Below are 123,399 nucleotides of genomic sequence, written 5' to 3' on the forward strand. Positions count from 1 at the left end.
CCTTCTTAAACCGTGGTGCCGAGAACTGGACACAAGACTCCAGGTGGGGACTGCTCAAACCAAAATAGAGTGGTACTATTACTTCCCTTGATATGGACACTATACCTCTGTTGATGCATCTTATAATTGCATTCGCTTTTGCCACTGTTGCATCACACTTTTGACATGTTACGCTTGTGGTCTACTAAGACCCCTAGATTATTTTCCACATGTATGGCTGCTAAGCCAGGTGTCCCCCATCCAATATTGGTGAGGTGCTCTGCTTGGGATGGATTGAGTTTTATGATACCCAACCCCATACAGTGGAATGGGGCAGTATGCAGCCGGGGTGTGGGTGTGGGAGAGGAGATTATCAGGGGGCAGAAGTTTGTCTACAAGCAGGAGTGAGAACTCCTCTAATCCAAAGAGCACAGAGGTCATCGGATGCTCGGCCACCCAAGGCTTCCTGGAAGCTTCAGTTGCACCTCCCAATGTCACCCTCTTCCCAGAAGTAACTCGAGGTTTGCTTCTCAGAAGGCCTTCGAACGACACACACGCTGTCTCACCAGAGCAGCTTTGGGAAAGGACAGGGCCAAGCCAAGACTCATCAAGAAAAATGCGATACAAAATTGTTGCATCTGTTAGTGATTGGGAGTCGGCGAGCTTCACTTCAGACTGCCCAATAAAACTGGCTTGGGGGAGAATTTCCTGAGTCCCAGATTAAGTGGATAAAGATGTTTCAGGGCAGCCGTTGGGTGGTTTTGCACACAATTTGCTGTTGGTTTCGCCCTTTGTTGCTTAATAAAGAGCAGAAGGAGTATCTCACAATCTTTTCTCTTTTTTTTTGACCAAAATATTCTTTCATCCCCATTTGAATTCATTTCCTGTCACAGGCCAAATTCTCTTTTAGCTGATCTAGATGGTGGCTCCAGCAACAGAAGGACTTTGGGCCAGAGAGGCAGGAGGGGGCCATTGAGAATGGCAGGTGAGCCATGGATTGATCATTGGCATTTTAATGGGAAGCTCCTTAATTCACATTTCTCAGAAACACAATCTCCGAATTTTGTGTTGCACTTCTCCAAGGAAGCAGTGTGTGCAAACATGCATACATGAGTGTGACATCAGCATAAAATGCATACCTTACTGGAAACAGCATGGACAAATGCATTATATTAGGTAAAATACTTGCAAGCGTGTGTATAATGTTCAAAACCACATGCAAAAAAATGCCTATACAGTGGTACCTCGGGTTAAATACTTAATTCGTTCCGGAGGTCCGTTCTTAACCTGAAACTGTTCTTAATCTGAGGTACTACTTTAGCTAATGGGGCCTCCTGCTACCGCTGTGCTGCCACTGCACGATTTCTGTTCTCATCCTGAAGCAAAGTTCTTAACCCGAGGTACTATTTCTGGGTTAGCAGAGTCTGCAGCCTGAAGCATATGTAACCTGAAGCATATGTAACCCGAGGTAGCACTGTACTAGAAGAAATCTGCACTGAAATGCTACATAAATATCTGAATTTGAAGACTGTATAAATGAGAAACAGAGGGACACTAAAACTGAAAGGCTTTGATTACAGACAGGATCATATGAATACAGGTGGCTGTGCTGACTGGGGCTGATGGGAATTGTAGTCCAGAATAGCCATGCTGGCCAAGGCTGATGGGAACTGTAGTCCAAATTATCTGAAGGATGCCAATGTTGCTGAAGGCCAGCCTAAAAGAAGATGGGGAACCAAATGGTAAAAAGTAACAATCTTTTCTGAGAATTGGGGGGGGGGGGGACAGGGGAAGCAATTTGTGCAAAACATTCATTTGTGCACAACAGTCATTTCTCCAGCCTGACACAAACGTCTCATAGTAGGGCTCTCCCCGTACCCAAAGATGTTGTCTGTTTTTTGAAAGTGGGAGTGTTGCTTGGTGCCCCTTTGTCCTTTGAGTTTCCCCCTTTGTTGCAGATCTTTCCATTGCTGCCTGCCTGATAAGTATTTATAGCCAGGCCTGGCAGTGGGCCATAGATGTACATTAATGATAGACAAGCAACAAATGCCATCCACATGCTGTCCTCTGTCCCTGCAATCGAGTCTCTGCCCATCTAGGCAAGCAAAAGACCAAACTGATATACAGGGCCTCAGGCAAACTCTCCTTAAAAAAACAAAAACAATGCATTTAATAAAAAAAACACAATTCAAAAACGTGTTAAAATAACGAAGTTAAAAAACTAAACACTATAGCTGCATGAAAAATCCCTTGCCTCTCGAGAGAGATTGCTAAAGCAGTTCATATCTGGTCTGGAAAGTTTTGCACATGGCCACCCATAACTCAATTCTGTCCTGTTTCTGCATCAATCTGCCATTAAAATAACACCACTGCCACCAAAACGAGGGGGGGGGGGAACCCCCATGGAAGAACACATTTTCAATGCCTATTGTTTTCAAATGCTTGCTCGGCCCACCTCAAAACATGCATTTCAAATGTATACAATTTTAAAAGCCGAGAAGTGTGTAAAACAATGGTGAGACAACTGTCAATCTGTGCATTAGTCTCGCAGGTACAGATCAGATCAGCTTATAGGTCCCTAGCATCCCGAAATCTCTGTTTCCTGTAAGTCTTTCCAGCTCTCTGCCGCATCCCACTAATATGTTTATATATGAAAAGACAATTTTCAAGAGACTGCTGTCCCCATCCTGGTTGTGAAGCACCCTGAGATCTATGGATGGAGGGTGGTATACAATTTATTATTATTATTATTATTATTATTATTATTATTATTATTATTATTAACAATAATGCTTCTAGACCAGGTCTTAGGAACCTTCCCCAGCATGAGGGCCATATAGCCTTCTGAACCTACTTTGGGGGCTCACATTCCAGTGTTGGGCAGGGTCAGAGGGAAAAGCGGACTGAACAATAATGTGAATTTTTCCTTTGTTAAGTAGGCTAGTTTCTAAACCCACCCCTTCTCTCTCCTCCATCCCTGCAGGCAAGAGTTCAAGGACATATTCCATCCAGGCAGAAACACTTGAGGAAGGTGTGGCGCAAGGCCTGTGGTGGCTGTGCTCTGAGGACAGGGGATAAGTTCCAAGGGGACCAAATAGATGCCTAGAGGGCCACACTGAGCCCCTGCGACATGAAGTTCCCGCAACAGGCATCTAGCTGACCAATTTTGGAAACAGGACCCTAGGCTAGATGGATTTGGGGTAGGATAAGTCTTCTATTCACCAGCCACTTCCTTTCCCCATAATGATCCTCTGCTCCCCCACGGATTGCCACACAAACCGTCTTCAGGAAACTAAATACAACCCCCCCTCCAAACATTGTCAGGAATTCTCCCCCCCACAAGCACACAATCTGCAGAATCATCACTGTGGGCACCAGAACGCATGATTTGGCCAAACTCCCCCGGGGGAGAGGAAGAGGTTCTGACATCTGTCTGCAAGAATGTGGGGGGTATAGACGACCGAGAGGGTGCCTCCGGGAATGTGAGGAGAAGCGGTGGTCCAAACTGAGAGCATCAGAGGTTTTTTTGGGCAAGCGATCAGGAAATCTTTCCATGCTCACAGCACTGTGGAACGTCTCCCAAGGCGGCGGGCTGGGGGGCGGAGGAGACTGCATCAGCCCCATGGCTGAGTCATCTCAGGCCGAGCACTAGATAACGCAGGCTGTTGGGAAGAGCTGTGCCTCGACATGGGCTGGGCCCCTGATGATCTCACGGCCTCCTCCATCTGCAGCGCCCGTGCATCTCATCAGGCCCTGTCGTGTGCCAAGTGTGTGCATCGCTGCTCTCCGGCTGGACTTAGGGTGGAGGACAGGAAGGGCAGGCAAACATCCTTCAGTCCCAGAAGCTGAGTCCAGCCAGAGCAAGGCCTTGGCAAAATCGCGTCATGCCAGGCATGATGCAGAGGTCACTTTGGCTGAGGACCAGCTCGACTCACTGGAATTTCTGCTCCTCTGGATTGGGAAGGAGCCAGATGTGGCTAGATGTGGGCCTGGGAGATGCTGATTGGAGCCCCTGTTGAGCCATGAAGCTCACAGGATGAGCTTGAGCCAGTCAGACTGGCCCACTGTTGGGAAGTGCTAGAGCTAGGATGTGGAGCCTTCAACCCTGGGCACCTCCGCCCCACATGGTCAGCCAGCAAGGCTGCAGTTTGGAGCATCTCCTTAGACCAGGTGTGGAGAACTGGTGGCCTTCCAGATGTTGCTAGATGGCAACTCCCATCACCCCTGTCCACTGTCCATGCTGGCTGGTGCTGATTGGAGTCAGAGGCCAACTGTATCTGGAGGACCATACAGGCTCCCCATCCCTGGAGTGTTGTTTTTGTTTAGTCGTTTAGTCGTGTCTGACTCTTCGTGACCCCATGGACCAGAGCACGCCAGGCACTCCTGTCTTCCACTGCCTCCCGCAGTTTGGTCAAACTCATGCTGGTAGCTTCGAGAACACTATCCAACCATCTCAACCTCTGTCGTCCCCTTCTCCTTGTGCCCTCCATCTTTCCCAACATCAGGGTCTTTTCCAAGGAGTCTTTTCTTCTCATGAGGTGGCCAAAGTATTGGAGCCTCAGCTTCTTTCTAATAACATCTACTATGAGTCTTTACATGAACTGGTGTCACCATGTAAGTAATTTTCCCCATACGTCAGAGGCTTTCATTGGGAGGGGTAAAAAGCAACTATGCTTCATTGTGTTACAGTCCCAATCCATGAGTTGATCACTGGGAGGTGGGAGAGAAGAAGCTCACCATGCAGTCCTTGTTTGCTAGGACCAACTAAAGTGCTTAGATGCAGCGCCAGACATCAAGGTCATGTCCAAGGAAAATCACCTTGGATCCATTAATCCTTGAACCCTTGACTGTTCTGTAGACTCACTGTGGTGCATCCCAGCTCTGAGGTACAAAAGTGAATCGGGAAACAGTTTAGCTCGGCTTGCATTTTTATGCAAAGCTACTTAATTCACATTAACTATGGGCCTCTTTTTGTCTCTTCTCACTCTCTCCCCAACCAGCTACAGATTCATGGAGATTAAGGCTATCAATGACTACTAACCCCAATGACTATGTTCTGTCTCCATTGCTGGAAGCGGTATGCCTCTAAATGCGAGTTTCTGGGAACCACAAGTTGGGAAGACGATGTTGCATTCAGGTCCTACTTGTGGGTTTCTCATTGAGGCCCATGGTTGGCCACTGTGAGAACAGGATGTTGCACTATGATGGGCCGCTCCACTGGCCTGATCCAGGAGGCTTTTCTTATGCTCTTATAAGCCTCTTAGCCACAACAAGGGCTCACAGAACCCACTGTTCTTAACCAGTCCTGGAAGCCCAATTCTGGACACTTGGGCACGTTCAATGTAGGAGAGACCAAGCCAGTGCAAACAGATCCTGAGCTGGAAAAACAAATTATCTCTCATGCATCGTGGATTTTGAGGGCACCATAGGTGTAGTGGCAGGCATGATGACACCCATGGGTGCCACATTGAAAACCCCAAATAGATTAAGAGAATGGTAAGACCTCCCCCGCAGCTTGATTGGCAGAGATGTCTTCTTCCACTCTCCAGATCTTCTTGCTGGACAGGCAGATGTTCCACAGACTGCTACCCTGTCCCTGGTTTGAATTAGCTGTTGAGCATTCCTGGAAGGCTTGTTCCGATTAGCAGCTCTGCGTCTGCATCAACACTTTCTCACTCACATTTTATTATCATCTTCTGGTTCGCATCCCGAAAAACAACCCCCCCCCAGTTGTCATGTGTGCTCCCAGGACCCAGGCCAGGAGATCTGATTCCTGCCTCGCCCACTCAAACCCTCTTGCTCCTTCTCATTGGGTGGGGTGAGATAGAGGAAGGAGGGAGTCATAATGGAAAGCTCAGTCAGAAAGAGGCCTGGCCAGATTCCTGATATAAAGTCCCCCACCCCAGTAAGTGGACAAGGAGGGCATTTTGCGCCTTCCCTATCCTAAAAGGGGAATTTGTACCTTATATAGCCTTATATAGGAACATAGGTAAAGGTAAAGGGACCCCTGACCATTAGGTCCAGTCGTGACCGACTCTGGGGCTGCGGTGCTCATCTCGCTTTATTGGCCGAGGGAGCCGGCGTACAGCTTCCGGGTCATGTGGCCAGCATGACTAAGTCACTTCTGGCGAACTAGAGCAGCGCATGGAAATGCCGTTTACCTTCCCGCCAGAGCGGTACCTATTTATCTACTTGCACTTTGACGTGCTTTCGAACTGCTAGGTTGGCAGGAGCAGGGACTGAGCAATGGGAGCTCACCCCGTCACGGGGACTCGAACCTCCAACCTTCTGATCGGCAAGTCCTAGGCTCTGTGGTTTAACCAACAGCGCCACCTATATAGGAACATAGGAAGCTGTTTATCCTGAGTCAGGCCCATCTAGTTCAGTACTGTCTACACTGACTGACAGCAGCTTTCTGCAGTTTATTCCAAAGAGTTTAGTATAGGTGTGTGGAACTTCAGACCCAGAGGCTGAATGTGGTCTTCTGGAACTATCTACCTGGTCCTTGGGACATGGGTGACGTCTTGAATAAAATATAGTGGGGGGCCAGGTAAGCCCCACCCTGCATAATTGATCACATGACATGGTGCAAATATTTTATTGAGGGGGCCGAAGCCCCCACAACCCCTTGGAGTTCATTCCTATGCCTTGGGACTATCTACAGTCCCACCTTCCTCAAGTGCTTTTTCCCTGGCTGGAATATGTCCTTGAACTGTGATAAGGCCTCTTTACTCCCGATCCTACCTGGAGATGCTGAGGACTGAACCTGGGACCTTTCACATATTAAACCTTTACCACTGAGCTATAGCCTTCCCTAAGATGTCCCCAGATGATTAGCCAAGATGGGTCTAGAGGCTCGTACGGCACACACAAATCCAGTCTCTAAAATTGGATTGAAATCATGCTTTCTTCCACTAGGAAAGAATGGCTCTGAGGATGTTGACAAGCACACAGAAGTGTGCCTCTTCTTCTAAGTCCACAGTCAGGATACGGATCCTTTGACCCTCCTGACATTGTTGGAATACAAGTCCCCTCATCCCCAGCCAGTTTAACCAGGGATGATGGAGGTTGTAGTCTGACAAGATCTGTGGATCCAACGCTGAAGAACAAGGCCATGGCTATTGCTAATATCCACGGGATAAGGCTCTCTTCCAGGAATGTATCTAATCTGTTTGTAAAGTCTTCCCAGTGGGTGGCCAACACCACATCCTATGGTGAAGAATTCCTTGCTAATGATGTGTTGTGTGAGAGGAAAGCCTTCCTTCCTTTATTTTGCATTTTCTGCTGAATTCAGACCATCCAAGTGTCCCTATTTTCCAGGGATGTCTCTGATTTAGAGAAGCTGTCCTGGTTTCTGATTTGATCCTGGAATGTCCTACTTTTCCTTAGGATGTCCCTATTTTCTTTGGAGAAATGTTGGAGGGTATGGTAAAGTAAAGGTACCCCTGACTGTTAGGTCCAGTCGCGGATGACTCTGGGGTTGCGTGCTCATCTTGCTCTATAGGCCGAGGGAGCCGGTATTTGTCCGCAGACAGCTTCCGGGTCATGTGGCCAGCATGACTAAGCCGCTTCTGACGAACCAGAGCAGCGCACGGAAATGCCGTTTACCTTCCCACTGGAGTGGTACCTATTTATCTACTTGCACTTGACGTGCTTTTGAACTGCTAGGTTGGCAGAAGCTGGGACCGAACAACAGGCGCTCACCCCGTCACGGGGATTCGAACTGTCAACTTTTGATCAGCAAGCTCTTGGCTCTGTGGTTTAGACCACAGCGCCACCCGCGTCCCTTGGAGGGTATGGTAGGATGTCCCTATTTTCACTGGAGGTTATGGAGTTATCCAACCCCTGAGCTGTCAGAAGGCAATCCTGTATAGGGAAGTTTTTTTTTTTTTAATATTTAATGTTTTATTATGTTTTTATATATGTTGAAATATGCCCAGAGAGGCTGGGGCAACCCAGTAAGATGTGTGGGGTATAAATAGTAAAATTATCATTATGTAATGGGACGTCCCTATTTTCATCGGAGAAATGTTGGAGAGTATGTGAAGGCGCTGCCTGATTTGAGTTCTGCAGCAGGTGAAGCACTTTCCAGGGGAACAGGGCTGCCAACCTCTCTTTGGCACCCCCCCCCTTTTTGTATGTTTGCTAGGTGGCAGGATTGATCTTCTCCCAGCGGCCTTCGCTCTCCAACTGTACTTTTGAGCTTTGGTGCCTGGCTGCCTCCCTAGATGGAATTGGCTGTCTGCCACAATTTTAATTTGACTAACTCCCTGAAAGCAGGGATGGGGTTCCTCAAGCCTGAGGGCCTCTAGGGCTTGCCACCAGACATCTCTGACCTGCTGGGAGCCAGGGAGCCCTTCTCCTGTCTCTCTCCACCTGGCCTGCGGTGGGGACTGACAAGCTTCATAAGAACTGCTGCTTCCCAGCAATGACTGGGGTATTTTGGGGGAAGTTTTGTCGGGAGTTTTTGCTGTTATTGATATTAATTTTTTGTATCTAATTTTATGTGGAAATTGTTCAGTTTGGTTATGCAGTTTTTGATGTGTTTTACAGTGGTACCTCGGGTTACAGATGCTTCAGGTTACAGACACTTCAGGCTACAGACTCTGCTAACCCAGAAATAGTACCTCAGGTTAAGAACTTTGCTTCAGGATGAGAACAGAAATAGCACAGCGGTGGTGTGGCAGCAGTGAGAGTCCCCATTAGCTAAAGTGGTACCTCAGGTTAAGAACGGTTTCAGGTTAAGAACGGACCTCCGGAATGAATTAAGTTCTTAACCCGAGGTCCCACTGTATTTATTTTTATGACTGCTTTGCGATGTTTGTAACTATGTACTGTATTTTCCCGTGTATGATACACCCCTGTGTATAAGACACCCCCTATTTTGGGGGGCTCCAAATAAAGAAAATGAGGGGGGGATTGCCCAAAGTTGTTGAGCATCTTTTGGGGAGGATTGCAGAAAATCACTCACCCGCCTGACCTTCACTGCCACTTGCACTCGTCGCAAAAGCCGCCTATCGTCTGTCCCATCACCGGCAGAGGCCGCCAATCACCCGCCCAATTGCCACAGCGACAGCCAATCAACACCAGCTCTTGCCGCAGCCAACAATAACACGCCCAATAGCCGCTGACAATCTCTGGCTCACAGAACCAACCAATCCCACATCCCCCCTATGCACTATCCAACCCCTAATTTTTAGCATAATTTTTAAATAAAAAAACATCGTCTTATACACAGAAAGGTACGGTAAATCTTTTCATATTGCAAGCCGCCTTGAGCATTGTTTTAACTGTGGAAAGGCGGCATACAGAAAAAATGATGATGATGATCTCTTTTCTGGAGGCTTCTTTAACTTCACTGCACAAAGCCTGAATCCCGATTCCTGCTGCCTTGACTGATCTGCAGCTCCAGAATCCTGTCTTTCCTGCCTGAGCAGGGTCAAGAGATGAGGAGCAAGCCTCGCCGCCAAGTTCCATACACCCAGGTTGGTTCTTTCAAAGCTCGTCTGACAGCCAAGCTCTTTCCAGGTCCCTGACCCCAGAACAAATATCCCCCTGGGCACTCAGCTGCTTCTCAAACACCCGGGCAATGGCTCCTTGGAGCTCTGTCCCCACACACAGGCAACCCACACATCACCTCTGTTGACAAAGCCAGAAATAACAGCAACGTCTCTCTCTCCCCTGGTGAATGGGGGCTCTCTCTCAAGCCCTGAGCTCTCCCCCGTGACACTATCAATATTTAGAAATGTGGCGACTTCCAGGCCTCAGTGATTTATAAGGGAACAGGGCTGTCAGGCAGGGTTCCTGTTCGCCTTGCTTGTGGTTGCTACAGATGAGCAGTGTCTGTTAGCAAGGCTGTCCCAAGGGAGAGGTGGCAGGGGGTGGGGGCGGGGGGTGTAAGAGAGAGGATTTAGCAAAGGCTGGGTTTGCAAAAGGGTGCACAAGAAAGGTCCCCACCTTTGTGGGTGGGGGAGAGATATTCTGTAATGTGCCTTAGTGGTGGATTTATTATACTGGACTGGTCACACACATACCATTCCCCTTTGTTAGCTGTTCCTAGAGATGTAAGAAGGCATCGTTTTCTGTCCTGCCCTGATTTTGATGCCTGCCCCAATGTCTCGGTTCTGCTGCAGATCATCTTCCCCCCCAAAAAACTACACGGCTCTGGCTGTGCTGAAATGATGCAACTTAGGCAATTTATGTGATTAGCTTTGAAAGTGATGTAAATTTTGTTGTCATTTCTCCAACCCATTCATTTCAATGCAAAGGCAGCAAACTGCAGAATGGTGGGAGCAGAATCCATTACGTATCGCTTGTAGACTGAAAGCAAGAACAATAGTGCATATTGATAATATTTGCTGGACTGATTTCCATTCAGGACAAATAATCAAACATCAGCAATTGCCATTCCCATTTCTGGCTGTATTTTCTGACATCTGCCCCCACCCCCAAACAGAGCAACAGTTTCTGGAGTTCTCTGGGAAGAGGGATTGAATGTTAAACCACTCTGTGAGTTGGAGCTTGGTGAGGTGGATGGGGTCTCCTAACAGCAATGAACACCCTTAACAAACTACAACTCTCCCAGGATTCTTTGGGGGAAACCATGACTGTTTAAAGTGTTGTGACAGTACTTGAAACGGATAGTGCTGATTGTCTGAGTGTCTCAACAGACATAGGGAAATCAAAGGCATAATGAAAAGAGACAGCTTCCAAGAAACGTGGACCCCTTTCTTTTAACTATGTTAATGATCAAAATCAAGATCTTCTTATACCAGCCGCTCAATATTCTCAGTGGAGAGGTTGAATAAACAATAACAATAGCAATAACAATAATTTATTATTTATACCCCGCCCATCTGGCTGGGTTTCCCAGCCACTCTGGGCGGCTTCCAACCAAATATTAAAAACAATACAGCATCAGACATTAAAAACTTCCCTAAACAGGGCTGCCTTCAGATGTCTTCTATAAGTCATATAGCTGTTTAATTCCTTGACATCCGGTGGGAGGGCGTTCCACAGGGTGGGTGCCACCACCGAGAAGGCCTTGTGCCTGGTTCCCTGTAACTTCACTTCTTGCAGTGAGGAAACCGCCAGAAGGCCCTCAGCGCTGGACCTCAGTGTCTGGGCAGAACGATGGGGGTGGAGACACTCCTTCAGTGTTTAATGGTTATTGCATTTGTTTGTTTAAAAATCAATTAAAAAATTGTTGTTTTTAAAAAATGGATAGTGCAGATGGCATCCCAGGGGTGCAGCGGAAACAGAACCCAGCAGAGAGCAGTTGTGGGACATCTTTCAGAGCAGGAAGTATGGTTCCTTCTACTGGAGTGCAAGATGAACTAATGGACCCTCCTTGTTCTGGCATGCGAAGACCCTTATGGTCAGGGAGCTGTCAAAACTGACAGATCACCATCCAACCTCTGTTTGAAAACCTCCAGTCAGTGGCGTAGCGTGGGTTGTCAGCACCCGGGGCAAGGCAAGTAATTTGCGCCCCCTAACCCGTGGATTTGCGCCCCCTAACCCGTGGATTTGCGCCCCCTAACCCGTGGATTTGCCCTAACCCCAGATGTTGCGCCCGGTGCGGCCGGCCCCCCCTGCACCCCCCACGCTACGCCACTGCCTCCAGTGAAGGTTTTAAGCATGTTAGTGAACGTGGCTAAATTAACAGCTATTAATTTCCATTAATGGGTTTACTCTGAGTAATTGAGTACAACCCCTTCCACCCCATTTTCTGCTAGGTGACATATATATATATATATGAATGAAATTACGTTTAAATTTTATGTACAAAAGAATGGAGGACTGGATCTAGCTCAGACAGGTCCATATCTCCCTGAGCACACCAGAGCCCATGGGCCAAGTTTGACAGGACAGTGAGAGCATCTAGCCGCCAGTCACTTGACATAGAATCATAGATTGGTAGAGTTGGAGGGGACCATGAGGGGCATCTAGTCCAACCCACTGCAAAGCAGGAATCTTTTTACCCGATGTGGGGCTCAAACCCATGACCCTGAGGTTAAGAGTCTCATTCTACCAACTGAGCTATGTGACACAGGTTACGGGTCTTCGCTTGTGTTGATGAACTGCTGATCACTGGGACTCTCCATAGTGTTATGCATAGCTGGTAACCTGCAAACCTCTTTGGCCAGGCTTTATCTGCCCCACACCTGCGGCCCTTTATAATTTCAGGAGTACAGCAGAGGGCCTTCTCGGTAGTGGCGCTCTCCCTGTGGAATGCCCTCCTATCAGATGTCAAGGAAATAAACAACTATCTGACTTTTAGAAGACATCTGAAGGCAGTCCTGCTTAGGGAAGTTTTTAATGTTTGATGTTTTATCGTGTTATCTATATTCTGTTGGGAGCTGCCCAGAGTGGCTGGGGAAACCCAGCCAGATTGGTGGGTTATAAATAATAAATTATTATTATATTATAAAATTATTATTCTGGCTCGACCAAAGCAGCCTTGAAAGTCAAATGAAGATGAATTGTGAAGTGAAGGAAGCTCCAAGTCCAGAAGTGCCCCCATCCCCATTCTAAGGTATCAATTCAAAATGGTATTTAACCTAAGGAAATAGAATTGTATTGCATTGGTTTAATTCAGTGGTCACTAAAGGTAAAGGTAAAGGGACCCCTGACCATTAGGTCCAGTCGTGACCGACTCTGGGGTTGTGTCGCTCATCTTGCTCTGTAGGCCAAGGGAGCCGGTGTTTGTCCGCAGAAAGCTTCCAGGTCATGTGGCCAGCATGACTAAGCCACTTCTGGCAAACCAAAGCAGTGCACGGAAACACCGTTTACCTTCCCGCCGAAGCGGTACCTATTTATCTACTTGCACTTGGATGTGCTTTCGAACTACTAGGTTGGCAGGAGCAGGGACCGAGCAACGGGAGCTCACCCCATCGCGGGGATTTGAACCGCTGACCTTCTGATCGGCAAGCCCTAGGCTCTGTGGTTTAGACCACAGTGCCACCCACGTCCCTGTTAATTTAATAGTGTTAGCTAATAAAGAATATAGTAAGGTGACCTATGGTGAATATTATTTTGATTTCTTTTTGAATTTTGCTGGAAAGAGTTTGTATGCTTACAAAGAATTGCATTGTTACTTTAAAAAAGATTGTTGTTGTTTTGCGGAAATGTGTTAATCTAATAACAAGTATTCTAATAATGGTTAAAACTGCTGCTGTTGGCGTCTGTCTGGGGTGACAATGGAAAAATATTTAGGCATTTCCCCTAAAAATGCAGTTCTTGTATTTCTCCCTAAGTTGCACATTTTTGTATCCCAGATTTTTCTGCAGAAAAAAACTTCACTCACATATCAATTGTTTGCGACTCCTTAATTGCTTAACTTCCAAAGTTGTTCGTTTTCTGTTGGGTAGTTTCATGCTGCCATCTGTTGACCAGCAGAGTGCATTGCTACTGGATTTGCTATGGCATTAAAACGCTTGTGGGGAACACTTCTTTTATAATTTTATGGTTGAAAGAGGCTTCAAGAAGCTCCACAGCACTGAAAGTGGAGCACCATGGAAATATGAGATGGAAATCCAGGACCTGAAATATAATAATACAATACTGTCACTTCTGCTATATTTACAGCTCGTCAGCACTAACAAGAGAGGGATCTGTTGAACCAAGCCATATATATATGTCGCATATTCAAGGGAAACCAATTCTTGGCAGCATCCAAATGTGCATAGCACGGATGATGATGATGATTCTGCTTAAAATAGGAACAGCTCAACATTTCAACATGTTGAAATATACATTTTTTTAAAAAAAACCAGAAATATTTTTACTTGGTATTATAGGTCAGGACATTAATAGGCAAGATGTTAAATTGTTTTTATATGCAACAACTGCGGCAAGAGTATTGTTAGCCCAGAAATGGAAACAAGAAGAAATTCCGACGAAAGAAGAATGGCAGACGAAATTAATGGACCATGCAGAATTGGACAAAATGACAGGAAGGATTAGAAACCTGCGGGACCAGAGATTTACAGAAGATTGGAAGAAGTATATGAATTATTTGAAGAGCAACTGTAATCAACAAATTACTACAAGAAGTTTTGTAAGGAGAAATATACGAAGTGTTACAAAGTAGAATAAGACAGAGATATTGGTTATGAGTTTGAAATGTAATAGGGAAGATAAGACATGCATACTGAGAGATTAGATTGGAAAATTTTCAGACAGGATTGATGGAAGTAAAAAATTTGAATAAGATGTAAAAGTATGTTTAATTACTGTTGAAAATGATATGTTTAAAAAAACTAATAAAAATTATATTTAAAAAAAGGAACAGCTAAAAACATAGGGGGGATCATTAATATACATACATACATACATACATACATACATACAGGATCCATTTAAAGCCATGCAGATTATTACAATAAAAATAGCACAGCACCAGCTCATTCATTAAAGAGAAGTCAGTTCCCCAAAGCCTGTTGGAATAAGAAAGTCTTCACTGGTGGAAGAAGAGGGGGCCGGGGGGAGCGTACCGCCCCGGGCACCATGATCCCAGTGGGGTGCCAACATGGCTGCCCCCCACACACTTCGGAGCTCACGGTCATGTGGAGACAGAGAGGAAGCGCATGCAAGAAAGTTGTGGCTTCTCTTATGTAGGTCTATCCTGGGAGGTGTAGACAAATCTATGTTGCAGCCAGATTTGGAATACTGGTCACTTCATCTCAAAAAGGATGTTTGAAAAGTTGGGAAAGGTTCAGAAAAGGGCAACCAAATGATTCAAGGGATGGAGGAAAGAGTATTGGGGACTTCCTAGTAGGAGGTAATAAATAATAATAATAATAATAATAATAATAATAATAATAATAATAATAAAAATTGTATCCCACCCATCTGACTGGGTTGTGCCAGCTACTCTGGGCAGCTTCCAACATCTATAAAAACATAATAAAACACTCAACATTAGAAAGCTTCCTTATACAGGGCTCCCGTCAGAGGTTATATAGCTACTCATCTCTTTGACATCTGGGCTGGATCTACAGTGTTGCTGTTTAGTCGTTTAGTTGTGTCCGACTTCGTGACCCCATGGACCAGAGCACGCCAGGCCCTCCTGTCTTCCACTGCCTCCTGGTCAAACTCATGCTGGTAGCTTCGAGAACACTGTCCAACCATCTCATCCTCTGTCGTCCCCTTCTCCTTGTGCCCTCAATAGGTCTACAGTATCTACAGTAGATACGTCAAAAAAAGGTTTTAGGAAAACGCGTTGTAGAGCTCATAATGGGAAATCACGTTGCCAAAGGATCAAACTCTACAGCACTATCTGGTGTCACAGTGTTATGATGCACTTAAATAGGGTTGCCATATGTCAGGAATTTCCTGGACATAGCAGGAATATTGCAGTGGGAAGCGGTGTCCTGGGTGGAAATTGAAAAAAAAGAAAGAAAGAAAAGTCTGGGGAAATCTGGATGTATGTCAACCCATGTCGGCAGTGTCTTATGCATGGCACAGAGAAAGTGGATTGAGAAAGGCTCCTCTCCTTCTTTCATAACACTAGAACTTGAATGTTGGAAGATTAAGGACAGAGAAAAGAAAGGACAGCACATAGTTAAAGTATGGAACTTGTTCCCACAGGAGGTAGAGGATTAGACAAATTAATGTGTGCTGGTCCCGGGGGGGGGGGGTTACCGTGCGCCGTGGTCTAAGTCCAGTCCTAGGTCGAGGGTAAGGAGGCTGTCCGTCAGGGGCGAAGCGAGGTCCAAAGCAAGGAGTCGGGCGTGGTCAGGAACTCAGGAGAGCAGGTCAGGGTGCAGGCAGGAACAGGTTACCAACGATGTTGCTCCCACAACCTCGGTCTGGGCTGACTGGCCTTTATCTCCTCTGAGGCATAGGGTGGGCCCTGCCCACAGGTGACTTGCCTCTCCTGGCCTTAAGGCGAGTACTCCTCCTGTGAGAACTTAGTTCCCTCCTCCTCTCTGCCCTGAGCCTCTGCAGCTCCGGAGAGGCTGGAGGGTTACTGGACCCAGAGGCAACCTCACCTTCCCCTGACAGGGCTGGGAGAGGAGCACCTGCAGACAATGAGTCCTCCATCACCTCCGGAGCCAGAGCGGATTCAGCTGGTGTCTGCTCCTGAGGATCCGGCACAGCTGAGGGCCCTTCAGGTTCAAGCCCCTGCCCCAGCTCAGCTGGCCCTGGAGGTGGGGACTCCTGTGCAGGCTGGGATTCCTCAGGTTCAGCCTCTGAATTGGATTCCCAGGCCATCACATAATGGAGGAGAGGGCTCTGGCTCCATGGCTGATGGCAGCAATCCTTCTGAATACCAGTTGCTGGAAACCATCTGTTTGGCCACTGTGAGAACGGGATGCTGGACTTAGATGGGCCTGACCCAGCAGATTCTTCATATGCTGTTAGCAACAGAAGCACCAGCTTGCAGCTTCCTCTTCCTTTTCCGCTCTTCATTCCCCTCCTCCTCCTCCAGCCCTCCTCACTCGTACTCAGATAATGCACGGCAAAGATTGAAAATAAATATGTAAAGACGATGTGTAGCATTGCCCAGGGTAAACAGAAAGCAGCAAACAGATTGCCTGCACAGATATCCAATATTAGAGCAATGCTGATTTGTACTAATATACGGGAGACTCATAAATAAATAACAAAATATAAAGAAAGAAACCGGAATAGATGATTAATATTTTACAGGGCTCCTAATAATATATGCAGCAGAATATTCCCTTCAATCCTGGCACACCAATCCATAAACAAATATGCTCTGTTTTTCAATGAATAAATGATTAGATTTCCCTCCTTTCCCTCACCCTGGTTATGTTTGCTAGCTTTTACCATGGTTACTGGTTCCTGAGTCCTCAAAATCCATTTCTCTAACCAAAACTCCTGTCTATTCACATCACTCACTTCTCATGAGTAACACATGGTGGACAATCTTGCTAAACCTGAATCCAGGAGAAGCAAAACACAGAGAGTAAACCCGTGGAGCTGCAAAGGAAGACCTTTGCTTATCCCACTCAGCACTGCAGGGGAGAATAAGCCTCCAGCAAACAGGAGAGGCAGTGTGGTGTAGTGGTTACAGCAGGTTCAACTCCCTGCTTGACCAGGAAGCTGACCTTGGGCTAGTCACTGCGTTGTATCCAGCTAAGTTTCAACCAGAGTAGGCCCACTGAAATTAAGTTGGTCATGTCCATTAATCTCAGTAGGTCTTTTCTCAGTAGGTCTCAACTAGGGCCAGGGCCTTTTCAGCATTGGCCCCGACTTGGTGGAACGCTCTGTCACAAGACACCAGGGCCCTGCGGGATTTGACAACTTTCCACAGGGCCTGCAAGACGGAGCTGTTCTGCCTGGCCTTCGGCTTAGACTCACTCTGACCCCTTATATGGGAATTGGTATATAAATTTTCTCATGGATTTTTTGCTGGCCCATGTAGGACCAGCATGGCTAGCTGGCTTGGGTGAATATCTGATGTTTCCTCCCTTTATGGTCTTGATTTATAGGCTACGACTAAAATGAGGCTGCATTTTAAGCTGTATTTTAAGCCGTATTTTAATTAACTGTTTGTTGTTGTTTTCTATTACATTTTATTGTAATTTATATTTGGTGTTAGCCACCCTGAGCCCAGCCCTGGCTAGGGAGGGCATGGTATAAATAAATAAATAAATAAATAAATAAATAAATAAATAAATAAATATGATGGTGATGATGATGATGATGATGATGAGTAGGACTAACCCATTTCTCACTTCAGCCTAATCTACCTCACAAGGTCGTTGTGAGGACAAAATTGAGAAGAGGGGGAAAACCATCTACGCCACTCTGAGCTCCTCAGAGGAAAGTTGGAATGCAAATGTAATAATAAATAAATGACTAGGGCTGGGAACTGTAATTTGTTAAGGGGGCTGAGAGCCACACAGAGCTACAGTTTCCAGTGTGCTCTGGCAAGAGGGATTGATTGTTGAACCACTCTGGCAGCTCTGTGAAAGGAATAGAGGTCTTCTAACAGCTCTCACCACCTGTTCCCCTATGGAACAGAACATGACAACTGACCCCAACCTCTTAGTACAAGGGTTCAGATGGCAACAATGGAAAGGAATGCTTCAACTTATTCAAACAAACTGAATGCAATGTACAAATATCATGTCAGCAGGGGGAGCCAAAGACTACAAATCTGCAGGTGTTTAGAAAGATGGGCTGTTAAAATAACCAGTTGTGCACTTTGGGGGGGGGGGAATAGTAATGGGGAAGAAAAAATCCAAACCAAGATAGTTTTCATCGTAGAAGTGGAGGTGACCTGAAGCCCATCAAGTTTTTTTAAAATGAGAGGAATACTTCCATACCAATAGCAAACTCCATCTTTCAGTGTAGATAATTAAGCAGCTAGACTGGACGCATCAGCAGATCTGCGACAACCCAGGGTTTTCAGGAGAACGGAAAAAAATATTCAGTAGGTTCAGAATTTTGACTGACTATTGGAGAGCAAAGAGAAGGAGGAGAAAAAGGAGGGTGGGAGAAAATTAAGTCTAACCCTCTAGCATCTGTTTGCAGTTAAGCCACCTACAGATTAAGGAGCACAATTCAGGTTATAACAGCAGAGGGACATGGGGACAGAGGCAGTTTTAGGGTAGCATGACCAGTTCAGCAACAGTGATGCAGAATGGAGTGCAAAAGGTGTGGTTTTAGTGTCACACAAAGCGCTGCTGAAATTTGAGACCCAAATTCCACCATACAGGAAGCTGAATTATACTGACTCAGGATATTGCCCATCTAGCTGTCTACTCTGTCTATGGTCTACTCTGACCACCACCAGCTCCCTGGGGCTTCAGACAGGGGGTACTCCCAACCCCACCTAGTAATTCTGGGGGTGTTGAACCTGGGGTTTTCTACATGCAAAGCAAATGGGCTACAGGGATATCATAAGCTGCCTTATACCCAAACAGACCCATTAGGCCATTTTGCTCTTTGGGGTTTTCAGACAGAGGACATTCCCACTTCTTCTTGGAGATGGCAACGACTGAACCTGGGATGCTGTGCGACTGAGCTATGATCCATGCAATATGAAAAGAGCTGGCATACCTCAAAGGTCCAAACAAGGGTCATCAAGAGGAGAATAATAATTTATAATAATAATAATTTATTATTTATACCCTGCCCATCTGGCTGAGTTTCCCCAGCCACTCTGGGCAGCTCCCAATCAAGTGTTAAAAACAGTACAGCATTAAATATTAAAAACTTCCCTGAACAGGGCTGCCTTCAGATGTCTTTTAAAGATAGGATAGCTGCTTATTTCCTTCACATCTGAAGGGAGGGTGTTCCACAGGGTGGGAGCCACTACCGAGAAGGCCCTCTGTCTGGTTCCCTGTAACCTCACTTCTTGCAATGAGGGAAATGCCAGAAGGCCTCGGCGCTGGATCTCAGTGTCCGGGCTGAACGATGGGGGTGGAGACACTCCTTCAGGTATACTGGACCGAGGCCGTTTAGGGCTTTAAAGGTCAGCACCAACACTTTGTATTGTGCTCAGAAACATACTGGGAGCCAATGCAGATCTCTTAGAACTGGTGTTATGTGGTCCCGGTGGCCACTCCCAGTCACCAGTCTAGCTGCCGCATTCTGGATTAATTGCAGTTTCCGGGTCACCTTCAAAGGTAGCCCCACATGACTAAGCAAATGCTTCCCCTGGGGCGATTATCCCTCTGGAGCTGACTGGGCAAAACCATGAAACAGGTGACTAGCTCGATTACTGGCTTAACCCTGATTTTCCAGACCAGGTTCTCTTGTTTCCCACTGAAGACTGAACCAAGGGAGCTCCTGAACTTCACTAAACATGTGGCTGTGATCTAAAAGTTCCCTGTATGTTTTACCCAACCCCCTAATAAATAGTGCGATGCTTCAGTGGATAGAGCATTTTCCTCCCTCTCTCATACGACTGGTTCTCAATCAAGTCAAATATGGACTCTTCTTCATTTGAGGTTTTTAAGCTGAGTTTAGATGGGCATTTCTCAGGGGTTCTTTAGCTGTGGTTCCTTCATTGCTGGGGGATGGACTACATGGTGTTTGGGGTCCGTTCTGACTCAACAGTTCTGTGATTTTGTGAAATGGCAGGGGATTCAGAGCAGGCAAAAGAAAGCACTTCTTCATGCATTGCATAGTTAACACTATTAAATTTTCTCCGATGCCAACTTGTATGGCTTGAAAAGTAGGTGAGACTGGGAACCTGCCAATGAGTGCAACTCTTCATATTGTCTCTTCATATATACAGTGGTACCTTGGGTTAAGTACTTAATTCGTTCCGGAGGTCTGTTCTTAACTTGAAACTGTACTTAACCTGAAGCACCACTTTAGCTAATGGGGCCTCCTGCTGCACCACTGGAGCATGATTTCTGTTCTCATCCTGAAGCAAAGTTCTTAACCTGAAGCACTATTTCTGGGTTAGCAGAGTCTGTAACCTGAAGCGTATGTAACCTGAAGTGTATGTAACCCGAGGTATCACTGTATATATGAAGAGACAATATGAAGAGTTGCACTCATTGGCAGGGTTTGAGTAAACATTCACAAATGTATATAATAAAAAAAAATGTAAATGTATTAGGAATTAATTGGGGAAATAATACGTAGGGTGAATAAATTGAAAGTAAAATGAAGTGGAAGTATGAGGGAAGTCCAGGGGAGGGGGGCAGGAAAAAATGGAAAATTGTTAGAGAGATATTTCATAAAGGATGTATATATCGAAAAACCAAAAAAAAACAAAAACTATAAAAGTAGGTGAGACAAAGCTATCTGTGGCTAAACCGTTTCTAGGGGGCAAATTAAGAAGTCAGCTGATCCCCCTTTCTGAGGCTAGATCTACACAGCTATTAAAAAAACAACGCTCTGAATACACTCTGCAAAAAACCATTGTAAAGCTCACAATTGAAAACATTGTGTTGCGATTTCAGCTCTACAGTGCCACCTGGTGTCACGGGGTTATAACACACTTATAACGCTGTATTTTGACTAATGTAGCCGAGTCCTGAAACTTAAAAGTCCAGCGGTTGTTCTGCGGTGTTTTAAAGGTTTGTTTCAGGTTATTAATGCCTTTGCTAACCTGGTGCCTTCTGAATCTTTGGACTACAACCCTCACCATTCCCTGTCAGTTAAAAAAAAAAGAATATCTTGAGCTCACCCAGTTGTAGAAGAGTGCTCTAATACAAACTACCCCCTGGATTCTGTTTCACAGAAACTTTTAAAAAAGAGAGAGTTTTATTCTTTTGGATACTACATCTATTCATTAGGATTATTACAATGGAGAAAAGTTATAAGACTAATTCTATTGGTGAAGAGCTCTCATAAGTAGGGGAAGCTCATAATGCCCCAGCTGTTGGAGGGGGTTCTGTTACTGGGCAGCAATCCCTAGAATATCTGGTCTCTGGTGATGTTCGAGGTCCTTGAAAGAATCGTCTGCCAATAGATGCAATCAGATGCCTTTCTCCATTAGAATAAAGACAGACCTTTGCTATTTTTATTTCACCTCTCCCAGACCCCCCCTGTTGAAACTTTGTTTCTGAGAAGAAACCTCGCTCCTTTCTTCCCATTCTACGAAGCTAGAAAGGCGGCAAATGCTTCCGCTTTGTGAATCGCTGCTGGATTCCTGTCCTTCCTTTGAGGCTACCGGGCTGTCAAAACGGAGAAGGCGTTAATTTCTAAGAGTGTTTTAAGGCTTTTGGGGAGAACTCCCCGGAGGTTGGGTTGGGATGAGCAAGAGCGGCTGTTGGGGAGGGTGTTGGCCCACCATCCTGTCCAGAAGTCTAGAGAGGCCACAGCCCACATCCAGAGACCTTGGCCATACTAAAATAAAAATAAATAAATGATGACACCAAAACCAAATACTACAAAACAAATGTTTGTTTATATTAAAGAGCTCATCACAATCTCACCTTGTGTGATGCTTGTTTGGGGTTGCCATATTTTGAAGAGCAAAAAAGAGGACACATTTGCCAACTTCTGCTTTTAACTATGGGTCACTATGACGACTCTCATTTTACATGCCCATAAAAAAGGAGAATGTGTCTTGGAAAAAGAGGACGTATGATCACCCTATTAAAGTGTATGCTTCAGTCCATCAAGGATTGGGTGTGTGTGGGGGTCTCATGACTGATATTAGTCATAGAACCATAGAATTGTAGAGCTGGAAGGGACCCCCAAGAGTCATTGAGTCCAACCCTTGCAATGTAGGAACCCCCTGCAATTAAGTTCTTAGTACAGTGGTATCTTGGTTCTCAAACTTAATCCATTCTGGAAGTCCATTCCAAAACCAAAGCGTTCCAAAACCAAGGCCCGCTTTCCCATAGAAAGTAATGCAAAATGGATTAATCCATCCCAGACTTTTAAAAACAACCCCTAAAACAGCAATTTAACATGTTTCACTATTTAATGAGACCATTGATCCATAAATTGAAAGCAATAATCAATGTACTGTACTATAAAATAAATAAAACAGTATTGTAGATGATAAAAATTAAAATTAAAAAAATTCTTACCTGCACTAATGATAGCCATTGTTTGGATGGGGGGCTTTTATCCATTTCCACAGTCACACAATCAATCAATCAATCAGTAGCTGAACTGGGATCCACACAGTCACAAAAACGTATTAGCTGAAAAAGCCTCAAAACAAAAAACGCAAAATAAATAGCAAAAACAAAAGCACCAAATATAAGCTCCAAATATCACCTTAGAACACTGCAATTGGAAACGGAAGGCTTGAATTACAATGGGGGATGCAAATTAGCAGTGCAACAGGAAACACAGGGGGACTCAAAATGGAGCATGTTCAGCTTCGTAAAGTTTGAAAACCAGAATACCTACTTCCGGTTTTGCAGCGTTTGGTTTCCAAGTTGTTCATGAACTAAGCTGTTTGAAAACTGAGGTACTACTGTATTCTCAACAGGTACAGATATTATCATATTTCTTATTAACATAAACATGAGACTACACACTTATTTTATATCCCATGCAGTGTTTTTTATCCAGTCCACCCTTTCTGCGGGAACTGAATCCTTCTATAGACAGGGACCTGCCGACAGAAAAGATGTGTTCTCTCATTGCCACCCTCTTTGCCTTCCTTGAAGGTGAGGTGCAAAGAAGGGCTTTGGATGATGATCTCAGGGTCCTGGCAAGTTCAGAGGAAAGGCAGTCCAAATAAGGCTTTAAAGCTCAAAACCAGCATCCTAAACTGGGCTCAAAAACATTGGCAGCCGGAAGAGCCAACCAAGAACCAATGCTTGCCCCATGGTTGAGCCAGCCTTGCTTACATTCTTATTCTTCATACTCTCCCTGGATGGCTTGGCAAGGAGATTACGCAAATCCATGGGAGAAGAAGGCTCTCAGTGGCTTCTGGCTACAATGCATTTGTTCCATCTCCACTGTTAGGGGTATATGGAGTGTTGTTGTTGTTGGGGGTAGTACTTCTGGTGGGAGACACACTCACCTCTCACCTGCAGCTCCTAGAAGCTGTCAGCAGGTGACAGCGGACACACCCCAGGCATTGACTGGCCGGCCAAACTAGTTGAAGGAAGCTGATGGATCTCAAACTCTTTGTGAGTTAAGGACTTCCCCTGCATGAGAAGACAGGCTCCGGCAAATTGAGTGGAGGAGACCAGTACTGGGTCCAATGGTCAAGAACAGGCATAGGCAAACTCTGGCCCTCCAGATGTTTGGGACTACAATTCCCATCAACCCTAGCTAACAGGACCAGTGGTAAGGGATGATGGGAATTGTAGTCCCAAACATCTGGAGGGCAGGAGTTTGCCTATGCCTGGTCAAGAAGGTGGCTTCTGCATGTGCTGTAGAGGGAAATGAGGGGCAGATGGAGCTTGTCCACCTAGGAAGGTAGCCCATCTAGGAGAAAGAAAGCTCTGGTCCTAAATCTCTGCTGCCCTGTGGGATATCTTTGGAAGAAGAAAGGCTAAGGAGCAAACCCTACACAAATCTGGAGTGGAGTCCCTAAGGCAGTTGGATGGTGCCTTGTATACCTCCTTCTAGCAACTCCTGCAGCCAAGCTGGTGCCAAATGTATTGCTCTGCTTTCCTTTGGACTACATCAGCAAAACTGAGAAGGGGGTCTTGTCATCTAGGCAGCCCAGGACCTCTATACACACTGCCCAGACATGCATCCCAGGGAGGTCACTTCAGTGCTGCCATCACAGTGGTTTGACTTCACCCCTGGAAAAGTACTCCATTGTCTCTTGAGACAGACGGATGCCAACAACCTCCATTGTTGGAGACAGTATGCCTCTGAATACTAGTTACCTGGGGATCAAAAGCATTCAGGTCTTTTATACGAGCTTCCCATGGGCATCTGGTTGGCTGTCCTGTGAAAACAGGATACTGGGCTGGATGGGCCTTTGGCCTGATCCTCCAGGGCTCCTCTTATGTTCTTATGTTGGTTGCTTTCTCCTATTAGAGAGAAGAAAAAATGGTCAGGGAAAGATGTAGCAATGCCGGGGAAGTCAGCAAAAGGACAGCAGCAGCAAGGTATGCTTTGTTCCCCAGCAGTTAGAAGCGTCCCTGCCACAGATCTAAGTGAATCGCAAAGCTTATCCCAGGCACGAGGCGAACAGAAAACACTTTGCTATTCCCTTTAAACAATGAAAGGGAAAACGTCTCATTTATCTGAAGGCGCACCAAAGCACAAAGCGAGCTGGTGGTTAATGTTTGGTGTACAAGGCCGCAGCTGGCTGTCAGATGGAAGAGCGGGGGAAACAACTCTGCTAACTCTCCAGAGGCGGTCAAGGAACCTCTGGTCACCCAACTGCTGAGCAAAGGCAAAGTGTGTCTTTAGAACTGGCTGAGACAGAAGCAGGCAGAAGAACCCTCCCAGGAGAAGGGGTGGGCAAGCGGTGGCAGCCCCCCCCCCCGCACGTGGGCAGACTCCAAATCCCGTCAACACAGCCCACAGTCAGGAGGAGATTGCAAAGGGCTGGTTTGTGGCCCCTTTGGCTTCAGCTTGAGGGGAGGGCATTGTTCCCACCTTGTTCCTTCATCTCCAAGGCCAAGGGTGAAGAACATTAGACATAGGGCTCAAGGGCAGCCCTCCAGGCCTCTCAAAATTTTCTCCAGGCTGGACCAGCCACATCTCTCACTGACACTGTTTTGGACCCTTTTTGGACTTCCCTCATAGGTGGTGCTGTAGTCTAAACCACTGAGCCTCTTGGGCTTGCCAATCAGGTTGGCGGTTTGAATCCCTGCAACAGGGTGAGCTCCCTTTGCTCTGTCCCAGCTCCTGCCAGCCTAGCAGTTTGAAAGCATGCCAGCGCAAGTAGATAAATAGGTACCGCTGTGGCAGGAAGCTAAACGGTGTATCCATGCACTCTGGTTTCCGTCACGGTGTTCAGTTGTGCCAGAAACGGTATAGTCATGCTGGCCACATGACCTGGAAAGCTGTCTGTGGACAAACGCCAGCTCCCTCGTCCTGAAAATGAGATAAGCATCACAACTCCATTGTCCAGCCTTTGACTGGACTTAACAGTCCAGGGGTCCTTTAGCTAACCATTGAATATTAGATAGGCACTATCTATATCACGATCTCCCAATCTTGGGTTTCCAGCTGTTTGGGGACTACAGCTCCCATCATCCCTGACCACTGGTCCTGCTAGCTAGATGATGTGAGTTGTAGTCCAAAAAGAGCTGGAGACCCAAGTTTGGGAAATACTACTCTATGTTGTCTTTTCAGCACGTACTGAAAACCCTCCTCTTCCAACAAGCCTTTTCGGCAGGGACCTCTCCCCGTCGGCCTCTGTGCTGGATTTGTTTTTAAGAGGGTTTTTTATTGTTTTATCACTTGTTGTTTGCTGCCTTCCTTGTGGGTTTTTGCATTGCTGGAATGTGCCTTTGAGCTCTGATCATGCCTGTTGCTTGTCTGGAAGGAGGCAACAGAGGGGTGTGTTGGGAGGAAGGGCAGGATAAAAATTAAACAAAACAATAAATAAATATCATGGCACAAACATTCATGGACCATGATCCACTTGAATAAAGGAAAGGGACACTAACTTGACTGCTTACAATCTACAGATGGACAAAACTGCCAGGTTTGATTTCTCCCCGTTTCCTGTTTTTCCAATATTAAATTCAATTCTCCACCTTTTCACAGAAATTTGATTTTCTTTTCCCTCATGAAAATTCACCAGCATTTTAGTGCAAGTTCCTTCTAATATATACATTTTTTGTATGGAGTTTTGACTGACCTACACGCTTTTGCAAGCACTTTCCCCTAGCAGAATGCAGTTTTGTATGCTAATTTCATGAATGCCTTCAATTTTATGTCCCGTTCCCCCTAACATTTTGTTACATCTGGGAGAACTGCATTGCAAAATTCCGAGAAGTGTGAATTTCAACGGGCATTTCTGTTTCGGTTGAAGTATTGCTTTTAGCAATCCGTGAGCTTTTCACTAAAATGCAAACAAAATTGAATTCGCCCCCCCCCCATATTACAATCTCCCTTCCAACCATGTGTTCGTACCTTTTGACTTAGGACATTTCAAGCATCTGACGATGTGGACCCTGGTCTATGAAACCCGGTTCCACCAAGAAACCCTGTTTTTATAAGTTGCCACGGAACTTTCTGTCGTTTTCATGGCTTGTTGGGGGCTGTGCACAGCTTCATTAAAACAGGATCCATTCCAGAATTTTAAGCAAAGCCCTGGGATGCCTTCAACTCATGCATGTCTTTTTTGCGTGCCATCGTGTTGTTTCGTGAGTTTGGAGAGCGGTTTCCTCGCGTGTCCGACGGCTCCTGCGAGCATATCCTGTGCATAAAATATGAGAATCAAGACGACGAGGCGCAGCAGGGTTAACACATTTGCCAGAATGCACATTTAAGAAGGAGCCAGCAAGCAGCTTTGTCTGAAAGCACAGTGGGCTCAGCAGAATTGCGGGTTCACATTTAATTTTCCTCTCTTTTTTGGGGGGGGGGAGTGTTGACGTGGCATTATTTGACCCAAATATTTTACTGTTCAGTGGTAAGCCTAAAAAAGGAAAAGTTAAAAGAACATTACATACTGGGATGGCAATTATGCTCTCCCTCTAGTATCATATATCGGGGAAAGGGGTTTTTACTCATCTAAGATTTCAGCCAGGGCTCTTTGCTTTTCTGAATAGATTGCCCCCTTACCCAACCTAGCACCCTCCAGATGCATTGCTCTAAAATCCTCACTTGCCCATGTTGGGTAGCTGTATTGGCTGGTGCCGATGTGAGTTGCAGTCTGATACATCAGGAGGACACCTGATTGGCAAAGGATTCTTTATAGCAAGACTCAGGGCTGGATTTACGTATAAGCTAAACAAACTATAGCTTAGGGCCCCACTCTCTTGGGGCCTGCCAAAAAAAATTAAAGGGGAAAAAACTGGAAGTACATTTCCAAAATATAAGATATAAAACAAAACAAATAAAATAAAACCTACATACAGCAACAGTGTTTTGTGTTGTGTAGATTCCTATGATGTAAGTAAAATATCCCTAATATCCCTGCTCCCTAAAATATCACTGGTTTGCTCATTTCTATATATTGGGTGCCTACATTCTGCATGTGCAAATGGCTTTAGATACATATGAGGTCCATAAATTACCATATAGCATATATTCAACACAAAAAACAGTGACAATTTGTTGTTGACAAGGGACAGCTGGCCTCATCAAACCTAAATCCAGCCCTGGAAAGACTCCTGATTTATTACAGCACTATTTCTTTGGGGCTAGGCAATTTTGGACTCCGGGCTTAATGGTCTTCATCAGAGGTGTATGTTTGTGTGTGTGTGTGTGTGTGTGTGTGTGTGTGTGTGTGTGTGTTGAGATGGATGCAGGATAGAGGGGAGTGGAGTAAAATTTGCATTCCTTGCTCTGCATAGTTTTGCCTCTGGCCGCTCCCACACCCCCCCCCCCCCGGAAGAAGACTCATAGAATTGAGTGGCTGAGGAAACCCAGCCAGATGGGCGGGGTATAAATAATATAAATAATATTTTTTATGATTATAAATTATTATTTGAATAGATACAACCTTTCCACCTTTACTCTGTCTCACAGAAAGCGTTGGACTTGTCTTTGCCAGAATTTTTTTTAAACAGACCTCAGTGTCCGGACTGAACGATGGGGGTGGAGTTGTTCCTTCAGGTATACTGGGCCGAGGACATTTAGGGCTTTAAAGGTCAGCACCAACACTTTGAATTGTGCTCGGAAACGTACTGGGAGCCAATGTAGGTATTTCAAGACCAGTGTTATATGGTCTCGGTGGCCGCCCCCAGTCACCAGTTTAGCTGCCGCATTCTGGATTAATTGCAGTTTCTGGGTCACCATCAAAGGTAGCCCCACGTAAAGCGCATTGCAGTAGTCTAAGTGGGAGATAACCAGAGCATGCACCACTCTGGTGAGACTGTCTGTGGGCAGGTAGGGTCTCAGCCTGCGTAACAGAGGGAGCAACAGAAAGCCTGCCAAGCAATGACCCATTGATCTAAGTACGGGCAGGTGGATATTGAATTGTTGTATATGAGGGAAGCACCCCTCCATTCCACTGGACATGTAAACAGCTGGATTATGTGGCTGCCCATCCAAGGACTGGGAGAAAATTCTCAGTTCCTTCTCAGTGAGCCAAGTTGTGCACCTTGGCCCCACTGTCCAGTGTTCACAAAGGCCTAGAGCAAAGCTTTCCAAACTGTTTGTCGCGACACATTAGTGCATCGGCTGCAGTGCGTAGGTGTGTCACGTGAACGCTCCCCATGCTCCTCCTGGGGCTGGGCAGGGGTTAGTTTAACCTCCAGTCTGCTAGTAAAACTGAATTACTTGGGTCGCAAAATGATGCAAAACTGAATTACTGAGTTGCAAAATGATGCACGTCTAGAAAGTGTGCACCAACATGAAAAGTTTGGAAAGCTCTGGCCTAGAGGACAGACCCCAAAACAACCCCCCACCCACAAGTCAAAGGCTGCAAAAAAATGGCTCAAGAGTGCCCTTAACCCAAGATGTCTTAGAGTGCCCATCAATTAAGTTCTTAAATTCCCTTACCTGCCCTTACTGAATGCCAAACAGACCAAAGATGTACTCCCCGACAGTATGCAAAAAAGAAATGTCCCAGGGGGCGCAATCCAAATTCTGACCTGGCCCCTGGAAATGGGAATTAGAATGAAAGACTCATGCTGTAGAGGGAGGCAAGGAAAGAGGGAACTGCAAACAAGAAGAAGGAGGCTGAGGGGTTGGAGGGGACTTAAATAGCAGCCTGATCAGCGCCCCCTCCTATTGGGCACCCCAGCCCCTGAGATCCCCAATGCCAACTCACATCTTCTCCCAAATGTGCATGTGTGTGGCCAATTTGCTCCCACTGAAGAGAGAGTGTGGCCGAGATGGAGAGTTTGTCTAGAAACATATCCTCAGAACCGGAACTGGTCTGTGACTGTAATAATAAAATTCAATTCAATTTCCTCAGAGCCTGCAGGAAAGTTCAGTCAGTAGAACACGAGACTCTCAATCTCAGGACTGTGGGTTTGAGCCCCATGTTGGGAAAAAAGATTTCTGCCTTAGCAGGTGGTAGGACTAGATGACACTCTTGGTCCCTTCCAGTTCTACAATTCTCTGATCCCTTCCTTAGAAGGATTTCAGGTCACAGGTAATAATAACAATACAGTGGTACCTCTGGTTAAGTACTTAATTTGTTCTGGAGATCCGTTCTTAACCTGAAACTGTTCTTAACCTGAAGCACCACTTTAGCTAATGGGGCCTCCCACTGCTGCCGCACCGCTGGAGCACGATTTCTGTTCTCATCCTGAAGCAAAGTTCTTAACCTGAGGTACTATTTCTGGGTCAGCAGAGTCTGTAACCTGAAGCGTATGTAACCCGAGGTACCACTGTAATAATAATAATAATAATAATAATAATAATAATAATAATAATAATATACCCCACCCATCTGGCTGGGTTTCCCAGGTGATGGGATAAACCTTTATTTGTCCACACCTTTGCCAACTCTCCAACTTGGACTGCCAAGACTCCCATCCTGTGGTTGGCTGGGGTAGATGTTAGTTGCAGCCACCTGGACTGGATTTCAGCCAGGAGAAAACACTCAAGGAGTGCAAAGAAGGGTTGGTGAGGGGCGTGGCCTGGGGAGAGTCCCATGGGCCAGATAGAGAGGCCTTGAGGGCCACATTCAGGGTTTTCCCCACCCCTGTACCATGCAGTCAAGGAGGGTGATAGAATCCTAGAATTGTAGAGATGGAAGGGACCACGAGGGTCATCTAGCCCAACCTGCTGCAATGCAGGAATCGAGCCCACAACCCTGAGATTAAGAGTCTCATGCTCTACCGACTGAGTTATGGGTGCCTGTTGCTTGCCATTCCAGTAAATAAATGACCAGTGAGAAACAAGAGTGAACTCTTGGCAAATCACGTCAGCAGAGCCAATCTGAGACAGTTCCAACCCCCCCAAAAAAACCCACCCCACACCCCATAAAGCTCTCACCTGTGCAAACAGAGTCAATTACTCCTCTCCTTCTGCCACCGTCTTACGACTCCTGCTTTGTGGCTTTTATTTGGGTGGGGGACCAAGAGGGTGGGGAGCAGAGCTTCCTGCCCTCCCTGCTTCTTGCAAAATAGCTGCTATGGAGAGGCATTCTCTGTTTTGAGCCATTGCTCCGATACATCTTCCAGTCAATTACACACCTAATCTCAGACCACTCGGCTGATGCATGGAGAAAGTTGCCGAGCGAGGAAGACCCGCTGGTGTCACAGATCCTATTTATCCCAGCAGGGATGAGAACAGCCCCGGGAATAGTGTTCCACAGTCCTCAGTTACGGCAAGTCGCAGTTCACCCTGCTCCCAAATTACCTTTGGGACTGATATTTCTCTTCTTCAAGCTCAGAAGTGATTTTTTTTCCCCCCAGAGAAATTTGACGACAATCCATTTCTCATCTATTCGGTGCTTATTTTTAGCTGCTTGAGAAATTGTTTGGGCCCTTTCTTTTTTTCTTTCTTGTTTTTCTTCTTTTTTGCAATCAACTCAAAAAACAGTGGAGATCCAAGAGTTCTAAACTTGGTCCTGGGCCTGTAATTGAATTTTCTCTTTTCAATGTCTCCAGGCCAGGGAGACTTCTGGATAGAAAGTCTGTCGTGATGCGACTCTGAAGGTCCAAGAGAAGCAGAAAAATGAACTGAGCTATAAAGAACAGGAGACTAGAGGGAACAAGGTATTACAATAGGTGTTGTGTGCATTTCGCATAAGGCCTGTTATTTGCACAGGCTGCCGTTCCCACTAATGTGCAACACTCTGTTGGAAGGGCCAGAGTTCAGCTTTGCACACAGAAGGTCCCTTGTCCAATCCCTGACCCCTTCCTGAAACCCCAGGGAATTGCTGTCAGTCAGTGCAGGCCATACTGAACTGGTGGCTCAATTGTCTGACTCAGTATAGGGCAGTTTCTTTGTTGTTGTTGTTGTTGTTGTTGTTGTTGTTGTTGTTGTTGTTTAGTCGTTTAGTTGTGTCTGACTCTTCATGACCCCATGGACCAGAGCATGCCAGGCACTCCTGTCTTCCACTGCTTCCCGCAGTTTGGTCAGACTCATGCTGGTAGCTTCGAGAACACTGTCCAACCATCTCGTCCTCCATCGTCCCCTTCTCCTTGTGCCCTCCATCTTTCCCAACATCAGGGTCTTTTCCAGGGAGTCTTCTCTTCTCATGAGGTGGCCAAAGTATTGGAGCCTCAGCTTCATGATCTGTCCTTCCAGTGAGCACTCAAGGCTCATTTCCTTAAGAATGGAGAGGTTCCTATTTAAGGGGAAGGGCTATAGAACAAAAGCAGAGCACCCGCTTTTTCTTGCAATAGGCTCCCAGGTTGGAAATGTCCCCTTGGAGAACTGCTGCCAGCCAGTAGTCAAAGAGCCAGCCGGCAGTAGATCCCACCATTCAAAGTCTTTAGATAGATAGATAAACTTTATTCGCATTAGCCAATGGTCATAGCAACATAAATCAAGCAATATATACAATTAAAAAGACAACAATGGGTAAAAAGGACAATCAGATGACCAAGATTATTGTTCAGGTAGTGGCCCTTAATCTCATTGCACCCTCGATAAACCTAGCAACCTTTGCTGTTGTCTGATCATTTTGATCTGATAAAAGAAAGTACAATGTGGTCGCAGATGGGTGGCCTGGGATGGTAAGTAAGAGTGGGGTGATGATCTCATTCCTCAGTGGCTTCAAAGTCTTTATTAGCAAAAAAAAAAAAAGCTCATTCTTGGTAGACCTGGTGAGTGTCAGGCCTAATGAGCACAGTAGCTCATTCTCTGGTAGGTCTGGCCCCATGAGATTGAAAGTCCCTGCCTCCCCTTCTCCCCACAGCTGTCTAAGGCCCCTCCTCTCCAGGGTTCTTCCCAAGCAATCGGAGACTGCGCCGGCATGAAACCAACCTATCCTCTGCCCTTTCATGCCTCTTCTGGTTCTGGGAGACCAGGAGGAATGGGAGCTTGTTGCAGCAGTAGAGAGAGAGATACCTGTGACTCTTCACCAGCTTGCCTCCCCTCTGCCTCTTGGCCCCCCTCCTCCACTCTCCTGCTTCAGCTTCTGCCTCTGATTCTGGACCTCGTTCTGCCACAGACTCCTAGCTCACTAACCCTATTACCTCTTCAACTTCCAACACCTCCTCTTCCCAGTCTTTTCCCTCTGACCACACATCAGTGTCCCACCACTACTCCCCAGCTGGTTCCTCCTGCCATTCCTCTTCGTCCAACCAGTCCATGACACCAGGGTCAACAATACTGAGCTAGGTGGGACAATGATCAGACATGGTATAAAGCTGCTTCCTGGGTTCCTATTTAAATCAGCCCTTTGTTTGGGACCATGAGGACTAGAATATTAATTTATATTAAGGGAAGGTCCATAACTCAGTTCTACAGCATATAAATTGCACACAGAAAGTCCATGGTTCAGTCCTGGCAGGGCTGAGGAAGGTCCCTGTCTGAAACTCTGAAGATCAGCTGTCAGTTTTTTTTATTTAATTTAAATTTTATTAACATATAAAATACATACATATACATTTACACAATACACATACACAACACACTACCTTATTTTCATAACATAAAACATACCTACATTGCTCTATATAATACCTACCTATAATGTACATATCAACAAAGAAGAGCAGCTGTTAGTTATTGCAAACAATATGGAGTTAAAGAAGTGGCTGAGTTGACTCACTCTAAGGCAGCTTCTTATGTGTACTACACATGAAAATTGGCATAAACATGTATACCTTTTCTGGCCCGGGCTTCCAGATTCTTCGACACAGCTTGACCACTTTAATGGTCATATTTGCTGCTCATCATACAACCTCAGGCACCAGTAGGCAGAAGTAGAATGTGGGCAGATTCTGGCTGCTCATTAGCAGGAGCTTCCTAACAACAAAAGCTATTTGACAGTGGAACAGGTGGCTCAGGGAGATGACAGGACAGAATCTTAGAACTGAAGAGATGGAAGGACCAGCTCTACAGTCCTATTATATTCTATCTATGACCTCATAGGGCCATGTAGTCCAACCCCCTGCAATGCTTAAGTTTATGGTGTTTAAACAGAGGCTGGACAACTATCTGTTATGAATGCTGGACTTGCAAGATTCCTGGACTGGCTTGGACAAGATGACCTTCAGGATACAACCTTTCAGCTCTTTGATTCTAGGATCCATCAACACTGTGAGAACTCAATATCCACGTTCTCCATTTCTCCCTGTCCTTTTTTTCCTTTGAGGAGCTGGTAGTTTATCTGCCAGTGAGGAGTTCTTACTTGAATATTTTTGACACTCTAGGAAATGAGATCTTCTCTCTCCTTAATACTTCTAGCATCTTCATGGGGTAGTCAAGCAATCTATATGGCATGATACCCTAAAGATCTTGCTTTGAACTATCTGTCAACTAAATCTGGAATATTTCAGGTTTGCCCACGTTAATTTCAAACCCTGCAATTTCTCAGAGCCTTCCAGTTTGAATTGCTTGGAAATGTCGTTACCGTAAATAAAGTAGCACCATCTGGAAATTGACTGATCCGACGCCTCGCAGAACCAATGCGATAACCAACTATTTTAGGATTATCCCTGATGGTGCGAGCAAAGAGCACAAGGAGTATAGGAAATGCAGGAAAGGTGTCTTTTCCTCTCACTGCCCCGCTCCCCAAAGCAATTTGGTTTAATATGGCGTTTGCTGCTTTGGCAGCCTTGGGGAACACGGACCATTTTAATAACTCTAGGGCCAAATTCTGGGAACCACAGTTTAATAAGGATATTGACCAGCTGAAATGTGGGCAGAGGATAAAGAGTCTGGAAACCAAGCCTTATGGGGGAGTTGGGTATGTTTAGAAGAAAAGACTGAGAGGTGATAGGACAGCTATCTTCAAATATCAAAAGGACTGTTACATGGAAGAGAGAGAAAGCTTGTTTTCCGCTGCTCCAAATGCTAGGAGATTTCAAGCAAACATTGGGAAGAATATTCAGATGGGAGGAGCTGTCCCACAATAGAACATACTACCTTAGAAAGTGGGCTCTCCGTCTTTGGTGGTTTTTTAATGGAGGTTGGATGGCCATCTGTCAGATATTCTTTAGTGATGTCTGCATTGCAGGGGGTTGGAGTGGATCCTCCTTGGGGTCCCTTCCAACTCTACAATTCTATGATTCTGCAAGATTTCATTCTAATTAATGTTGCTTTTTCCAAAATTGCCAATTAAAAGGCCAGCCACTTTCTGCATATCAAGGACAACATGGGCTAGAGGACCCCTCCTCACTTCCTTTCTTGCCACTTTGCTACAAAGAATTGTGCAAATGGATCTTCTTATGTTATCTGCACTGGATTATCTCCACTAAAATAATCTTAGGGTAATTTTTTAAAGGGTGTAATCAATTCCGACACGCATGATTCTGAAATCAGAAGAGGAAGAAACATTGTTTGGAAAGTGTTTTTCTTTTTAGAAAGCACATTTTTCAACATTTGCATAGTGATGTTATCTTAGGGTTTATTTACTGTTTGGCCCAAAGGCCCCCAAAGCTGTAAACAAATGAATCAAAGATCCATCCCTGGGATCAGACACACTCTCCCCAATGCATGCTCAGCAGTCTTGTAAGGCGCAAGCGTTTCATGAGTTAACTTGCCTTGACCTGCCTTTGAAAGCTTGGTGGGTGGGCATGCCAACCCATTGGGACAACTCTGCTGCTTCCATGCACTTCTGAACTCCTTGCCCTGACCTTGGACCCCTTAAACTCAGGTGGCTGCCATATCTATATGCAGCCGCTGGGAGAGATCATCAGGGGGTTTGGGCTGGGTGTTCATCAGTATGCGGATGATACCCAGCTCTACCTCTCTTTCAAATCAGAACCAGTGAAGGCGGTGAAGGTCCTATGTGAGTGCCTGGAGGCAGTTGGAGGTTGGATGGCGGCTAACAGATTGAGGTTGAATCCTGACAAGACAGAAGTTCTGTTCTTGGGGGACAGGAGGCGGGCAGGTGTGGAGGATTTCCTGGTCCTGAATAGGGTAACTGTACCCCTGAAAGACCAGATGCGTAGCCTGGGAGTCATTTTGGACTCGCAACTGTCCATGGAGGCACAGGTCAAATCTGTGTCCAGGGCAGCTGTTTACCAGCTCCATCTGGTACGCAGGCTGAGACCCTACCTGCCTGCAGACTGCCTCGCCAGAGTGGTGCATGCTCTGGTTATCTCCCGCTTGGACTACTGCAATGTGCTCTACGTGGGGCTACCTTTGAAGGTGACTCGGAAACTACAACTAATCCAGAACACGGAAGCTAGACTGGTGACTGGGAGCGGCCGCCGAGACCACATAACACCGGTCTTAAAAGACCTACATTGGCTCCCAGTACGTTTCCGAGCACAATTCAAAGTATTGGTGCTGACCTTTAAAGCCCTAAACTGCCTCGGTCCTGTATACCTGAAGGAGCGTCTCCACCCCCATCATTCTACCCGGACACCGAGGGCCTTCTGGCGGTTTCCTCACTGTGAGAAGCCAAGTTACAGGGAACCAGGCAGAGGGCCTTCTCGGTAGTGGCGCCCTCCCTGTGGAACGCCCTCCCACCAGATGTCAAGGAGAACAAGAACTACCAGACTTTTAGAAGATATCTGCAGGCAGCCCTGTTCAGGGAAGCTTTTAATGTTTGATGTATTAGAGTATTTTAATATTTTTTTTGGAAGCCGCCCAGAGTGGCTGGGGAAGCCCAGCCAGATGGGCGGGGTACAAATAATAAATTATTATTATTATTATTATTATTATTATTATTATTATTATTATTATTGGCCAGCTAGCTTTTCCTTTCCTGTTTCCTGATCCTGAGCATAGCAGCTGCTGTGATTCATTAACTGTTGCTGCACTTGTATCTCTTCTTTGCACCCAGAAAGATCTCTTCCTGACTCTCAAGTAAGAGTCTCTGTTAGCATGGTCTGGGAAGGGTCAGGACAAAAGAGGAACCACAGTTCTGGGGGCAAAAAGTGGCCCCCAGGACCCCTCTACCTGGTCCTTGAGTCTTTCCCCAAGCCACACCTCCTTCCCCCAGGTCACACCCCTCTCTAGCCCTGTTTTGCACCCTCCTCAAGTGTCTTCTGCCTGGATGAAATGTGTCCTTGAACTCCAGCAGTGCTTCTTTGCTTGCCTGGATGGAGCAGAGAGAGACAGGTGCGGAGGTTTGTGTAGAAGCAAACCAGATATAGAAAAGTAAAATTAGTATTCACTGAGCCACTCAGTCTTGCCTCTGGCTCCACTCACCACTGGCATGTGGCCCCTGGAAAGTTGCCTTGAAAAGAATGTGGCCCTCCGGCTGGAAAAGGTTTCTCACCCCTGATTGAAATGAGAGCAATTATTTCTGCATTTGAATTGAGATGTACAAATGTACCTATGTAAACATATCCTCTTTTCTGGGAATGTGCACATGACCGCCTTAACACCAGCCAGCAGATCAATCCCTACCTTTGCTTGTTGTTCCTGCTTGCATTCAGAGGTCTCTTCCCCCACCCTCCTCTCGCTCTCCGGCGCAGTGGGGTGCTGCATTGATCTGACTATTATGTCTTACCTCTGCTCCTATAAGCCCCCTGAGGCTGCGTCTATAAATCTGTAGGAAGGGAGGGGGGAGGCAGAGAAGAGCAGCCAGGGCAATGACTGCTGGGTATCAATCATGGGGGTGGGGAAAAGAGGATTTGAAAAACCGAGAAAGTTTTGCAGTGATCTGCCAGTGCGACTTGGCTCTGCCCTTGATTTGATCTGTGTGCAACTGTCTCGGCTGCTTGCTCATTCCGCCCTGCTCCTCACCCCTTCCTCGCACACACACGCCAATCAGGCACCAGCAAGTCAGTTCATTAAGCAAAAGGTAAACTCAATTTTGGATTAATCCCTAGGGTTTGGACGTGGGTGGCGCTGTGGGTTAAACCACAGAGCCTAGGGCTTGCCAATCAGAAGGTTGGCGGTTTGAATCTCCACAACGGGGTGAACTCCTGTTGCTCGGTCCCTGCTCCTGCCAACCTAGCAGTTCAAAAGCACATAAAAGTGCAAGTAGATAAATAGGTACCACTCCGGCGGGAAGGTAAACGGCGTTTCTGTGCACTGCTCTGGTTCACCAGAAGCAGCTTAGTCATGCTGGCCACATGACCCGGAAGCTGTACGCTGGCTCCCTCGGCCAATAAAGCGAGATGAGCAACTCAACCCCAGAGTCGGCCATGACTGGACCTAATGGTCAGGGGTCCCTTTACCCTTTACCTTTATCTAGGGTTTGGAGGCACCTTCCCTCCCTGCATGTGTGCAGCCTTCACCCCAGGCCAGAACTAGATGTGATCTAGTCATGAACTTAGAGAGTCACGACTACAAGCAAACACAGGATCCGAGAGATTCTTATCAGTGGAAGCCAGAAACATGCAACTCAATACGCAGTCTTTCCTGTGTTTTTAGGCTGCAAATCCTGTGCTCAATTGGATGTCCTCCTGGAAAGATGGTGATGGATGTGATTTATTGTCCATCCTTCAGTCAACGGTCCCAGGAGAGGTCACAGCAATTTAAAAAGGAGTTTAAGACAAGGAACTGGATTCCAACTAAATATTAGGAAGAACTTCCAAGAGTTGATCAATGGTGGAATATGGAGGACGGTGGACTCTTCTCCCTTGGAGGTTTTCATACAGAGGTTGGATAGCCATCAGTCAGGGGTTCTTTAGCTGTAATTTCCAGGTGAGATGAGCCTTGGGGACCCTTCCAACTCCACAGTTCTGTGCTTCTAAATCACAACTGCAAGAATAGAGTGGGCTCCTAAAAATATGCATCTCAGCTATTAAAGGCCAGACTACTACAGAGTTGCATTGTCAATGCGTGACATAGTGAAGGTGACACTCACTGCTGTGGGGGAGAAGTTCCACAATTTATGGGCTTTTGGGTTTTGCAATTTGGTTGGTTGGTTTATAATTTATAGAAAGAGTTTAAAAGCTTGGAAGCTGGAGCTACCCAGTCCCACCAGCAGAGAGATAGCTCATGAGACTCTTAATCTCAGGGTCATGCATTTGAGCCCCATTTTGAGCGAAAACATTCCTGCGTTGCAAGAGGTTGAACTAGATGGGCCTCGCAATCCCTTCCAGCTCTATGATTCTGTGATTTGTAAAAGCCTTGCACACGCACACACACACCCTTGAGAAATTCACAGACATTGTCTTTCCCCTTTGAAAATGTTTGAATGTGATTTCTTTTCTTACTCGTTGCTGGAGAATGGTTGAAAACAACAGCAACAGCAACAGCAACACCACAGAAGAAATTTTCAATACAGTGCTAAGTCTTCTGACATTAAAGTGATGCTTTCTCACCCCTCCTTCCCCCCAAAATTTATTGTACATATCTACTATGCACCCTTCACAAAATGTCCCAGGATGGGATATTGTAAGACTAAAAAATCACCTACTATATAAAATAAGGAAGCGTCAATTTGAAAATGAAGCAATACCAGCATCAGCAACAGAAAGGAAAACTCACATTTATCCTGAGTGAAAAGGTGAATCTTGAAGAGTCACTAAAACTTGTACAATGTAGATGACAGGATTTTGTAGATGCAGAATAATTGCATGGTGGCTGTAGTGGGGCGAGTGTTTCATTCAAATGCATTCATAGAATTGAATGCCCCGGCCCCAGTTCTCATTGTTTCCACACTTGGCTGTATATCCAAGTTATGCCTGCAGTTCCTGATCTAGCAGCTGATGCATATGCAGCAGAAGTCTGTTTCCACATATGGGTTGTCTTAGCTGGATTGGGGCATTTGTATTTTAGGAACAAAGGCGGGCGGGCGAATAGCTAAACAAAACTTAAAGCGGTTGGGAGAGGAGGGGAAATTGCAGAGCGACTGATGCACAAAGAGTCTCTCATTATCCTTGCCTTGTCACCATCTTTTCCGCCAAAGATCCAAAACTTCATGCAGCCATTGTTCTGTTTGTTTCTTGTTCCTGGAAGGCAGCCTCTTTTCATCTTTAAATAAGATGCACGGACTTGCTTCTCTGATTCTCACAGCCTGGCATGCAAATGTGCACGAGCGGAATCTGCGTAAACAGTTTAAAGCATCAAATGCATTTTAGTTCTGGGTTCACCGCAGGCAAGCGCAAGGGTGCCCCCTGAAAGTCCTAGGTGCTTCTTCCCCAACCCAGTGCCCTCCAAATGCTTTGGACTATGACTCCCATCAGCCCCAGCCAGCAAGACCATACTGACTGGGGCTGTCCAAAACACCGGGAGGGCACCAGGTTGTGAGGGGTGAGTATTTGTCCTACATCATAAGCACAGATCCTGGGGGTCCCTTCCACCTCTATGATTCTAGGACTTCTAGGATTGTTGATCAGAATATTGCTCCATAAGGGAGCAATAGCAAACAAGCTGAACGGATAGGTGGGTGTATGTCAGGGAGGGACAAGGAAGAAGACCTGTGGGGGTAAGCGAAAGTGGCTGGGGGTTCATGGGAGTAGGGCAGGAGTCAGACCCTATTGCATCACCAGTAGGCCTGTGACCATGTCTGACTAGATGCAGATTGAATTAAACCAAAGTATTTCCTGATTTATTTGCTGGTAGGAAAATCTCTCTCCCATCTCACCTATTAATACAGGTGAAGAAGAAGAGTCACTCTTGATTCCTATTTCTGCAACACTTGAGGAACATTTTGCCCTTGCATAGAGGCTGGTATCTACCCACAGAAATTTGTATCTTCAACATTTCTCAGATGAAAATAGGGACATCCTATTCAATATTAATAATGGTGGTGATGATGATGATGATAGGTATTTTATTGTTTATACCCTGCCCATCTACCTGGTTGCCCCAGCCACTTCCAATATATATAAAAACATTAAACATTTAAAAAATCTTCCTTATACAGAGCTGCCTTCAGATGACTCAGGGGACATGCATACCTCCAACATTTCCCCAATGAAAATAGGGATGTCCTAAGAAAAAGTGGGACATTCTGGGATCAAATCAGAAACCAGGATGGCTTTTGTAAATCTGGGACTGTCCCTGGAAAATAGGAACACTTGGAGGGCCTGCATCCAGGCAAGCAAGAGGAAGGTCAAGGACATAGTTTAGCCAGGAAACAGCATTCAAAGAGGCTGTGAAGCAGGTCAGTGAGAGGTGTGGCCTAGAGAAAGGGGGTGTGGCCTGAGAGAGTCATGAGGGCCAGATAGAGAGGTCGGGAAGGGGCACATTCAGTTCCTGGGCCTGCAGTTCCGAACCCCTGCATTATAGTATTTGCCCTGTAAGTTTGCCATTCCACCCCGTACCAAAAGCTGCAAGAATTTCTTGGTTCTGGGCCTACCCACTTTGCAGCTGACCCCCAAACGAATTGTCCCTGCTTCTTCCAAATTAATATTCCGGCTACAAATCCCATCCTTGACAGCTTTATCTGTGTGATGCCGGCAGCTCGCATTGCTGTCTGCATCAGCACAACCCACATTAGCCCAGTGAAATGTCACAGGTTACACACTGTGGCAGAAAAACCTCACTTTTGTGCTTCTGACCGATCGCAAGAGAATCGGCCGTTCTCTGACCTCTGACGTCTGCTGAACCCCCTCCGCGCTCAGAATGGTGGAAATCTGCAACCGGGAGAGCAAAATTCTAGGGTTGGAGCCTGCGAGCTGATACTGGCTGGTGTGTGACTAGCATCGCTCAGCACTCCATGCCATCCCATCAGTGCAGTCATGAAAGGGACGAATCAATCTGCAGACAGCTGACACCTCAAGATTTCAGATACAAAATGAGGCCCCTGCTCAGAGATTCGTGGCAGGTTAGGGGCTGGGATGGAGGGGAGAGGAATGGAAACGGCAGAAAGGGAAGGGCTACCACCTCTCCAAGAGCAGGGAAAGGATTGGTGCATGTCTCCTCTGTCCAGCTGTCCAGTCGCCTATCCACTACAGGTTGTATCCCACAAGGGCCACATTTAAACCACACATTTAAAGTGCTATGATACCACTTCAAACAGTCATGGGTTCACCCAGAGAATTCTGGAAAGTTTAGCTTGTTAAGAGCGCTCAGAGTTGTTAGAAGATGCCTATTCCATCCTAGGGGACGCGGGTGGCGCTGTGGGTAAAAGCCTCAGCGCCTAGGGCTTGCCGATCGAAATGTCAGCGGTTCGAATCCCCGCGGCGGGGTGTGCTCCCGTTGCTCGGTCCCAGCGCCTGCCAACCTAGCAGTTCGAAAGCACCCCCAGGTGCAAGTAGATAAATAGGGACCGCTTACTGGCGGGAAGGTAAACGGTGTTTCCGTGTGCTGCGCTGGCTCACCAGATGCAGCTTTGTCACGCTGGCCACGTGACCCGGAAGTGTCTTCGGACAGCGCTGGCCCCCGGCCTCTTAAGTGAGATGGGCGCACAACCCTAGAGTCTGTCAAGACTGGCCCATACGGGCAGGGGTACCTTTACCTTTTTATTCCATCCTAGAATGGCAGTTCCCAGGTTTAACAGTGAATTCCTCTTTTGGGAACTCTGTAGACCCCCCCCCCCAAGTGTTCCTATTTTCCAGGGGCAGTCCTGGATTTACAGAAGCTGTCCTGGTCTCTGATTTGATCCCGGAATTGATTCCCTTAGGGCATCCCTATTTTCATTGGAGAAATGTTGGAGTTAGGCTATCCCTGAGCCAAGGCAATAAGTAACTGTTAGAATACGTCTGAAGGCAGCCCTGTATAGGGAAGCTTTTAAATGTTTTATTATGTGTTCATACATGTTGGAAGCCGCTCAGAGTGGCTGAGGCATCCCACTCAGATGGGTGGGGAATACTACTACTACTAGAAAAGGAACCCCTATTTTCATCACAGAAATGTTGGAGGGTATGACTCTGAGGATTGTAGCTCTTTGTGCAGGGCCAGCCCGAGACATTTTGCCACCTGAGGCGAACCACAAAATGGCTCCCCCCAACTGTCAGGGAAGAAGGGGTGAGTGAAGATGTACATCAGAAACAAGAGAGGAATGAAAATATACATTGGGGACAAGGATGGGAGACCAGCAGCACCTCCTGTTTGCCAACGAGCCACTGTAGAGGTGACATGGGGTGGGCTGCTGAGGAGAAGGCAGATCTAGTCTCTAAGAAGTGCACTACATCCATTTCTGCAGTTGTGGCAGCAGTACCAGTGGGCAATACATTCCTTGGAGGATGAATCTATTGCCCCTGTGGATCCTGCTGACCAAGGCAGTCACCTCACCTTGGCTCATGGTTGGACTGGCCCTGTCTGTGAGAGGAACAGAGGTCTCCTAACAAATCCACACATTATTCCATTTTATTACTTGTCCTTCGAAGCTTCTGCGGTGCCAGCACAATGTTGCAATATGATGGGGCTCTCTCGTGCCATAGAACAATAAAAGCAGGACAAAAACACAAATTGGAGTGGGAGAAAACGTTCCACGATTTCAGCTGGAAATTGCAGGATATGCACTGATTATAAACAAAGCTGTAGAGAATCAGAGACCCATAGACCTGTAGAGTTAAGGGTCATTTCATCCAACTGTCTACAATGCAGAAATCACAGCTAAAGAATCCTTGGCAGATGGCCATCCAACCTCTGCTTAAAAACCTCCAATGAAAGGGAGTCCACCACTTTCTGAGGAAGTCTGTCCCACTGTCAAATAGTTCTTCCCATTAGAAAGCTATTCCTAATGTATAGCTGGGATTTCCTTCTTGTTACAAAGATGTGACATTGTTTGATTCTCTCAGGGAGCATTGCAAAAAAATTGCATCTGATTTGGGTGATATTAACAATCTTCCCTGGAATCATGTTCCACATTGTTTCAAAGTGAGGTGTTCCATACTGAATTGCAGAATAACATTGACGTCACTCGTATATAATATTATTCTTATAAAGGCAATTTTCTTTTCAACTAGTTTTAAATCCCTTAGACAATTTCATTCTCCTGTATAACAATTGCCAAGTATTACATACACTAAACAAGCATTAGACGTGGTCATATTCTAGCTGTGTTACGTTGGAAAGTGAAAAACAGAATAGCCCCCATTAATGAGAATCATCCATGCTTTAGGGATATTATATATCAGTGTTAGCCATTGTTTAAATACATTCCTAGGGCATATTCCCCAGTGAGACTTTTCAGAAATTTCCATTCTTTTGGGTACTGAAAGCCTTTCAGGTACGCACCAGTAATTGGAAAAGCAGGACAGCTTTTTTTTATATAAAAAAACTTTCTAATTTTGCTATTATACTTATCATTTTAAAAAAACAAACAAAAAAAACAATATCAGAGAATTTGCACCCCTGTGTGATCAGGACTGGTATATTGATTGGAAAATCCACATATAAATGGACAGCTAACAGTGTAGTCAATATTCAGGAGAGAAATAGGCTTTGAAGAGTCTTGATTCTTCTTAACTTATGGATTACTACCCATTTTGCCTCATCCCAAGATGATAGGATCCTGCTTAATCTTATTAATTCCTTCCAGATGTTAATTAAAAAAACATAGGTGATAGAATAAAGGCAAAGTTTTAGTAAGATTCTCCTAGCACCATCCAATCCAGATAATTAATTTAAAGAGTGTCTAATAGTCCCGTCTTCATCTGACTGTATTGCAGGACTATTTAATAATTCCCTCTCAAAGTCGATAACCTTTGGAAGCTTTTGATTAATTGCTCAACGAACAAGATGAAACATTAGGAAGAAAACATAGGGTTGTCTCCAACTAAGTCCTACTCAGAGTAGGCTGGTTGAAAGTAATGGACCTATGTTAGGCATGTTCATTCACTTCAAAGGATCTACTCTGAGTAACAGAATACAGTGATACCCCGGGTTAAGAACTTAATTCGTTCCGAAGGTCCGTTCTTAACCTGAAACTGTTCTTAACCTGAGACACCACTTTAGCTAATGAGGCCTCCTGCTGCCGCTGCGCTGCCCGATTTCTGTTCTCATCCTGAAGCAAAGTTCTTAACCCGAGGTACTATTTCTGCGTTAGCAGAGTCTGTAACCTGAAGCGTCTGTAACCCGAGGTACGACTGTAACACCGGCTGAAGAGCCAGTGTGGTGTAGTGGTTAGAGTGTTGGACTAAGACCTGAAAGACCAGGTTTCAAATCCCCACTCAGCCATGAAGCACACTGGGTGTGACCTCAGGGCCAGTTTACTCAGTGTCAGCATCTATCCCACCTTAGAGGGTTGTAGTAAGGACAAAATGGGGAGAAAGAGAATTGTGCATGTCACCCTGAGCTCCTTGGAGGAACAGTGGGATATAAATACAATAAATAAATAAACAAAATAGACTGTTTCTCTTATAGCACGAACACGGGTAAGCCTGCATCCACCAGAATTGGCCCAATTTGGTTCAGGATCCAGCCTTTGGCCAAATTCAGTGCATGGCCTTAGCAAACAGAACCTGCCAAGCTCCCTCTGCCTCCAAACATCTCATTCCCATTATTGCCATTACCATATTCACAGTCTTGCTCTCCATGTGCTGCCAGACTCCTATCGGTCCAAAGTCAGAGAAGATGGGTGTCCTCAGACTCCCCATCCCCACTCTAAATGCCGTTAAATATGTGCAGCATGAAATTTGCTTCGCTAGTGGTTCAGCAGTTGCAAGATGAATTGTGGGAAGGCTGTAGCTCGGTGGAAGGGCATCTGCTTTGCATGCAGAAGGTCCCAGCTTCAATCCCTGGCATCTCTGAGGACAGCAGGCACATTGCACCTCCACCTACCACAGCTCCCTGCAGAGGCAACACCTGATCCAGCAGCCTCTTGGAGCTGTCCAAGGTCCTGTTCCATTCCACTCTCTGCTTTGAGTGGGCACTGCCTGCTTCTCCTGCGAGCATTAAGCTCTCAAGGAACTGGACCCAATCAAGGGTCTGAATTGATTTGGATGGACTCAATTAAGCCGAGTTATTTTCCAATTTGGGGCGAAAGAGCTCTGCTTAAGCCGAGCTAATCAACTCTGAGCCTAAGGGAGTTAACTCATCATGCAACATACGGCAAGAGGCCGCACATGAAACAGAGCATCGTGCTCAAATGTCCCTTCCTCAGGGTCACTTTCATGATGTCAGAATCGGAACCCCTCCACTTAGCAAAGGGGCTGGGCCATTCGGGAAAACCAAATGGCCTGTGAGGGCTCCAGCTGGTGCAGTAGGGATTCTCTGCACGAGACGGGAGCTGTCTCACCTCGTTCCTACAAGGAAATCACTTCGTTGTCAAACTGGGAGCTTGACATGATTCCTTCATGTACGCTAATGTGCTAAGAGTTCCGTTTGAGAGTGTGGCTTTGTGTGGAAGTGAAAGTACAGGTAGTCTCTCTCTCTCTTTTTTAAAAAAGGGGAACATTTCACCGTCTCTGACACTCCGGTATGCTAATGCATCAGCTCCCTGCATTTTCATTTTCAACAGGGACTAATTTAAAAGAAATGACCAACCTCCCAGTGGACTTCAAAGCAAGCATTTGATGAGTTTTAGCAGTTTCAAGCAAGCTCTAATTTGAATTTCAGAGTGTGCCATGCAATTTTCCTGGTGACATTCAAGAGGGATGATAGCACCAGTTCTATCTGTCAGTGGAACTGCTTCCTCTTGCTGTGTGTTACTGATTTGTTACGGCGGGACGTGGGGTGGGGGGGAGAGAAAGGAAGGGAAGGGAAATCTGTAAGAGGGGGTGGTGACAGTACAACAACAAGCAGGGAGAGAGGGGGATTGGATGTGTTAGGAAAAGGAACTGCTATATCGGTAAAGGTCATCATAGATATCTTTTTTGAAGGTACAATATTTGTGAAATATCAGAACTGCAAATAAATAAAGATATAAATGGCAACATTCCCAACCACATGTTATCACTGCCATATTCTATATTTTAAATCGGGGATAAGGAATCTTGAGTCCCTGGGCCAAAATTGGCCTTCAAGGCTCTCTGTCTAGACCTCAAGACTCTTCCCAGGACACACATCCCTCTACGCAGGCCACACCCCCACTGCAGATCTGCTTGCACCCTCCTCAAGTTATGCTAAGGGGCTGAAATGTGTCCTAAAACTCTGATAATACCTCTTGCTTGTCTGGATGAAGAATAGAGAGGGCTGTGTGCATGTGTGTGTAGAAGCTGACTTACTGGGCAACAGTGGCATGGCGTGGGAGCAGTCAGCCAAGGTGCGAAATTGTTAGGAGTGCAAAATTTCAACACCCGGTACTGCTTGAATACAGCTGTGTGCTTCCATGACTGGGCTCTGTTGAAAACAGCTTCATCATGCAAAGCAGGAAGCGACCTCTCCGCACAACAGAATAGCTCTTCTTTTCTTATCTCTGTGGCTGCAATATCCTGGGTGACACGGATGCCATTAGGCAGTTGAATGTGCATGCGTACTCCGTTCATTTCCCTCCCATCCCCTGCTCTGCGCAGTCCCAGGGACCAGCAACCCATGATATGCCACTGCCAGGCAAAGGTAACATTTGCTTCTAGCTGTGCCCACCACTGGTATGGAGCCTCTGGGAGGCTGCCCAAAATGGAAGAAAAAAGGTTTCCCATCCACTGCCATACAGGCCTAGTTTAACAAGTCAGATCTCCCTCTGACTGACTCTCAGCCTCTCTTTGGGAGGTTACAGGGAGAGCATGCAGAGAACATAGCACTGTGTAGCCCAGCAGAGGATAAATGTGAGGTGTAGGTCCCAGGAATAGAGAAACAGAAGGGGAAACAGGAGCAAACGAGCTGACATATGGGAAAGAAAGTGGGGGTGAAAGGGGCTGCAGCAGAGAGAGTGGGGATGAATGGGAGCCTGTGAGAGGGAAAGGGAGTGAAAGAAAACATGCAGGACAGGAGATGAGATGGCAGGGAGGGAAGATTGGAAAGGAGGGTGCATGAGAGAGTGTGAAAGAACAAGTGGAGAGGCAGGCAGAGGACAGGCAGAAAAGCAGGAAATGTAATGAGAGACACAACGTAAGACATTGACTAGCGCAGGAATAAGGGTAAAGAGCATCATCTGCGGTGAACTGAGAGAAGAGAAATTGCAGCCGAGTAAAAGTGAATGGCAAGTGTTACCAAAGAGAGAGGAAACAGAGAAAAAGGAGGTTTGTCTGGAGTAGCAGAGCCCAGCGGTGGGCTAATTGGCAGGAGTGCAAACAAAGAAACCTCAGCGCCTGCCTACTGATGAGAATCTTACGGCACTGTGTGTGTTGTACATGGGATGTCATATGCACGATGCACGTTGCACATTGCAGGTCCAGTGGCTGGCTTCTCCAGAGCGCTCGACCTTCTCCATTGCATGTGCATTGTGTGCATGCATGCAACACGCAATACAGTGATGTCACACACACACACAAAACACATGTCGCAAGTGACATCACACACTGCGACACATGTCATGCCCATGTCATATGGTGGGTCCCCACAATCTTGGGGCCAACCTGGTGCCTTTGGGCTGAACTGCATACAGGGAGAGTGGAATGGGTGCTAGTGGGAAGCTAAGAACATTATATTTGAAAAGGAAATCCCCCCAATTCCTATAATTTCCTATAATTTTGGGAATTATAGGGACAGAATTATAATTTTGGGAATTATAGGGGCAGAACTACCCAAATGGTATAGAAATTTATTCATGTATGTGACTACAGTGGCAAGAATGTTACTTGCCCAAAAATGGAAAGAAGAAGTCCCAGCGAAAGAAGAATGGATACAAAAACTTACAAAATACACAGAAATGGTGAAACTTACCGAAAAAATAAGAAATCACGATAACAAACTTTTTATAAAAAATTGGAAATGGTTTATTGAATATTTACAAATAAACTGTAAACAGAGAACATTGGCAGGATTATAACCTAAGAGAGTATATTTTTGAAGTAGATGAATAAGTGAGTAAATTAATTTGGAATATGCAGGAAATATAAAAGATAAATTTATGGAACCACAGAAAGAGGGGGGAGAAAGTCAAGTTTTGAAATGTTTAAATGATTGTAAAATTATTGAAATGTGTAAAAATGAAAATCATGAAAAGAACATTATATCCAAATGGGGTGAACTTGAATCTTGTGATTGGTTCACTTACAAATTTGCTCAAGCACATCCTGGAAGTGGCTTCTTTTTTTCCTTCCAGTCCCCATACAAAAGGCATCCCTTGCCCAGACCTCGCTAAGGCTAGGCATTAGAACGGTTATCTTGTTTTAGCAAACTTCATATTTTGAGGAGAGGAAAAAAGGTGTCTTTCTGGAGCAACTGCCGTCTGTGGCCTAGTGGTTGAGCCAATCCTCTCTTTTCTCCTCATCTCATTGTACTTGTTCCTTTATCTTCACATGACAGGCTTTGCAGCACTGGGCGCAGTGTAGCTGATGGCGAGAAAGGACCCACGCTGTGTGGCCCATGTTCCATTTAATGCCTGACGCGGTGGCGGTTACAACTGTCATTGCTAATTTCATGCCTCTCCTTACATCTTCAGCCTTGCCTGTTGCGAGACGGCTTCATCCCAGCTGCCTTCTAGGGTCTGAGATGGAGAACCGTGGGACAAAGGAATCTCGGCCGCCCATGCTGGGCCGCTGGGCCATTTTGAACCAAGTCCATGTCGCTTTGAGCCAGACTCTGCTGGACTTTGCACAACGTGAGCACACATCAGTGCCACCACTCACTACCACGGAAGCTAGGCCAGCACATTCTGACCACCAGGTGGACTGACATGAATGAGAATCAGCCCCAAGACCTCAGAAGTGGCCAGTCTCAGGGGCCTGGGAGGCGGTCATGGTGACAGGGAGATGGAGAAGATTGTGATGCCTTTTGTCAATCATAAGCGAGCGCCGTGCATCCCAATGAGGTCTTGCCTCGCCACTGGGAAAATCAAGGAGAGAGCAGGCTGATAGAAGGCTGTGTGTGTGTGTGTTCGGATTTACTTGTTTCATTTATTTTAAACTGTTTCATCCCACCGTTGCACTCATCAGTGTCTAAGCCTTCTTACAAATAATACAATCAATTAGCAACCCAAATACTCAAGTGGAAACTGCAATGCAGAGCATGCCTGCTCAGAATTCTGTCCACTCCGCTCCATTACAAAGGAACCTAGAAAGCTGCCTTATACAGAGTCAGACCGTTGCTCCATCTAGCTTGGCCTTGCCTGCACTGATTGACAGCAGCCTTCCAGGTTTTCAGATGCTTATCCGATGCTACCTGGATGTTCTGCTACAGAGCTGTGGTCTGTTTCTTTAAAGGTAATTCAAGATTCGAGTCCTCAAGGTTCCAACTGTTTAAATAAGAACATGGGAAGCTGCCTTATATTTAGCCAGACTATGGATTAATCTAGCTCATTATTGTCTATATTGACAGCCAGGGGCTTTCCAGAATTTTAGACCACCTCTTTTTCAGGCCTACCTAGAGATGCTAGGGATCAAACCTAGAACCTTCTGCATGCAAAGCACTGGGCTATGGCTCTCTTCCCTGGGTGTCATAGGATCTATAGTTTCCATACCTTCCATCTGGGTCACTGAAGGGGAGGCACACAACACCTCTCATAGCTATCAATGACACCCCTTTTCCTCATAGTTCTCTACCCAAAACCTACCTCCTTATGGAAGGGTGAGTTTGCATTGAGTTCAGGGTTGCAGGTTGCTCACCTGTCCTCTACAGAAAAAGAGGAAAATATACCTCCTGCAATTCTTCCCACAACTATTGGAAAGTATAGTACCACTCTATTATGCTTTGGTCAGACTCCATGTGGAGTAGTGTGTCTACTTTTCAGCACCACAGTTTAAGAAGACCTTGTCAATAGACAAGTTGGAACATGTGCAGAGGAGAGCGACCAAGATGGAAAACAAGCCTTGTGAAGACCAGTAGAGGGAGTTGGGTATGTTTGGCCTAGAGAAGAGAAGAGAAGAGAAGACTGAGAGTTGATGATAGCCACCTTCCAGTATCTGAAGGGCTATCACACGGAAGGTGGAGCAAGCCTGTTTTCTGCTGCTCCAGAGGGTAGGACCCAAAACAATGGTTTCATATGACAATAAAGGAGATTCTGACTAAAAACATTAGGAAGAACTTTATGATGGTAAGAGCTGTTTGACAGTCAAACAGACTACCTTGGAAGGTGGTGGACTCCCCTTCATTGGAGGTTTTTAAAGAGAAGTTTGGATGACCACCTGCCAGGGATTCTTCAGCTGTGATTCCTGCATTGTAGGTGGTTGGATGAGATGACCCTTCCGGCTCCACAGTTCTGTGATTGGACACTGCTATGCTTACAATCTGTCCTGCAACTTCCTGAAGACAGCATGGAACTTTCCATCCTACAAATGTTACGGTTTGTGGATTTGTCCTGCTTTTGTTGTGCTACAGTATAAGAGAGCACCTCCAGGTGGCAATAATTTGCCAACATCGCAGAAGCACCGAAGAGCAACCAATAAAGTAGAATAAGGTGTGGACAATCCTCGACCACTAATGCAGTACTACTGTGTCAATGCCATGTTGCAGAATAGAAAGGAATTAATCATGCAGCACATAGGTGAATCTATAGAACTCTCTCCCACAGAAGGCAGCTTTGAAAGACAAACAGATAAAACTCACGGAGGACAATGATTGTCATGAGATTGGGCTAAAATGGTCAACCAAAAGCTGTACTATTCTGGTTTATCACCACAACGGTTATTAACACTGGGCTTCAGCAAAGCAAATCATTTAATTAGACAGCGCCTATATGATATCGAGTGACAGAATAATTTGGCCACAATAAGGTATGATTATTTCCCACCTAGTCATTTTGACACTTTGGCACCCTATTTGCAAAATTTAACCATTCCAAAATACAGACCCGCTTTCACTTTTGCAAGATTGAATATACTGCCTTTGGCTGTACTTGAAGGACCATTTCAAAAAATTCCACTGGAAAAATGGTTGTGTCCATGTGGAAATGACAGTATTGAGTCAGTGGCTCGTGTGCTTCTGGCTTGCACTCTTTATAAAAATTTGAGGAGTGAGGTTATTACCCCTCTATTATTGTCCATGCCAGGTCACTCAACCATTGCTACCGTGTCCTTTCTTCTAGCAGATCAAGATGATCAGGTGACAGCAAAAACTGCAAGTTTTTTAGCGGGGGAATTAGAATAAGATCTATTATTTGATTATTGATGCAAACCTCCAAAATGTATTTTGTATAGTTAAGTTTTCACCTCTGTCTTCAGTACATTTTATTTTATTTTATTGCTATGGCTAGTGGCTGATGCAAATAAAGATTCTCCTGATTCTGATTCTTATGGAGGAGAAGGCTATAACAGTTACTAGCTATGATGTCTACACTCTGCCTCCACTGTCCGAGGCTGTATGCCCCTGAACACCAGTTGCTGTCAATTGCAGTAGGGAAGAGTTGCTGTTCTGCTCATACCCACCTTGCAGACTTTTCGCAGGCATCTGTGGGGATAGATGGCCCATTGGCCTGATCCAGCAGCCTCAATTTATGTCCTTGTGTAATACACCTGCAAACAACAACAACAAATCTTGAGAAGCCTGAAATCCTCCATTGCATCTTGTCGCCCTCCTAGCACAAACATCTATTCCCATTAGTGAGCTGAACCGGGGTCTCTCTTTGAAGCTCACAGCTTTTTGTGTTCTTCGGGCTTGGTCTACTTGCAGCCTTCCCCCCCTATATAGCATGTCTGATGCTTGCAGCTGCTGCTTTGCGTGATTGGCATATCCCTTTGCAGGCTGCACACAGCTGTTCCATGTCTGCCAGGGCTCCCCTGCTGGGCACTGACCTGCATCTCTCTTTTTAAAAAAAACACACAACCAAGACCAAGTTAAAATATACGCAATCCTCTATCGCTGAGGTTCTCAATAGCAATGGACAGTATATACGAACATAAACGGCTCTACACAAATATTAGAAGACGGGAGGGTGAGATGCATGGATATGGGTGCATGGTGCAAAAAGGGAGAGAATATGGACATGGTGAGCCAAGCAGAAAAAATGCTGGCACAGAGCAAACCATAGAATTGTAGAATTGTACGGTTGGAAGGGACCCAAAAGGTCGTCTTGTCTTGCCCCTTGCAAAGCAGTATTCATAGCCAAATGATCAACAGGATACAGATGTCCCTGGATATAATGCAATGTGTCTAACCAAGTCTTACTCAGAGTAATCACATAGGAATTATTGGTCCTAAGCTAGTTATGTCTATTAAGTTCAATGGATCTGCTCTGAATAGAACAAACTCAATATATATGGGAAGAACAGAACCAATACGGCAGGAGAACCTTTTACAGGGCAAGGACCATGTTCCCTTCTCTGTAGCCTACTTGGGGAGAATTTCTAGCGGTGGGCAGGGCAGGGCAGAAGTGGTGGAGCACCAAATGTAAAAATTTACCTTTCCACAGTAGGCTAATTGCCTTTTCTCCATCCTTCATCCAGGAAAGCAAGAGGCATGATCAGAGTTCAATGAGACATTCCCAACTGGGCAGAAAAGACTCAAGGAGAAGGCAGAGCAGAGTCAGTGTTTGAAGAAGGTGTCCTGGCTCCTGCCCAACATTCCCAAGCAGTGAGAAAGAGAACTTTATTCAGGCAAGGAGCAGGACTTGCTTGGCAAAGGACAGCACTCAGGAGTCACAACTGAGGAGTTCCTGAATCAGGCAAGAAGTTCAGAACTGGATGGAAGCAACAAATATGTCCCAACAGTTTCTATGCCCTGCCTGCGAAACTTTTAATGATGTGCTGTGGTGTGTTCTCCACATTTCCACAAGAATTTGTGCTCCCCCCATCTATCTATCGACTGTATTTATCTATCATCTATCTATCCTCTATCTATCATCTATCTATCTATCATCTATATCTATCTATCTATCTATCATCTATCATCTATCTATCTATCATCTATCTATCTATCATCTATCTATCATCTATCTATCTATCTATCTATCTATCATCTATCTATCTATCTATCTATCATCTATCTATCTATCTATCATCTATATCTATCTATCTATCTATCTATCTATCTATCTATCTATCTATCAATCATCTATCTATCATCTATATCTATCTATCTATCTATCATCTATCTATCTATCTATCATCTATCTATCTATCTATCTATCTATCTATCTATCTATCTATCATCTATCTATTATCTATCTATCATCTATCTATCTATATCTATCATCTATCTAGCATCTATCTATCATCTATCTATCATCTATCATCTATCTAGCATCTATCTATCATCTATCTATCATCTATCTATCTATCATCTATCATCTCTATCTATCTGTCTATGAATGCAATTCCCTCTAATATTGTGCATTTTTAAAATGTTATTGTCACCAATAAGTGCATTGTTATTTACCCTCCTAAATGCATTTTTGACACATGTTTCTTGGCTGGAGAGCTGCATTGCAAAATTAGGAAAATTTGCAGATTTCAGCTTGCATATTGTTTCTTAATCTGTCAATTAGGCAGGTTTACCTTTAAATGCAAACTGAATCAAATTTCTTCGCTTTACCTGACACTACGCATCTGATCTATCTACCTGTACTCCTAACCTCCACAAGCCTGGGCTCAAAAAAGCAGAGGTGCTTGAGTTTTCCCTTGAAACGTTTTAATTTCATTCAGCAGGACTTTGGGGAATGGCACAATAATTAGTCTCTGTGACAATCATGTCCCCCCTCCCCTTCTTCTTCTTTTTTGCATTGCACTGTGGTAACAAGTATCTGAGATGGGGCTCAGCTTCCACTGAGCCAGCAGAAAATCTATTTTTAAAAGGCAGATTATCTGGTGAAACTGAGGGCAAGTGGGGCTGGTAGGCTGGGAGATAATGGGGGTGCCTCTGACAGCTTTATTAGGAAGTGGCTAATGTCAGAGCGATTTCACGGAGGCTGGCATCATACAAAGCTGAGCCCGGGGGTGGGATATGGGGTGCTTAGGCGTGTGACGACTGAGCCTCACTGACACCCTCAGATGGGATTAGAAGGTAGCTGACCTGCCAACTGCACTCTGGGAATCCATTGTACGAGGCTGGCATCTACATTCTGGTCCGGGCGGCTGGGAGCACCACCTACTAGCGTGGGGACACTCCAAACCATTGCTTAGGCCGTCTTTTCACGCCGTCTGCTCTCCAGGATGCGACCCCTCCCCAAAGCATCAGGCAGTTTTGAAGATCAGCTTCTTCAGTGACATGACCAGGACTGGCTTCTGCCATTCTTCGCTTCCACCCTAACATGTTCATTGTTTTGCTGCTGCTAACATGGTGGCAGTGATGGCTGGGCCTCACCATCTCCCCTCCCTCACTCTGAGGAAGCACTACAGAGTGGTTTAACAATCCCTCTCAGTGGAGTAGAGTGGAGGGGGGGACCCACAGGGGCGGTTGCCGCAGGTGCAAAATTGTTAGGGGCGCAAAATTTCAACACCCGCTGCTGCCTCAAAACAGCTGCGCACTTGTGTCACTGGGCTCCATTGAAAACGGTTTCTCTATGCGAACCAGGAAGTGACCTCTCCAGACAACGGTCTGACTCTTGTTTTCGTATCTGTGTGGTTGTGATCACCTGGGTGATGCAGACACCATGAGAGGGGTGAATGTGCATGCGTATTCAATCTGTTTCCCTCCCTCACACCCACCTTCCTCACGGCCCCAGGCACTGGCAACCCATGCTATGCCATTGATTCCTCTTCACAGAGAATTCTGGGAACTGTAGCTCTGGGAGGGGAATAACTACAGCTCCCAAAATTCATTCATTCATTTTTATTTTGACAAAGCTATAATCATAAATAAATAAGAATAATAATGTGCACCCCCACCACTGAGACTATTCCAATGTAACTATACAACCTCCCAAAATGTTAACACCTCATGCGATGGTTTGACCCCTTTCCGTTTTAACAGTACAAATTCTACAAACACCTTTCATATCTCCTCGAAATCATTTCTCCTGCATATTCCCCATCTTACGTTAATGGCACATGTTAATTTCTCATTATTAGCTATATCCCACACCTCTTTATACCATTCATCCATTTTATATTCTGCTTGCCCCTTCCACTTCCTAGCCATCATAATTTATGCAGCTGTCAATAAATTTGTTAAATGTATTGTGTGAATGTGCCCATTCTCTCTCCTCTCTCTCTTTCTCTCTCTCTCCTAATATTTTGTTTATCCTCCCATTCCAATTTCTAGCTGAAGGAGAGAGTGAATATGTGACCTCTCCCCTCTTCAGCCTGCCCCGCCTCCAATGGTTTTGGCCACACCTACTTTAATCTCTGGTCCCACCCACTGCTGGTAAGTAACCCCTGGCAGATTAAACCCCAAAGAAGAGGTAACCAGGGTGAGCGAGTAGAAGAACGGTGACCAGTCCACAGCTCCTCCTTCCATGTAAGGACATCTTTATGCCCCACCAATTCTCCTAACCTGTTGGGGAGTTGTCTTGCCTTCAGCCTGCCCTCTGAGTTCCAGACAAGCAGAGCTGCGATGGTTTGTCAACCCCGGTAACCATAAGGCGTAGCCCAGCCCTTAGTTATAATTTGCCTGGGCCAAGGGAATGGTGCTCTGCACAGAGCGTGTACTTTTACCAATTGCTTTCAAAGGGATTATGCACATCTCTGTGTAATTTGGGTCTCACTGATATTTGCATTCGCAGCGTGAGCAAAGGCCCGGCAGCAAAGACAACAGTTTAAAGTTAATAGCTCTGCATTATGGATGGATCTCAAATAGACGGCGGCTTCTGAAATTTCTAGCTGGGTTTGGCTGGGACCGAGGAAGCTGCCTCGTGCCATTTCTGGCCACTGCTTTATCTAGGTCAGCTGTGAGGAACCTCAAGACCAGTGCCTCAGGCCTCTCCCTCTAGCCCTAAGGACCTCCCCCAGGCCCCTCGCCTCCCCAGCCCTGCTTCACATCCTCCTTCTGCAGGACACTGCCCCCAACCATGCCTTGTCTCCTGAGGCCACACCCCTCACCAGCCCAGCTTTGCATTGTTCTTCCTGGAATATGTCCTTGAAATCCGATAGTGATTCTTGCTTGCTTAGATGGAGGATAGAAAGGGGTGTTTGCAGAAACTAGTGTGCTGAGCAAAGGTAAAATTTACATTTGTCTCTGGTCCCACCCACTACTAGCACGAGGACTTGGGAAGGTGGCCCAGAAGAGAATGCAGCACTCAGGCTGAAGTAGTTTCCCCATCCCTGGAATAAAGCATGGATCAGAGATGGCTTAGCAACATATAGTAGGCAGAGCTGGCTCCAGAAGGTGGCAAACATGGTCATTTGTCAGGGTCCCAAGATGTCAGGGACTGGCTGGATGAGGAAGAGTGGTGGGAGCCACCTGCCCAAGAGCCCCCTAAGGAGGGCACAGAAGAAGACAACTTAGATCCCGGATCCTGGTGGTGGGACACTGAAGAGCAGTCTGTAGAAGGGATGAGCCAGGAAGTGCTAGAAGCAGGGGGTTTGAGAGATCAAGAGAGGTCAGGAGAAGGAGGGTCTTCCAAGACAGAGTTAGAAGCTGAGAGTCACCATGTGAGCACAGACTCAGAAAGAGAGGAGTCAGAGGTTGGCCCTGCTACATAGCAGCAGGACAGTCCCAGTCCTGGTGACTCACCTCCTTCTCTGACACCCTGATCAAGGAGAGTGCTACACGTTATTGAGCAAGAGACCAGACAGGCCTAGAGGAGGATCTCACCCCCTTCATCTTCTTAGGAGGGATTCAAAGTGAGAGGCTAGAGGGGGGAAGCTGGAGCTAGTGGTCAGTTTCAGCACCATCTTAGCTGGATTAAGGCAAACCAGAGGACTCTTCTGTGTTGTTGTTATTTTCTGTTAATAAAGAGTTAATTGCATTCCATGCCTGCCATTTGTGTGCCTGCCCTGCGGTTGACCTGGCTCATTCACAGTTCCTTGACACAAGACCAGTGACAGGGCCCATCACTCTTACAGTATTAGCATTTCCACTTGGTACAAAGTGGCCATGAAGATCAGATGCAGCCCAAGAGAATTCTCAGCTTGTACGCCCTGTCTCTTCTGGGTTAGACAGGTCCACGCATGGTGTTGTGTCTCAGAGTCCTTTATATCCTGGATCCAACAAAGTTAAGAGGAAAGGGAGGGGGTGAACTCGCACAATGCAATGATCTGTAGTATGAGGACAGAGGTCTTACAAGAGCATTCATATTTCCATCTGTGAAATGTTGAAGGGTGTGGTCAAATGGTCCAGGGAAGGAGGTCCCGTACCTCTGCACTATAAGATCTGCCTTTTCTGCAATTCCAGAATCTGATCAGATTAGTCATGATGGCTAAGACTCTGAGTTAAGACCATGGGGATTCATTGCTATGTGGGAAATGATAAAAGAAGCAAAAACCCTAAAGAAACCCGACTCTATTTATGGTCACTCTTTCATCAATGTGAACTGTGTTCCCAGAGCTTCCTGGGAAACAAAACAAAACAGAAGTCTGGTGTCAAATAGCGATAGCATCCTCCTCTGCAACAGGCAGTGTGCAGATGCTCTACCCAGCCTTTTGAAGAAGAGGCAGTGAAAGGGGCAAGATGTGGTTATAGTAGAAGTAGGAGTTTTGCAAAAGCCCCCTGATGCTTCAGACTGGCCCCAACCTGACCCAATCCAAACTGGGGCTGACCCAACCTGAATCTGGCTCCAACTCAGTTCAGGGGCCTTGGATGGTGTTTAATAGAGCATGCAGTTGGGAGGGATAGAAAATGGAGATCATGGCATTTTCTCTTCTCTCTCTTCCCCACCTGCCAGAACAGGCCCTTTTGAAAGCCCTGGGTGATTCAGGGCAGACCTGCTTCAATCTGTGGCTGCCTCAACCTGACCCAGCTAAATCCTGAATTGATCCAATTTGGCCCAGTTTGGTTTGAGATCTGGAATTTGGACAGCTCTGGTGCACAGCCCTGTTTAGAAGCCCGTGAATTGGTTGCCCAGTGTTGTGGTGCAAGCCTTGACCTCGTCAGAGGCCTGGCCTCACCCTCTGATGTTGCTTCAGCTTTAGATTGAGCCTTATGTAGGAGCAGCAGTTCCACCCCAGCTGCACACTCTGGGAAGGGACCACCTCAACCGCTCCAGCAGCCTTTTACTCCAATGGAGTCGGAGGATGATAGTGTGACTACCTCAAACCAGAGGGCCACTGATAGCCACTACGGACTCACCTTATTGACTTGATTTGCATGGGGCTTGATTTGCATGCAATTTCCCCTCTGCCCCTCTACCCTCTCTTTCATCCCCTGCTGAAGGGGACCCCAATCCCATAGTCAATCCCTAGTAGGTTCCCCATGGGAGAGTGAAGCCTAGGGATTGAGGAAAGGTTCTCTACCTCTGCTGAAGGTCAGGAACTGGAGGAGAACAAACATTTTATCACTCAGGACAGCATTTTTAAAATTATACTTCCAGATCAATAAGCTGAACTTGATTAGAAACAGATGTGTTACTTCTGGTTTAAAATGTGATTTGCTCATTTTAATTATACACTTTAGTTTTTACCTTATGTATCATCACATGGTGCTGTGAATTTGTCATTTTAAAGATGTATTTTAAGGCTGAGCAGGAAACCTACAAAATCAACATTTTGCTGATTTTCACGAGAGATAAGAAAATGTGGAGCCCTGAAGTAGCGGGGGGTGGGGCAAGTCTGGGGCTTAGTTAAGAGGAAAGGCAACTGACCCTCAGACTTTGGGATTGTTGAAATATATACAACAACAAAATAATAATCAGTTTGAGCTGTGCAACTGAAATTGGTTTTACTAGACATATCTTTTAAAAACAATGTGGACTAAAGTCACTTCTGAGGTCGCTTCGGGATTAGGGGTGGTAAAGCGTAATCTCCATTAGTTTCATAGGAGATCCACCCCTTGGTGGGTGTATGTATAAAATCCATATAAACGACTCAGGTCCCAAATCTATGAAAGACTGCCTCCTTCCTGATCTTGGGTGTTAAGATCATGAGAGACCTGTCCAATATTGTCCAATATTGTGTATATATTGTGATTTAATATCAGTGCTGTGTTTTAATCGTTTAAATTGTTGTAACCCACCCCAGGACCTTCGGGTGAAAAGGTAATAAATTGTAATAAGAATTTCTTGAAAACAATATGCAAAACGCATTATACCAATTGCTTGCAGAAAAGGAGGCAGATCAGGAGAAATGTGCACTGAAACAAACAATCAATCAATCAAACAAACAAACAAACAAACAAACAAACCATAAAATGATGCTTAAATGTACAGGACCAAACTTCAGACTGGGGGCGGAAGGGATGAGGAACTGCAATCGACAGATCCACCCGTGCCATTCTAGCTAGCTCTTTGCAGCCTTCCCGACCAAGCGGCTGCGTCCGGGACCTGTCCAGCAGCCCCTTCCCCTCACTTGAGCATCCACCCAGCCCGAGGGTCCGGGAAGGGGAAAACGGCTGTCCAGGCTCGGTTCCCTAGCAACCGCAAACAACCTGCCATGCGGAAGGCGCAAAGGACCGAGAAGAGGCAAGGGCTTCTTTTTGGAGCTGCGCGCAGAGGAGGCGAGATGCAGGAGGCGCAGGAGGTGTTTGAACAGAGGTGCCCACCCCGCTCCCTGGCTGCGCGGAAGGAGATGCTTTCCTGGCCCAGCGATCGGGGTGGGTGGGAGGTGGCGGATGGGGAGGAGAGGAGGGGGGAGGAGGAGGGAAGGGGGAACTTTGGCGAGGCTGCAAATCCAATTGGCTTCTGCGCCGTGACAGGCAGCCGGGCGCCTCGCCCCCTCCTCCCGCGCGCAGCGCTGCCGGAGTGTGGATGGGAGCAAATGTGGGGAAAGTGCAGTCGGAGGCGCCGGGGCTCCGCTGACAGCACGCAGCCAGGGCGCTCGCTCTGGCCCGCCGGGCTGCCCCCGGTGCACTATGGCCAGGACCCCGGCGGAGCGCGCAGCCTCCTTGGCCGCCTTCCTCGCCTCCTGCGCCGCCTGCCTCGCGGCCACCACCAGCGAAGGTAAGAGCCCGGGAGCAGCGCGGAGAGGCAGCCCTTGCCTCGGGTGCCGGCTGGCACGGGTGGGCTGGGCGCTCGCGAGGGCTTGTCGCCCAGCAAACTTCCTCTCGCACTGCTGGGGAGGGTCTCCCAGAGTTTGATGCTCCTGGAGGTTTGGGGACAGCGACCGGGGAACCTGCCCGAGACCGCTTGTCCCTCCAGCTCAGCGTTGCCCACACTGACTGGGTTTCGGGCAGGAGATGGCGGGATTTGAACCAGGGACCTTTTGTTGCAAGGCAGGGGCTCAGGGAGCTACGGTCCTTTGCCACACAGCGGAGGAGAAGGACATCGGGAACTCCCGCTCTGTAAATAATGAAGAGTGCCCAGCCCAGGGCGCCATCAGTGGCAAGGTGTGTGCAGACAGGATGCCCCAGTTTTGCATGAGTGCAGTGGGCGTTTGTGGTCTGTGAGACGAGAAGAGGAAGAGGGTGGGTTGCTGGGCGTCTTAAAAGATGGACTTTGTTGCGTATAAAAGTCCAGGAAGGGGAGGCAGACAGGACACACCTGCTCATCACCTCTATGCTTTAGGAGGAGACTGTCCCACAACATTGTTGCTGGTTCCTTTGCCCAGATGCTGGTCTCAGTGTACTTTTTGGGGATCAGCAAGGGGGATTTTGGGCTGAGGCCACCTCTAGTGGCAGTCTGTCTTGGCTGGCATTCTAGAGCAACTGCTCATTTCTGCTGACCCCTCTGATACTGTCAAGACCACCTGCATCTTCCACCATGGCACATGCCTACTTGTGAAACTATGGCAGAACCAGCTCCTGCAGTGGAGCTGCTGTTTCTGCATGGCCAACTTCCCTGGACTTTAAATAAGTGCCCATCCACTGGCATGTTTGCATCCCACTGTTGACCTCTGTGCTCTTCCTTGACTCTTCTCCAGAAGACATCCAGGGTCATTCTGTGGGGCCTCAGAGCGAACATCAGGTAGGTGGATAACTAGCCAGAGTATTGATCAGTTCTGTGAAGTCTGGTGCTGTTAGCCTGAGTTCTTCCACTACTCCTCTCCAGCAACCACAGCAAAGTCTCTGCACCTCTTCACCTACAGAAGCTTTCACCAACCTGGTGCCCTCCAGATGTTTTTGGTGCTACAACTCCCATCAGCCTCAGCCAGCATCTGGAGGGTGCCAGGTTAGCAAAAGCTGAGCTACAGCATGCCTCTTGGTAGAGCTGCCCATCTCTCCATTATTCCTGTCAATTTTGTGCCACAACCGTACTTCCAAAGCCCCTACCTGATTTTGCATTCATTTACAGTGGTACCTTGGTTCCCAAATGGTTTGGCTCCCGAACAAATCAGCTCCTGAACGCCGCAAACCCAGAAGTGAGTGTTCCAGTTTGCGAACGTTTTTTGGAAGCCGAATGTCTGACACAGCTTCTGCGGCTTCCGATTGAGTGCAGGAAGCTCCTGCGGCCAATCGGAAGCCACGCTTTGGTTTTTGAAATGTTTTGAGAATCGAATGGACTTCCAGAATGTATTAAGTTCGAGAACCATAGTACCATTGTATCTGCTTTCATTTATATCCCTCCTTTCCTTCAAGGTGCATGGATTTCCTTCCTCCTACTTTACCCTTACAACACCCTTGTGAGGTAGGTTAGACAGAGAGAGAGAGAGAGAGAGAGAGAGAGAGAGAGAGAGAGAGAGAGAGAAGCTAGCTCAGAGTCATCCAGTGAACCTTGTGGCTTCATTGGGATGTGACCCTGAGTCTCCCTAGTCCTTGCCATGACTCTAACTGCTACAAGTCTCTCTTATGAAGGTAAAAAGCTGGTATAGCCCAGTCAGTAGAGCATGTAACTCTTAATCTCAAAGTTGTGGGTTCAAGCCCCACATTGGGCAAAATATTTACTGCATTTGGACTAGATGACCCTTGTGGTCCCTTTCAACTCTACAATTCTATGAATCAATACATTCATGTAGGATAATTCTATTAATGCCATTTATTTTAGCATTTATTAATGCTAAAAGCAACCTATAGGTTCAGGAGAAGCATACCTCTAAATATCAGTTGCTGGGGGTGGTGAGGACAATGGGGGATGGATGGTTGGGCCATCCCATGGGCATCTGGATGACCCCTGGCAGAGACAAGATGCTGGATAGGATGGGTGCTTGGTCTGATCCAAAAGGGCTCTTCTTATGTTCTTGTGAATAGCAGTGAAGGGGGGTTGTTGTCTTCATGCTTTGCCTATGGGCTTCCCAGAGCCATCGGATTGACCACTGTGGGAGACAGGATGTAGAATTCGATAGCCCTTTGGTCTGATCCAGCAGTGCTCTCCTTGGGTCCTCACTTGCCTCCATGTGCTTGTTAAAGAAGATATGCCCCTCTCCTGGTGCTTGTCCTCCTCCTCTACCCTGGCCTAGCCCTTTAGAATCACAAGTGCAGTTGTGTTTCCCTGCCACCTAGAGACAGGGGGATCATCACCCATGGTTCTTACCTGCTTCCCCTGGTGGCTGAGAGATCACAAGGAGGTCACGGCAGGGCAAAGCAGCTCCCACAACCCTCCCAGCTCCCTAGCTGCTCTCTCTCACACGCCAACTCTGAAGCTACATTAACCACAGCCATTCGGAGAGAGCATGTCAGGTCAAAGACAGCTGGCAGAAAAGGGATTGTGACAGGGAGGATGGGCGCCTCACATGAGCCCTGCTGGATCAAACTCAAGGCCTATTACAGAGCTGCAGGGGAACCACAAGGGCAGAGGGCTATTCAGCCTATCTAGGGTCACAACCTGTTCCCCCACAAGCAGCACATGAGAGCAGCAGCTCCCCCTCTGCTGTTCTCTAGAGATTGGTCATCAGGGACATGCTTCCTGTGATCTTGGAGGCTGTCCGTAGCCACTGGGACTATCATAGACACTGATAGACTTCTCCTCCATGAATTTACTCAACCCCCTTTTGAGGCTATCTAAGCTGGTGACTGCCACATCTTGTGGCAGCGAATTCTGCAGTCTAATTACCCGCTGCCTTGAATCTTGCACCATTCAGCTTTGCGGGGTGACCCCGTTGGTTTCTGGCATTAGGAGAGAGGGGGACCAATGCCTTCCTTTCTACTTTCTTCATGTCAGGCACCGTTTTACCCAACTGGATTATGTGCTGTTGTCCCCCCCACCCCCACCCCATTGTGTCTCCCCCCCCCCAAGCGAAAAAGCCTAAAGCGCCGGAACATTTGAGTTGCTGCATCCCCTTGATCATTTTTTCGCTGCCCTTTCCTGCAGCTTTTCCGCAGGCACCACACCTGCAGTTTCCAAGCTGGTAGAGATAAGTGGGAGAGAGGAGGGTGTCTCGGGGAATTTGCATGAGATCATGGTGACCTGCGTTCCTTTGGCTCCGAATACCCTGGCATGGCCTGTGCTGAGTGGCCGACATTGCTTCTCGCAGTCCACCCTTCTGGAAAGATGGTTCTGAAGGGAGTTGAGGCCAGGTAAACAAAGGGGCCCATCACCTTGACCCCGGGGCTTGGGGCAGTGCACTTGCTCTGTCTCCTTGAGGGGCATGGTGCCTGTGAGCTGCCCAAACCAATCATGCCAGCCTGACTCTGGCTGGGAGGCTCTGCTCCTGTTTACATAACAGCATGCTGTGATTTGCAGAGGGCGTTTTTTCTCCCCTGATGCTGGGTGGGTTTGAACTATGGGCCACACGAGGCCAATGTGTCCTTGGCTCCAGCATGATGCTGTCCGCGCTGCCAGGTCTGTGCCAAGCAATGTGAAGGCTTGGTACTGGCATTAATGTTTTCCAAACACCACCTTACGGAAGGAGGGTAGGTGGCTGGGGGGGGGGAGTGGCTGCGGGCTTTCCATTCTGAAGATCCGTCCCCCCCTGCCTTGATTCCAGATCCTTATTTCATTACTTGATCCCCAAATCCCACCCTTTCCACTCCATATCAAAGATCTCCTGCCTGGCAGGAACTGAGTGCACAAGAAAATATTTTTTGATATATTTATGCCCATTGGATTCACACACAAAAATATTTTTCGGACATCTTTTATGCTGTGAGCACGAGTTTCCAGGGTGGATGGACCGACTTGTCTGGGTTTTCCAATTGCGATCATACTGTTTGTCGTGGGCACAGGGAATAAACTCAGCTGGCTTCACATTTTAATGCAGACCAACTAATTCATTTTAATGCAGACCAACTAATGAGCAAAAGCACAATCGCTGGAAACTCCGAGCTCATCCACACTTCCACCTGTCCTTTGTCTAGAAAGCATGGGTCCCAGCAGTTGAGCCCTTGCATCACCACTTTCCCCAGGAGAACTCGCCCAGAGAAAACTCAATTGACATTTGCTCCGATTTATCACTAAAGTGTAGGCTTCCCCGGGGGAAAGCGATAGGGCAAAGGCAAATCTGGATGAGCCCTCATATGTCTCCAAATTTTGCAATGCAGTACTCTGACCCTGCCCCCCCAAAAGTTTAAGAAGTACAGTCATGGGTTTATTAGGGGAACGTCTGCATAAAAAAATGCATATTTTCATGAAAAGATATACGAACAGGCATTCTTGCAAAATCTGTATGTCCACTAAATTGCGGAAGAATTTCCATGAGGACATTTAAATATATCTATATCTATATCTATAAATGTATATATGTTTGTGTGCCTATCATGAATGATTTGGAAGCATGGAGAACTGAACTGTAGGTTGCAAAAATGAAAAAGTCAGAGGAACCAAGACTGCCAGATCCATCCAAACCTAGTGTGTATTTGTGACCTTCTACTCACACAACCAGAGGATGTTCTAGTATGGGACATGCCCAGATAATTTATTATTAGTTCCAGGGTCACAGTTGGGTCACAGTATTGTGTGGTGTCAAGGTTGCATCCAGTAACAGGATGGTTTGGGCCTAGCAGCCATGTGCTTCTAATACCACATCATACTCCAGAATTGGAGTATGGACACTGAAGTCATGCAGAAAGCAATGTGTCTGGAAAGATAAATGCTCAGGTGCTATTGGGCAAACGGTCCATATTCCAATTCCAGGGCTGTTCCCAGCCATTTTGGCACCTGAGGTGAACCACGAAATGGTGCCCTTCCGCTGCAACCAGAGATTGAGTTTTCACATGTCATAAAAGCCACCTTCAGATATAGGTGGTGCTGTGGTCTAAACCACAGAGCCTAAGACTTGCCGATCAGAAGGTTGGCGGTTCAAATTCCTGTGACGGGGTGAGCTCCCATTGTTCGGTTCCTGCTCCTGCCAACCTAGCAGTTCAAAAGCATGTCAAAGTGCAAGTAGATAAATAGGTACCACTCCGGCGGGAAGGTGAACAGCGTTTCCATGCACTGCTCTGGTTCACCAGTAAAGCGAGATGAGCGCCTCAACCGTAGAGTCATCCATGACTGGACCTAATGGTCAGGGGTCCCTTTACCTTTACCTTATAGCACAAGTTTAGCACTTATTCCTGTGTTATTTGCAACCAGATTCTTTTCTGGAAGTAAATAGCACAGAAATGAATGCTAAACTTGAGCTACATTTTCTTATTTTTCCAGAGGTGTCATGTGAAAGCTCAGATATAATACAAAATTTAACAGTTAGGGAAACATTGAAGAAACTGGAATAAACTGCTGTGTGAATGCAGAATGAGTGGAGAGAGAGAAAGCGAAGGAGTACCAGAAAAGAGAGAGAGAGAGAAAGAAAGAAAGAAAGAAAGAAAAAAAGAAAGAAAGAAAGAAAGAAAGAAAGAAAGAAAGAAAGAGAGAGAGATTGGAGTGGCAGGAGGAAGGTGAGAAGAAGCACCCACTTTTGGATTCTGGTCTTGCACCTAAGGCAAATCACCTCCATCACCTGAGAAAAAAGCTTCTCTACCTTTGACTTGGAGGGTGCTCAATTACCTTACCTATGCATTCAGTATTTTGTGTGTCAGAGAGACAGACAGAAAGAGAGGAAATGATTTCAGAGTCGGACAGGTAAAGAGCTGGTTGACCTGCACTTCCGTTGACCCGTGATCCTTTCTTTCTCCACTGCCAGTCATCACCAATTACACCCTCCCTCTCTGCTTAAAGGAAGAAGGGATTTTCTTTGGGACAATGGCATGTTTGGGTAGGAGGGTGGTGCATTTGAAAAGCCTTTCCTCTGCCTGAATGTGATCCCAATCCCAAATGAGGTCTGTCTGAAGTTTGTTGCAGTTTAATGTAGGGCAGGGGTGAGCACGGATAATCAAAGGGGAGCTGTGGGTGGGGCTGGAGTAAAAAGTAGGTGGAGCCACCTTTCTCTTTTGTCTGTCTGGTATCACCCTCTCCTTCGCTTCCTGCCACTTCCCTTTCCCCTTTCCCCTTCCATTCCACTTGCAAGAAATTAGGTCAAGAGCCACATAAAATTATTCTGTGGGTTGTAGGTTGCCCACCCTTAACACAGTGTGCTATTTGGCCCTGGGTGAATCTGTCCATTTAATTTTTTTATTCAGTTTTCCACATTTTTAAATCAGTTTGCAATTTTTTAAATTAAAAAAATCCTTCATGAAAATTCAGCAGCATTTGAATAATAATAATAATAATAATAATAATAATAATAATTTGAATTTTCCCTTCCATACACAGATATGTATGCAATTTTGTCTGATATACACATTTTTGAAAAGCAATTTCCCCTTAGATTATGCATTTTCATGTGTTATTTTCACTAATGCATGCATTACAATGCACATTGTCTCCTGGTGTATGCATTTTTGTACGCGTCACCAGGCTGGAGAAATGCGTTGCAAAATCCAGATAGGTTACAATTTCAAAAAATGGCTGTGTTTTTGTTTGCTTATTGTTTCACCAGTGGGCGTGGTGTGACACAACAATCAACATAATTGGACAACATTAATAATAATAATAATAATAATAATAATAATAATAATAATAATAATAATTGCTACTCCCACACCCTTTCCACATATGCATGTTTCTGTTCTCCCATAATTCACCCATTGAAATGGCAAGAAAAAACTGTATGCCAGGATACTGACCATTTTACTCCTACAATTTTCAGGGTTAACGTGGTTGCAAGCCCGCCCCCCCCCCGCCTGGAAGCAATTAACATGGAACTGAGTCCTAAATTTCCACTATATTCTGCCAACCTTCTGTAATGGTTTTTTACGTCATGTGACAGCTCAGATATGATGCAGAAATTAAAAGGGGGAACAGAATAAATGGACCTGCGAATATGGTCTATAATGATCCTAGCATCCTACCATCGTGATCCACAGCCCTTCTGACTAAGACTCCAGTCCACAAGACACACAAGGTGCCACAACATTATTTAGAGCTATGCCTGTAGGTTATGGCTATGGCAACATCACCCCGGCAGAAGAATCCACTACTTAATTAAAACAAGCTATTAAAAGGAAATTTAAAAATCCAATGAAATATACCATAATAAACCATGGAGGGGGGGGGGGCGTGGAATGTAAGCCAAAGGATGGTATAGCTCACTGATTCATTGACTTCCTGAAGTTTTTACCCCAAGTGATCTGAATTGTAGAAACTTAATTATCAGCTTCTTTGGGATTAGGAACAGTCTGTGTTTTCTAAATCAGTCAGAAGCAGGTTGGTGCCTCACTATCTTGCAGGAGGGGCTGCAATCAAAGTGGATAGGATGAGAAATCTTTGTTTAGTTTTGCGGCTAGCAAAGTAACGGAGAAATGCACTGGAAAATATGGGCTGGATGATGGGGGCTCTGGTCTTTCTCTCTCACACACAACACCACAACTCGTCGGCATCCCCAAAAGCTGAATATTGGAAGGACAAAAGGAAGTATTCACACAGAGTGTAGATAAACTCTGGAACTTGTTCCCCCAGGAGGCAGTAATGGCCACCGACTTGAATGGCTTTAAAAGAGGATTAGACAAATTCATGGAGGAGAAGGCTGTTGATGGCTACCAGCCATAATGGCTACGCTCTGCCTCCCCAGTCAAAGGTGGATTGTTTCTGAATACCAGTTGCTGGAAACCAAGGGAGAATGCTGCTGTGCTCAGGTCTTGTTTTGGGGCTTCCCATTTGTTCATCTGGGGGGCCACTGTGAGCAGTGGCAGAGTTAGTTGCATGGCCAGCCATGTGCACCCGGGGGGGGCAGGGTGAACTGCACAGGTGGGGGCGATCCACTGTGAGCTGCGCAGGGGGCAGGGCCACCCGCCACGCTCAAGCCACTTCACATGGGGGTGGCAGGGCAAGCCCCCCACGGTGTGCCTTTTTGTCACTCCCCCTCAGGGATGACCCCCGGGGTGGACCACACCTATCGCACCCCCCCTTTCTCCGCCAGTGACTGTGAGCACAGGATGAGCCATTGGCCTGATCTAGGAGCCTCTTGTTATGTTCTTATGATACGCAGTGGCCATTCCTACCCAGAATGTAGGAACGATCAGTTCCTTACACATACAGAAAAAAGATTGGGTGGGACTCATTGTGTCAGATTGAGGTTGCTGAGTGGGTCTATATTGGTTAAGGCGATCCTTCGAGTGAACTGGTCTCAAGTTATTGAAGACTAGGGCGTATAGTCAGTCCCCCACTCCGAGTTACTGGTGTGGACTAGAATATCCACATGCCCCAAACAATCGCTGAAAAGCTAGAACGGTCATTCCTTAGTCCTTAAATTGTGGGTCCTTAAAAGGTATAAGCAAGCTCCCATACTGTCACCAAACTAGAGGTCATTTTATTATGACCAATTCCACACTGAATGTTTTCTGTAGCAGGAGCTACTGCATTATCCTTGGTGTGTTAGAAGTATTGCTAAAAAATATTAGTTTACCTTTTACACCTATTTTCATGCTAGATAGAATGTGTGTATACAATGCTATTTTTCTAGAAAAACAGGTGCCGGAGCTCATCATGAACTTCGCCCTTGTTCTTTTAGAATGACAATGGTGCCCATCTGAGAGGTGTCAAACTTACCTCCTGTGAGCTTCAACTGAAAAGAAGCTGTGTGTGTATATATACAATATCTTATTTATAGTTTAGCTCTCCCTTTCCCTCCCCGTAATTGTTTGGGGTTTGTTTCGTTATTAACAATTTGTTTTGAACTTGGTAATGTTAAACAGATTTTGATATTAGTTGTTTTTTAAAGTGATGGAATTATCTATTAAGAACTTTATGGGTTGTAGTCAATATTAGTCCTACTCAAACTCATTACAGGTAATAGACATATCTAAGGTTCATTAAGTTCAATGTGTCTACTCTGTGTAGCACAAGCACTGGATACAACTCAGGATCTTTAAATGGATTCAGGAGAATATATTTCACTCCATTTTATTTTGTGTCAATCATCTGTTTGAATTTTTCAGTGCCCTTAAAAATGTTTCCTTCCCTGAAATGCGTTAAGCTCCCAATAAACATTAATTTTGGAATTTATTTCTTCAAACAGGAGGCCACCCCAGAATTGCTTCAGTAAGACTCCACCTCTCTCTCACACATGCTTACATAAGTAAATTGACAATACTTGCTTTATGCTTATGATTTAGCACACTTGTTTCCGGCAATCTAGTTTAAAAATATGTTTTATGTGTGTGTGCTTTTAGGAAGGGAGGAATGCAAGGGCAGATTTATCTGTACACATAACAAACACACACACACACACACACAGAGAGAGAGAGAGAGAGAGAGAGAGAGAGACTAATTTTTCATTAACTGTAACTACACCCTTCGAAAAGCTGTTGATGATAGTTTTATAAGCCATGTCGGCAGGAGATCCATTTTGAAATGATTTTCCAGTGTGTGATTTGTCTGACTTATTAAGCAGGCTGATGCCTGCTTTTGTCGTGCAATATCCTCAGAATGAGACTTCTATTGACATCATGCAAAATTCAGTTTAATTGGCTATTGCTTTCAAAGCAAGGCCTTCGGCCGTCTGGAAGCGTTTCATCGTTCTGACAGTCCTGCGTGGTGCAGAATGAGCGTGAGAAAGAAAGGGACCACTTGCCATCATTAGTACAAACTCATTGGCCTGGCATGTTTTTCTTTGTTTTCTACTGGGTGTGATTATTGTAGCCTGATTCTGTGGCCGGCCGGCCAAGATCTGCCTGCATCTGATTTGAAACAGCAGAGGGACTGAAATTAAGAAGTGAGTGCAAATTAAAAAGAGTCAAACAAAGAGGAATTAATTCCTGACCACTCGGGGTCTCTTCAGTTGATCAATGCTAAACACATGTCATCTAGAAGCCCTGCACCCGACCTTGCTAAGAAATTCCTGGAAAACAAAAAGGACTGTGCAGTTTTGAAACCAGTGGTCAAAATCAGTTTGGTTTTGAACGCTTCAGTCCACCATCTTGAATCAAAATTGTATCCAAACAGAGACAAAAACCTGCTCCTTGATCTCAGGAACCGTCATGCAAAATTTGGCCATGATATCTCAAGAGCTGTCCAAATGCATAGTGAATAAGCAACTAGCTTGGTCAACATTCAACATTCTTGATCCCGTAAGTAGGGGCGAAACCCTGTAGTACAGGGGCCCCAATAACTACCTCCCTGAGCTGCTCCAGAAGAAGACACTATGGCCAGTGCCATGGTGTCAAAAGCAACTGAGATGTCAAGGAGAACCAATAGGGTTACACTCCTCCAGCTCTCTCCCAACAGAGGTAATAAATCAGGGCAATCAGGGCTCTTTCGGTGGCAAAACCGGGTCTGAAACCAGACTGGAATAGATCTAAATAGTTTATATATTCCCTCAGGAATATCTGCAGCTAGCCAGCCACCATTTTCTCAACCACCTTGCCCTGGAAAGGAATATTGCAAACTGGATGCTAGTTTTCTGAAATCTCTTTATCCAGGGAAGACTTCTTTAAGAGGGGCTGTATAACTCCCTCCCAGAATAAGGCACTGATCAATCTCACTGGACTCATCTGTATTGTTGGGCTTCAAAGCAATTGTGAGGCAAGACATAATCAGGTATTTGCATGGTACGTCCCTGCTTAAAGAGGGCACATTATGTCTGTGTTACTTTCAAAGTGTTCTCCTATGCGCCAGTTTCATCCCATTCCTGCATTATCATGTGGATTAATAATAATAATAATCTGCACCAAAAATCTGCATTTATTGAATATTCTAAAACATTTTTTTAAAAAATCAAAACAAGTGCTTCTGAATCTCTCAAGTATGCTTTTAAAAGCATATTTTTTTTTGCCCCAGCCAGCATGACCAATGCTTGGGAATAATAAAAATAAAGTAAAGTAAAGTAAAATAAAATAAAATAAAATATAAAATAATCAAAAATAATCAAAAATAAAATAAAATCTGTCCAACTACCCCTGTTACAGGATCATCTTTCCCATGCAAATGTCATAAATGCAGGAGATACAGGTCGATTACAGCGTTAATTCTGTAGAGACACATTTTCTCCCCAATGTGCAGGAAGGCTGTGTGCGAGAGAGAATCAGAACCCAGCAGCACCGACTGCCTCATTCAATTGCTTAATTATGCAATCCTGCTAAACGTCCTGCAACCTTCTTAAACTTCTTGCATCCCCTCCCTCCCCACGGCCCTGACAGGTCCTTTAATTAACTATATGCAGTTTGCCAGGTCAGAATGCCAGGAGAAGGCGGAGGTGGAGGCGGAATATTTTTGCTACCTAGCTTTGGGAACTGCCTCGCCACACAGCATGCTCTAAATGGAGCTTAACCAATTTCGCTTCCAGGAGCAAAAGTGCAGAACCAAAATAGACTGAGAATCTCTCTTTCTCTGGCACTCCCCAGTAAGGTGAAATGTGTGCTGTGGTACAAGAGAAGCCTTCAAAGAAACCCGGTTTTCCCCACCACTGATGAGAGCTTTATTCTCAATGCAAAAGTGCAGAGGTAGAGAGCCTCTGGCTCACTAAACAGACCTGGCACATGTCTCCATTTGGCCCATAAGGTTGTTTTAATTTGGTCACCCCGGCCACGCTGGGTGGCTTCCAGCATATAGGTAAAGGTAAAGGGACCCCTGACCATTAGGTCCAGTCGTGGCCGACTCTGGGGTTGTGGCACTCATCTTGCTTTATTGGCTGAGGAAGCCGGTGTACAGCTTCTGGGTCATGTGGCCAGCATGACTAAGCCGCTTCTGGTGAACCAGAGCAGCGCACGGAAATGCCATTTACCTTCCCGCTGGAGCGGTACCTATTTATCTACTTGCACTTTGACATGCTTTCAAACTGCTAGTTTGGCAGGAGCAGAGACCAAGCAACGGGAGCTCACCCTGTTGCAGGGAATCAAACCACCGACCTTCTGATCAGCAAGTCTAGGCTCAGTGGTTTAACCCACAGTGCTATCCACGTCCCAGCTTCCAGCATATACAGAAATATAATGAAACATCAAACATTATAAACTTTCCTATACAGGCCTGCCTTCAAATGTCTTCCAAAGGTTGTAGAGTTACTTATCTCCTTGACATTTGATGGGAGAACGTTCCACAGGGTGGGTGCCACTACTGAGAAGGCCCTCTGCCTGACTCCCTATAGCTTCATTTTTTCCAGTGAGGGGACAGCCAAAAGGTTTTCCACTAATGGTACTTACCTGCCCCACACCATGTTGTAAATGATGGAACAGCTAAGAATACAAACTGCAAATAGATATTTTCATTCCTTAGGCAGCTTGCCAAGGGTTACAGCAAGCTCCTTCAGAGACATGTCTTCAGCAGAATCTGCCTCTTGATGCTGACAGCATGCCTCCAACAGCTGATCAGCCTCTTTGAAGTTCTCACCTGTCATCATAATGATGTCAAGTGACTGACAAGTGGGCAGGGTCAACCACCTGTCAAAGCTGGACTATGGGGAGCGGAGGCAGTCAAAGTTCTGGCTTGCTGCAGTGGGGGGGCATAGTCATAGTAGAAGCAAGGATTAAGTCCCCTTCCTCAACACCATCACTACGGACCATGCCAGCTTCCTTTACAGTTTTTGTTTTTAATCGTATCCGTGCAATTGCTAATTGCACAAACAATGGCACATCTAGGTCAATCCTAATTTATGGGCAAATGAACTAATGTAGAGAAAGTGGAAAGGGAGTTTCGTCGGCCAAAAGAGAACTGGGATGGGGGGTGGGGAGACAGAATAAAATGGCCCGAGCAATGCTGGAAGGGGGGGGTTGGGCCAGCCTTTTGGTTTAAAGAACTAATTGAGCCTCCTGGCAATTGGGAGATACAATAGGTAGGGGTGTGTGTGTTTGCTTTCTGATTCGACATCCTCCCAATTTTTAAAAAGAATAATTTAAAATATTAACAGTGGAATCCTTATGCATATCTGCTTAGAATTAAGTCCAGTGAGGCTTACTTCCAAGTAGTTGGGGTGGGGGGAATTCTGTTCAGTTCACATTTAAAGGTGAACCCACCTAATTTGCACTTTCAGAAACCAAACAAGAACTGAAATTTGCATTTCTCTGAATTTTGCAATGCAGTTTTCCAGCTGAATAATGTCTACCAAAAAAAATGTGCATGCAAGGATAAGGTGTGCATGCAAATGTACGTATGCCATCAAAAACAACATACAGAAATGAATTATTTTGGGGGAAGTTGCTTTGCAAAAAAATATGTGTCTGTTAGGGATAATGGCATACAAAAGTGTAGATTAGGAGAAATTTGCCCTAAAATGCTGATGAATTTTCATGAGGACTTTATAAAAGAATTGCAAACTGATGTGGAAATATGGAGCGCCAAACTTAAGAATGGAAAAAATGAGGAATTGAGAAAAACCAAAATTGGCATAGGTGCCCGTCCTTACATCTAAGCAAATGGGTACCGGAGTGCTCCCTAAATGCGCAATCCTATACATACTTAAAAAGGTAAAGGTACCCCTGCCCGTACGGGCCAGTCGTGTCCGACTCTAGGGTTGTGCGCCCATCTCACTTAAGAGGCCGGGGGCCAGCGCTGTCCGGAGACACTTCCGGGTCACGTGGCCAGCGTGATGAAGCTGCTCTGGCGAGCCAGCACCAGTGCAGCACACGGAAACACCGTTTACCTTCCCGCTATAAAGCGGTACCTATTTATCTACTTGCACTTTAGGGGTGCTTTCGAACTGCTAGGTGGGCAGGAGCTGGGACTGAAAGACGGGAGCTCACCCCGCCGTGGGGATTCGAACCGCCGACCATACAATCGGCAAGCCCTAGGCACTGAGGTTTTACCCACAGCGCCACCCGCGTCCTTATCTGAGAGTAAATCCCACCGATTTCAACTGGGCTTGCTTCTGAGTAGACATGCACAGGGTTTGCAATGAAGGCTGGATTTTTGTGCTCGCTTACTTTGGAGTAAGTCAATGAAACTTAGTTCTAAATACAGTGCAATGTTCAACATGATGTGGGCATGACATTGAGGGTCCAAATTCCTAGTTGTGTCTTCACCAGCACTAGCCAGAGGCTGGTTTGACATATGCCACCAGGGCTGGCCTACCCATGAGACAAGGGGAGGCCATGTCTCAGGTGGCAGGATCTACAGGGGCAGCAGATCCCAGTGTAGATCTTTATTCCCCCCCCTTGATCCTGACCTTCCTGATCTTCACTCACCCCTTCTTCCCTGGAGGGGAGGGGGTGCCTTTGCCTCAGGTGCCAAAATGTCTCGTGTTGGCCCTGCATGTCACTGTATTTGACAAAGCAACTTATGGTGGCCACAGTCATGCAATTTGATGGTAAGAATAATATTTATCCAGCGGCATAAATATTGCAGTTTATTGCTGGCTGGGTGGTGAGTTGTTTCCTCACCACAAGCACATTTTAAGCCTTGGAATCACTTCTCGGATTCACAACAAAGGCCAGACTCAGAACATCTGTGTTCCCCTGAAGAACTGGATCGTAATTTGTGGCCTATTTGTGGCTGAAGTGGTGCAGAGGAAATGCGGGGATGGGAAATGTCAGCGTGGAGAGCGGAAAATATTTCTGTGCCGGCGCCCTAGGGGAAGAAAAATGGGGGGATTTGCTACTTAATGGGCAGGTACGCAGTGGGGCTTTGTTCTCCAATGCATGGTTGGCATATCAGGTGCTAGAAACTGAAGGGAAGGAAAAGCTCCAGAAAATTATTCAGACAAAGCAGGATGAATACATTGCAGGAACAAAACGGGCACACTCAGAGGTATATTTCAGTCACATCCTTCTGCCAAGGAGTTCTAGGAAAGCTACATGGTTCTTCTCCTGTGTAGACAGTACTGAGATAGATAAACGTAAAATTCTGACACAGTATAAGGCTTACTGTATGTCCCTGATCCAAAATCTGTTGCTTGCAGCATGAGCTGTAGCCTGCAAAAGTATCCATGCACTGACAGACCCTCCAAGTGTCCCTATTTTCCAGGGACAGTCCCGGATTTACGGAAGCCGTCCCAATTTCTGATTTGTTCTTGGAATGTCCCCTTTTCCTTAGGACGTCCCTATTTTCACCGGAGAAATGTTGGAGGGTATGGAGCTATCTGACCCCCAAGCCATCTGAAGACAGCTCTGTGTAGGAAAGTTTCTTAATGTTTAATGTTTTGCTATGTTTTTATATATGTTGGAAGCCGCCCAGAGTGGTTGAGGCAACCCTGTCCAGATGGGCAGGGTATAAATAGTAAAATTATTGTGATGATGATGATGGAACAGAACGTCCCTGTTTTCATCGGATAAATATTGGAGGGTATGACGGACCTTGGCTGGCAGCTGCTGGCCTTTTCTCATTCCCACCCATCGCAGGGTTGCCAAGAAAATGGCCCCATGAGGCTCTCGCTTGACACAACAAATGTCCAACATGGAGGAGGCTGAGCTTTTGGCTGCCCACCCACAGCACACACGCACATGGCTAGATTAAAGAGAACCTTCACCAGAGTGTTGAAAGGCATTTGGTTTCCAGATCACGAGCAGAGCAATTTGCCTCGACTTCCTCATTAACTTAAGCTGGGCTCCCTGGAGGCGGACAACTTTGGAGCAGGTGACTTTGATTCCACCCCTGCTGTCTCCCCCTACTCCATGAAATCTCTGCTTGGGAGATCCTGCTCCCTCGCTTCTTTTGGTGTGAGCAGAGAGGTATTGGTATGGGTTTGCGTGTGTGCGTGTCGTAGCTGTGCACCACGGGGCATAATTACTTTGGCTTTAGTGTGCAGACTTCAAACCTGGATTAATTCCCGCAGGAAGTGTGAAACAAACAGAGAAGGACTTGGCTGAGCCTCTGGAAAGTAAAGATTGCAAGGGGGAAGTGGGAGCACGTTGTTTTGGATGGAGTGGCTCTGCCCTTGAAAGAAAGAAAGAAAGAAAGAAAGAAAGAAAGAAAGAAAGAAAGAAAGAAAGAACAATGTACAGATTCATGCTGGACACGGCATTTCTTCCGGGTGTCTAGATGGATTTATTATTTTATTTAGTGGATCTGTACCCCACTCTTCAACCAAAAAGACTCTCAGAGCGGTTAATCAAACACAAAACTCAGTGTATGATGGAGGCTGGCTTATTATGGAAAAAGCAAGCTCCATTCTGCAATTGTGGCTAACACCCCTTTCTAGAAAAAGGGGTGTTGGAACTCACCATGAATACCTCCCTTGTTCTCTTATAATGGCAATGGTGCCCACCTGAGAGGTGCCGGAACGCAGTTCCTGTGAGTTCTGGCTGAAAAAAGCTCTGGGTAACACCACTGGGCTTTAGAGGTGTGCTTGCATCTGTGCGATGTCAGACTCGAATACCAGCTGTTGAACAAATGTTGCTGCTTCTGCCATCACACTTCCCAGGGCAGAGGCTCCCAACCTTGCCTTCACTCAAGCTTAGTGATGGTCCAATCTGTCAGTTTCTGTTTCTCTCCATTCCTCATCTTTCCACTCTTAAGTTCGCTTTTCTACATCTCCACATCAGTTTGTGAATTTTTTTTAAAACTGAGCGTTTTAATGAGAATTTCTCCTGACAGTTTGCAGGTATTTTTGCACATTTTTGCAAAGCACTTCCCCTAATGGAATGCATGTTTGTATACTTATTTTTACTAATCAATACATTTTGATGCACATCGCACAATTTTACCATGGTATACAGTGGTACCTCAGGTTAAGTACTTAATTCGTTCCAGAGGTCCGTTCTTAACCTGAAACTGTTCTTAACCTGAAGCGTATGTAACCTGAAGCATATGTAACCCAGCCAGGCGAAAACACTCAAGGCGGGTACAGAGTTGGGCCAGTGAGGGGTGTGGCCTGGGGAGAGGGTGTGTGACTGGAAATGGGGTGTGGCCTGGGAAGAATCCCAGAGGCCAAATGGAAAGGCCTAAAGGGCTTCATTTGGCTCCTGGGCTGCAGGTTCCCCACCCTTGCATTAGAGCATCCATTCATTTGAGGGCTCCCAGGTTCTTCAGACTCTGACTTTTGATGAATGAGTTCTCAAGAAGGCCCAAGCATTTGTTGGACAACTGTGCTTGCCTCACATTCTCTGTCTGTCTAATGAAAGTTTTCTTCTTATATCTTTCAGTGAACTTGTTGGACACTTCCACCATTATTGGTGACTGGGGCTGGCTCACCTACCCTTCCCATGGGGTAAGTCACATGGAAAACCTATGGAGAGGGATGAGCGATAGGTCAGTTGGTAGAGCATGGGAATCTTAATTGTGGGTCTGTACCCCACATTGGGTGAAAAATTCTCACATTGCAGGGGGGGGGGGTGAACTAGATGGTCTTTGCGGTCTCTTCCAATTCTGCACTTCTTTGATTCCTGTTGGGTTGAGCCAAATTTCCATACTGTTAAGTTTCTTGTTTCCCAATGTTTCTGAGAATCCCACCCCCTGGGAAGGAAGTAGCCACCATCTTTTTTGATAGACTGACTTAGGCTACCACTTTAGAAGACTCAGTGGGGAACTGATTGCCCTTCAGCCTCTATTCTCCTCCTCCAATAATTTATTTATTCCTCTTTGATGCGTTCCAAGTTGGTGGCCACCACTGCCACTTGTGGGAGAGAGTTCCACAGTCTAAATATGCACTGTGCGAAGAAGAGTTACTTCTTTTTGTCTGTTCCCGAATCTTCCATTGAATAACCCCAAATTCTAGTAGTGTAGGAGAAGGAAAAAATTCCCCCCTGAGCCAAACAATTTCTCCCAGCAAACATCTGCGCTTCCTTCTTCCTTTGCCCATGTGGGCAAGCTTAAGCCACACTCGTATCTATTATTTGCATCTTTATCCCTTTATAACCTGGTGTGTATGTGTGTGTGTGTGTTTAAAATCTTGTGTTGATTTTAATTTAAACTGTTAACAAGTTCCTGAATACAGATGTAATCAAACCCGCTTGCCTGCCGCATTAATTATGATGTCCTCATTTTCATCTTGCTAGGAGACCTTATCTCAATGACATGGGAAGAGAGGAGAGTCATTTCGCTTTATGAAAAAAGAAACAGAGATAGGAACAAGGCAGTGCATGTTAGGTTGTAATAGGAGCTCTCACAGCCTGTCCCTTTTCTTGCACAGTTTGCATCCCAGTTAATCAGAGGAACCTCTTTCAAATACGGAAAGCGCTTTAAATAATCAGCTGTTGGGAAACTTCCACCACATGGGCTTAATATGGTCTGGGAGGTCAGCTTGCAAGGCTGTTTGGGGAAAACCTAAGCCATCTTTCCTGGGCCTGATGTCATATGAGAAAATTCAAGTCATATGGGAGCATTCAGCAGGCAAAACCCTGAACTTTTTGAATGGGATGCCTTTTTTCTGCTGCCTTGCACAGTAAAAAGAAAAGTCTCCAACTTCAAAACACGCCAAATTTTGTTTGCAAAGGAAGGATCAAGAACACACTTAGAGTGCACACCTGGGCTTGAACTATCAATGACCTAACATCATATAGCATCAGATGAGTGATAGGTACATAGCTCGCCTACCTGCCAGAGTGGCCTGTGTCGGGTTAGCCACTTCCCGGTCTGGTCCTCTGTCTAGATCTACGTAGTTCTGTAACCTCTGAACTCATCCAACTAACAATCCTGCGAATGTTTCCTCAAAATAAGTCCTGTTTAGGGAAGGATAAATTTGCATATTTTGGTTTCTTCCAGTTTCTCATTTTCCCAATCTTAATTTAGATTGCCCCATTCCCACATACATTTCCCTACCCCCAAAACGGCAATATGAAAATTCGTACTTGTTTTTTTCTGCGCTCATTTCTCCTAATATGTACATTTTTATACACATTTGTTTCTGGTATATGCATTTTCATGAGCAACTTTCCCCAAATGGAATGCATTTCTATACTTTATTTTGTGTGCATATTTCATGAATATGTGCATTTTAACTTTTATTGATTTGCTGGAGAACTGCATTGCAAAATTCAGAGAAATGTGTTCCAGTTTGCATATTCGCCTTTGGAAGCACAAACTTGGTACGCTGGCATTAAAATGTGAATTGAACCACTTTCATCCCCTAGCCTGACCGAATTCAGTGAGACTGAAGTCAGTGTCTTTATGACTGTAGCCCTACAGCACCCTCCTACACTTGTCTGTTGACAAAGGTCAAGGTGTCAGTTAAAGCTGTGACGTCCCTTACCTTGGGACGTAAGTTTGAAGTACAAAATCTGCTGGACCTGGTGCCTCTAACTCCTCTCTCCTGCTCTTTCCTTCCAAGTGGGACTCCATCAATGAAATGGATGAATTCTTCAACCCCATCCACACCTACCAAGTCTGCAATGTCATGTCCCCCAACCAGAACAACTGGCTGAGGACTAGCTGGGTGCAGCGTCACGGGGCTCACCGGGTGTACGCAGAGATCCGATTCACCCTGCGGGACTGCAACAGCATGCCAGGGGTCCTGGGCACATGCAAGGAGACCTTCAACCTCTACTACCTCCAGTCGGACCGCGATCTGGGCAGCACCCCCCGCGAGAGCCAGTTTGTGAAGATTGACACCATTGCAGCCGACGAGAGCTTCACCAACGTGGACCTGGGCGTCCGGCGACTCAAGCTCAACACGGAAGTGCGTGGCGTGGGGCCCCTGAGCAAAAGAGGCTTCTACCTGGCCTTCCAGGACATTGGAGCCTGCATTGCCATCGTCTCGGTCCGAGTTTACTACAAGAAGTGCCCAGCCATGGTGAGGAACTTGGCATCCTTCTCCGAGGCAGTGACAGGAGCAGACTCCTCGTCCCTTGTGGAGGTGCGGGGCGAGTGCGTGGGGCACTCTGAGGAAAGGGACACCCCGAAAATGTACTGCAGTGCTGACGGGGAGTGGCTGGTGCCCATCGGAAAATGTGTCTGCAGTGCCGGCTATGAGGAGCAAAGGGATTCGTGTCTGGGTAAGTCTGGATGTGGGTTGTGCAAAACTACTGTTGCTGCTGTTGAGAAGGACGGAGGGAAGAGGCACTGGGAGAAAATGTTTTGGTGCTGCTCCATTTGATCAGGTCCACTTCAAAGAACAGGTACAGGGTTGCCCCCCACCCCCAAATTGCAGCTAAAAAAAAAAGAAATTGCAATATTGCCTGTCAATGACCTGTGAGCTTCCATCAGGGACAGACTTCAGTAATCTTTCATAATGCTAGGGTAAATCTGGACAGAACAGTTGTTGAGCTTTTTTCGGCAAAATCATGAAAAGAATTGCTGTTCTTCAGCACTGCCAACATGGGCTGCCATAAGTCTAGATTTGACCTATTTCTGCCCGGACACTGCTGCCGACTGCGATATTATGGATATGTCCAGGAAATGGCAACCCTAGTAATACAGTCCCCTGTGCAAGGCCAAAATTTGGCACCCCCAAATGGATTATGGGTTTCCTCAATTTTATGCCCCCTTAGCCCACACCACCCTAAAACTGCTGCTGCTTCCATAACCTGGAGGATGTCAAGGTGTTGGTTAAAGGGAGAAAAATAGGAAACCAAACAGAAGAGCTTAGACCTCTAACAGCTTACAGCATGCATCCTGGAGTCAAGGATTATTGCATTGTTTCTGGTTCCACCGCTATCTACCTTCCCAGGACTTCTCGAGGTGTAATTAGAAGCTGGTGGTCCTTCTGGGCCCACATACAGTGCAGGAGTCAATAACAATGGAGATACCCGATTTGCTCCGAGTAGAGATTGCCCTGAGCGCCAGCCTCACATGCATTGATTATTTGGCGCCTTGCCGAGCGGCCTCCCTTCCAGCTGTGTGCGTTTGGCTCCGCTCCAGGGCCCTCCCTTGGGGGCTCTGGCCACTTCTGGGCTCCATCAGCCGGCCGTTTTTTCTGCAGCCCTGCCTTTCCTTTGGCAGGAAATTTCCTCAGCAAAGAAAACAAAAGCAAAGTCAACAGAAACAGAGCTATCTCCTTAATCCATCGCCGGCGAGCACTTGGAGGAAGACGGAGGCGTTTTCCCCGAGTGTCCGTGGGCTCTGGGAAGACGGCTGCAGCTCGCAACTGTATAAACGACGATAAGGAGGCAGCAGCTGTGCAGAAGGCAGCAGTACACACTGCCCTAAGGCTACATGTGTACAACAGGCGACTTGACTGGGGTCCTCATAGGAGGCTTTGTTTGCTTTCAGTTTCTTTCAGGGGGAAAAAAAGTGCTATTTAGAGGAGCAGAGCTTTGACTTGGCAAATATGAAAAGGCGGCTTTGTTTAGAGGCGGGGGGAATGTGAACAGCAGGATTGACAATACCTTGCACAAGGTTACCTCTGGCAAAGTCACGCAGGGAAGGACACAGCTATGCTAGACAGATGCCCATCTTCACGTGCCCTGGATACATTGCAAGTTCGGAAGTCACATAGGCTGTGAACCAGCTGAAGCAAAGAGGGAACTTCCTGGCCAGAGGCTGAATGTGGCCCTCCAGGGTTCTGTATCTGGCCCTCAAGACTCTCCCTAGGCCACACTCCCTCTCCGCAAGCCACAGCCCTCATTGGCCCTGCTAATGTTTAATTAGGTTTTAAAATCATAATTATGATATGGGAAGGAGAGGACTGGGGAAGGAGTCCTCCTCCTCCAGATTGCCCCCTCAACAGCTGTTGAGTGGAGGGGCAATCCGGGGGGTAGGCATCAGGCAGGAAAGTGAATGTCAGGTCAGGCAGGCAGGGGTGGGGCTAGATGATCGCTGGGCACCCCTTCCAACTCTGCAATTCCATTGTTGTATATATATTCTTTGCTAGCAATTTCCCCTAAAATAGAACTCCAGTTCTTCCTTTTCAGTTATGCCCTGGAGTTTTTCCTGTCCTGCACCTGAGGTCTCATGAGGTCATGTGGGCATCACTGCAATAGGGGTAGTTGGAGAAGACCCTTCAGAGAAAATATGATGGTCTGGGGAGATATAAGTGGGGGTGGAGAGAGAGGGAGAGAGAGGGAGAGAGTCAGAGAATCAGAGAATCCTCTAAGTCTCCTGTCCCTGAGCTGTGAAGGGACTTAAAGATCAAAACAGTACCTTGGACCCCCCAAAAACGCAGGATTATGCTGAACACAGGTACAAGTTCTCTCTCTGCATGTACTGTGTGAAGTAATATACTTAGTACAGCTTAGCTATTTGTGTACACGGGTGCACAGATGGTGCACACATTGAACAGAACATGCGAACACCCCTTAGACATAAGAATTATTTATTTACAGCATTTTTTTAAAAATTGCTATAATTCTGAAAGTTTGAGAAGTTAGTGTTTTTGTTCTAAAGTTAAGACCCTGTGCAGAAAAAAAAATGAAAAGAACAACACTGCACAATTCTTTCTATCAAATGTAAACCTTGGTAGTGGGCTTGTTTTTTAGGAAGCACAACAGACCTAGCATGCCTTGCCTTGTTGCCAGTAAAAGGGATTTGCTTCAATGGTGCATTATCGCTGCTTTCACACAGCAGTTGAACCTGTTTCCCCAATGTTTCCCCAACTTCCACACTACATCTGAGCTTTCACCCAATGTCAAAGCCACTCCTGGAAATACTGTGCAAATTTAGTGCTCGTTTCTGTGTTATTTGCAAAGCATCCCCCCTCCCCCCAGAAGCAAGTAACACATGAACGAGTGCTAAACATGTGCTGTATTCTGCTACATTTCTGGAAGTGGCTTTTACATTGTGTGGAAGCTCAAATATAATGCGGAAATTAGCAGTTAGGGAAGCATCGGGGAAATGGAACACAGTTTCATATTAATGCAACCTTAATTGGTGACACTTAAACCCTTTCCTTTGTCTGGCAGCAAATTTGCGAAGACCAGAGATTCCATGTGTGTTGAATGCTACATTTGAACAACAGTGCGAGTGCACAGGTTCACCACTTGTGTATACAGGCACGCACATTAGCACACTCATTGAATGTGGTGTCCCAGTCACAGTTAAAGCACTCTTAGCCTGGACTTAGAATCATAGTGTTGTAGAGTTGGAAGGGACCCCAAGGGGTCATCTAGTCCAATCCCCTGCATTGCAGGAATGTCAGCTACAGCATCCATGACAGATGGCCATCCAACCTCTGCTTAGAAACCTCCAAGGAAGGAGAGTCCACCACCTTCCGAGGAAGACCATTCCTCTGTTGAGCAGCTCTTACCATCAGAGAGTTCTTCCTGCTGTTTAGCCAGCTCTTTCAGTAGAGAAAAGAATCGGCGCTGCAAGATTGATAACCCAAATCAACTAGAATTGGAAATTCTTCGTTCCACCGTTTTAATTGTCAGAACGAGATCCCACACTGCTGTCACCCTGGGTAATATTTCATTCCTTGCCATTGGGACAGGATGATGTAAACCCCACTTTGTAGTCCTAATCATCTTTCTATAAATATCAGAGAAATTCAATTTTTTTGGGCAGGGGAAGAAATTAAACTTTTACCTTCGTGGTAGCATCCTAATGTGACTCCAAATTAATTCCCCATTCCTTCTCACAGCTAGGCATCCTATTTCTTAAAGATGTTTGCACAGCTAAGGACTTCTTTATAGCTTTAATGTTTACCTAAGAAAGGAGCTTCCAAGGCAGCGGAAGAGGAGACATAGGATAGTGCCTGTTGCTGGACTGAGACTGTAAAGAAAGTTGACCACCCCTCCTGTGTTTGCTGGAAATTCCTGAAAGCATCACAGTCTTGCTGTGGCTATGCATTTTTTTAAGGGTCAGGCAGGTGGCAGAACCAAGAGCCCCATGGACCAGACTGGCTCCCTGTGCTACCAAGACTGTCAGTAGGTCACAAAGCAAATTTACAAATTTTTGTCATGTTGTTGAGGAGATTTCACTCCTCCCATATCCAAGAATCTCCTGATGATCTCTGCTGATTCTCCAGAGAGGAGGAGGCGTGTTCTGCTCTCTACTTATTCTGCTCCAGCACCACATCAATCAGTCAGTCAGTGTGTCGGAGAGAGAGAGACTGAGTGTTAGAGATCGTGTGTATAGATAAGGTTGCTGCTAAGAGCAGCTGCAGACACTCAGTGCAGCATTCTTTATGCTTAGACCTCATTTAGCTCTGTATATAGTTGTATTATAGTTGTAGATAGAATAAAGAAGATATTCTACAGAGCTGCTTTCCGAGTCGTTTATATACTCTGCTAGACTCTGTTATACTCTGCTGTGCGACGACTGTCTTCTTGTTGGAGTGAATCCGGTGCTCACAACTCTAAGCTGTGAGTCCACAGCACTTTGACCTGTTCCTGTGCAGAAGGTGGTCTCTGGAAGTGCTACCCAGCTTGCCTAGCCCAGTCGGGGCTGAAGTGTATGAGTCCAGTTGGTGGCAATGGTTCAAGGGCGATGCTGACAGTTGTCGCCTCTCCCCAGTCTTTTCTCTAAATTAAAATGTCCCAAATACCTTTCCTAGGAGGGGGAGGTCACTCCAACCCCTTGATCATTTTGGTTGACTTATTTTGAACCTTTCCCGGCTCCTTTCTGAGGTGACATGATGAGATTTTGTACAGGTCACTTGTAATTATTTTACTTACTTGATTGTAAGATTGTGGCTGGGTGGAAATAAATAAATCAATGGAAAGTGAAGGAAACCCATTTTCTATTAATTTATTCCCCTGCCCCTGCACTTGTGCAATTGTGGACTTACCTGGCTTGGGGAAGGAGCTTGCAAGGGCTCTGGTAACATTCCAGAGCCCACTTCCCGGGGTTCCTGGCTTTACACATTTTTGCATATATACATAGACTCCCGGAACCTAACCCTCACTTAAGACATGAGTTACTTGTACACAGTATTCCAAATGCACCATCGACTGATGTAACACCATTATGATATCGGCACTTTTGCTTTCAATTCCTTTTCCTAATGATCCCTTAAAAAGGGTGTGAAGCAAGGCTGGTGAGGGGTGTGGTTTGGGGAATAGGGTGTGCTGAGTGGGTAGAGCCAGCCCTAGGAAGAGGCAGAGCGAGGCAGCTGCCTCAGGTGGCAAATGCTAAGGTGCAGGGAGAGGACAGAGCTGTGAATGCCATGTTCTCTGCCCTGTACTATGATATTGGCAAAAAGATTCTGTCTTTTTGTATCTAGGGCGGGCTAGATACAAAAGAATTTTCCCTTAGCCCTGCAACTGCTCCGATAGCATAAGCCTTGCAAGCCTGGTTCGCTGGAGAGTTTAGCATTTCACAGGGATCGTTGCTTGAGCCCTTCCAAAGGCTCCCAGCCACGGCTGTGTCACTTATGCTAAGCAGGCTGCGACCCCCATGCCAATCAGAGGTAAAGGGACTGAACCTTGGGGCCGCCCCTGCCATCCCTCAGGAGTCATCGTCTTCAGAAAGAGCACAGAGGGGAGACCTGAGCTCCTGCTTCAGAGTCTCTCTCATCCCTTGCAGGTCACCAGAAGGCACGTCCCCAGAGGCGAGGGCCTGTCACAGAGGCCTGGGTGCTGTCAGCTTAGTACAACCGGGCTACCTTCCTCGGCGCCTCCTACCCCCTCAACTCTCCCAGGGTTTTCTCTCTGTATAATGAACTGACAGTCAAAGAGAGGCTGGGGTTCGTCCATCAAGCATCAGCTTCTCCAGCAGACAAGCAGTTCAGGAAGGGAAAGGGCAGGGATAGGGAAACCTCTGGCCCATAGGTCTGATTTGGCACACAGTGTGGCCAAGCCGAGTCCCACTGACCCACACCTTTCCAAGCAGTGGGGATGCCTAGCACAGGGTTTGGTGCTCTGCAAGGCCCAGACATCAGCTCATAGGAGCCAACTCCTAGGGGTTGAGGTCCCTTCGTCTCTCCCCCCTCCCTAATAAAATATTTGAGGGGGCTGGGCTCCCCCAAAGTTAATGGGCATTGTCATTCAAATGGTGTGTGTCTTGTGATCGATTATGCAGGATGGAGCTTACCTGCAACCCCCCCATATTTTATGCAAATTGGCATCCATGCATCAGCTGTAGAACCTGGTCAGTTTCCAGCAGTGCCTTGTCCTTGCTGTTCCCTAAGAAGCAGGCCACATTGCTAAAGACCCTGTTCCTTTAGCCGTGGCTAACCAAAGGCTGGGGTTGATGATGGGGGTTTGCTGTGGTTACAGTGTTTGCTGTTGCTGATTGGAACGAGAGCAGACTGGTGGGTGGCAGAAGGCAAACAAAGACCCCGCTGTTTTGTAAGCCATTTTGATATTGTCATAGATTTTTTGGGGGGGGCACACACACACCAAATCCTAGAAATTAATAAATGGTAGGATTTTGATTAATTGGGGTATGGATGAAGATACAAGCTGAGCTGCAGAGGAATTCCCAAAGTAGCCTATGCAAAAACGACCTGGCCAAGCTAGGCGTTGAGAGCTATTGGCAATGCAAGAGAACTGTCCTCCCGATGTGAACAGAGACGGGGGGAGGTGTGTTTGGAAGGTTGACAGGAAAAGGGAGTCTTTAGCAAAAGTTGCTGGGAAGAAGAAGGAGAGGGAGGGAAGACCGGGATCCATCTCAGACAGGTTGGCTGCAGAGCTAACAGGGAGAGAGATGTCTTGGACTCCAGGGCTGCACTGCCCTTCTTGAAATGACCATGCTGTAAAAGCCAGACTCTTTCCATGCAGACTGAAGGTGTAAATAAGTGAATAAACCATATTTCTTCAAGCTCCGACAGTCTCCACTGTGTCTTAATTCTCCAAAAGTCCACAGACCCTGGGGGTGTGCCTGGAACCCCCTGGGATTCTGTCATCGCTCGGCAAAGAGTGCGGGGTGGCACCCAACTTTTGTAGCAATATATTTTAGGAAAGTGCAGTATTCAAGTCAGTCAACGATAGACCCTTGACGCTTGGAGTTCAGAATCACAGAGTGTGAGGGTGGCAGTGCATACATTTGCCTCCTATGGAAAAATTTGTAGATCTGGCTCAAGGACCCATTCCTGAAAGGCAAAAACACATAAGCAGGGTGAAAAGGAGGGCCAGAGATGGGTATGGTCGGGGGAGAGTCCCAAGAGCCAGACAGAGAGTCCCAGGAGCCCATCCCTGCCTTAGCTAAAACCAAAGGGAAGCCAATTAGTAAATATGGTTGAACAGTGGAATTTGCAAGAAGGGTGTGTGGTGGTTGCAGGCTCTGAACCTGGCAATTGTGGGGTAGGGGGTGGGTGGGGGGAATGAGCCTGTCTTGTTTTTCTTTACTCCTGTGCTGAGCTGCTCTGAATGCAGCCTTTGTGTCCCCAAAGTCCTTTCATATGCATGGTGCAGCCCCCGCCCCCCTGAACTCTGAGCTGGTACCCAGCAGAGTGGTTCTCGCTTTGCTATCATCTCTTTGACAGACAGGCCTGCCTATCATTTCAGCCATCCCACCGGCTTATTAGCAGATGTTCTCCTGTCTCTCAGAAGAGCGAGCAGGAGGACAAATGGACCATGCTGCAGATGGCTTGGCTGGGCCCTCCCACCCACCCGCGCTTTGGGAGATGAGCCTGTCAGCTCCCGAGGCAGGAGGACGCAGCAGGTGGCAGCTGGTTACATAGAAAGATGGGTGGGAAGAAGGAAAGCAGTGAGGGAAAAGGGCCAGCCAGAAGGAACAGGAGACAGAGGGGGACTCTGCCTATGGGGAAGGTGGTGGGGAAATGAGCGAACCTAGAAAACCAATGTGTACTCCAAATGTCATGGGATCTGCCGAGCAGCCTTAGGGCATCTTCTGAGACCGTAGGAAGAGCTCTGCTGGGTCAAGTCAAAGGACCATCTGCTTCAGGATCCTGTCTCATAGTGGTCAACCAGACACGCATTATGGGAAGTCTGCAAGCAGGACCTGAGTTCAAGAGAAACTCTCGCCGCCTGCGACTCCCAGAAACTGCTATTCAAAGGCTTCATGTCTCTGATAGTGGAGGTGGAACAGAGCCACATTGACTAGCAGCCATTGCTACTACACACACACACACACACACACACACACACACACACATTAAATTTTCTATTTTACATCCTTAAGACATCCATGACTTCCCTTCTTCTCTCTCTATGGTTCATTTTACATACCATAAATCCCTGCATATTTTACAAAAACTATACCATTCAGTATTCCATTATTGCATCCATCAAAACTTGTTTACACTGTTGAATTTGTCTTAATGCTGCCAGCATTTTCAGCTGCACACAATTATTTCCCATATATTCAATAAACGTTTTCCAATCTTCTTTAAATGTATGTTCTTCTTGTTCTCTTGTTCTATATTTTAAGTCTGCAAGTTGTGTATACAGTGGTACCTCGGGTTAAGTACTTAATTCGTTCCAGAGGTCTGTTCTTAACCTGAAACTGTTCTTAACCTGAAGCACCACTTTAGCTAATAGGGCCTCGTGCTGCTGCCGCACTGCCAGAGCACGATTTCTGTTCTCTAATCCCTTTGAGCACCTGGGAATTTCAGTCTGAATTATCCCTAACAGAAAGGATTCTGTGTTATTATTTTTTTTGAAAAGTACTTTTAAACATTCCCCCCCCCAATTCATTATAGATCATTTCCCAATATTCTTTTAAAAGTCCAGTGATTGCTACTCCTTATCCTCTCAGAATTTGAACAATCATTTTTTTAAAGGAGAATACGATGAATCAGAACAAAGAGATCCCTGGTGGATCAAGCCAGTGGCCTATTAGGACCAGCTTCCCTTTCTCATGAAAGCCAAGCAAGATGTCCCTAGAAATACTGCAAGCAGGTATTGAGTGAGACATCACACTCCCCAATTATGATGCCTAGCAACTAGTATTTGGAGGAGTGGCTCTTTATTGATGAATGGGAAGGAGTGGCAGATTGGGAAGACCATGCCTTCAAAAATCAGTTTTCCAGAAACTAACCCAACCAATTAAAAGCTAGAGAGACTATGTGGTGTAGTGGTTATAGCAGGGGTAGGGAACCTGAGTCACATGGGTGACATGTGGCCCTCCAGACCTTTATACCTGGCCCTTGGGACTCTGCAAAGGCACACCCCTCACCCTTCTTTGCTGCCTCCTTGAGTGTTTTTGCCTGGCTGGAATATGTCCTGGGGATCTGGTGGTGCCTCTTGCATGCATTGATGGAGGGACAGACAGGGGTGCATGTGAAGAAACTAGCCTACGGTACCCAAAGTGAAATTTACAGCCAACTTTTGCCTAGTTTCCCCATAGGACAAATCAATGAGGGAAGCAGGAGTCATCTGAATGGGAACAGGCTGCCTTTCTACAGTGTCGCATTGGCAGCAAATGTTAGGGCTGCCCAGGGATCTGCCACAGTGGGAGCTAATGCACTGACCTGCTGGTCTTCTGCCTTCTCATATCTCTCTCCTTTCTCCTTTTTTTGCCCTCTAGCCTGTCAACTGGGTTTCTATAAGTCTTCCCCTGGGGATCAGCTGTGTGCCATCTGCCCTGCCCACAGCTATTCCGAGACCCAGGCGGCACAGGTGTGTCGCTGTGAGAGCAACTTTTACAGAGCAGCGCAGGACCCTCCTTCGGCAGCCTGCACACGTACGTACTTCATCCGCCAACGCTCCCTCGAATTGCATGCATGCCTGGACAACCCAGACCCTTACTGCGAGTCTCAGTCAGATAAAAGAGGATAATTCCCAGGATACTGATGAGCACCCTGTAGCCACAAAGCGAGAGAGGAGCCAGAGCCAACAAATATTAAGTGTGGTGTACTGTAGTGGTTAAGGGATGCGGGTGGCGCTGTGGTCTAAACCACAGAGCCTAGGGCTTGCCGATCAGAAGGTCGGCGGTTCGAATCTCCGCCACAGGGTGAGCTCCCGTTGCTCAGTCCCTGCTCCTGCCAACCTAGCAGTTCGAAAGCACATCAAAGTGCAAGTAGATAAATAGGTACCACTCCGGCAGGAAGGTAAACGGCTTTTCCATGTGCTGCTCTGGTTCACCAGAAGTGGCTTAGTCATGCTGGCCACATGACCCGGAAGCTGTATGCCGGCTCCCTCGGCCAATAAAGTGAGATGAGCGCCACAACCCCAGAGTCGTCTGTGACTGGACCTAATGGTCAGGGGTCCCTTTACCTTTACTGTAGTGGTTAGAGTGTCAGACTATGACCTCGGAGACCAGGGTTCGAATCCCTACTCGGCCCTGCAACTCACTGAGGGACCTTGGGCCAGTCCCTGCCTCTCAGCCTAACCAATCTCATAGGGTTGTTGTGGGGATCAAATGAGATGGGGCAGAACCATTAACACTACCTTGAGCTCCTCAGGGGGGTGGGAATGGTGGGATGCAAATAAAATAAACAATAAATAAAATAAATAATAAATAAATAATGCCACACCCTTTGCACTATTCATAATTGGCTTGGCTTCTCTTTCCAGGCTGTGATTCAGATTTCTTGGGATCAGGAACATCAGAAATAAATTAGCCTGATACCAGAACACAGTAAGGAAGTGAAGCAGCATAATTTCATAAATATGAGGGCAGGGGTGGGGAGCTCAGGGGCCAAACGCACCCCTCAAGCTTTCTCTATTTGGCCCTTGGATTTCCACTCATGCCACACCTCTCACTGCTTTACATCTGAAGTATTTTTGCCTGAGTAGAAGTATTATTATTATTATTAGTAGTAGTAGTAATAATAGTAAATGAATCCCCCTCCAACCATCCCAATATGATTTAGACCAAACATAATTAAAGACAATTAAAAAGGCAAAAAAAAGAGCAAATGCATTTAAAACTGAAGCCATGTGAATAGACATTTGAGGTAAAGACCTGTCTTCAATTGTTTCCAGAAAGTGAAGCTAGTGGGTGCCCATTGTATCTCGACAGGAATGCTATTTCACAGAATAGGGGCCACCACAGTAAGAGCCCTGCTCGAGTTAATGTGGAGAACGTGTCCTTGAACTCTGATATTGCATTTTGCCTGTCTGAATCGAGGATAGAGAGGATCATGTGAGTGTGTGTTTGTCCCGCCCACCTTTGCCTCTGGCTCCATCCACTCCAATCTTATTTGTGCACCACTTGGAAGATTGTTTTGATCCAGCAGTCCATGCATTTCCTAAATAAATAAGATAAAATATGATAAACCCCATAAACTAAAGCAATGAAACCGTTTCTACAATTGTAAAATTGCCATAAAATGACTAGGTTGCACTCCCTTCTTCAACAAAAATGTCTTCAACAACAATGTCAAAACATCAAAATTGTCTAATTCCAGCTGCAAACTAAGCATATATGGTCCCTAGCTCATATCGGGTTGCCATATTTTTTAGGGAAATCACCAAAAAACCAACACTTCTGATCCAACACACCCCAATTTATCTGCTTACAAATACGGTGAAGTGCTTTTAAACTGCTTTCCTGCCAGAAGGAAATGAGATAATGAAAGTGGACTCTTCAAGCTCTTATGGTTGCAAAGTGGCTTACAGGAAGATAAGCACCCACCATCCATAACTCACTGGGCTTGAAAATCTTCCTGCCATTTCTACATTCGAACGTATATCTTATAATTGCCAGTCTAATTTGCATATCTATTTGGGCGTGTGGACTGCTTATATTCAAGAATATGCCTAAAGCAGGATTGATAGATAGTTCTTAATTGTGAGCTGATGTTTCTTTTTTCTTTCTTTCTGTTACATTACATATCTCTGCAATGATAGTCCTACTCAGAGTAGGCCCATTGAAATAAAAGAATACGACAAAAGGCTCATCCATACTTACCTTTGCTCTGTGCTTTTCTAGGTACAGGTCTGAGCTTTCCAGATCTGTGTCTGAGTGTTTTTCTTTTTGTTTGGTTTGGTCCTGGTACGTTCCTCAGGAAAACCTGCTTTTTCTTGCTGAATTGGAGCAAATAGCAACCTGGGAAAAACCTGATTGCTGTTTGCTCCGAGTCAGCAGTAAAATGCAGCTTTTCCCAGGGAAACCGCCAGAACAATAAAATCCCACCTAGACCCCTAGAAAGGCCGGACCTATGTCTAGAATTCACGGAGCAAAGTTAAATATGAATGAGCCCTAACTGAAGGCCATTGATTCCAGTGAGTCTTCTCTGAGTAGAACTTGTTGTTTAGTCGTTTAGTCGTGTCCGACTCTTTGTGACCCCATGGACCAGAGCACACCAGGCACTCCTGTCTTCCACTGCCTCCCGCAGTTTGGTCAAACTCATGTTTGTAGCTTCGAGAACACTGTCCAACCGTCTCGTCCTCTGTCGTCCCCTTCTCCTTATGCCCTCCATCTTTCCCAACATCAGGGGCTTTTCCAGGGAGTCTTCTCTTCTCATGAGGTGGCCAAAGTATTGGAGCCTCAGCTTCAGGATCTGTCCTTCCAGTGAGCACTCAGGGCTGATTTCCTTCAGAATGGATAGGTTTGATCTTCTTGCAGTCCATGGGACTCTCAAGAGTCTCCTCCAGCACCATAATTCATCAGTTTGATTTGAGTTAATTTTATAATGAATGATTTTGGTATGTTGTACTATTTTATTGTTGTTAGCTGCCCTGAGCCCGGCTTCGGCTGGGGAGGGTGGGATATAAATAAAATTTATTATTATTATTATTAATTCAAAAGCATCAATTCTTCGGCCATCAGAGTAGAACTTAGTTGGCTACAACCATTTTTTAAACACGCATACACAGGTCAGATCATTTCAACAGGCTGTTTTCACCCAACTTTGTCTCAGGTAGATATGCTTTTACAATTCCTTCTACCTTTAAAATTATGATGATTTTACTGGCAGTGGTGAGGATTGAACCTGCAAACTTGTGCATGCCAAGCATGTGCATTTCACAACAGGTCTGAGCCACCTGAGGGACCTGCCAAGCAGGAAGCTCCTCTGCTAGTCTTAAGGGCTTCAGCCTTTCTGTCTGTCAACTGGTTTTCCTTTAGATAATCTTAATAATAAAAAAGGTCTTCCCCTGGGAGCCAGCAGCATGCTCAATGTTGTTTGCACACTTATTCTGGAATCCAGGTCAAAACGGTGTGGCATTTCCAAAGGGAGATAAAATGAAACCCCAATGTGAAAATTTGAAAGAGGATCTGATGTGCTCTATAAAAAATTCCCTGCCCTAAATAATAGTAATAATAGTAATATTATTAGTAAATAATAATAGTAATATTATTTTCCTGCCCTAAAAAGTAGTAATAGTAGTATTAGTAGTAGCAGTGGTGGAAGTAGTAGTGTTCTGTCAATTACATAGATTATAATGTTCTATCAGTTATATAGATTATAATGTTCTTATATTTATAAGAACATTATAAATTATAATTATATTTCGGCATTTTGGATTTCAAGGTTATGCATCCATGTTTGTATATTATAATTGTAAGAGTCAGAGAGGATGCCATTTCGCTGCTCCAGTATCCTTGGTAGGTAATTACCCAGGCTTTGCTTAAAAACCGCTAACAAAGGAGAACCCATCGCTTTCCAAGACTTTCCACATTGGACACCTTTTACCAGTCCTCAAAGCAGCCTGCAAAAATCCATCGAAGGAGTGAAAATTGCTTTGCAAAATATGTATGCATTAGGGAAAACAGCATACGGAAACATTAGGAAGATTTCGCCATAAAGCGCTGGTGCATTTTCACAAGAACTTGCTTTTTTAAAGCTGATGTGGACAGCTTAAGAGTAGAAAAAATGAGAAACCTTTTTTAAAAAAGCAAAATTCTCAGATTTGCAGGCCAAAGATAAAAAGGGGGCAGAATTTGCAAGAGGGGTGAGGTAGAGGAAGAGAGCCTGTCTCATTTTAGGAGCAGGAGACCCATGCAAATCCATTTGCATCTCATTGCAATTTTTCTGTAGATAGACGTGCAAATCCCATCATTTGCTTGAACAAATTCTTTTTGTGGTCAGGAAAATGCCTGTTGACAGGGGAGCAGAGGTGGTAAAAAAATGGGGGAGGGGGTTGGCAAGGACCCAGAGTCCTACTTACTTGGCTATTTAGGGTAGCTTTCATTTCTATGCTTCTCTGTTTTTAATCCTGTGGTCAGAAAGAGTGACCTTAGCTTGATGCTAGAGCACATGCACTGAATGCAGAAGGGCCCCCGTTCAAGCTGGTGCTGCCAATTAAATAAGGGTTATTGTGAAATTGAATGGGGGGGGGAGAATATATATATATATGGATGGGACGCGGGTAGCACTGTGGGTTAAACCACAGAGCCTAGGGCTTGCCGATCAGAAGGTCGGCGGTTCGAATCTCCGCCACGGGGTGAGCTCCCGTTGCTCGGTCCCTGCTCCTGCCAACCTAGCAGAGTTCGAAAGCATGTCAAAGTGCAAGTAGATAAATAGGTACCGCTCTGGCGGGAAGGTAAACGGTGTTTCCGTGCGCTGCTCTGGTTCGCCAGAAGCGGCTTAGTCATGCTGGCCACATGACCCAGAAGCTGTATGCCAGCTCCCTCGGCAAGTAAAGTGAGATGAGCGCCACAACCCTAGAGTCGGTCAGGACTGGACCTAATGGTCAGGGGTCCCTTTACCTTTACCTATATATGTGCCTGGCATGCTCTGGTCCATGGGGTCACAAAGAGTTGGACACGACTAAATGACTAAACAACAACAACACACACACACACACCACCTTGAGCTCCTTGGAGAACGAAGTGGAATATAAAATGCAATAAATAAACACTACGAAAACATTTTGAATATTTGTTGCTGGATGATTTTTGTCTCCAAATTCCCATTTGGATGAGCTCTTGAGTGAGCCCAAGCACTGGAATACACCTGACTAAATAGTTAGAGCTAGTGGAAAACTCACCTGTCACCAGTTACGCCACACCCTTTATCTCCTACAGACATCTGCCTGGTTGACAATCATATACAATCAATTACACACACACACACACATATGCAAACAGCAGATTTAAACACCTTACACTGAGATTGTGCACCTGTGCAAGCCAATGCATTGTTTTGCAGCCCATTTCCCTGGCTCAAAAAGAGGGGGCAATATCCCTATATCCATGTGCAACATTTGCCCCCCGCTCCCTTCATGCTTGAGCATTGACCATGCTGGTTGGGGTGGATGGGAGCCCAACATCATCTCACGCAGGAGTAGCCAAGGCTGTGCCCTCTGGATGCCCCGGGGCTGATGGGACTTGTAGTCCAGTAATATCTGGAGGGCACCACCTTGACTGTGCCTCATCTGGAGAGCTGCATGTTCCCCACTCTGGGACAGGGTTATATGTCTACAGGAGCAGAGGAGAGGATGCAGGGGGGGTCTGCCTGCAGACCTCTTCTCCCATCATGTGGGGACAGCCGTTCCATCAGGCTGCCTCAGCGGAAGAGATAGGAATCAGAAGGCTCATTGCATCAGCTTTGCTGGAGACCTGGCTCCATCAGGCACCTCCTGCTTTTGAACTGTGCCAGCTGGCGCAGGAACAGCTGTTCAAAAATTGGTGCCTGAGGTTTGGCTTCGGTTTTTCTCTTTCCCCCCATCCTGTTTCCCTTGTGCGTTGTGTTGCGTGTGTGTGTTTTTAGATGATAAGCCTGTTTTAATGGATTGCAGGCTGGGATCCTTTTTTTGACTGAAGAACAGGGTTAAAAGGACCCCTGACCATTAGGTCCAGTCATGGCCGACTCTGGGGTTGCGGCGCTCATCTTGCTTTATTGGCTGAGGGAGCTGGCATACAGCTTCCGTGTCATGTGGCCAGCATGATTAAGCCGCTGCTGGCGAACCAGAGCAGTGCACGGAAATGCCGTTTACCTTCCCGCTGGAGTGGTACCTATTTATCTACTTGCACTTTGACATGCTTTCAAACTGCTAGGTTGGCAGGAGCAGGGGCCGAGCAACGGGAGCTCACCCCGTCACGGGGATTCGAACCACCGACCTTTTGATTGGCAAGTCCTAGGCTCTGTGGTTTAACCCACAGCGCCACCCATGTCCCTGAAGAACAGGGTGCAAATGCCCTAAATAAATAAACAAATATTAGGGCTGTTATGGAAGTTCCTTCCAACTCTCCCTCCATGACCCTGTGCTCCTCCTGATTGTTTCCAGGTCCTCCCTCTGCCCCCGTGAACCTGCTCTCCAGCGTGAATGGCACCTCCGTCACCCTTGAGTGGTCCCCGCCTCTGGACAAAGGCGGCCGCAGCGACATCCTCTACAACGTCCTCTGCCGCCACTGCCTGTGGGATTCTGGCCAGTGCGAGGCCTGCAGCACTGGCATCCGCTTCCTGCCCCAGCCAGTGAACCTGGCCCAGGGATCCCTGGCTGTCACCAACCTCCTGGCCCACACCAACTACTCCTTCTGGGTGGAGGCCGTCAACGGGGTCTCTGACCTGACCCTCGAGCCACCGAAATTTGCTGCCGTCAACATCACCACAAACCAGGCAGGTAGGAGATGCCCTCCCCCCCTGCTTGCCCTGCCAGACTGGCTTTCAGCTTCTGCTTAGCCTGCTTCTCAGGGCTGAACATTGTGGATCTCACTGAATGGGCAAAGAGGTTTTTATGGCAGGATCAGGCATGTAAGAAGCTGACTTATACTGAGTCAGACGCCTGGTCCATTTAACTCAAGTGTTGTCTACTCAGTGTTGTTCAGTACAGTGGTACCTCGGGTTAAGTACTTAATTCGTTCTGGAGGTCCATACTTAACCTGAAACTGTTCTTAACCTGAAGCACCACTTTAGCTAATGGGGCCTCCTGCTGCTGCCACGCTGCCAGAGCACGATTTCTGTTCTCATCCTGAAGAAAAGTTCTTAACCCGAGGTACTATTTCTGGGTTACCGGAGTCTGTAACCTGAAGTGTATGTAACCTGAAGTGTATGTAACCCGATGTACCACTGTACTGGCACCTTTCCCCCCTAAATGTTAGAAGTATGGCACTTAACGTAACAACTTCATGGTGAGTACCAGTATCTTTTTTCTAAAAAAAGAAAAGAAAAAAGCACTGGCTGGAATCCATTGAGGTGCTCCCAAATTGAAGTGACATGGATGGTTCCCTTCATCACCAGCTCCATGTTATTTCAGGTGGTTATGTGGCCTACTTTACAGACAACAGTCCTCTCCTTGAAGGGCTGTACAGATCATGAGTGTTACCATACCCTCCAAAATTTCTCCAGTGAAAATAGGGATGTCCTATTCAACGACAACAAGACCCTGTCCATCTGAATGGATTGCCCCAGCTACTATGGGAAGCTTCCATCATATATAAAAACACAATAAAACATTAAAAAAACTTCCCTATACAGGGCTGCCTTCAGATGTCATCTAAAGATTGTATAGTTACTTATCTCCTTGGCTTGGGGAGGTCACATAACTCCATACCCTCCAACGTTTCTCCGATGAAAATAGGGAAACGGGACATTCCAGGATCAAATTGGAAACTGGGATGGCGTCTGTAAATTTGGGGCTGTCCCTGAAAAATAGGGACATTTGTAGGGTCTGCTTTGCTGATAATGTTGAAAGATAATGAACACAAAGAAGGAAGGGGCCTTGATGTTGCCCATCAATGGCATCTTTACAATTGGCTGAGCAGGCACCCAGATCACCTGGTCACAGTGTTCTCCACTTCTGTGCTTGGTATTGCACTTCTATTTAAATTGCAGCAATCATTTCAAAATGTGCATTTCTGCATATGTATGAGCCCTGGGTTCACCAACCGTTTTGGGCCCATATACACACATTTGCAGACTGGAGAAACTGTTGGTGGGTACCATGCGCACCACAACCAAGCACAGACTGCAACCCATTTTATTAGCAACAATGGAACATTTCTTTCAAGCCTAATTTTATGGGCTTCCACAGGTGCCACTCTGGCAACCCCCAAATTGGCACATGCAGATTTTATGCAAACTGCTGCCCTCTTTGGATCTCCTTTTTCATTTTGGTATGTCCTAGGTGCTTGCCTTCTCTCCTCTGTTACTTGCTTGATCCTCTTGAAAAGCAGCCTAGACTAGTGGCTATCGCCACCACCCCTGTGACACTGAATCCCACAAACTTGACTGATTTCTAGAAATTGCATGAAGAAGTCCTTTCCTTCCATGCATCCTGAATCTATTGCCAGCCAATTTCCCAGGGTGATCTCTTGCATTCTAGTTTTATGAGAGAAGGAGAAGAAATCCTGTCTATTTACTTCCTCCACACCAATGAAACATTATATAATCCTCTTTCATGTCCCTCCAATAGCCTTTTTTTTAAAAAAAAAAAACAATAAAAAGCATTTCTTTGTGAGGAAGATTCTTCATCCTCTGTTCATTTGGGTTGCCTTTTGTGACCTTTCCCAGTTCCATTATTTTCTGCTTTTCTTTTCCTTTTCTTTCCCCTCCACGATAGAACCAACCAGAACTCCATCTCACATACCTACCCTACTCTGGATGTTTTGACCCATTAAAAACATTGCAGATTAACAGAGCAATCCTATACATGTCTGCTCAGAAATGAGTTCAGTGGAGCATAGCGCAAGGTAAGTGGGCATAGGATTGCAGCCTTAATTCGTAGAGTCATAGAACTGCAGAGTTGGAAGGGACCCAAAGGATCATCTAGTCCAATCCCCAACTGTTACTATTAATGATGAGGAAGACCTGGAAAAATATACCTAAAATATCATCTTACCCCTGACATGCCTACTCTGCTTTTATCAGGACGTCACTTCTGTTTGAGAGAGCAATCTTTAGTGTGGTGGCACCTCCTTTTTAGAATTCTCTCCCCCTACGTATCAGGCAGGGGCCATCTCTGCAGAAATGTTTTATATACAGTACATACAAAATGCCATCTACATAGCAAGAGCAATGATGAATCGCTAATTCTAGAAACCGAGAATAGGTCAACGCACCAATTTATTGAGGAATGAAGTACTCTTCCAATTCAGAGTTGGAGTATACTTGCTGAAGAATTCTTTCCAGTTCTCTGAAAACCTTCCTTTGTCAACAACACTTTCAATAGCAGATCTTTATTCCAGACTGTGCCTGTATCAAGCCTGAAACTGTTTTTGGTTTTTTGGGGTTTTTTTACATATTAAAATAAATTTTGTTTTTGTATCGGGAACTGTTTTTAATTGTTTTGGTGGTTGGCATTTTTGCCATGAAGTCCCTTTGAGATATTCTATGGGAAGTGATTCCCAAACGGAATCAAATAAACAAATGGGAAATTTTGCAACCCGAATTGTATATGGGTGGAAGTCAGTGTCATGTTATTATGGTTGTTGGGTGTTTTTAGGAAGTCACAAGGCAGGCATCAATGGTTAGCCTTCCTGGAGTACTGATGTCCTGGCAGTTGCCTGACAATGCCACTAACTGGTGCTTTTTGTGAGATTAAATGTAGTCTCCCTCTTATAGCAATTGCTGTATGACTGAGCTTGGTCACCTAAGTGACCTAGAACCTCTTGACCCATTCGACAATGGTGGTCCACTATGGCAGATGGAACAGAACCCCACCAACCTCGGTCTCCTCTTGGCCAGCTTCTATCTTTCTACTGTCTTACTTGCAATCAAACAGGACGTGGGCCCACCTTGCAATGGCTTTGGCTCCATCTACAGCTGGTCTCATTGCTTTCTCCACTACCACCATGGCCTCTCTCTGTCCTCTAGAACTGTAGAGTTGGAAGGGATCCTGAGGATTATCTAGCCCAACCTATGCAGCTGTAGCATTCAGGGATCAATCCTGCAACCTTGGCATTATCAGCATCACCCTCATGTGGTCTCCTATTGTCTGTTTCTGTAGCTCCATCCCAAGTGCTGGCCGTTCACCAGGAGAACGTGGGCCAAAACAGTGTCACGCTCCTATGGCAGGAACCGGATCAGCCCAACGGCATCATTCTGGAATATGAGATCAAGTACTATGAAAAGGTAAAAGCAATTGTGCTGGTTGACCTGTCTGCTCTTTCTGTTGGGCAAGGTGTGCCATTCGAAGTTGCTTCCCAGATTCTAAGGTGCAAATAAAGCTAATGGAAATCTGCCCCCCTCCTCCTTCTTCTTCCAGAGTCTTGCTTCCACAGGGCACCTCTCCATTAGCAAGCAGCTATTTATTTCTGCTTCCTTTTATTTCCAGACTTTGTTCAGACAACTGTGCATGTGCAGTTTCTCACGGGTTTCAGCTTGCCTTTTTTTTAACTTACAAATTACAGTTGTAATGATGACATTGATTTAATCAAAGTGTAAAATGGAGTTCTGACATGACTGCATGATTACATCGAGATTCCACGCACAACTGCTCATGCTCCGACATGCACCGATTAAATTACAGCACAACACGGAATATTAATGCAATTGCATGCATGTGCATTGATTAAATGCAGTTGCATTAGGATTCCATGCACATGTGCTCGTATGTGCAGTGACTAAATTGCAGCATAAAAAGGAATCCTGATGGAATTGCATCATGATTCCTTCTTGACCAGATTTCACCCATCCTCATAAGCTCTGGTGGTTGGTGTGCTTCAGTAAGCCACAAGGAAACCAAATAAAACCATGAACTGAAAACTCCAGCAAACCCTTCATTTGCCAAATTCCAACACTGATTTTAGAAATTCCCCAAGTTAACTTGGAAGGCAAGCCAAGCAAGTATGGAAAGGCTGAAATAAACCCATTGCTACTTCCTGTCCCCATTCCCAATAATACCTTCTCTAGCACAAGGCTTTGATCCAGGGGTGAGGAATATTCTTTTTCTGGGGACCCTTCAAAGATCTGGTGGTGGGAGTGGCCAGGTGTGAAAGTGATTGGAGCAAAAATTGCAGATGTTATCTTTGTATAAAAGACTAGTTCCTGCACCCATCCGTCCTCAACCACCACCCAAAAGACATTGCCAGAGTTGAAGGACACATTCCAGCCAGGAAAAAGCAGTGGGAAGGCAAAGCAGGGCTGATGACGGGGTGGCCTGGGGAGAGTCCTAATGGCTAGATGGAGAGGTCCAAAAGGCCACGCTTGCCCTCCAGGCCTGAGTTCCCCACCTCTGCCCTGGACCGATGTCACTTTCTGTTTCCCCAGGACAAAGAAATGCAGAGCTACTCCACCCTGAAGTCCAAAGGCAACAGCACCACCGTCTCAGGCTTGAAGCCGGCAACCTGCTATGTCTTCCAGGTCCGAGCCCGCACCTCTGCCGGCTGTGGCAAATTCAGCCAGGTGGTGGAAGTGGAGACCGCCAAAGCAAGTGAGGCAAAGCAGGGGGAGGAGAGGGGTGCATGAGAGTGCAGGTGTGGGATGGGGCAGGACTGGAAGGCACCCCACCCCAAAATGCAAGCTCTGTTTGCCTTCCCCCATGCGGTGGCCTCCAACCCCTACAGGACATACCCATATCAGAGAAGGAGTTCTTCCTCCACTGCTGGAGGCAGTTATGCCCATGAATTGCCGGTTGCTGGGAATCGCAACTGGGGAGAGCAATGTTGTACCGAGGTGCTTCTTGTGAGCTTCCCATTGGGGCATCTCTTTGGCCACTGGGAGAACAGGAAGCTGGACTAGATGGGCTCTTTCTTATGTTCTTATGGAAGGGAGGGCTAAGCCCAGAAGGGGGAGAATTAAGGCTCTAGGGCAGTGTGCCGACACAGTCATGATCCCTGTTATCCTTGGTCTGTCACCTGTTCTGAGGTTCTGTATGAATTTTGGACATGGGACCGATGGAGTATCAGGCAACCATTGAGTCTTCCAGATGTTGTTGGACTCCAGCTTCCATCAGCCACAGCTCAACGAAGGAACAGAGGCAGCTGCCTTAGAGGGAGACAGGCCAATGACCCACCTATTTCAGTTTTGTCTACAATGACTGGTAGTGGCTCTCTAGGATTTCCTCTAAGAGTCCCTTCAAGTTCTTCCTGGAGATGCCAGGCATTGAACCATAGACTTTCTGCATGCAAAGCAGATGCTCTATGAATGAGCTACAGCCCTTCACTGCTAGAATTCCTCTCCTGCTTTACCATTACTTTCCTCCATAATTCCTTCTCCACTGGTGTTCTCAAGCAACAAAGGCATATCAGCTATGTCAGTGATGGCCAAACTTGGCCCTCCAGCTGTTTTGGGACTACAGTTCCCATCATCCCTGACCACTGGTCCTGTTAGCTAGAGATGATGGGAGTTGTAGTCCCAAAACAGCTGGAGGGCCAAGTTTGGCCATCACTGAGCTATGGAATGCTGCAAAAAGAAAGTCATCGCTCAAACTTCCAATGATCTCCCATTAGTAAGCCATGCTCAGGGAACAGACTCCATTCTTAGGAAGAACATATTTCCTTGTCGCTGGATCACCCTTGCCTCTTTGCTGTAGTGGAGTTGTAGAGTTATCTGCATTGCATGCAGAAGGTCCCTGGTTCAATCACCAGCATCTGCAGGTAAGGCTGGGAATTGCCCCTATCTGAAATCCTGGAGAGCCAGTCATTGTGGACAGTCTTGAGCTAGCTGGACTTGATGTCTGACTTGGTAAAAGACAGCTGCCTCTGTTCCAGGGGAGTCAGGATGCACTGAGCCCAGGGATAAAGGGAAAAGAACAGTGCACATGTGTGGGTGTTTGTCTTTCTCAGGCTGCAGAGCTAGAATCCTGCAATCTTTCTTTCCCAGTAGCTCCCCATTACGACACCACAGCGGTTGTATGGACCTGCCTCACCCTCATCAGTGGCCTCGTCGCATTGCTGCTCTTTCTGATCTGCAAGAAGAGGTAGGCTTATCTTTTAAGGGCAGATCTCTCATGGGGACCTCCTCCCAAGTGGTACGCTTCTGTGTGTTTGCATGCACAACTCCCCTAAGAGGTAAAGTTGCAACATTTGGGTTTAGGCCTTCTTCTTCTTAGTTTGGAAGGAAGGCAAACAAGTGATAGCCACCAACTTAGATGGCTTTAAAAGAGTTTTAGACCATTGATGAAGGAGAAGGTTGATGGAAAGCACAAGTGGAGAAGTCGCTGTTGCTTTCATCTGCTGCTTGCGGATTTCCCATAGGCACCTAGTTGGCCATTGTGAAAACAGGCTGCTGGACTAGATGGGCATTTGGTCAAATCCAGAAGGGCTCTTCTTAAGTTCTTAAGGTGGTGCCTCACTAGCATATTTTGTGTCTCATCTCTCTCTTCACCCTCCACCCTGCCACATCACCGGGCGTGCAGACACTGCGGCTACAGCAAGGCATTCCAGGACTCTGACGAGGAGAAGATGCATTATCAGAACGGACAGGGTAAGCTTGTCCAGTGACCTTCATGTATGTCCATTCTGCAGCACCAGAGCTAACATTACCATGCCAAGAGTAAGCCTCTGCTGGTAAATGTGCAGGGTCAGAGCCTCCATCATGGTGCACATGGAACTCTGACACTGCCCCAGGAGGCAAAGTGAAGGCATCACTGTACCTGGCTGGCTCAAGGTTTGAACCACCTGGGAGGAGGATGCAACCTTGATGATAGGAAGTTGGGTTCTCTAGAGGAAGAAGCTTCGTATGAGCCTATCTCTGTTTCCCTGAGATATGCTTTGCTAGCTTGGTATTGCTTTCCCTGATATCCTTTCAGGGGTGAGGAGGCCACAGATGATTTCCCTTTGGCAGAGGACTTTCACTTGTAGTGCCCCTTTGGTATGGTCAGTCTAAGCTGGAATCCAACATGGAAGCAAGAGCTCAACCATTAGCTACTGTAGACAAGCCTAATTCATAGGTCTTTAACCAGTGGGTCAGGACCCACAGGTGGGTCATAAGGCCACACCAGGTGGGTTGCAGCAAAGCTCTTGCTTCCATGTTGGATTCCAGCTTAGACTGACCATACCAAAGGGGCACTACATGGTTGTCAGGACTGGGATGTGTTCTTCTGATGAGATGCTCATTTTATCAATTTCCATGAGTGATGCAATGTGGGAAGAGTTAGGCACACACTGTTTTTCGCTAAGATATATATTTCTGACCTATGCCTATGCCTGGCGCATTGGAGCACTAGTTTTCATGCTAATCCTATGCATATTGCTCTGTGAATTGCCATGTAAGGATCGATAGTGTGCATTATTAGCACTTAAAACTATATAACAAAAGTGAAAAATGTGGAATTGGGTCCCATGTTGTAGCTTGGGGGTCTCAGGTGGGTCTTGGGTCTCAGCTGGTCAAAGATCACTGGCCTAGAGCAGGGAGAGAGGCGTTGCTGGACTCCAACTGCCATCAGCCTGGCCAGCAGGGCAAATAGTGAGGGATGATGATCCTAAAACACAAGTCCCTTCCCTTCTCCTAATGGGATGTATCCTCTGCACCTTTACCCCAGGACACATCAACTGGCCTCACCTGAGCATCAGATACCTGCTGCTGCATCCAAGGACAGATAAATCTGTCAGTTTCAGTTTCTCTCAGTTCCTTGGGTCTTTCCCCCAATCTTAAATGTTGTTATCCATATATCCTCCACAATTTACAACTCCTTTCTTTTTAAATCTTCATGAAAAATTGCCAACATCTTAGTGTTGATTTCTCCTAAGAGACCCATTTTTTTGTAAGCAGTTTTGACTAACATGCACTTTTTCTCAAGCAGTGTTCCATTGTATAATAGTGGAAGTTTTTTGTAAATGCATGTGGGATTTCTTTTTCTTTTTCTTTTAAAAAAAGAATGTTTCATGTATGTACACATTGTTTGGTTAGAGAACTGTGCTGCAGCATTCAGGGAAGTGCCAATTTTAGAGGATTGGGGGGGGTCAGGTTGTGCATTGCTTTGGGAAGTGCGAAGGAGCCAGTTTCTCATTCAAATGCAAACAAGATCAACTTTCTCCCCTGTCCCTGCTTTGCATAACTGCCTCAAGCTTCTTGTCTCTTCTGTCCTTCCGGAATGCCCTACAGTGAAATTCCCCGAGTCAAAGTTCTATGTGGAGCCCCACACTTATGAGGACCCCTGCCAGGCTGTGCATGAGTTCACGCGAGAAATCGAAGCCTCCAGGATTAAAATCGAGAGAGTCATTGGGTCTGGTGTGTACTCCTTTTCCCCCATAGATGTGCATCTCCCTGGATCCAGAGAACATCCAGGGGCAGGGGAAGCTGCTCTTTTAAGGGCAATGGGGCACCAGATCTCATTTTCTCAAATGAGAATCATTGGCCTTCTGGATGGTTCTCAGAAGCCTATCTGAGGGTGGAATTGGTGGCCAAGGGAAGCTCGGAAGGGGCTTGGCAGTAAGATAAAAACTGAATGTGATGTGCTGATCCATCTTGGTCTGCAGGAGAGTCAGGAGAGGTGTGTTATGGCCGTCTGAAGCTACCTGGAAAGAGGGAGGTACCTGTGGCGGTCAAGGCCCTGAAAGCTGGGTACACAGAGAAGCAGCGACGGGACTTTCTGAGTGAAGCAAGCATCATGGCCCAGTTTGATCACCCCAATGTCATCCACCTGGAGGGGGTGGTCACCAAAAGTAAGTGTGAGGCCAGGTCTGACTAGGTGAGTTTAGCGAATGGAACAAGGGGAACATGTCTCATGGCTCCAAGGGGCTGCTAGAGGGAATGATGTTGTTCAAAACACTTTGCATGTCTATGATTTGGTTGCAGTTCTTCCAACGGCCTTCTCCTCCATGCTGCTGTCCAGATGTTTTGGACTCATTGCCAATGGTCAGAGACAATGAGAGTTCTAGTCCAGAACGTTTGGAGGGCAGTAGATTGAAGAAGGCTGTCCTATAGTAATCCTGTAAGAGAGGCCTGTATTATTTTCCTCCATAGTGCAGAAGGTGGCAGGTTTGAGAGAGTGTGACTTGCCTAAGACTACCTAAGGAACTCATGGCACAGGTGAGATTTGAACCAGATCCTTCCTGGGTCACAGATCAGACTCTTAGCCACTAGTCTACACCCAGATTTCACAGTTATTCATGATATGTTGCCACAACTTAACTAGCTAGCCTTTATCCCTATTACTCTCTTCTTCTGCCTCCCTTGACCCACACACCTATCTTCCTTGCATCCAAATCGGCTGTCAGGAAGGACAAAGGCTCTTAAAATACGGGGGGGGGGACACTTGAGGAATGCAAAGTTTCCTATGAATAAGGACATCAAGAATCAATTTGTGGGCAATGAGGGTGGAAGGGGCTAGTCTTCAGAAGAACTGCAGGATATTCGAGGCCCCAAGCAGAGAGAAAAACTAATCAAAGACCTTTTTGATATCAGTCTGGACTCATCAGCATTGCAGACCAACCCAGAAAGGGACTTTATTATGAAGATGGGAGTCGTGAATGGCTTTAAGAAATCAATCTTGTTTCAGGGATACCTGCGTCATTGAGGGACATTGGAAAGGCACTGGGCAAGTCTCATCTTTTGGCTATCAAACTCATCCTTACTAGTGACCACGTTCACTCCACCAGCCTCCGATTGTTTTACCCTGACCAGTCACAGTGCAAATTAGGTTCAACATGTATGTTGAGAAAGTGATTGGCAGGGATGAGGACCCAGCAGCCTTCTAGATTAGCTTTTGGCTAATTAAACCATCTATGGCCTTTTAAGCTTTGTGTGTGTGGCTGGGGATTATTGATTTTAGTTGTTACTATGCTATAAATTTTTGTGTTTTTATATTGTAAACTGCCCCTGTGATCCTCAGATGAAGGGCAGTACAGAAATGTAATAAATAAAACAAAAATAGATGCTGTTGATCTTCAGTATCCATCAGCCCCAGCCAGCATATTCAAGGATGATGGGAGTTTGTGGTCCAACATCTGGAGGACCACAGATCCTCCTTCTCTGGTTTAAATCAACATATGTCACTGAGTTTTCATCTCCAGCATCCATGACTGTGTTCTATTCCACTGTCAGAAACATTATGCCTCTCAATACCAGTCGCTGGGGGTCGCATGTGGGCAGAGTGCTATTGTGCTCATATCCGGCTTTTGGGCCTCCCATGCACATCTGGCTGGCCAGTGTCAGAGCAGGATGCTGGGCCACATGGGTCAATGACCTCATGCTCTTCTTCTGTTCCTATGATTCACCCATCCCTACCTACAGGTTAGACCCCTCTGAAAAGAGACACCTACGAGGGTCCAGCCCAAGACTTGGTAACCTTCAGCTTGGATTGGCCTACTGGCCAGCTGTCAATTGTTCTGAAGCCTCAGGCGGGAGTTTAGTTCTCCTCTCTCCTTTAGTTGTTGCCTCTCATTTCAGAGGGAGAGGAAGGCAGCCTGTCCCCGGCTGCTGTCCTTGCTTCCTTACGAATATCATTAGCAAAATGAGCCGTTGATTTGGGTTTGTTCTTCCTGCAGCGGTTCATTTGATGGAGATGAGAAAAAAGGGAGGGGGGGAGGGAACGTTTGGCTTGCGCTTCTGACTCTCTTTTCCTGCACAGAAGTAAAATGTCCTTTCACTCTCTTTTTTTTGGGATGAGCTGAATTGAATTGAATTATAAAGCTGGGGAGGAGGGGGAGCTTTCGGGTCACACTTCTGATGCAAAGCATTATGGTAATAGGATGCAAATATCAGAATGACTTAATAGCATGAACGGTGCCTATAGATTGTCTGTCTTTGGTATCCTGTGAGGAAGTCTCAGGAACTATGGTGGAGCAGAGAGGGCTTTCTAAATGTCCCTTCCCCACCAGTAAGCACCCCAAAACCTGGCACCAGCAGTTAGTCAATTCAGACACTGGTCACATGCCCCAGGGACACTGCAATGCCTGACCCAGCTGCCTCCTTGCCTTCCCCACTGGGCTCCAAATCAGCCCTATTGGAAATAGCCAGGCGTACATTCTTCTTTGGAATGAGAGCGAAGCTTGACCTCTAATCTGGGGGTTACCCCAAATGCAATGTCCTGACCTAGAGACTCTGCAGTTATTATAGCTCTATATAGGCTCTACAGGCTCTTCCAGGTTTGACAAAGCTAGATTTCCTTTTGGGAAAATAATGATGACCGGTGACCACCATGGGTGGGAATCAAGCTTGGCCCCCATTCAAAAGTGGCACTACTCCTCATCTACTGCCAAAATGATATCTTGGAGGGGGGCATCTGGAAGGGCAGTGAGTGGTGCAGCAGCTGAAAAAGAAAATACTGCACAGTTGTGGTCAAGTAGAGTGGGGGACCCATTGGTGCCCCTCGTCAGCACAATGTCTCATACCAGTCCTGAACAGACAGAAACACATCAGCTGCAAAGGCACATGCCTATTAACTTGACCTCTCTTGTCTCCTGCAGGCAAATTAGTCATGATTGTGACCGAGTACATGGAGAACGGCTCACTGGATTCCTTTCTCCGGGTAAAACAGCACGCCTTCTTATTCATGCTGCATGGTTCCTGGCAGAGTGACTGACAGGAGCAAGGAGAGGCGGGTGCTGCAGCCTCATGACAGTGGCGTCTGACTGGAGGATCACAGGAGGAAGGATAGTATAGAGCCCAAAATGGTTGAGAGAGGGGCAGCCAGAATAATCAAGGGGGTGGAGCTAGTGATAGCTCAGCTGGTTTGAGTATGGTGCTCATAATGCCAAGGTTGCAGGTTCCATCCCCATATGGGACAGCTGCATATTCCTGCATCGCAGTGGGTTGGACTAGATGATCCTCAGGACCCCTTCCAACTGTACAATTCTATGATTCTATGAATACTAGAACATAGGGGCATCCAATGAAGCTGAATGTTCTTCCAACATCTCCCAACTTTCAGGAAAGGATGGAAGAAAGCATTGCTTCACAGGGTGCATTGTTAAACTCTAGAATTTGCCTCCACAAGGGGTAGTGATGAAATGTAACCCCTGTATTTTAGGTGGTCCTGGGATATGCATTAGTGGGGTGCAGTGTGGGCTGGTGCCTCCAGGGGTCGCCCATGAGAGACAAAGCCAACTCATTCTAGTTTTGTTCCCGTCCTCCTCCCTGGTAAGATCTACAAAGGCAACACTAAGGAGGAGGAAGCTGGCAGACAGCGCCACCCACAGGACTGGTTTTAAGTAAGATGGCTGGCAATCTGGGGCTGCTTAGAGGCAGGCTGAGTTTGGTGTGGCGGTGCCCTGTTCACCCTCCGGACAAGCCTCTACCGGTGACACGACACTGGCTGAAAACTAACACGGGCTGATCTTTCTCCAGAAACATGACGGGCAATTTACAGTGCTTCAGCTGGTCGTCATGCTAAGAGGCATTGGCGCTGGCATGCGCTACCTCGCGGACCTGGGCTACGTGCACCGCGACTTGGCGGCGCGCAACATCTTGGTCAACGGCAACTTGGTCTGCAAAGTCTCTGACTTTGGCCTGTCGCGAATCCTGGAGAACAACCCCGAGGCTGCTTATACCACCACGGTACACTCTGGCTTGCGGCACACAGAGGCTACTTGTCGTGATAATGTTGTGATTATGATTAGCTTTCTTTTTATGGAGTCCTGACGGTGATGATGATTTTAAATACTGCTGGATTGCCATGATGGCTTCTAAGCCTCTGAAAGGAGACTGGTGGTCTCTTGGGACCAGTGGCATCTGGTGGGGCAGAAGGTAGGGAGCCCAGCGGTAGGAGGAGCCAGAGGCAATAACAGGCAGAGCCAGCTTTTGCTAGTTTTGTACCCATCCTCCTCTCTGATGCATTCAACAGGGACAACACCGATGCTGGCAGGTATTGCCACCTCTGGACTCTGAAAGCAGAGAGGCAGGTGGGGGTGGAAGAGGGCAGACTGAGGTTAGCAGGGCAATGCCCCATCAACCCAAATGAACCCCACTCCTCAGCATCTCTGTAGACATTTAAGGCATCTGGAGAATTCCCTGGACCTTAACAGATTTTGGGGGAACCGTCCTTCAAGCAGTTTTGTAGCTTTGTTGAACTGGTGCCTCTTCCTGCAGATCCTAGCTTGGGGGCTCTTCATGCACACATGCACACAGAGAGAACCACATTCAGCTTAACTCTGCTTGTCCCCTCCTTGTTTCTCAGACAGCCTCCCCCCCCCCATATTCCTTTCTCAGCAAAATATAGGAGCCTGGCTTATATATATATATACCAGGCAGGACCATGGTCCACTATGCCCAATATTGTCCACTTCGACTGGCAGTAGCTCTCCAGGCTCTCAGCACCTGGAGATGCTGGGAATTTACCACCAGACATTATGCAGGCCAAGCATGTGCTCTCCTGCTGAGCTACAGACCTTTCCTTAGGGATGTCTGATCCTACTCTCTGGAGCCTGTCAGGTTCCTATTGCCCCCACAGGTCTCTTTCACTGCCTTCCTCCAGCATCCGGTTCTACATCTGAGATGTTGCTGCTGGTGCTGCTTCAGAGTTATGAATCTGGGCAGCTTTCAATGCTCAGAAGTATCCTGAAATGAGCTTCATTTCGCCCAGAAAATGGCACACACATTTACAGCATAGATGGCCATTTGAGGGGCAGATGAAACCATCAAGATATACCCAATGCTAACAGCCAGGAAACAACTTCTTGGAAAAGGCAGACATCCCTATCGTGTGCCAGCTTTATATGGTTTGAGAAATATTGAGCTGATCCCAAATTGAGCTTAAGGATCATTCACTCACCACTAATTTGTACATAAGTGATGGAGAATCTGAAACCTGGAGGGCTGAATGCAGCCCCAAGCCTCTATAATCCTTTCCCTGCCCCACATTGCACCCTCTTTAGATGTTGGCATGTGTCCTTCAACTCTGATCCCTGGATGAAGGACAGAGAGGGTGTGTGAAACTAGTCTGTTGTGCAAGAGGTCAAATTGACCCTTGTTTCTCCGCCCACTTTTGCCTCTGGCTCCACCCACCATTGGCATGTGGCCCCCAGAAGGCTTCCCGGATGGGAATGTGGCCCACAGGCTGAAAAATGCTCCTTGCCGCTGCTGTGCACTCTCTCACTACTTACCTTTAACTGCAGAAGCCCATGCACACAAACACAGCTAGCTATGGAAAGCTCTTAGCTAACTTAGCAGCCAGTCAAGGGTTCAGGGTTTCACACCCCCTGGGTGCCTGTTTTGATGAATCCAGTGGTTCTTGGTGGCTAGTGGTAGTTGCTTCATTCAGACTGGTTGACTTGCATGTCTCTGCCTTGGACTTTCCTTATTGCAGGGTGGGAAAATCCCCGTTCGGTGGACAGCGCCAGAAGCCATCACGTACCGGAAGTTCTCATCAGCCAGTGATGTGTGGAGCTACGGCATTGTCATGTGGGAAGTGCTGGCCTATGGGGAGCGGCCTTACTGGAACATGACCAACCGGGACGTAAGGGAAGCAGCTGCTGCTGCCCATGACTTAATCTATTCCTCCACCTGAAACAGAACTTGTGTGAAAGCGATCCCTGTAGATTTCAGCATTGTGGGAAGGGAATTGTGCACATCCCCGGGTCATTCCTTTCCCCAAGTTGCCAGGAAGACAAGAATGGTCTCTGCTGGTGAGATCAGAGTAGGAGAATTGGGTGCAGCATCTGAACAGACCCTGGAACCAGAGACAGGCACCCTTCTCAACTCTTTGCTCCTGCACTTCATCAAAAGCTGCCTTCTGCCAAATCACACCATTGGTCCATCTAGTTCAGTATTGTGTACACTGACTTGCAGGTGCTCTCCAATAGTTTCAGACAGGGATTTACCTGTCTAAATGTTGGGAGTTGTACCTGGAACCTCTTGCATGGAAAGCAATGAGCTATGGCCCTTCTGTTAAGATGTGAGAACAAAGGAACCTGCCTTATCCCGAGTCAGACACTTGCCCTATCTAGCTAAGCACATTGACTGTCAGTGACTCTCAAGGGTTTCAGGCAGGAGTTGGACACAGGGCCATGTGTGGGCAGAAAATGGAGTGAGAATAGAAAATGGGTGGGGACATACCTCCAACCCCCCCCCCACTTTCTGTCACTCTAGTTTCTCTCCTGATCCTGGCAGGTTCCTGGAAGAAGGACCATTCTTACCAGAGGTCTGAATCGATGACCTAAACAGGATTTCTCCCCTTATTCCCATCACTCTGTCTATGGTGGCTCCCTCTCTCATTACCCCTACACCTTGGTAAAGCTCTCTGAACTGATAAATTTCAGAGGGTCCCCACCCCACTGCCATCACCATCGCTCCACCAATTTCGGCTCCTGCCATGTTCTCCTATGCCTCAGGATCTGTTGAGACCACATTCCACGCTATCAAGTGTGTTGGTCTTAAACAGGCTCCATGGGGATCTTTGCACTGTGACAGACTAGCTGGCCTCTCCTTGAGGAATTTGTTACTCAATCCAGATGGCTGCCAGTTTAGAAGGAAGTGTGCCCAAGAAGACATCAAGGAAGGGCAACGAAAGAGCAGAGGGAGGTCCTTCAGCCAGAGGGTCAATCTGTTATTGATGTCTCCCAGCCCCCCACAACTTCTGCACATCATCGTTGTTGGGTGGGATTGCAAAGAAAGTCGTAATGTGCAGAATTTTCGCTACCCAAACATGGCATGTGTTGTAGTTGTGCACTCCACATTGAATGGGATTCCACATGTGTTCAGAATCTTTTTTTGTCAAAAATTAAAAATGCTTCAGTTAATTGTGTGACTTGATTACCCTGTTAAGTATCAATTGATAGTGTTGTTTTGAAAAACAAAAAAGAACATTAATTGCAAGTGAGTCAATTCCCTGGATGAATCTTGCAGTAATTACCTTGACTAGCCTGAACCCTGGCTATGTCTCTGCTTATCCATCCCTGCGTACCCTCCCAAGTGGGGGCTTGCAGGTTACCCAGCATGGCTAGTACTGCTCCAATTTCTTTCTCTCTCTCTCTCTCTCTCTCTCTCTCTCTCTCTCTCTCTCACACACACACACACACACACACACACACTGTATGTTGCAGTGGGGAAGAAGTGTAGATCATGCAGGCATTCTGTGAGTTCACAAAACACAAAGTAAGCAATTATGAAATCATACAAAGACCCAGCATACCGAAGCAAAAGAGCTGGTCATTTACGAAACAGACACAGCTGCAAAGCGGGGTGGGCTTAGGCTCTAGAGAAAAGTGAACGAATTGGGGAAATCAGGCAAATTGCACCTCTGCTCAGTCCCTGTAGCCTCCAGGGACAATAAGGCATGTAGAAGGAAATTCAGGCAAAAATAGTGGAAATTGGATGGGGCAGATGATCTCTGGCAGGAGCAGGGCTCTACCCATTCAAAAAAGGTCTTCCGTGAATTTGATATGAGGTCTAGAAGCACATTCTACTTTTCCTTTCCTTTTCCGCCATCTCTCTTTTTAAAGCAGCACAGTATCCTTTTCCAAGGATTCTTCAGGCAGCCCTGAAGGCCCAAGGCTGGAGGTTAACAAGATGGGATGAGAGAGAGAGAGAGATTTGAATCAGTTTGCATTGAAAGGCAAACCTGCCTAGTTTGCAATGCTTGAAACAATTCACAAACTGGAACACAGCAGTCCTTCAGCATTTGCAGTTCTCTGAATTTTGCAAGGCAGTTCTCCAACCAAGTAGTTTTTAGAGAGAGCACACATACTAGGATGGTGTGGGCATATATTAGTGAAAATAACATGAAATTGCATTCTATTGGGGGAAATTTGCTGTGTTAAAATGTGTCTGCTATGTTGCACGACATATGAAAATGTGTATATAAGGAGAAATGCTGACGGATTTTCCTGAGGATTTTGTTCTTTTCTTTAAAAATGCAAACTGATGTAGAAATGGGCAAAACTAATTTTGAGACTGAAAAAATGAGAGAAATTGAAATGGGCAGGTTCACCCTTCCTTAGCTGCAACTGTCTTTTCCTGCTTCTAAGCTTCTCTGGGGGCATCAAGACAAACTTTTTGACCTCACCTAGCAGGGTGATTCTTAGAAAGGCAAACCTTTGGAGAGGCAGTGCTGTGTAGTGGTTAGAGTATCAGACTAGGACCTAGGAGACCAGGGTTCAAATCTCCACTCAGGCATGAAGCTCACTGAGTGTCCTTGAGGTAGTCACTACCTATCTGCCTAACCTCCCATGCAGAGTTGTTGTGAAAATAAAATGGAGAAGGGCAGAACCTTGAGTGCACAACCTTGGAGGAAAGAGAGGTGTAACACCAATAAACGCACATTGTCAAACCTTCATCGCAGGTCATTCAGTCGGTGGAGGAGGGTTACCGGCTGCCCGCCCCCATGGGCTGCCCCACAGCACTTCATCAACTCATGTTGGATTGCTGGCAGAAAGATCGGAATGAGAGGCCACGTTTTTCCCAGATTGTCAGCATCCTGGACAAGCTCATCCGCAGCCCACAGAACCTCAAGTGCACGGCCACAGTCAACAGGTACGTGTTTGCCAGCAGAGAGATGCTCTGCTCCCATGGGAAGAGAACTAAGATGGTTGTGTGTCCATGGCTGGAAACCAAAGTAAGGTCATCGGTGTCCATTGTTCCCCTGGCAATGAAGACAGGAGTGGAGGAAGGCAGCCAAAGGTGGTTAGAACCACCCAGGACAAGGTGAGGTGATGGGGGGGTGTCTATCATGCACCATCAAAATTATAATGAAAGTTTCAAGTGCTCTGTGAATGAGACAGTCCTACAGAGAAGAACACCTTTGAGAAATTAGAGGAGGAGCAGCAGTGATTGCTTACTACAGGGATGGGGAGCCTGTGACACTTCAGATTCTGCTGGACTCCAACTGCCACCAACACCTGGACAGCATGCCCAATGTTCAGAGATTATGGGAGTTGTGATCCAGCAACATCTGGAAGGCCACAGGTTCTCCCACCCTGGAATCCCCATCCAGAAAGGGGGCTCTGTGCTGTTTCTCTGTATGAGTCACTGTTCTGACTTCTATTGACACACTAAAAGGAGAACTTGTGGCTCTCTACATCAGTGTTTCCCAGACTTAGGTCTCCAGTTGTTTTTAACTACAACTCCCATCATCCCTAGCTAGCAGGACCAGTGAGCAGGGATGATGGGAACTGTAGTCCAAAAACAGCTGAAGACCCAAGTTTGGGAAACACTCCTCTAGATGTTGGGCTACAATGACTATCAGCCCCAGCCAGCAGGGATGTTGGATGTTTCCCTTGTCTGGCTTACTGGCTCTGAACAGAGTGAGCCAGAGCTCAGTTGGCTGTGCTCTGCCTTGTTCTCCCTCTTGTCAAGAAGCAGCTCATTCTGGGAAAGGGGAAAAAAATAACTGGCCTATGCTTCCTTAGGTGCCACACGCTTTCTACACAGAATCATTGCTCCACCTTCCACTCACCTCTCCCTCCTGTGCTCCATGTCTTGGCTTGCAGATTCACCCAAACCATCTCGGAACGAGGCTGCATCGATTTCACCAGCTGTGCAACTGTGGAAGACTGGCTGGACTCCATCCGGCTGGGGCGATACCAAGAGAACTTTGCTCTGGCCGGCTACTCTTCCCTTGGCATGGTGATGCGGATGAACATTGAGTAAGCACAAAATGTGTGTGAGGGGTGAGGGGGTTGAGGCTTGGTGAACAGGGGCCAAAATGGGGTGCCAGTCCCAACATCTTCTCTTCAGTCACTGCTAGGCACCATGGCAGGGGTAAGGACCAGAGGCTGAATGTGGCTCTCTAGATCTCTCTCTCAGGCTCTTGGGACCTTCCCCAGGCCACACCCTTCACTCCCCCTACTTTGCACCCTCCTTGAGTGTTTTTGCCTTGCTGGAATTGGTCCTCGAACTCTGACCATGCACTTCATTTGCATGGCTGGAGACTAGAGAGAGGTGTGGGTGTGTGAACTAGGCTGCTGAAGAAAGGTAAAATTTACATCAGGGTCTTTTCCAGGGAGTCTTCTCTTCTCATGAGGTGGCCAAAGTATTGGAGCCTCAGCTTCAGAATCTGTCCTTCCAGTGAGCACTCAGGGCTGATTTCCTTAAGAATGGATAGGTTTGATCTTCTTGCAGTCCATGGGACTCTCAAGAGTCTCCTCCGCTGTTTCCCCTAGGGAAACCCATTTTTTTAGTGCTAAATTGGAGCAGCTGTCAATCTGCAGGAAACCCAGATGACGTTTCCTCCAATTCAGTGGTAAAGGTTGGGTTTTTCTTGAGTAAAGAAGTAAGACAAGCGGAAGTCTGGATGAGCCCCCAGTCTAGGGGGTGCAGCTGGCTGTTGTCTTCTTAGCCTCAGTAGAACTCAGTAGAGACAAGGATGGGGATGAAACCAGAATTAGTTGGCTTCATCTATCATTGACTCTGGGTCTGTCTCTTCTTGGCTGTGGCTCCACCTACTGTTGGCCTCCCTGCTTCCCACCCTACCAATCCCAGTGGCCTGCTTTGCTACTGACCTCCAGTCAGGATCCCTGGGATGCATCTACACGCCTCTTGAGCCCCTTGGATCTCCCTGCCATTACATTTTAGGAGCCTAAACTGCTATACAACCTATCAGTTGAAAGAGGCCAGGAGAAGCATTAGCATATTATATGAGGAGTGTCAGGCAATTCCTCAGCCACAGCTGAGGAGCTTTCTGTTCCAGACTTGGCTGTATCCCCCACCTGTTCTGGCTTGAGCAGAAGGCGCAGTTCTGTTGGAGAAAATTGGGAAGTGCAGATGTTAAGAGACTTAGTCATGCTGGTGCAGGAATAGGCAACTACCTCACCCACCCAGAACAGATTCCTCCTCATTCTCTCAGAGAGCAGCCACAAAACATCAGCAGAAGCTACTTCAGTGCTCCATGGGTGACCAGCAAGGCATTCTAAGAGATCCCACTTTCTGGCTCATGGTGGGTGAACTCGATTCAGCTCGGCTCAATATCAGCTTGAAGCCCAGGGCTCCTTCAAGTAGGGATGGGGGGAATTATGACTCGGCTTGCATTCAAAGGCGAACCGACCTGATTCTCAATTTCCAAATGTGCCAACTGAAACACAGTTCAACATTCACACTTCTCTGCAATGCCATTTCTCCAACCACAACTTGTGTACAGAAACACACATACCAGTGTCCTTAAAACTACATATCCTCATGAAAATAAGACACAAAAAGGTATTCTATTAGGGTAAAATGTTTTGCAAAGGAATGTGCGCATTGGGCCAAATTGCATACGGATGTGTGTTTTTCGGGAGAAATTCACGCTAAATGACTGCTGAATTTTCACAAGGACTCTGGAAACGTGGAGACCTGAACTCAAGGTTGGCAAAATGAGAAACCGAGAGAACTTGCCCATGCCTACTCTCAGGGGAGGTGGAGGTTGTTCCATTAGGGCAAATTGTGCACTGCCCCAATAACTTCTATGTGCCCTCAGCCTGCCCTCAGCTGCCTGCCATCTTCCTGACAACCAGTCCAGAGAGGGTATCCCTGGCTATCAGCTTCCTCCTCCTTAGTCCCAGTGTTGCTGTTGTATAGCTCAGCAGGGAGATGGGGACAAGAGTAGAATTTGTTGCTTTTTCCTTTTGTTGGCTCTGTCGCCACTTACTATTGGCCTCACCCTACCATTCCCAGTGGGCACTGACCACCACTGTGGTGGTGGTGGATCTGTCCCTTATCCTATTGCCGTATCAGTTTCAATTGCCCCTGAAAACGTACTTCCCTACCACCACCACCACTCCTTTAGATCCAAGTCCTGGATAGTGATCACAGTTTAGATAGAGCTCTGCAAAGAATCTCACTTAAAATGAAAAACAGGGAGAAATACTCATTCCGCCCCTCCCCCGTGATTTGCTTCAGTGAAAGATTCTCCCTCATTGAACACACTTTTGCACTTTCAATTATCAAGCAACCTAAATGGTGTTTTGGAGGGACGTGGGTAGAATCTCATTTTGCATTGCAAGTTCCATTGGCATAATGTCGCCTGGCTCAGAATACCCATGAGCATTATTAGCTAGACTAGGGGTGGGAAGCATCTGGCCCCAGCAGGGTGTGTATGTCAAATGCGGCTCTCTCTATATGACCCCAGGACCTCCTTCCCAGGCCATGCCTTTCACCAGCCTTGCTTTATATCCCCTAGGAGTGTTTCTTCCTGATTGCAGCATGTCCTTGAACAGGCTAAATGTTGCTCTCTAGATCTCTTTCTCTCTGGTTTGTGGGACCCTCCCCAGGCCACACCCTTCACTGCTCCTACTTTGCACCTTCTTTGAGTGTTCTCCTTTTGGTCTGCCTGATGCTGCCTTTGTTTCCACAGTGATGTGCAGAGTTTGGGCATCAGCCTCGTGGGTCACCAGAGGAAGATCCTGACCAGCATCCAGATCATGAGGTCTCAGCTGCTCAACACCATGGGCTCCAGAAGACACCTGTGATGGACCCTCTATAGACCCAGAAGCTTCTTCACCTGTGTTGGTGGCTAAGCACCTGCCAAGGAGAAATTCCTCTAAAGGTTGTGTGGTAGGATGGTTGGTTAGACGTAGGATTCTGGGCTGCACACAGAATGATCTGCCACTCTCAGCGGAAGGCCTGTTCCCCCTGGAGATGGAGGGCTGGGGCTTGCATTGCACAATTCATCACTAGGGTGGACTTCGTATGCACTGCAGTTCCCATATCTTGGACTTTGCTTGCAGAGGACCAAGGACTAGCACTTCTGCAGTGCGTGATGGTCCTGACCATTCTTCATGAGCAGAGATGGAGGACTATCAAGGGACTTTAAGCCTTATCCTGCCATCCCATTGCAATAAGCTCTGGCAGGCACCCTAAGCTGCCCTTTATTGGGATGGAAGAGAATGGGCTTTCAAGAACACCTCACCAAAACCAGGACAGGCAGAGAAGATGCATTCTGGGTCCTCACCTGCGCCTTGGAATCTGAGATGATCCTTTCAGAAGTGGAGGATGTTGCCTGCCGGGGAGGAGAAAGCCACACTTTGAATCTACCAGCAGTTCACACCCACAAGCCTGAAGCCTGGGCTGGGGGCCCAGGACTTGGGGCCACAAACTCAGGTTTCCCACATTCCAGCTCACCCAGCCAGAGACTAACCTGATGTGGCCCAGTTCCTCTTCCAGGTCTGGGGAGAGACTATCGCTGTTCTTCCATTGCTGCTAAAAGAAAGACCTTCATCTATTTGATCTCTCTAATGTCCACCAAGGTCTTGTCCTCACTGGGACAGGATGGGACCAGACATAGCTTCTCTTCAGCTGCTAGGAAGCACCACTATACTTCTGGTCTTTCATTATGGGATACAGGGTGGGGTGGGGTTGATGTAATTTGGTTCCTTGAAAGGCATTTGTGACTGTTTCCAGCCAAGTACAGAACTTGGGTCTGAGAAAGCCCATTGATCTCTTAGTAGGCCTCTCTGCTGGCAAGAGGATCCAGGCACTCTGGTGTTGGGCTGTACCATTTTCTTCTCATTTTTTTTTTTTTTTGAAGGAGGGGAGAAACAGCCCTCTGAAGAAACAAAGACACAGAACAAGCAATGCATGAGAGAGAGACTACTCACAACCCTCCCTGTAAATAGGATTGTCTGCCACAGTCCAGATGGTTCTCTCTCCACCCCACCCCCATTCGAATAAACAAAAACGGTCTAAAAGCACAGCATCTCTCCCTGCCCCCTGCACAGTCTCCAACATAAAGGAAGCTCAACTGGTCCATCTTTTTTGGAATGTTGACTCCCAGCATAACAATTGAGCATTTATACCCAATGCTAGTCCTAAGAGCAGAATCATTGAGGTTAATGGACATGGCTCACTCAGGGTTGTCTCCAACTAATGTTTACTCAGAGCAGAACCTTTGAAATTAATGGACCTCAGTTAGTTATGTCTATTTATTTCAGTGGATCAACTCCAAATAGGACTAGCATTTGAATGCAACCCTTGGGTTCACTCATTTCAGTGGTTCTACTATGAGTAGAACTTTGTTGACCACCACCCACAGCTGCCACCTTTCTTTGTGCATTCCCAAGGCTGTAGCTCAGTGGTAGAGTTGCCTGCTTTGCATGCCAAAAGTCTTAGGTTCAATAATTAGCATCTCCTGAACTCTGGTAGCAGAGCTGGGTGGGGGCTCTACTAGACCTTGGGGATCTGCTGCTGGAGTAGATCAGGGCCACCAACTTTTTAAGCCAGTGGGCAGATTTGAACTTTTGACAGAGTTGACATGGGTGCCACACTCTTTGGTCGCTTCTATCCACCACATCAACTCTCCCCACAAAAAGAGACAGAGTGTGGCACACTTTGCTCTTCCAAAATATTTGGGTTAAAGTCAGCCGAGTAGCATTAGTCTGAGCCTTAAAAGCACACAAAGCTGAAAGAGGAAGTGGGGAAGATTGTCACTCTTCCAACTTCATCTCTATGTACCTTTCAAAGGATAAGACGATAACCACTCCCACTCTCAACATGAGACCATGATCATCAAGTGGGCAGTAAGTCTGGGGGGAGGGTGCTCAGGGGCTTTGTGGGTGTAACGGAAAAACATCAAGGGTGTCATTGTTGAAGGCCCCAAGAGCAGATCTTACTCAATTAAGTGGACCAGTGATCAGTTTCCATACATATGTTTTCATGTGACACATGCAAGATCCTAGGAGTAGGACATGGGAGGAATATTTGAGTCATTCCATAACGCAATAAACCTGGCTAACCTTAGCCATCTCTGCAGGGCAAATGCCACTTCAGTTGTATAGCAGCAACTCTTTCTTCCTATGGAAGCTCTTCCTTCTTTCGTTTTCTTCCTTTTCTTTATTTTTAAGCAGAGAAAGATGCAATACCTTCTGTTTACAGTGTACAAATCCAGCAGCCAAGGAAGAGGAAGCACCAACCTCCTGTATGAACTGCAAGGGCTTGCAGAGCCCAATGTTTTGTTTTGTTTTGTTTCGCAGCCAGCACATAGGGGGTTAAAAGGGACTCCTAGAAGGTGAGAGGAAGAGGGTGCATTGGGGGGAGAAAAAGCTGCAGGACAGACCTTGCTCCCCAGAATCAGGGCCGGGAAGGGCCAGGAAGAGGGATGTGGTTGAGGATTCTGCCACGCAGTTGATTCATCCTTCCTGCTCTTTCTGATCCCTACGCCTCTCCTGTCCAGGCTGTCCTCAGAGAATAAAACTCTTCCATTCACAGCTTGCCTCTTTGTTCCTTATTTGATGAGGTGTCATCTGTGGCTACTCAATTTCTGCCGTTCACTTCAGAAGGGAGGTGCTTTTATCCCTTCTGGCACAAGCTATTTCTCTCTCAAACTTTTCCCAAAGTTCAAGATATGGAAGGAGGAGACATTTAGATCAGTTTGCATTTTAATTGACATTAGGCTTATTGAGGTCACATCCTCTCCATACACCTAAAACACAATTAACACACATTTCTCTCCCCACCCTCCACACAAAGAATCCTGAGAATTGTAGTTCAGCCCTCACAAAGCTACAGTGCCAAGCACCTTAACAAATTATAGTTCCCAAGATTGGGGGCAGCGGGTTCTTTGTTAATTATTTTTGCTTCTGCCCCACCTGGCTGGAGAGCTGGTGTGATTCTCCACAGGCCACAAACTTTACATACCCTCCAACATTTCTCTGATGAAAATAGGGATGTCCTATTCAACAAAAACAACAGCAACAATTTTGCTATTTATACTCCATCCATCTGACCGGGTTGCCCCAGCCACTCTGGGTAGCTTCCAACATATATAAAAACATGATAAAACATTAAACATTAAAAAACTTCCCTGTACATAGGTGCCTTCAGTTGCTTTCTAAAGGTTGTATCTCCTTGGCTCAGGGGTCAAATAACTCCATACCCTCCAACATTTCTCTGATGAAAATAGGGACGTCCTAAGGAAAAGTGAGGGACACGGGTGGCGCTGTGGGTTAAACCACAGAGCCTAGCACTTGCCGATCAGAAGTTGGTGGTTCGAATCCCCGTGATGGGGCGAGCTCCCGTTGCTCGGTCCCTGCTCCTGCCAACCTAGCAGTTCGAAAGCACGTCAAAGTGCAAGTAGATAAATAGGTACTGCTCCGGCGGGAAGGTAAACGGCGTTTCCGTGCACTGCTCTGGTTTGCCAGAAGCAGCTTAGTCATGCTGGCAACAGGACCCGAAAGCTGTACACCGGCTCCCTCTGCGAGTAAAGCGAGATGAGCGCCGCAACCCCAGAGTCGTCTGCGACTGGACCTAATGGTCAGGGGTCCCTTTACATTTAAGGAAAAGTGGGACAGTAGAAACTAGCCTACTGTACAAAGGGGAAATTAGCACGAATTGCTCCACCCACCGTTGTCTCTGGCCCTGTCCTGCCTACCAGCGACATATGGCCTTCATAAGATTGCCTAGATGGGAATGCGGCAATTGACCACAAAAAGATTCCTGCTTGCTCCCATTCTAGATTTCTCCCGTTTTGTATTTTGGAAGGTGTCCGCCTGCCTCTGCTTGGGCAGGAGAGCATGAATAAAAGATGGAAATTGGTGGGTGCAGGTGTCCCTGATAATTTAAGAGCAAGGCAATGAGGGTTCGTTGTGGGAGCTGAGGAGCGGGGGCTGCACTCCACATGCCAACTGCGAGCAGCCAACTTCAAACAGGCAGAAGCAAACAATCACCCTTTGATGTGATCCCCCCACCGCAATTCCCTGGCCTGGCTGGCAGCTGAGGAGCAGGGAGGCAGAGCTGGGAAAAAAAAAAAACCAAGCACTTGTGGGGCAGAAAAACATAGGAAACTGCCTTATACTGAGTCAGACCATTGGTGCATCCTGCTCAGTACTGTCTACACTGGCTGGCAGCAGCTCTCCAGGGTGTTCAGCCAAGGGCTGAACTTGGGACCTCCTGCATTCAAAGCAGATACTATGGTTCCCTAGAGAGACATACTTCCTGGTGGGAACCAGGAAGGTGAGTGGTACCCCTTGAAATGTTCAGAGAAGTCCCTCAGCCCACTAGAAAGCAGTAGAAAAAAATGGCCTCCACTTTAGGAAGGCAGATAATAATCCAGGAAACTCATGGAGGGGGCTTTTTGACCGAGCCTCAGCTCCACCCTTTTCCATGAACCTCATTATAAGAGTGGCCAATTCTGCTGATGGAGTTCTACTTGTAGCTGCTCTTCACAGTGGATGACCTGATCCATTCAAAGATTAACACCCTATGAAGAAAATAATTAGAATTTTATTATTTGTACTCCACCCATCTGACTGGGTTGCCCCAACCACTCTTGGTAGCTTCCAACATATATAAAAACATGATGAAACGTTACACGTTGAAAAGCTTCCCTATACAGGGCTGCCTTCAGATGTTCTTCTAAAGGTTATATAGTTACTCATCTTCTTGACATCTGATAGGAGGGTGTTCCACAGGGTGGGTGCCACTACCGAGAAGGCCTCCTTTCTGGTTCCCTATAGCTTCACTTCTCGCAGTGAGGAAACCGCCAGAATGCCTTGGCTGCTGGATCAAGTCAAAGGACCATCTGCTTCAGCATCTTATTCTCACTGTGGCTAACCAGATGTCTATATGGGAAGCCCACAAAGGAGATACCACTTGCGAATCGAGAAGTGCACTGCCTCCGACAGCGGAGGTA

At 46.5% G+C, this 123,399-nt stretch overlaps 1 protein-coding gene across 2 annotated transcripts; it reads left to right on the plus strand.

The window, feature by feature from the left end:
• The first annotated feature begins 60,040 nt into the window (after positions 1-60,040).
• On the plus strand, positions 60,041-120,974 carry EPHA8 (EPH receptor A8). Of its 2 annotated transcripts, none has more exons than XM_083628583.1 (17): positions 60,041-60,286; positions 77,638-77,702; positions 79,761-80,424; positions 89,738-89,893; positions 96,328-96,663; positions 99,988-100,112; positions 101,250-101,412; positions 102,804-102,900; positions 103,339-103,406; positions 105,027-105,152; positions 105,401-105,586; positions 108,332-108,393; positions 109,212-109,421; positions 111,169-111,318; positions 114,142-114,332; positions 115,289-115,444; positions 118,129-120,974. In XM_083628583.1, exons 1-17 carry the CDS (start codon positions 60,199-60,201, stop codon positions 118,241-118,243), a joined length of 2,958 nt encoding a protein of 985 aa, XP_083484709.1. In that variant the 5' UTR covers positions 60,041-60,198; the 3' UTR covers positions 118,244-120,974. The 2 variants fall into 2 exon arrangements, with proteins under 2 accessions (XP_083484709.1, XP_083484710.1); XM_083628584.1 differs by having other exon boundaries at positions 102,807-102,900.
• The last annotated feature ends 2,425 nt before the right edge of the window (positions 120,975-123,399 follow it).

Source organism: Podarcis filfolensis, assembly GCF_964270895.1.
Source record: "Podarcis filfolensis genome assembly, chromosome: 8".
NCBI classification, from domain to species: domain Eukaryota; kingdom Metazoa; phylum Chordata; class Lepidosauria; order Squamata; family Lacertidae; genus Podarcis; species Podarcis filfolensis.

Bases quoted from the DNA above. Each gene is read 5' to 3' on its own strand.
- EPHA8 (XM_083628583.1), top strand. From the start codon at position 60,199: ATGGCCAGGACCCCGGCGGAGCGCGCAGCCTCCTTGGCCGCCTTCCTC. The intron at 102,901-103,338 runs GTAGGCTTATCT...CCGGGCGTGCAG, and splicing joins TTTCTGATCTGCAAGAAGAG to ACACTGCGGCTACAGCAAGG. The intron at 114,333-115,288 runs GTACGTGTTTGC...CTTGGCTTGCAG, and splicing joins TGCACGGCCACAGTCAACAG to ATTCACCCAAACCATCTCGG.